The following is a 132,182-nucleotide window of genomic DNA, read 5'->3' as shown; positions in this document are numbered from 1 at the left end:
AAACAGTTTTGACTGGGCTGAGCGGGAGCTGTACTTCCTCAGTGGTAGGGAGGCGAGCAGGCCAGAGGTGGGATGAACGCAGTGCCCTTGTTTGGGTGTAGGGCCTGATCAGAGCCTGGAGGTACTGAGGTGCCGTTCCCCTCACAGCTCCGTAGGCAAGCACCATGGTCTTGTAGCGGATGCGAGCTTCAACTGGAAGCCAGTGGAGAGAACGGAGGAGCGGGGTGACGTGAGAGAACTTGGGAAGGTTGAACACCAGACGGGCTGCGGCGTTCTGGATGAGTTGAAGGGGTTTAATGGCACAGGCAGGGAGCCCAGCCAACAGCGAGTTGCAGTAATCCAGACGGGAGATGACAAGTGCCTGGATTAGGACCTGCGCCGCTTCCTGTGTGAGGCAGGGTCGTACTCTGCGGATGTTGTAGAGCATGAACCTACAGGAACGGGCCACCGCCTTGATGTTAGTTGAGAACGACAGGGTGTTGTCCAGGATCACGCCAAGGGGCATCAATCCCGCTACCTCTCACATGCTAAACAAGCGCTCTACCATTTGAGCTAATCCCCCTGCGCCTCCAACAAGAAGTATGAAATCTCAATGACCGCACTGCCAAATCCCTCGTCCATAAGAAAGGATACTTTTTTAAAAAGTATGCTTGCTTCATCTGTCTAAAAGTATTTTTCATGGTAGTTCAGTAAAGGTTGAAGTAGTGACTGCAGTAAGCCCAGTGGTGGAAATAGTTGTATTGTTGGGTTAGTATCCAGAGCTACAACAACAATGTGTGCTGATTGAACCAAACTAAATAGTTGGAGGATGCGGGCATCGATCCCGCTACCTCTCGCATGCTAAGCGAGCGCTCTACCATTTGAGCTAATCCCCCTGCAGCTCCAATCAGAAGTATGAAATCTCAATGACCGCACTGCCAAATCCCTCGTCCATAAGAAAGGATAATTTTTAAAAAGTATGCTTGCTTCAGCTGTCTAAAAGTATTTTTCATGGTAGTTCAGTAAAGGTTGAAGTAGTGACTGCAGTATGCCCAGTGGTGGAAATAGTTGTATTGTTGGGTTAGTATCCAGAGCTACAACAACAATGTGTGCTGATTGAACTAAACTAAATAGTTGGAGGATGCGGGCATCGATCCCGCTACTTCTCACATGCTAAGCGAGCGCTCTACCATTTGAGCTAATCCCCCTGCAGCTCCAAAAGAAGTATGAAATCTCAATGACCGCACTGCCGAATCCCTCGTCCATAAGAAAGGATAATTTTTTTAAAGTATGCTTGCTTCAGCTGTCTAAAAGTTTTTTCATGGTAGTTCAGTAAAGGTTGAAGTAGTGACTGCAGTAAGCCCAGTGGTGGAAATAGTTGTATTGTTGGGTTAGTATCCAGAGCTACAACAACAATGTGTGCTGATTGAACCAAACTAAATAGTTGGAGGATGCAGGCATCGATCCCGCTACCTATCACATGCTAAGCGAGCGCTCTACCATTAGAGCTAATCCCCTGCGCATCAACAAGAAGTATGAAATCTCAATGACCGCACAGCCTCCCCATAGTTATGCAGGCATCGAATCTACTCTCACATGCTAAGCAAGTGCTCTGCCATTTGAGCTAATCCCCAGTCTCCAAAATGAAGTATGAAATCTCAATGACCGCACTGCCAAATCCCTCGTCCATAAGAAAGGATAATTTTTAAAAAGTATGCTTGCTTCAGCTGTCTAAAAGTATTTTTCATGGTAGTTCAGTAAAGGTTGAAGTAGTGACTGCAGTAAGCCCAGTGGTGGAAATAGTTGTATTGTTGGGTTAGTATCCAGAGCTACAACAACAATGTGTGCTGATTGAACCAAACTAAATAGTTGGAGGATGCAGGCATCGATCCCGCTACCTCTCACATGCTAAGCAAGCGCTCTACCATTTGAGCTAATCCCCTGCGCCTCCAACAAGAAGTATGAAATCTCAATGACCGCACTGCCAAATCCCTCGTCCATAAGAAAGGATATCTTTTAAAAAGTATGCTTGCTTCAGCTGTCTAAAAGTATTTTTCATGGTAGTTCAGTAAAGGTTGAAGTAGTGACTGCAGTAAGCCCAGTGGTGGAAATAGTTGTATTGTTGGGTTAGTATCCAGAGCTACAACAACAATGTGTGCTGATTGAACCAAACTAAATAGTTGGAGAATGCAGGCATCGATCCCGCCACATCTCACATGCTAAGCGAGCGCTCTACCATTTGAGCTAATCCCCTGTGCCTCCAACTAGAAGTATGAAATCTCAATGTCCTCACTGCCAAATCCCTCGTCCATAAGAAAGGATACTTTTTTAAAAAGTATGCTTGCTTCAGCTGTCTAAAAGTATTTTTCATGGTAGTTCAGTAAAGGTTGAAGTAGTGACTGCAGTAAGCCCAGTGGTGGAAATAGTTGTATTGTTGGGTTAGTATCCAGAGCTACAACAACAATGTGTGCTGATTGAACCAAACTAAATAGTTGGAGGATGCGGGCATCGATCCCGCTACTTCTCACATGCTAAGCGAGCGCTCTACCATTTGAGCTAATCCCCTGCAGCTCCAACAAGAAGTATGAAATCTCAATGACCGCACTGCCAAATCCCTCGTCCATAAGAAAGGATAATTTTTTAAAAGTATGCTTGCTTCAGCTGTCTAAAAGTTTTTTCATGGTAGTTCAGTAAAGGTTGAAGTAGTGACTGCAGTAAGCCCAGTGGTGGAAATAGTTGTATTGTTGGGTTAGTATCCAGAGCTACAACAACAATGTGTGCTGATTGAACCAAACTAAATAGTTGGAGGATGCAGGCATAAATCCCGCTACCTCTCACATGCTAAGCGAGCGCTCTACCATTTGAGCTAATCCCCCTGCGCCTTCAACAGAAGTATGCAATCTCAATGACTGCACTGCCAAATCCCTCGTCCATAAGAAAGGATACTTTTTTAAAAAGTATGCTTGCTTCAGCTGTCTAAAAGTATTTTTCATGGTAGTTCAGTAAAGGTTGAAGTAGTGACTGCAGTAAGCACAGTGGTGGAAATAGTTGTATTGTTGGGTTAGTATCCAGAGCTACAACAACAATGTGTGCTGATTGAACCAAAAGTTGGATGATGCGGGCATTGATCCCGCTTTTGAGCTAATCCCCCGCATAAGAAAGCTCTAAGTATGCTTGCTTCAGCTGTCTAAAAGTATTTTTCATGGTAGTTCAGTAAAGGTTGAAGTAGTGACTGCAGTAAGCCCAGTGGTGGAAATAGTTGTATTGTTGGGTTAGTATCCAGAGCTACAACAACAATGTGAGCTGATTGAACCAAACTAAATAGTTGGAGAATGCAGGCATCAATCCCGCCACATCTCACATGCTAAGCGAGCTCTACCATTTGAGCTAAACCCCTGTGCCTCCAACTAGAAGTATGAAATCTCAATGTCCTCACTGCCAAATCCCTCGTCCATAAGAAAGGATACTTTTTTTTTTTTTAAAAGTATGCTTGCTTCATCTGTCTAAAAGTATTTTTCATGGTAGTTCAGTAAAGGTTGAAGAAGGGACTGCAGTAAGCCCAGTGGTAGAAATAGTTGTTTTGTTGGGTTAGTATCCAGAGCTACAACAACAATGTGTGCTGATTGAACCAAACTAAATATTTTGAGGATGCAGGCATCGATCCCGCTACCTCTCACATGCTAAGTGAGCGCTCTACCATTTGAGCTACTCCCCTGTGCCTCCAATAAGAAGTATGAAATCTCAATTACCGCACTGCCAAATCCCTCGTCCCTAAGAAAGGATACTTGCTTCAGCTGTCTAAAAGTATTTTTCATGGTAGTTCAGTAAAGGTTGAAGTAGTGACTGCAGTAAGCCCAGTGGTGGAAATAGTTGTATTGTTGGGTTAGTATCCAGAGCTACAACAACAATGTATGCTGATTGAACCAAACTAAATAGTTGGAGGATGCAGGCATCAATCCCACTACCTCTCACATGCTAAGCGAGCGCTCTACCATTTGAGCTAATCCCCTGCAGCTCCAATCAGAAGTATGAAATCTCAATGACCGCACTGCCAAATCCCTCGTCCATAAGAAAGGATAATTTTTAAAAAGTATGCTTGCTTCAGCTGTCTAAAAGTATTTTTCATGGTAGTTCAGTAAAGGTTGAAGTAGTGACTGCAGTAAGCCCAGTGGTGGAAATAGTTGTATTGTTGGGTTAGTATCCAGAGCTACAACAACAATGTGTGCTGATTGAACCAAACTAAATAGTTGGAGGATGCAGGCATCAATCCCGCTACCTCTCACATGCTAAGTGAGCGCTCTACCATTTGAGCTAATCCCCTGTTCCTTCAACAAGAAGTATGAAATCTCAATGACCGCACTGCCAAATCCCTCGTCCATTAGAAAGGATACTTTTTAAAATGTATGCTTGCTTCAGCTGTCTAAAAGTTTTTTCATGGTAGTTCAGTAAAGGTTGAAGTAGTGACTGCAGTAAGCCCAGTGGTGGAAATAGTTGTATTGTTGGGTTAGTATCCAGAGCTACAACAACAATGTGTGCTGATTGAACCAAACTAAATAGTTGGAGGATGCAGGCATCGATCACGCTCCCTCTCACATGCTAAGCGAGCGCTCTACCATTTGAGCTAATCCCCTGCGCCTCCAACAGAAGTATGAAATCTCAATGACCGCACTGCCAAATCCCTCGCCCATTAGAAAGGATACTTTTTAAAAAGTATGCTTGCTTCAGCTGTCTAAAAGTATTTTTCATGGTAGTTCAGTAAAGGTTGAAGTAGTGACTGCAGTAAGCCCAGTGGTGGAAATAGTTGTATTGTTGGGTTAGTATCCAGAGCTACAACAACAATGTGTGCTGATTGAACCAAACTAAATAGTTGGAGGATGCAGGCATCAATCCCGGTACCTCTCACATGCTAAGCGAGCGCTCTACCATTTGAGCTAATCCCCTGCGCCTCCAACAAGAAGTATGAAATCTCAATGACTGCACTGCCAAATCCCTCGTCCATAAGAAAGGATCATTTTTAAAAGTATGCTTGCTTCAGCTGTCTAAAAGTTTTTTCATGGTAGTTCAGTAAAGGTTGAAGTAGTGACTGCAGTAAGCCCAGTGGTGGAAATAGTTGTATTGTTGGGTTAGTATCCAGAGCTACAACAACAATGTGTGCTGATTGAACCAAACTAAATAGTTGGAGGATGCAGGCATCAATCCCGCTACCTCTCACATGCTAAGCGAGCGCTCTACCATTTGAGCTAATCCCCCTGCGCCTCCAACAAGAAGTATGAAATCTCAATGAAGCCAAATCCCTCTAAATAGTTGGAGGAAATCTCTAAGTGAGTGCTCTGCCATTTGAGCTAATCCCCCTGTTCCTTCAACAAGAAGTATGAAATCTCAATGACTGCACTGCCAAATCCCTCGTCCATAAGAAAGGATAATTTTTAAAAAGTATGCTTGCTTCAGCTGTCTAAAAGTTTTTTTCATGGTAGTTCAGTAAAGGTTGAAGTAGTGACTGCAGTAAGTCCAGTGGTGGAAATAGTTGTATTGTTGGGTTAGTATCCAGAGCTACAACAACAATGTGTGCTGATTGAACCAAACTAAATAGTTGGAGGATGCAGGCATCGATCACGCTCCCTCTCACATGCTAAGCGAGCGCTCTACCATTTGAGCTAATCCCCTGCGCCTCCAACAAGAAGTATGAAATCTCAATGACCGCACTGCCAAATCCCTCGTCCATTAGAAAGGATACTTTTTAAAAAGTATGCTTGCTTCAGCTGTCTAAAATTATTTTTCATGGTAGTTCAGTAAAGGTTGAAGTAGTGATTGCAGTAAGCCCAGTGGTGGAAATAGTTGTATTGTTGGGTTAGTATCCAGAGCTACAACAACAATGTGTGCTGATTGAACCAAACTAAATAGTTGGAGGATGCAGGCATCAATCCCGGTCCCTCTCACATGCTAAGCGAGCGCTCTACCATTTGAGCTAATCACCCTGCGCCTCCAACAAGAAGTATGAAATCTCAATGACTGCACTGCCAAATCCCTCGTCCATAAGAAAGGATCATTTTTTAAAAGTATGCTTGCTTCATCTGTCTAAAAGTTTTTTTCATGGTGGTTCAGCAAAGGTTGAAGTAGTGACTGCAGTAAGCCCAGTGGTGGAAATAGTTGTATTGTTGGGTTAGTATCCAGAGCTACAACAACAATGTGTGCTGATTGAACCAAACTAAATAGTTGGAGGATGCAGGCATCAATCCCGCTACCTCTCACATGCTAAGCGTGCACTCTACCATTTGAGCTAATCCTCTGCGCCTCCAACAAGAAGTATGAAATCTCAATGACCGCACTCAAATCCCTCTAAATAGTTGGAGGATGCAGGCATCGATCCCCTAAGTGAGTGCTCTGCCATTTGAGCTAATCCCCCTGTTCCTTCAACAAGAAGTATGAAATCTCAATGACTGCACTGCCAAATCCCTCGTCCATAAGAAAGGATAATTTTTAAAAAGTATGCTTGCTTCAGCTGTCTAAAAGTTTTTCATGGTAGTTCAGTAAAGGTTGAAGTAGTGACTGCAGTAAGCCCAGTGGTGGAAATAGTTGTATTGTTGGGTTAGTATCCAGAGCTACAACAACAATGTGTGCTGATTGAACCAAACTAAATAGTTGGAGGATGCAGGCATCGATCCCGCTCCCTCTCACATGCTAAGCGAGCGCTCTACCATTTGAGCTAATCCCCTGCGCTCCAACATGAAGTATGAAATCTCAATGACCGCACTGCCAAATCCCTCGTCCATTAGAAAGGATACTTTTTAAAAAGTATGCTTGCTTCAGCTGTCTAAAATTATTTTTCATGGTAGTTCAGTAAAGGTTGAAGTAGTGACTGCAGTAAGCCCAGTGGTGGAAATAGTTGTATTGTTGGGTTAGTATCCAGAGCTACAACAACAATGTGTGCTGATTGAACCAAACTAAATAGTTGGAGGATGCAGGCATCAATCCCGGTCCCTCTCACATGCTAAGCGAGCGCTCTACCATTTGAGCTAATCACCCTGCGCCTCCAACAAGAAGTATGAAATCTCAATGACTGCACTGCCAAATCCCTCGTCCATAAGAAAGGATCATTTTTTAAAAGTATGCTTGCTTCATCTGTCTAAAAGTATTTTTCATGGTAGTTCAGTAAAGGTTGAAGTAGTGACTGCAGTAAGCCCAGTGGTGGAAATAGTTGTATTGTTGGGTTAGTATCCAGAGCTACAACAACAATGTGTGCTGATTGAACCAAACTAAATAGTTGGAGGATGCAGGCATCAATCCCGCTACCTCTCACATGCTAAGCGAGCGCTCTACAATTTGAGCTAATCCCCCTGCAGCTCCAATAAGAAGTATGAAATCTCAATGACCGCACTGCCGAATCCCTCGTCCATAAGAAAGGATAATTTTTTAAAAGTATGCTTGCTTCAGCTGTCTAAAAGTTTTTTTCATGGTAGTTCAGTAAAGGTTGAAGTAGTGACTGCAGTAAGCCCAGTGGTGGAAATAGTTGTATTGTTGGATTAGTATCCAGAGCTACAACAACAATGTGTGCTGATTGAACCAAACTAAATAGTTGGAGGATGCAGGCATAAATCCCACTACCTCTCACATGCTAAACGAGCGCTCTACCATTTGAGCTAATCCCCCTGCGCCTTCAACATGAAGTATGCAATCTCAATGACTGCACTGCCAAATCCCTCGTCCATAAGAAAGGATACTTTTTTAAAAGTATGCTTGCTTCAGCTGTCTAAAAGTATTTTTCATGGTAGTTCAGTAAAGGTTGAAGTAGTGACTGCAGTAAGCACAGTGGTGGAAATAGTTGTATTGTTGGGTTAGTATCCAGAGCTACAACAACAATGTGTGCTGATTGAACCAAACTAAATAGTTGGATGATGCGGGCATTGATCCCGCTACCTCTCGCATGCTAAGCTACCATTTGAGCTAATCCCCGGTCTACCATTTGAGCTAATGACCCCTGCCAGCTCCTAATCTGCTTGCTTCAGCTGTCTAAAAGTATTTTTCATGGTAGTTCAGTAAAGGTTGAAGTAGTGACTGCAGTAAGCCCAGTGGTGGAAATAGTTGTATTGTTGGGTTAGTATCCAGAGCTACAACAACAATGTGAGCTGATTGAACCAAACTAAATAGTTGGAGAATGCAGGCATCAATCCCGCCACATCTCACATGCTAAGCGAGCGCTCTACCATTTGAGCTAAACCCCCTGTGCCTCCAACTAGAAGTATGAAATCTCAATGTCCTCACTGCCAAATCCCTCGTCCATAAGAAAGGATACTTTTTTTAAAAGTATGCTTGCTTCATCTGTCTAAAAGTATTTTTCATGGTAGTTCAGTAAAGGTTGAAGTAGGGACTGCAGTAAGCCCAGTGGTAGAAATAGTTGTTTTCTTGGGTTAGTATCTAGAGCTACAACAACAATGTGTGCTGATTGAACCAAACTAAATATTTTGAGGATGCAGGCATCGATCCCGCTACCTCTCACATGCTAAGTGAGCGCTCTACCATTTGAGCTACTCCCCCTGTGCCTCCAATAAGAAGTATGAAATCTCAATGACCGCACTGCCAAATCCCTCGTCCCTAAGAAAGGATACTTGCTTCAGCTGTCTAAAAGTATTTTTCATGGTAGTTCAGTAAAGGTTGAAGTAGTGACTGCAGTAAGCCCAGTGGTGGAAATAGTTGTATTGTTGGGTTAGTATCCAGAGCTACAACAACAATGTGTGCTGATTGAACCAAACTAAATAGTTGGAGGATGCAGGCATCAATCCCGCTACCTCTCACATGCTAAGCGAGCGCTCTACCATTTGAGCTAATCCCCTGCAGCTCCAATCAGAAGTATGAAATCTCAATGACCGCACTGCCAAATCCCTCGTCCATAAGAAAGGATAATTTTTAAAAAGTATGCTTGCTTCAGCTGTCTAAAAGTATTTTTCATGGTAGTTCAGTAAAGGTTGAAGTAGTGACTGCAGTAAGCCCAGTGGTGGAAATAGTTGTATTGTTGGGTTAGTATCCAGAGCTACAACAACAATGTGTGCTGATTGAACCAAACTAAATAGTTGGAGGATGCAGGCATCAATCCGCTACCTCTCACATGCTAAGCGAGCGCTCTACCATTTGAGCTAATCCCCTGTTCCTTCAACAAGAAGTATGAAATCTCAATGACCGCACTGCCAAATCCCTCGTCCATTAGAAAGGATACTTTTTAAAAGTATGCTTGCTTCAGCTGTCTAAAAGTTTTTTCATGGTAGTTCAGTAAAGGTTGAAGTAGTGACTGCAGTAAGCCCAGTGGTGGAAATAGTTGTATTGTTGGGTTAGTATCCAGAGCTACAACAACAATGTGTGCTGATTGAACCAAACTAAATAGTTGGAGGATGCAGGCATCGATCCCGCTACCTCTCACATGCTAAGCGAGCGCTCTACCATTTGAGCTAATCCCCCTGCGCCTCCAACAAGAAGTATGAAATCTCAATGACCGCACTGCCAAATCCCTCGTCCATAAGAAAGGATACTTTTTAAAAAGTATGCTTGCTTCAGCTGTCTAAAAGTATTTTTCATGGTAGTTCAGTAAAGGTTGAAGTAGTGACTGCAGTAAGCCCAGTGGTGGAAATAGTTGTATTGTTGGGTTAGTATCCAGAGCTACAACAACAATGTGTGCTGATTGAACCAAACTAAATAGTTGGAGGATGCAGGCATCAATCCCGCTACCTCTCACATGCTAAGCAAGCGCTCTACCATTTGAGCTAATCCCCCTGCGCCTCCAACAAGAAGTATGAAATCTCAATGACTGCACTGCCAAATCCCTCGTCCATAAGAAAGGATCATTTTTAAAAAGTATGCTTGCTTCAGCTGTCTAAAAGTATTTTTCATGGTAGTTCAGTAAAGGTTGAAGTAGTGACTGCAGTAAGCCCAGTGGTGGAAATAGTTGTATTGTTGGGTTAGTATCCAGAGCTACAACAACAATGTGTGCTGATTGAACCAAACTAAATAGTTGGAGGATGCAGGCATCAATCCCGCTACCTCTCACATGCTAAGCGAGCGCTCTACCATTTGAGCTAATCCCCTGCGCCTCCAACAAGAAGTATGAAATCTCAATGACCGCACTGCCAAATCCCTCTAAATAGTTGGAGGATGCAGGCATCGATCCCACTAAGTGAAGTGCTCTGCCAGGATCCCCTGTTCCTTCAACAAGAAGTATGAAATCTCAATGACTGCACTGCCAAATCCCTGTCCATAAGAAAGGATAATTTTTAAAAAGTATGCTTGCTTCAGCTGTCTAAAAGTTTTTTTCATGGTAGTTCAGTAAAGGTTGAAGTAGTGACTGCAGTAAGCCCAGTGGTGGAAATAGTTGTATTGTTGGGTTAGTATCCAGAGCTACAACAACAATGTGTGCTGATTGAACCAAACTAAATAGTTGGAGGATGCAGGCATCGATCCCGCTACCTCTCACATGCTAAGCGAGCGCTCTACCATTTGAGCTAATCCCCCTGCGCCTCCAACAAGAAGTATGAAATCTCAATGACCGACTGCCAAATCCCTCGTCCATAAGAAAGGATACTTTTTAAAAAGTATGCTTGCTTCAGCTGTCTAAAAGTATTTTTCATGGTAGTTCAGTAAAGGTTGAAGTAGTGACTGCAGTAAGCCCAGTGGTGGAAATAGTTGTATTGTTGGGTTAGTATCCAGAGCTACAACAACAATGTGTGCTGATTGAACCAAACTAAATAGTTGGAGGATGCAGGCATCAATCCCGGTACCTCTCACATGCTAAGCGAGCGCTCTACCATTTGAGCTAATCACCCTGCGCCTCCAACAAGAAGTATGAAATCTCAATGACGCACTGCCAAATCCCTCGTCCATAAGAAAGGATCATTTTTTAAAAGTATGCTTGCTTCATCTGTCTAAAAGTTTTTTTCATGGTGGTTCAGCAAAGGTTGAAGTAGTGACTGCAGTAAGCCCAGTGGTGGAAATAGTTGTATTGTTGGGTTAGTATCCAGAGCTACAACAACAATGTGTGCTGATTGAACCAAACTAAATAGTTGGAGGATGCAGGCATCAATCCCGCTACCTCTCACATGCTAAGCGAGCACTCTACCATTTGAGCTAATCCCCCTGCGCCTCCAACAAGAAGTATGAAATCTCAATGACCGCACTGCCAAATCCCTCTAAATAGTTGGAGGATGCAGGCATCGATCCTGCTAAAAGTGAGTGCTCTGCCATTTGAGCTAATCCCCTGCACCTCCAAAAGAAGTATGAGATCTCAATGACCGCACATCCAAATCCCTCTAAATAGTTGGAGGATGCAGGCATCGATCCAGCTACCTCTCACATGCTAAGCAAGTGCTCTGCCATTTGAGCTAATCCCCCAGTGTCTCCAAAATGAAGTATGAAATCTCAATGACCGCACTGCCAAATCCCTCGTCCATAAGAAAGGATAATTTTTAAAAAGTATGCTTGCTTCAGCTGTCTAAAAGTATTTTTCATGGTAGTTCAGTAAAGGTTGAAGTAGTGACTGCAGTAAGCCCAGTGGTTGAAATAGTTGTATTGTTGGGTTAGTATCCAGAGCTACAACAACAATGTGTGCTGATTGAACCAAACTAAATAGTTGGAGGATGCAGGTATCGATCCCGCTACCTCTCACATGCTAAGCAAGCGCTCTACCATTTGAGCTAATCCCCTGCGCCTCTAAAAAGAAGTATGAAATCTCAATGACCGCACTGCCAAATCCCTCGTCCATAAGAAAGGATATCTTTTAAAAAGTATGCTTGCTTCAGCTGTCTAAAAGTATTTTTCATGGTAGTTCAGTAAAGGTTGAAGTAGTGACTGCAGTAAGCCCAGTGGTGGAAATAGTTTTATTGTTGGGTTAGTATCCAGAGCTACAACAACAATGTGTGCTGATTGAACCAAACTAAATAGTTGGAGGATGCAGGCATCGATCCCGCTACCTCTCACATGCTAAGCAAGCGCTCTACCATTTGAGCTAATCCCCCTGCACCTCCAAAAAGAAGTATGAGATCTCAATGACCGCACTGCCAAATCCCTCTAAATAGTTGGAGGATGCAGGCATCGATCCCGCTACCTCTCACATGCTAAGCAAGTGCTCTGCCATTTGAGCTAATCCCCCAGTGCCTCCAACATGAAGTATGAAATCTCAATGACCGCACTGCCAAATCCCTCGTCCATAAGAAAGGATAATTTTTAAAAAGTATGCTTGCTTCAGCTGTCTAAAAGTATTTTTCATGGTGGTTCAGTAAAGGTTGAAGTAGTGACTGCAGTAAGTCCAGTTGTGGAAATAGTTGTATTGTTGGGTTAGTATCCAGAGCTACAACAACATGTACTGATTGAACCAAACTAAATAGTTGGAGGATGCAGGCATCGATCCCACTACCTCTCACATGCTAAGCGAGCACTGTACCATTTGAGCTAATCCCACTCTTCCTTCAACAAGAAGTATGAAATCTCAATGACCGCACTGCCAAATCCCTCGTCCATTAGAAAGGATAATTTTTAAAAAGTATGCTTGCTTCAGCTGTCTAAAAGTTTTTTTCATGGTAGTTCAGTAAAGGTTGAAGTAGTGACTGCAGTAAGCCCAGTGGTGGAAATAGTTGTATTGTTGGGTTCGTATCCAGAGCTACAACAACAATGTGTGCTGATCGAACCAAACTAAATAGTTGGAGGATGCAGGCATCGATCCCGCTACCTCTCACATGCTAAGCGAGCGCTCTACCATTTGAGCTAATCCCCCTGCGCCTTTAACAAAAAGTATGAAATCTCAATGACTGCACTGCCAAATCCCTCATCCATAAGAAAGGATAATGTTTTAAAAGTATGCTTGCTTCAGCTGTCTAAAAGTATTTTTCATGGTAGTTCAGTAAAGGTTGAAGTAGTGACTGGAGTAAGTCCAGTGGTGGAAATAGTTGTATTGTTGGGTTAGTATCCAGAGCTACAACAACATGTACTGATTGAACCAAACTAAATATTTGGAGGATGCAGGCATCGATCCCACTACCTCTCAAATGCTAAGCGAGCACTCTATCATTTTAGCTAATCCCCCTGTGCCTCCAACAAGAAGTATGAAATCTCAATGACCGCACTGCCAAATCCCTCGCCCATTAGAAAGGATACTTTTTAAAAAGTATGCTTACTTCAGCTGTCTAAAAGTATTTTTCATGGTAGTTCAGTAAAGGTTGAAGTAGTGACTGCAGTAAGCCCAGTGGTGGAAATAGTTGTATTGTTGGGTTAGTATCCAGAGCTACAACAACAATGTGTGCTGATTGAACCAAACTAAATAGTTGGAGGATGCAGGCATCGATCCCGCTACCTCTCACATGCTAAGCAAGCGCTCTACCATTTGACCTAATCCCCCTGCACCTCCAAAAAGAAGTATGAGATCTCAATGACCGCACTGCCAAATCCCTCTAAATAGTTGGAGGATGCAGGCATCGATCCAGCTCCCTCTCACATGCTAAGCAAGTGCTCTGCCATTTGAGCTAATCCCCCAGTGCCTCCAACATGAAGTATGAAATCTCAATGACCGCACTGCCAAATCCCTCGTCCATAAGAAAGGATAATTTTTTAAAAGTATGCTTGCTTCAGCTGTCTAAAAGTATTTTTCATGGTAGTTCAGTAAAGGTTGAAGTAGTGACTGCAGTAAGCCCAGTGGTGGAAATAGTTGTATTGTTGGGTTAGTATCCAGAGCTACAACAACAATGTGTGCTGATTGAACCAAACTAAATAGTTGGAGGATGCAGGCATCGATCCCGCTACCTCTCACATGCTAAGCGAGCGCTCTACCATTTGAGCTAATCCCCCTGCGCCTCCAACATGAAGTATGAAATCTCAATGACCGCACTGCCAAATCCCTCGTCCATTAGAAAGGATACTTTTTTAAAAGTATGCTTGCTTCAGCTGTCTAAAAGTATTTTTCATGGTAGTTCAGTAAAGGTTGAAGTAGTGACTGCAGTAAGCCCAGTGGTGGAAATAGTTGTATTGTTGGGTTAGTATCCAGAGCTACAACAACAATGTGTGCTGATTGAACCAAACTAAATAGTTGGAGGATGCAGGCATCAATCCCGGTCCTTCTCACATGCTAAGTGAGCGCTCTACCATTTGAGCTAATCACCCTGCGCCTCCAACAAGAAGTATGAAATCTCAATGACCGCACTGCCAAATCCCTCGTCCATAAGAAAGGATATCTTTTAAAAATTATGCTTGCTTCAGCTGTCTAAAAGTATTTTTCATGGTAGTTCAGTAAAGGTTGAAGTAGTGACTGCAGTAAGCCCAGTGGTGGAAATAGTTGTATTGTTGGGTTAGTATCCAGAGCTACAACAACAATGTGTGCTGATTGAACCAAACTAAATAGTTGGAGGATGCAGGCATCGATCCCACTACCTCTCACATGCTAAGCGAGCACTCTACCATTTGAGCTAATCCCCCTGTGCCTCCAACAAGAAGTATGAAATCTCAATGACCGCACTGCCAAATCCCTCGTCCATTAGAAAGGATACTTTTTAAAAAGTATGCTTGCTTCAGCTGTCTAAAAGTATTTTTCATGGTAGTTCAGTAAAGGTTGAAGTAGTGACTGCAGTAAGCCCAGTGGTTGAAATAGTTGTATTGTTTGGTTAGTATCCAGAGCTACAACAACAATGTGTGCTGATTGAACCAAACTAAATAGTTGGAGGATGCAGGTATCGATCCCGCTACCTCTCACATGCTAAGCAAGCGCTCTACCATTTGAGCTAATCCCCCTGCGCCTCCAACAAGAAGTATGAAATCTCAATGACCGCACTGCCAAATCCCTCGTCCATAAGAAAGGATATCTTTTTAAAAAGTATGCTTGCTTCAGCTGTCTAAAAGTATTTTTCATGGTAGTTCAGTAAAGGTTGAAGTAGTGACTGCAGTAAGCCCAGTGGTGGAAATAGTTGTATTGTTGGGTTAGTATCCAGAGCTACAACAACAATGTGTGCTGATTGAACCAAACTAAATAGTTGGAGGATGCAGGCATCGATCCCACTACCTCTCACATGCTAAGCAAGCACTCTACCATTTGAGCTAATCCCCCTGCACCTCCAAAAAGAAGTATGAGATCTCAATGACCGCACTGCCAAATCCCTCTAAATAGTTGGAGGATGCAGGCATCGATCCCGCTCCCTCTCACATGCTAAGCAAGTGCTCTGCCATTTGAGCTAATCCCCCAGTGCCTCCAACATGAAGTATGAAATCTCAATGACCGCACTGCCAAATCCCTCGTCCATAAGAAAGGATAATTTTTAAAAAGTATGCTTGCTTCAGCTGTCTAAAAGTTTTTTTCATGGTAGTTCAGTAAAGGTTTAAGTAGTGACTGCAGTAAGCCCAGTGGTGGAAATAGTTGTATTGTTGGGTTAGTATCCAGAGCTACAACAACATGTACTGATTGAACCAAACTAAATAGTTGGAGGATGCAGGCATCGATCCCACTACCTCTCACATGCTAAGCGAGCACTCTACCATTTGAGCTAATCCCCTGTGCCTCCAACAAGAAGTATGAAATCTCAATGACCGCACTGCCAAATCCCTCGTCCATTAGAAAGGATACTTTTTAAAAAGTATGCTTGCTTCAGCTGTCTAAAAGTATTTTTCATGGTAGTTCAGTAAAGGTTGAAGTAGTGACTGCAGTAAGCCCAGTGGTGGAAATAGTTGTATTGTTGGGTTAGTATCCAGAGCTACAACAACAATGTGTGCTGATTGAACCAAACTAAATAGTTGGAGGATGCAGGCATCGATCCCGCTACCTCTCACATGCTAAGCAAGCGCTCTACCATTTGAGCTAATCCCCCTGCGCCTCCAACAAGAAGTATGAAATCTCAATGACCGCACTGCCAAATCCCTCGTCCATAAGAAAGGATATTTTTTAAAAAGTATGCTTGCTTCAGCTGTCTAAAAGTATTTTTCATGGTAGTTCAGTAAAGGTTGAAGTAGTGACTGCAGTAAGCCCAGTGGTGGAAATAGTTGTATTGTTGGGTTAGTATCCAGAGCTACAACAACAATGTGTGCTGATTGAACCAAACTAAATAGTTGGAGGATGCAGGCATCGATCCCGCTACCTCTCACATGCTAAGCAAGCGCTCTACCATTTGAGCTAATCCCCTGCAACTCCAAAAAGAAGTATGAGATCTCAATGACCGCACTGCCAAATCCCTCTAAATAGTTGGAGGATGCAGGCATAATCCCGCTCCCTCTCACATGCTAAGGAAGTGCTCTGCCATTTGAGCTAATCCCCAGTGCCTCCAACATGAAGTATGAAATCTCAATGACCGCACTGCCAAATCCCTCGTCCATAAGAAAGGATAATTTTTTAAAAGTATGCTTGCTTCAGCTGTCTAAAAGTATTTTTCATGGTGGTTCAGTAAAGGTTGAAGTAGTGACTGCAGTAAGCCCAGTGGTGGAAATAGTTGTATTGTTGGGTTAGTATCCAGAGCTACAACAACAATGTGTGCTGATTGAACCAAACTAAATAGTTGGAGGATGCAGGCATCAATCCCGCTCCCTCTCACATGCTAAGCGAGCGCTCTACCATTTGAGCTAATCCCCCTGCGCCTCCAATATGAAGTATGAAATCTCAATGACCGCACTGCCAAATCCCTCGCCCATTAGAAAGGATACTTTTTTAAAAGTATGCTTGCTTCATCTGTCTAAAAGTATTTTTCATGGTAGTTCAGTAAAGGTTGAAGTAGTGACTGCAGTAAGCCCAGTGGTGGAAATAGTTGTATTGTTGGGTTAGTATCCAGAGCTACAACAACAATGTGTGCTGATTGAACCAAACTAAATAGTTGGAGGATGCAGGCATCAATCCCGGTCCCTCTCACATGCTAAGCAAGCGCTCTACCATTTGAGCTAATCACCCTGCGCCTCCAACAAGAAGTATGAAATCTCAATGACCGCACTGCCAAATCCCTCGTCCATAAGAAAGGATATCTTTTAAAAAGTATGCTTGCTTCAGCTGTCTAAAAGTATTTTTCATGGTAGTTCAGTAAAGGTTGAAGTAGTGACTGCAGTAAGCCCAGTGGTGGAAATAGTTGTATTGTTGGGTTATTATCCAGAGCTACAACAACAATGTATGCTGATTGAACCAGACTAAATAATTGGATGATGCGGGTATCGATCCCTCTACCTCGCGCATGCTAAGCGATCGCTCTACCATTTGAGCTAATCCCCCTGCAGCTCCAATCAGAAGTATGAAATCTCAATGACCGCACTGCCAAATCCCTCGTCCATCAGAAAGGATTATTTTTAAAAAGTATGCTTGCTTAAGCTGTCTAAAAGTATTTTTCATGGTACTTCAGTAAAGGTTGAAGTAGTGACTGCAGTAAGCCCAGTGGTGGAAATAGTTGTATTGTTGGGTTAGTATCCAGAGCTACAACAACAATGTGTGCTGATTGAACCAAACTAAATAGTTGGAGGATGCAGGCATCGATCCCGCTACCTCTCACATGCTAAGCAAGCGCTCTACCATTTGAGCTAATCCCCGTGCACCTCCAAAAAGAAGTATGAAATCTCAATGACCGCACTGCCAAATCCCTCTAAATAGTTGGAGGATGCAGGGATCGATCCCGCTACCTCTCACATGCTAAGCAAGTGCTCTGCCATTTGAGCTAATCCCCCAGTGCCTACAACATGAAGTATGAAATCTCAATGACCGCACTGCCAAATCCCTCGTCCATAAGAAAGGTTAATTTAAAAAAGTATGCTTGCTTCAGCTGTCTAAAAGTATTTTTCATGGTAGTTCAGTAAAGGTTGAAGTAGTGACTGCAGTAAGCCCAGTGGTGGAAATAGTTGTATTGTTGGGTTAGTATCCAGAGCTACAACAACAATGTGTGCTGATTGAACCAAACTAAATAGTTGGAGGATGCAGGCATCGATCCCGCTACCTCTCACATGCTAAGCAAGCGCTCTACCATTTGAGCTAATCCCCCTGCACCTCCAACAAGAAGTATGAAATCTCAATGACCGCACTGCCAAATCCCTCTAAATAGTTGGAGGATGCATTTGAGCTAATCCCCTGCACCTCCAAAAAGAAGTATGAGATCTCAATGACCGCACTGCCAAATCCCTCTAAATCATCGATCCCGCTCCCTCTCACATGCTAAGCAAGTGCTCTGCCATTTGAGCTAATCCCCCAGTGCCTCCAACATGAAGTATGAAATCTCAATGACCGCACTGCCAAATCCCTCGTCCATAAGAAAGGATAATTTTTAAAAAGTATGCTTGCTTCAGCTGTCTAAAAGTATTTTTCATGGTGGTTCAGTAAAGGTTGAAGTAGTGACTGCAGTAAGCCCAGTGGTGGAAATAGTTGTATTGTTGGGTTAGTATCCAGAGCTACAACAACAATGTGTGCTGATTGAACCAAACTAAATAGTTGGAGGATGCAGGCATCGATCCCGCTCCCTCTCACATGCTAAGCGAGCGCTCTGCCATTTGAGCTAATCCCCCTGCGCGTCCAACAAGAAGTATGAAATCTCAATGACCGCACTGCCAAATCCCTCGCCCATTAGAAAGAATACTTTTTTAAAATTATGCTTGCTTCAGCTGTCTAAAAGTATTTTTCATGGTAGTTCAGTAAAGGTTGAAGTAGTGACTGCAGTAAGCCCAGTGGTGGAAATAGTTGTATTGTTGGGTTAGTATCCAGAGCTACAACAACAATGTGTGCTGATTGAACCAAACTAAATAGTTGGAGGATGCAGGCATCAATCCCGCTACCTCTCACATGCTAAGCAAGCGCTCTACCATTTGAGCTAATCCCCCTGCACCTCCAAAAAGAAGTATGAAATCTCAATGACCGCACTGCCAAATCCCTCTAAATAGTTGGAGGATGCAGGCATCGAGCTACCTCTCACAAAGGAGTGGTCTACCATTTGAGCTAATCACCCTGCGCCTCCAACAAGAAGTATGAAATCTCAATGACCGCACTGCCAAATCCCTCGTCCATAAGAAAGGATATCTTTTAAAAAGTATGCTTGAATCAGCTGTCTAAAAGTCTTTTTCATAGTAGTTCAGTAAAGGTTGAAGTAGTGACTGCAGTAAGCCCAGTGGTGGAAATAGTTGTATTGTTGGGTTAGTATCCAGAGCTACAACAACAATGTGTGCTGATTGAACCAAACTAAATAGTTGGAGGATGCAGGCATCGATCCCGCTACCTCTCACATGCTAATAGAGCGCTCTACCATTTGAGCTAATCCCCTGCGCCTCCAACAAGAAGTATGAAATCTCAATGACCGCACTGCAAAATCCCTCGTCCATAAGAAAGGATACTTTTAAAAAGTATGCTTGCTTCAGCTGTCTAAAAGTATTTTTTATGGTAGTTCAGTAAAGGTTGAAGTAGTGACTGCAGTAAGCCCAGTGGTGGAAATAGTTGTATTGTTGGGTTAGTATCCAGAGCTACAACAACAATGTGTGCTGATTGAACCAAACTAAATAGTTGGAGGATGCAGGTATCAATCCCACTACCTCTCACATGCTAAGCGAGCACTCTACCATTTGAGCTAATCCCCCTGCACCTCCAACAAGAAGTATGAAATCTCAATGACCGCACTGCCAAATCCCTCGTCCATAAGAAAGGATACTTTTTAAAAAGTATGCTTGCTTCAGCTGTCTAAAAGTATTTTTCATGGTAGTTCAGTAAAGGTTGAAGTAGTGACTGCAGTAAGCCCAGTGGTGGAAATAGTTGTATTGTTGGGTTAGTATCCAGAGCTACAACAACAATGTGTGCTGATTGAACCAAACTAAATAGTTGGAGGATGCAGGCATCGATCCCGCTACCTCTCACATGCTAACCAAGCGCTCTACCATTTGAGCTAATCCCCCTGCACCTCCAAAAGAAGTATGAGATCTCAATGACCGCACTGCCAAATCCCTCTAAATAGTTGGAGGATGCAGGCATCGATCCCGCTCCCTCTCACATGCTAAGCAAGTGCTCTGCCATTTGAGCTAATCCCCCTACGTCTCCAACAAGAAGTATGAAATCTCAATGACCGCACTGCCAAATCCCTCGTCCATAAGAAAGGATATCTTTTAAAAAGTATGCTTGCTTCAGCTGTCTAAAAGTATTTTTCATGGTAGTTCAGTAAAGGTTGAAGTAGTGACTGCAGTAAGCCCAGTGGTGGAAATAGTTGTATTGTTGGGTTAGTATCCAGAGCTACAACAACAATGTGTGCTGATTGAACCAAACTAAATAGTTGGAGGATGCAGGCATCGATCCCGCTACCTCTCACATGCTAAGCAAGCACTCTACCATTTGAGCTAATCCCCCTGCACCTCCAAAAAGAAGTATGAGATCTCAATGACCGCACTGCCAAATCCCTCTAAATAGTTGGAGGATGCAGGCATCGATCCCGCTCCCTCTCACATGCTAAGCAAGTGCTCTGCCATTTGAGCTAATCCCCCAGTGCCTCCAACATGAAGTATGAAATCTCAATGACCGCACTGCCAAATCCCTCGTCCATAAGAAAGGATAATTTTTAAAAAGTATGCTTGCTTCAGCTGTCTAAAAGTATTTTTCATGGTGGTTCAGTAAAGGTTGAAGTAGTGACTGCAGTAAGCCCAGTGGTGGAAATAGTTGTATTGTTGGGTTAGTATCCAGAGCTACAACAACAATGTGTGCTGATTGAACCAAACTAAATAGTTGGAGGATGCAGGCATCGATCCCGCTACCTCTCACATGCTAAGCGAGCGCTCTACCATTTGAGCTAATCCCCCTGCGCCTCCAACAAGAAGTATGAAATCTCAATGACCGCACTGCCAAATCCCTCGTCCATTAGAAAGGATACTTTTTTAAAAGTATGCTTGCTTCAGCTGTCTAAAAGTATTTTTCATGGTAGTTCAGTAAAGGTTGAAGTAGTGACTGCAGTAAGCCCAGTGGTGGAAATAGTTGTATTGTTGGGTTAGTATCCAGAGCTACAACAACAATGTGTGCTGATTGAACCAAACTAAATAGTTGGAGGATGCAGGCATCAATCCCGCTACCTCTCACATGCTAAGCAAGCGCTCTACCATTTGAGCTAATCCCCTGCGCCTCCAACAAGAAGTATGAAATCTCAATGACCGCACTGCCAAATCCCTCGTCCATAAGAAAGGATATTTTTAAAAAGTATGCTTGCTTCAGCTGTCTAAAAGTATTTTTCATGGTAGTTCAGTAAAGGTTGAAGTAGTGACTGCAGTAAGCCCAGTGGTGGAAATAGTTGTATTGTTGGGTTAGTATCCAGAGCTACAACAACAATGTGTGCTGATTGAACCAAACTAAATAGTTGGAGGATGCAGGCATCGATCCCGCTACCTCTCACATGCTAACCAAGCGCTCTACCATTTGAGCTAATCCCCTGCACCTCCAAAAGAAGTATGAAATCTCAATGACCGCACTGCCAAATCCCTCTAAATAGTTGGAGGATGCAGGCATCGATCCCGCTCCCTCTGACATGCTAAGCAAGTGCTCTGCCATTTGAGCTAATCCCCCTACGTCTCCAACAAGAAGTATGAAATCTCAATGACCGCACTGCCAAATCCCTCGTCCATAAGAAAGGATATCTTTTTAAAAGTATGCTTGCTTCAGCTGTCTAAAAGTATTTTTCATGTAGTTCAGTAAAGGTTGAAGTAGTGACTGCAGTAAGCCCAGTGGTGGAAATAGTTGTATTGTTGGGTTAGTATCCAGAGCTACAACAACAATGTGTGCTGATTGAACCAAACTAAATAGTTGGAGGATGCAGGGCTACCTCTCACATGCTCCCGCTCTACCATTTGAGCTAATCCCCCTGCACCTCCAAAAGAAGTATGAGATCTCAATGACCGCACTGCCAAATCCCTCTAAATAGTTGGAGGATGCAGGCCATTTCACATGCTAAGTGCTCTGCCATTTGAGCTAATCCCCAGTGCCTCCAACATGAAGTATGAAATCTCAATGACCGCACTGCCAAATCCCTCGTCCATAAGAAAGGATAATTTTTAAAAAGTATGCTTGCTTCAGCTGTCTAAAAGTATTTTTCATGGTAGTTCAGTAAAGGTTGAAGTAGTGACTGCAGTAAGCCCAGTGGTGGAAATAGTTGTATTGTTGGGTTAGTATCCAGAGCTACAACAACAATGTGTGCTGATTGAACCAAACTAAATAGTTGGAGGATGCAGGCATCGATACCTCTCACATGCTAACCAAGCGCTCTACCATTTGAGCTAATCCCCTGCACCTCCAAAAGAAGTATGAGATCTCAATGACCGCACTGCCAAATCCCTCTAAATAGTTGGAGGATGCAGGCCGATTTCACAGCTAAGCAAGTGCTCTGCCATTTGAGCTAATCCCCCTAAACGCCTCCAACAAGAAGTATGAAATCTCAATGACCGCACTGCCAAATCCCTCGTCCATAAGAAAGGATATCTTTTAAAAAGTATGCTTGCTTCAGCTGTCTAAAAGTATTTTTCATGGTAGTTCAGTAAAGGTTGAAGTAGTGACTGCAGTAAGCCCAGTGGTGGAAATAGTTGTATTGTTGGGTTAGTATCCAGAGCTACAACAACAATGTGTGCTGATTGAACCAAACTAAATAGTTGGAGGATGCAGGCATCGATCCCGCTACCTCTCACATGCTAAGCAAGCGCTCTACCATTTGAGCTAATCCCCCTGCACCTCCAAAAAGAAGTATGAGATCTCAATGACCGCACTGCCAAATCCCTCTAAATAGTTGGAGGATGCAGGCATCGATCCCGCTCCCTCTCACATGCTAAGCAAGTGCTCTGCCATTTGAGCTAATCCCCCTACGTCTCCAACAAGAAGTATGAAATCTCAATGACCGCACTGCCAAATCCCTCGTCCATAAGAAAGGATAATTTTTAAAAAGTATGCTTGCTTCAGCTGTCTAAAAGTATTTTTCATGGTAGTTCAGTAAAGGTTGAAGTAGTGACTGCAGTAAGCCCAGTGGTGGAAATAGTTGTATTGTTGGGTTAGTATCCAGAGCTACAACAACAATGTGTGCTGATTGAACCAAACTAAATAGTTGGAGGATGCAGGCATCGATCCCGCTACCTCTCACATGCTAACCAAGCGCTCTACCATTTGAGCTAATCCCCTGCACCTCCAAAAAGAAGTATGAGATCTCAATGACCGCACTGCCAAATCCCTCTAAATAGTTGGAGGATGAAATCTCACATGACAAGTGCTCTGCCATTTGAGCTAATCCCCTCGTCTCAACAAGAAGTATGAAATCTCAATGACCGCACTGCCAAATCCCTCGTCCATAAGAAAGGATATTTTTAAAAAGTATGCTTGCTTCAGCTGTCTAAAAGTATTTTTCATGGTAGTTCAGTAAAGGTTGAAGTAGTGACTGCAGTAAGCCCAGTGGTGGAAATAGTTGTATTGTTGGGTTAGTATCCAGAGCTACAACAACAATGTGTGCTGATTGAACCAAACTAAATAGTTGGAGGATGCAGGCATCGATCCCGCTACCTCTCACATGCTAAGCAAGCACTCTACCATTTGAGCTAATTTCAATGACCGCACTGCCAAATCCCTCTAAATAGTTGGAGGATGCAGGCATCGATCCCGCTCCCTCTCACATGCTAAGCAAGTGCTCTGCCATTTGAGCTAATCCCCCAGTGCCTCCAACAAGAAGTATGAAATCTCAATGACCGCACTGCCAAATCCCTCGTCCATAAGAAAGGATACTTTTTTTAAAAAGTATGCTTGCTTCAGCTGTCTAAAAGTATTTTTCATGGTAGTTCAGTAAAGGTTGAAGTAGTGACTGCAGTAAGCCCAGTGGTGGAAATAGTTGTATTGTTGGGTTAGTATCCAGAGCTACAACAACAATGTGTGCTGATTGAACCAAACTAAATAGTTGGAGGATGCAGGCATCGATCCCGCTACCTCTCACATGCTAAGCGAGAGCTCTACCATTTGAGATAATCCCCCTGCGCCTCCAACAAGAAGTATGAAATCTCAATGACCGCAATGCCAAATCCCTCGTCCATTAGAAAGGATACTTTTTTAAAGTATGCTTGCTTCAGCTGTCTAAAAGTATTTTTCATGGTAGTTCAGTAAAGGTTGAAGTAGTGACTGCAGAAAGCCCAGTGGTGGAAATAGTTGTATTGTTGGGTTAGTATCCAGAGCTACAACAACAATGTGTGCTGATTGAACCAAACTAAATAGTTGGAGGATGCAGGCATCAATCCCGCTACCTCTCACATGCTAAGCAAGCGCTCTACCATTTGAGCTAATCCCCCTGAAATCTCGCCTCCAACAAGAAGTATGAAATCTCAATGACCGCACTGCCAAATCCCTCGTCCATAAGAAAGGATATCTTTTAAAAAGTATGCTTGCTTCAGCTGTCTAAAAGTATTTTTCATGGTAGTTCAGTAAAGGTTGAAGTAGTGACTGCAGTAAGCCCAGTGGTGGAAATAGTTGTATTGTTGGGTTAGTATCCAGAGCTACAACAACAATGTGTGCTGATTGAACCAAACTAAATAGTTGGAGGATGCAGGCATCGATCCCGCTACCTCTCACATACATGCTAACCAAGCGCTCTACCATTTGAGCTAATCCCCCTGCACCTCCAAAAAGAAGTATGAATCTCAATGACTGCCAAATCCCTCTAAATAGTTGGAGGATGCAGGCATCGATCCCGCTCCCTCTGACATGCTAAGCAAGTGCTCTGCCATTTGAGCTAATCCCCCTACGTCTCCAACAAGAAGTATGAAATCTCAATGACCGCACTGCCAAATCCCTCGTCCATAAGAAAGGATATCTTTTAAAAAGTATGCTTGCTTCAGCTGTCTAAAAGTATTTTTCATGGTAGTTCAGTAAAGGTTGAAGTAGTGACTGCAGTAAGCCCAGTGGTGGAAATAGTTGTATTGTTGGGTTAGTATCCAGAGCTACAACAACAATGTGTGCTGATTGAACCAAACTAAATAGTTGGAGGATGCAGGCATCGATCCCGCTACCTCTCACATGCTAAGCAAGCGCTCTACCATTTGAGCTAATCCCCCTGCACCTCCAAAAGAAGGTATGAGATCTCAATGACCGCACTGCCAAATCCCTCTAAATAGTTGGAGGATGCAGGCATCGATCCCGCTCCCTCTCACATGCTAAGCAAGTGCTCTGCCATTTGAGCTAATCCCCCAGTGCCTCCAACATGAAGTATGAAATCTCAATGACCGCACTGCCAAATCCCTCGTCCATAAGAAAGGATAATTTTTAAAAAGTATGCTTGCTTCAGCTGTCTAAAAGTATTTTTCATGGTAGTTCAGTAAAGGTTGAAGTAGTGACTGCAGTAAGCCCAGTGGTGGAAATAGTTGTATTGTTGGGTTAGTATCCAGAGCTACAACAACAATGTGTGCTGATTGAACCAAACTAAATAGTTGGAGGATGCAGGCATCGATCCCGCTACCTCTCACATGCTAATAGAGCGCTCTACCATTTGAGCTAATCCCCCTGCGCCTCCAACAAGAAGTATGAAATCTCAATGACCGCACTGCCAAATCCCTCGTCCATAAGAAAGGATACTTTTAAAAAGTATGCTTGCTTCAGCTGTCTAAAAGTATTTTTCATGGTAGTTCAGTAAAGGTTGAAGTAGTGACTGCAGTAAGCCCAGTGGTGGAAATAGTTGTATTGTTGGGTTAGTATCCAGAGCTACAACAACAATGTGTGCTGATTGAACCAAACTAAATAGTTGGAGGATGCAGGCATCGATCCCACTACCTCTCACATGCAAAGCAAGCACTCTACCATTTGAGCTAATCCCCCTGTGCCTCCAACAAGAAGTATGAAATCTCAATGACCGCACTGCCAAATCCCTCGTCCATTAGAAAGGATACTTTTTAAAAAGTATGCTTGCTTCAGCTGTCTAAAAGTATTTTTCATGGTAGTTCAGTAAAGGTTGAAGTAGTGACTGCAGTAAGCCCAGTGGTGGAAATAGTTGTATTGTTGGGTTAGTATCCAGAGCTACAACAACAATGTGTGCTGATTGAACCAAACTAAATAGTTGGAGGATGCAGGCATCGATTACACTACCTCTCACATGCTAAGCGAGCGCTCTACCATTTGAGCTAATCCCCCTGCACCTCCAACAAGAAGTATGAAATCTCAATGACCGCACTGCCAAATCCCTCGTCCATAAGAAAGGATACTTTTTAAAAAGTATGCTTGCTTCAGCTGTCTAAAAGTATTTTTCATGGTAGTTCAGTAAAGGTTGAAGTAGTGACTGCAGTAAGCCCAGTGGTGGAAATAGTTGTATTGTTGGGTTAGTATCCAGAGCTACAACAACAATGTGTGCTGATTGAACCAAACTAAATAGTTGGAGGATGCAGGCATCGATCCCGCTACCTCTCACATGCTAAGCGAGCGCTCTACCATTTGAGCTAATCCCTGCTGTGCCTCCAACAAGAAGTATGAAATCTCAATGACCGCACTGCCAAATCCCTCGTCCATAAGAAAGGATACTTTTTTAAAAAGTATGCTTGCTTCAGCTGTCTAAAAGTATTTTTCATGGTAGTTCAGTAAAGGTTGAAGTAGTGACTGCAGTAAGCCCAGTGGTGGAAATAGTTGTATTGTTGGGTTAGTATCCAGAGCTACAACAAGAATGTGTGCTGATTGAACCAAACTAAATATTTGGAGGATGCAGGAATCGATCCCGCTACCTATCACATGCTAAGCTAGCACTCTACCATTTGAGCTAATCCCCCTGTGCCTCCAACAAGAAGTATGAAATCTCAATGACCGCACTGCCAAATCCCTCATCCATAAGAAAGGATAATTTTTAAAAAGTATGCTTGCTTCAGCTGTCTAAAAGTATTTTTCATGGTAGTTCAGTAAAGGTTGAAGTAGTGACTGCAGTAAGCCCAGTGGTGGAAATAGTTGTATTGTTGGGTTAGTATCCAGAGCTACAACAACAATGTGTGCTGATTAAACCAAACTAAAAACTTGGAGGATGCAGGTATCGATTCCGCTACCTCTCACATGCTAAGCAAGCAATCTACCATTTGAGCTAATCCCCCTGTGCTTCCAACAAGAAGTATGAAATCTCAATGACCGCACTGCCAAATCCCTCATCCATAAGAAAGGATACTTTTTTAAAAAGTATGCTTGCTTCAGCTGTCTAAAAGTATTTTTCATGGTAGTTCAGTAAAGGTTGAAGTAGTGACTGCAGTAAGCCCAGTGGTGGAAATAGTTGTATTGTTGGGTTAGTATCCAGAGCTACAACAACAATGTGTGCTGATTGAACCAAACTAAATAGTTGGAGGATGCAGGCATCGATCCCGCTACCTCTCACATGCTAAGCAAGCACTCTACCATTTGAGCTAATCCCCCTGTGCCTCCAACAAGAAGTATGAAATCTCAATGACCGCACTGCCAAATCCCTCGTCCATAAGAAAGGATACTTTTCAAAAAAGTATGCTTGCTTCAGCTGTCTAAAAGTATTTTTCATGGTAGTTCAGTAAAGGTTGAAGTAGTGACTGCAGTAAGCCCAGTGGTGGAAATAGTTGTATTGTTGGGTTAGTATCCAGAGCTACAACAACAATGTGTGCTGATTGAACCAAACTAAATAGTTGGAGGATGCGGGCATCGATTCTGCTACCTCTCACATGCTAAGTGAGCGCTCTACCATTTGAGCTAATCCCCCTGTGCCTCCAACAAGAAGTATGAAATCTCAATGACCGCACTGCCAAATCCCTCGTCCATAAGAAAGGATACTTTTTAAAAAGTATGCTTGCTTCAGCTGTCTAAAAGTATTTTTCATGGTAGTTCAGTAAAGGTTGAAGTAGTGACTGCAGTAAGCCCAGTGGTGGAAATAGTTGTATTGTTGGGTTAGTATCCAGAGCTACAACAACAATGTGTGCTGATTGAACCAAACTAAATAGTTGGAGGATGCAGGCATCGATCCCGCTACCTCTCACATGCTAAGCCAGCACTCTACCATTTGAGCTAATCCCCCTGTGCCTTCCAACAAGAAGTATGAAATCTCAATGACCGCACTGCCAAATCCCTCGTCCATAAGAAAGGATACTTTTTTAAAAGTATGCTTGCTTCAGCTGTCTAAAAGTATTTTTCATGGTAGTTCAGTAAAGGTTGAAGTAGTGACTGCAGTAAGCCCAGTGGTGGAAATAGTTGTATTGTTGGGTTAGTATCCAGAGCTACAACAACAATGTGTGCTGATTGAACCAAACTAAATAGTTGGAGGATGCAGGCATCGATCCCGCTACCTCTCACATGCTAAGCGAGCGCTCTACCATTTGAGCTAATCCCCCTGTGCCTCCAACAAGAAGTATGAAATCTCAATGACCGCACTGCCAAATCCCTCGTCCATAAGAAAGGATACTTTTTAAAAAGTATGCTTGCTTCAGCTGTCTAAAAGTATTTTTCATGGTAGTTCAGTAAAGGTTGAAGTAGTGACTGCAGTAAGCCCAGTGGTGGAAATAGTTGTATTGTTGGGTTAGTATCCAGAGCTACAACAACAATGTGTGCTGATTGAACCAAACTAAATATTTGGAGAATGCAGGTATCGATCCTGCTACCTCTCACATGCTAAGCGAGCACTCTACCATTTGAGCTAATCCCCCTGTGCCTCCAACAAGAAGTATGAAATCTCAATGTCCTCACTGCCAAATCCCTCGTCCATAAGAAAGGATACTTTTTTAAAAGTATGCTTGCTTCAGCTGTCTAAATTTTTTTTTTATGATAGTTCAGTAAAGGTTGAAGTAGGGAATAAAGTAAGCCCAGTGGTGGAAATAGTTGTATTGTTGGGTTAGTATCCAGAGCTACAACAACAATATGTGCTGATTGAACCAAACTAAATAGTTGGAGGACGTATTTTTGATGGTACATTTACATTTACATTTAAGTCATTAGTTCAGTAAATGTTGAAGTAGTGACTGCAGTAAGCCCAGTGGTGGAAATAGTTGTATTGTTGGGTTAGTATCCAGAGCTACAAAAACAATGTGTGCTGATTGAACCAAACTAAATAGTTGGAGGATGCGGGCATCAATCCCGCTACCTCTCGCATGCTAAGCGAGCGCTCTACCATTTGAGCTAATCCCCCTGGAGCTCCAATCAAAAGTATGAAATCTCAATGACCGCACTGCCAAATCCCTCGTCCATAAGAAAGGATAATTTTAAAAAAGTATGCTTGCTTCAGCTGTCTAAATGTTTTTTTATGGTAGTTCAGTAAAGGTTGAAGTAGTGACTGCAGTAAGCCCAGTGGTGGAAATAGTTGTATTGTTGGGTTAGTATCCAGAGCTACAACAACAATGTGTGCTGATTGAACCAAACTAAATAGTTGGAGGATGCAGGCATCAATCCCACTACCTCTCACATGCTAAGCGAGCGCTCTACCATTTGAGCTAATCCCCCTGTGCCTCCAATAAGAAGTATGAAATCTCAATTACCGCACTGCCAAATCCCTCGTCCCTAAGAAAGGATACTTGCTTCAGCTGTCTAAAAGTATTTTTCATGGTAGTTCAGTAAAGGTTGAAGTAGTGACTGCAGTAAGCCCAGTGGTGGAAATAGTTGTATTGTTGGGTTAGTATCCAGAGCTACAACAACAATGTGTGCTGATTGAACCAAACTAAATAGTTGGAGGATGCGGGCATCAATCCCGCTACCTCTCACATGCTAAGCAAACACTCTACCATTTGAGCTAATACCCCTGCGCCTCCAACAAGAAGTATGAAATCTCAATGACTGCACTGCCAAATCCCTCGTCCATAAGAAAGGATACTTTTTTAAAAGTATGCTTGCTTCATCTGTCTAAAAGTATTTTTCATGGTAGTTCAGTAAAGGATGAAGTAGGGACTGCAGTAAGCCCAGTGGTGGAAATAGTTGTTTTGTTGGGTTAGTATCCAGAGCTAAAACAACAACGTGTGCTGATTGAACCAAACAAAATAGTTTGAGGATGCAGGCATCGATCCCGCTACCTCTCTCACATGCTAAGCAAGCACTCTACCATTTGAGCTACTCCCCCTGTGCCTCCAATAAGAAGTATGAAATCTCAATTACCGCACTGCCAAATCCCTCGTCCCTAAGAAAGGATACTTGCTTCAGCTGTCTAAAAGTATTTTTCATGGTAGTTCAGTAAATGTTGAAGTAGTGACTGCAGTAAGCCCAGTGGTGGAAATAGTTGTATTGTTGGGTTAGTATCCAGAGCTACAAAAACAATGTGTGCTGATTGAACCAAACTAAATAGTTGGAGGATGCGGGCATCGATCCCGCTACCTCTCGCATGCTAAGCGAGCGCTCTACCATTTGAGCTAATCCCCCTGGAGCTCCAATCAAAAGTATGAAATCTCAATGACCGCACTGCCAAATCCCTCGTCCATAAGAAAGGATAATTTTTAAAAAGTATGCTTGCTTCAGCTGTCTAAAATTTTTTTTTATGGTAGTTCAGTAAAGGTTGAAGTAGGGAATGCAGTAAGCCCAGTGGTGGAAATAGTTGTATTGTTGGGTTAGTATCCAGAGCTACAACAACAATGTGTGCTGATTGAACCAAACTAAATAGTTGGAGGATGCGGGGATCGATCCCGCTACCTCTCACATGCTAAGCGAGCGCTCTACCATTTGAGCTACTCCCCCTGTGCCTCCAATAAGAAGTATGACATCTCAATTACCGCACTGCCAAATCCCTCGTCCCTAAGAAAGGATACTTGCTTCAGCTGTCTAAAAGTATTTTTCATGGTAGTTCAGTAAAGGTTGAAGTAGTGACTGCAGTAAGCCCAGTGGTGGAAATAGTTGTATTGTTGGGTTAGTATCCAGAGCTACAACAACAATGTGTGCTGATTGAACCAAACTAAATAGTTGGAGGATGCGGGGATCAATCCCGCTACCTCTCACATGCTAAGCAAACACTCTACCATTTGAGCTAATACCCCTGCGCCTCCAACAAGAAGTATGAAATCTCAATGACTGCACTGCCAAATCCCTCGTCCATAAGAAAGGATACTTTTTTTAAAAGTATGCTTGCTTCATCTGTCTAAAAGTATTTTTCATGGTAGTTCAGTAAAGGATGAAGTAGGGACTGCAGTAAGCCCAGTGGTGGAAATAGTTGTTTTGTTGGGTTAGTATCCAGAGCTAAAACAACAACGTGTGCTGATTGAACCAAACAAAATAGTTTGAGGATGCAGGCATCGATCCCGCTACCTCTCTCACATGCTAAGCAAGCGCTCTACCATTTGAGCTACTCCCCCTGTGCCTCCAATAAGAAGTATGAAATCTCAATTACCGCACTGCCAAATCCCTCGTCCCTAAGAAAGGATACTTGCTTCAGCTGTTTAAAAGTATTTTTCATGGTAGTTCAGTAAATGTTGAAGTAGTGACTGCAGTAAGCCCAGTGGTGGAAATAGTTGTATTGTTGGGTTAGTATCCAGAGCTACAAAAACAATGTGTGCTGATTGAACCAAACTAAATAGTTGGAGGATGCGGGCATCGATCCCGCTACCTCTCGCATGCTAAGCGAGCGCTCTACCATTTGAGCTAATCCCCCTGGAGCTCCAATCAAAAGTATGAAATCTCAATGACCGCACTGCCAAATCCCTCGTCCATAAGAAAGGATAATTAAAAAAAAGTATGCTTGCTTCAGCTGTCTAAAAGTATTTTTCATGGTAGTTCAGTAAATGTTGAAGTAGTGACTGCAGTAAGCCCAGTGGTGGAAATAGTTGTATTGTTGGGTTAGTATCCAGAGCTACAAAAACAATGTGTGCTGATTGAACCAAACTAAATAGTTGGAGGATGCGGGCATCGATCCCGCTACCTCTCACATGCTAAGCGAGCGCTCTACCATTTGAGCTACTCCCCCTGTGACTCCAATAAGAAGTATGAATCTCAATTGACCGCACTGCCAAATCCCTCGTCCCTAAGAAAGGATACTTTTTAAAAAGTATGCTTGCTTCAGCTGTCTAAAAGTATTTTTCATGGTAGTTCCGTAAAGGTTGAAGTAGTGACTGCAGTAAGCCCAGTGGTGGAAATAGTTGTATTGTTGGGTTAGTATCCAGAGCTACAACAACAGTGTGTGCTGATTGAACCAAACTAAATAGTTGGAGGACGCGGGCATCGATCCCGCTACCTCTCACATGCTAAGCAAACACTCTACCATTTGAGCTAATACCCCTGCGCCTCCAACAAGAAGTATGAAATCTCAATGACTGCACTGCCAAATCCCTCGTCCATAAGAAAGGATACTTTTTTAAAAGTATGCTTGCTTCAGCTGTCTAAAAGTATTGTTCATGGTAGTTCAGTAAAGGTTAAAGTAGTGACTGCAGTAAGCCCAGTGGTGGAAATAGTTGTATTGTTGGGTTAGTATCCAGAGCTACAACAACAATGTGTGCTGATTGAACCAAACTAAATAGTTGGAGGAAGCGGGCATCGATCCCGCAACCTCTCGCAAGCTAAGTGAGCGCTCTACCATTTGAGCTAATCCCCCTGCATCTCCAACCAGAAGTATGAAATCTCAATGACCGCACTGCCAAATCCCTCGTCCATAAGAAAGGATAATTTTTAAAAAGTATGATTGCTTCAGCTGTCTAAAAGTATTTTTCATGGTAGTTCAGTAAAGGTTGAAGTAGTGACTGCAGTGAGCCCAGTGGTGGAAATAGTTGTATTGTTGGGTTAGTATCCAGAGCTACAACAACAATGTGTGCTGATTGAACCAAACTAAATAGTTGGAGGATGCAGGCATCGATCCCGCTACCTCTCACATGCTAAGCGAGCACTCTACCATTTGAGCTAATCCCCCTGCACCTCCAACATGGAGTATGAAATCTCAGTGACAGCACTGCCAAATCCCTCGTCCATAAGAAAGGATACTTTTTAAAAAGTATGCTTGCTTCATCTGTCTAAAAGTATTTTTCATGGTAGTTCAGTAAAGGTTGAAGTAGGGAATGCAGTAAGCCCAGTGGTGGAAATAGTTGTTTTGTTGGGTTAGTATCCAGAGCTACAACAACAATGTGTGCTGATTGAACCAAACTAAATAGTTTGAGGATGCAGGTATCGATCCCGCTACCTCTGACATGCTAAGCGAGCGCTCTACCATTTGAGCTAATCCCCCTTTGCCTCCAACAAGAAGTATGAAATCTCAATGTCCTCACTGCCAAATCCCTCGTCCATAAGAAAGGATACTTTTTAAAAAAGTATGCTTGCTTCATCTGTCTAAAAGTATTTTTCATAGTAGTTCAGTAAAGGTTGAAGTAGTGACTGCAGTAAGTCCAGTGGTGGAAATAGTTGTATTGTTGGGTTCATATCCAGAGCTACAACAACAATGATTGAACCAAACTTAATAGTTGGAGGATGCAGGCATCGATCCCGCTACCTCTCACATGCTAAGCGAGCGCTCTACCATTTGAGCTACTCCCACTGTGACTCCAATAAGAAGTATGACATCTCAATTACCGCACTGCCAAATCCCTCGTCCCTAAGAAAGGATACTTGCTTCAGCTGTCTAAAAGTATTTTTCATGGTAGTTCAGTAAATGTTGAAGTAGTGACTGCAGTAAGCCCAGTGGTGGAAATAGTTGTATTGTTGGGTTAGTATCCAGAGCTACAACAACAATGTGTGCTGATTGAACCAAACTAAATAGTTGGAGGATGCGGGCATCGATCCCGCTACCTCTCGCATGCTAAGCGAGCACTCTACCATTTGAGCTAATCCCCTGGAGCTCCAATCAAAAAGTATGAAATCTCAATGACCGCACTGCCAAATCCCTCGTCCATAAGAAAGGATACTTTAAAAAAAAGTATGCTTGCTTCAGCTGTCTAAAAGTATTTTTCATGGTAGTTCAGTAAAGGTTGAAGTAGTGACTGCAGTAAGCCCAGTGGTGGAAATAGTTGTATTGTTGGGTTAGTATCCAGAGCTACAACAACAATGTGTGCTGATTGAACCAAACTAAATAGTTGGAGGATGCGGGCATCGATCCCGCTACCTCTCACATGCTAAGCGAGCGCTCTACCATTTGAGCTAATCCCCCTGTGCCTCCAACAAGAAGTATGAAATCTCAATTACCGCACTGCCAAATCCCTCGTCCCTAAGAAAGGATACTTGCTTCAGCTGTCTAAAAGTATTTTTCATGGTAGTTCAGTAAAGGTTGAAGTAGTGACTGCAGTAAGCCCAGTGGTGGAAATAGTTGTATTGTTGGGTTAGTATCCAGAGCTACAACAACAATGTGTGCTGATTGAACCAAACTAAATAGTTGGAGGATGCGGGCATCGATCCCGCTACCTCTCACATGCTAAGCAAACACTCTACCATTTGAGCTAATCCCCTGCTGCCTCCAACAAGAAGTATGAAATCTCAATGACTGCACTGCCAAATCCCTCGTCCATAAGAAAGGATACTTTTTTAAAAGTATGCTTGCTTCAGCTGTCTAAAAGTATTTTTCATGGTAGTTCAGTAAAGGTTGAAGTAGTGACTGCAGTAAGCCCAGTGGTGGAAATAGTTGTATTGTTGGGTTAGTATCCAGAGCTACAACAACAATGTGTGCTGATTGAACCAAACTAAATAGTTGGAGGATGCGGGCATCGATCCCGCTACCCTCTCGCATGCTAAGTGAGCGCTCTACCATTTGAGCTAATCCCCCTGCATCTCCAACAAGAAGTATGAAATCTTAATGACCGCACTGCCAAATCCCTCGTCCATAAGAAAGGATAATTTTTAAAAAGTATGCTTGCTTCAGCTGTCTAAAAGTATTTTTCATGGTAGTTCAGTAAAGGTTGAAGTAGTGACTGCAGTGAGCCCAGTGGTGGAAATAGTTGTATTGTTGGATTAGTATCCAGAGCTTCAACAACAATGTGTGCTGATTGAACCAAACTAAATAGTTGGAGGATGCAGGCATCGATCCCGCTACCTCTCACATGCTAAGCGAGCACTCTACCATTTGAGCTAATCCCCCTGCACCTCCAACACGGAGTATGAAATCTCAGTGACAGCACTGCCAAATCCCTCGTCCATAAGAAAGGATACTTTTTTTAAAAAGTATGCTTGCTTCATCTGTCTAAAAGTATTTTTCATGGTAGTTCAGTAAAGGTTGAAGTAGTGACTGCAGTAAGCCCAGTGGTGGAAATAGTTGTATTGTTGGGTTAGTATCCAGAGCTACAACAACAATGTGTGCTGATTGAACCAAACTAAATAGTTTGAGGATGCAGGCATCGATCCCGCTACCTCTCACATGCTAAGCGAGCGCTCTACCATTTGAGCTAATCCCCCTGTGCCTCCAACAAGAAGTATGAAATCTCAATGACCGCACTGCCAAATCCCTCGTCCATAAGAAAGGATACTTTTTAAAAAAGTATGCTTGCTTCATCTGTCTAAAAGTATTTTTCATGGTAGTTCAGTAAAGGTTGAAGTAGTGACTGCAGTAAGCCCAGTGGTGGAAATAGTTGTATTGTTGGGTTAGTATCCAGAGCTACAACAACAATGTGTGCTGATTGAACCAAACTAAATAGTTGGAGGATGCAGGCATCGATCCCGCTACCTCTCACATGCTAAGCGAGCGCTCTACCATTTGAGCTCCCCCTGTGACTCCAACAAGAAGTATGAAATCTCAATGACCGCACTGCCAAATCCCTCGTCCCTAAGAAAGGATACTTTTTAAAAAGTATGCTTGCTTCAGCTGTCTAAAAGTATTTTTCATGGTAGTTCAGTAAAGGTTGAAGTAGTGACTGCAGTAAGCCCAGTGGTGGAAATAGTTGTATTGTTGGGTTAGTATCCAGAGCTACAACAACAGTGTGTGCTGATTGAACCAAACTAAATAGTTGGAGGACGCGGGCATCGATCCCGCTACCTCTCTCACATGCTAAGCAAGCACCCTACCATTTGAGCTACTCCCCCTGTGCCTCCAATAAGAAGTATGAAATCTCAATGACCGCACTGCCAAATCCCTCGTCCCTAAGAAAGGATACTTGCTTCAGCTGTCTAAAAGTATTTTTCATGGTAGTTCAGTAAATGTTGAAGTAGTGACTGCAGTAAGCCCAGTGGTGGAAATAGTTGTATTGTTGGGTTAGTATCCAGAGCTACAACAACAATGTGTGCTGATTGAACCAATCTAAATAGTTGGAGGATGGAGGCATCGATCCCGCTACCTCTCACATGCTAAGCGAGCGCTCTACCATTTGAGCTAATCCCCCTGTGCTTCCAACAAGAAGTATGAAATCTCAATGACCGCACTGCCAAATCCCTCGTCCATAAGAAAGGATAATTTTAAAAAAGTATGCTTGCTTCAGCTGTCTAAAAGTTTTTTTCATGGTAGTTCAGTAAAGGTTGAAGTAGTGACTGCAGTAAGCCCAGTGGTGGAAATAGTTGTATTGTTGGGTTAGTATCCAGAGCTACAACAACAATGTGTGCTGATTGAACCAAACTAAATAGTTGGAGGATGCGGGTATCGATTCTGCTACCTCTCACATGCTAAGCGAGCGCTCAACCATTTGAGCTAATCCCCCTGTGCCTCCAACAAGAAGTATGAAATCTCAATGACCGCACTGCCAAATCCCTCGTCCATAAGAAAGGATACTTTTTTAAAAGTATGCTTGCTTCAGCTGTCTAAAAGTATTTTTCATGGTAGTTCAGTAAAGGTTGAAGTAGTGACTGCAGTAAGCCCAGTGGTGGAAATAGTTGTATTGTTGGGTTAGTATCCAGAGCTACAACAACAATGTGTGCTGATTGAACCAAACTAAATAGTTGGAGGATGCAGGCATCGATCCCGCTACCTCTCACATGCTAAGCGAGCGCTCTACCATTTGAGCTAATCCCCTGTGCCTCCAACAAGAAGTATGAAATCTCAATGTCCTCACTGCCAAATCCCTCGTCCATAAGAAAGGATACTTTTTTTAAAGTATGCTTGCTTCATCTGTCTAAAAGTATTTTTCATGGTAGTTCAGTAAAGGTTGAAGTAGGGACTGCAGTAAGCCCAGTGGTGGAAATAGTTGTTTTGTTGGGTTAGTATCCAGAGCTACAACAACAATGTGTGCTGATTGAACCAAACTAAATAGTTTGAGGATCCAGGCATCGATCCCGCTACCTCTCACATGCTAAGCAAGCGCTCTACCATTTGAGCTAATCCCCCTGTGCCTCCAATAAGAAGTATGAAATCTCAATGACCGCACTGCCAAATCCCTCGTCCCTAAGAAAGGATACTTGCTTCAGCTGTCTAAAAGTATTTTTCATGGTAGTTCAGTAAAGGTTGAAGTAGTGACTGCAGTAAGCCCAGTGGTGGAAATAGTTGTATTGTTGGGTTAGTATCCAGAGCTACAACAACAATGTGTGCTGATTGAACCAAACTAAATAGTTGGAGGATGAGGGCATCGATCCCGCTACCTCTCACATGCTAAGCGATCACTCTACCATTTGAGCTAATCCCCCTGGAGCTCCAATCAAAAGTAAGAAATCTCAATGACCGCACTGCCAAATCCCTCGTCCATAAGAAAGGATAATTTTAAAAAAGTATGCTTGCTTCAGCTGTCTAAAAATTTTTTTTATGGTAGTTCAGTAAAGGTTGAAGTAGGGAATGCAGTAAGCCCAGTGGTGGAAATAGTTGTATTGTTGGGTTAGTATCCAGAGCTACAACAACAATGTGTGCTGATTGAACCAAACTAAATAGTTGGAGGATGCGGGCATCGATCCCGCTACCTCTCACATGCTAAGCGAGCGCTCTACCATTTGAGCTACTCCCCCTGTGCCTCCAATAAGAAGTATGAAATCTCAATGACCGCACTGCCAAATCCCTCGTCCATAAGAAAGGATACTTTTTTAAAAAGTATGCTTGCTTCAGCTGTCTAAAAGTATTTTTCATGGTAGTTCAGTAAAGGTTGAAGTAGTGACTGCAGTAAGCCCAGTGGTGGAAATAGTTGTATTGTTGGGTTAGTATCCAGAGCTACAACAACAATGTGTGCTGATTGAACCAAACTAAATAGTTGGAGGATGCGGGCATCGATCCCGCTACCTCTCACATGCTAAGCAACCACTCTACCATTTGAGCTAATCCCCCTGTGCCTCCAACAAGAAGTATGAAATCTCAATGACTGCACTGCCAAATCCCTCGTCCATAAGAAAGGATACTTTTTTAAAAGTATGCTTGCTTCAGCTGTCTAAAAGTATTTTTCATGGTAGTTCAGTAAAGGTTGAAGTAGTGACTGCAGTAAGCCCAGTGGTGGAAATAGTTGTATTGTTGGGTTAGTATCCAGAGCTACAACAACAATGTGTGCTGATTGAACCAAACTAAATAGTTGGAGGATGCGGGCATCGATCCCGCTACCTCTCGCATGCTAAGCGAGCGCTCTACCATTTGAGCTAATCCCCCTGCAGCTCCAAGAAGAAGTATGAAATCTCAATGACCGCACTGCCAAATCCCTCGTCCATAAGAAAGGATAATTTAAAAAAGTATGCTTGCTTCAGCTGTCTAAAAGTATTTTTCATGGTAGTTCAGTAAAGGTTGAAGTAGTGACTGCAGTAAGCCCAGTGGTGGAAATAGTTGTATTGTTGGGTTAGTATCCAGAGCTACAACAACAATGTGTGCTGATTGAACCAAACTAAATAGTTGGAGGATGCAGGCATCAATCCCGCTACCTCTCACATGCTAAGCGAGCGCTCTACCATTTGAGCTAATCCCCCTGCACCTCCAACAAGAAGAAATCTCAAGTATGAAATCTCAATGACAGCACTGCCAAATCCCTCGTCCATAAGAAAGGATACTTTTTAAAAAGTATGCTTGCTTCAGCTGTCTAAAAGTATTTTTCATGGTAGTTCAGTAAAGGTTGAAGTAGTGACTGCAGTAAGCCCAGTGGTGGAAATAGTTGTATTGTTGGGTTAGTATCCAGAGCTACAACAACAATGTGTGCTGATTGAACCAAACTAAATAGTTGGAGGATGCAGGCATCAATCCCGCTACCTCTCACATGCTAAGCGAGCGCTCTACCATTTGAGCTAATCCCCCTGTGCCTCCAACAAGAAGTATGAAATCTCAATGACCGCACTGCCAAATCCCTCGTCCATAAGAAAGGATACTTTTTTAAAAGTATGCTTGCTTCAGCTGTCTAAAAGTATTTTTCATGGTAGTTCAGTAAAGGTTGAAGTAGTGACTGCAGTAAGCCCAGTGGTGGAAATAGTTGTATTGTTGGGTTAGTATCCAGAGCTACAACACAACAATGTGTGCTGATTGAACCAAACTAAATAGTTGGAGGATGCAGGCATCGATCCCGCTACCTCTCACATGCTAAGCGAGCGCTCTACCATTTGAGCTAATCCCCCTGTGCTTCCAACAAGAAGTATGAAATCTCAATGACCGCACTGCCAAATCCCTCGTCCATAAGAAAGGATAATTTTTAAAAAGTATGCTTGCTTCAGCTGTCTAAAAGTATTTTTCATGGTAGTTCAGTAAAGGTTGAAGTAGTGACTGCAGTAAGCCCAGTGGTGGAAATAGTTGTATTGTTGGGTTAGTATCCAGAGCTACAACAACAATGTGTGCTGATTGAACCAAACTAAATAGTTGGAGGATGCAGGCATCGATCCCGCTACCTCTCACATGCTAAGCGAGCGCTCTACCATTTGAGCTAATCCCCCTGCAGCTCCAACAAGAAGTATGAAATCTCAATGACCGCACTGCCAAATCCCTCGTCCATAAGAAAGGATATTTTTAAAAAGTATGCTTGCTTCAGCTGTCTAAAAGTATTTTTCATGGTAGTTCAGTAAAGGTTGAAGTAGTGACTGCAGTAAGCCCAGTGGTGGAAATAGTTGTATTGTTGGGTTAGTATCCAGAGCTACAACAACAATGTGTGCTGATTGAACCAAACTAAATAGTTGGAGGATGCAGGCATCGATCCCGCTACCTCTCACATGCTAAGCGAGCACTCTACCATTTGAGCTAATCCCCCTGCACCTCCAACAAGAAGTATGAAATCTCAATGACCGCACTGCCAAATCCCTCGTCCATAAGAAAGGATACTTTTTAAAAAGTATGCTTGCTTCAGCTGTCTAAAAGTATTTTTCATGGTAGTTCAGTAAAGGTTGAAGTAGTGACTGCAGTAAGCCCAGTGGTGGAAATAGTTGTATTGTTGGGTTAGTATCCAGAGCTACAACAACAATGTGTGCTGATTGAACCAAACTAAATAGTTGGAGGATGCAGGCATCGATCCCGCTACCTCTCACATGCTAAGCGAGCGCTCTACCATTTGAGCTAATCCCCCTGTGCCTCCAACAAGAAGTATGAAATCTCAATGACCGCACTGCCAAATCCCTCGTCCATAAGAAAGGATACTTTTTAAAAAGTATGCTTGCTTCAGCTGTCTAAAAGTATTTTTCATGGTAGTTCAGTAAAGGTTGAAGTAGTGACTGCAGTAAGCCCAGTGGTGGAAATAGTTGTATTGTTGGGTTAGTATCCAGAGCTACAACAACAATGTGTGCTGATTGAACCAAACTAAATAGTTGGAGGATGCAGGCATCGATCCCGCTACCTCTCACATGCTAAGCGAGCGCTCTACCATTTGAGCTAATCCCCCTGTGCCTCCAACAAGAAGTATGAAATCTCAATGACCGCACTGCCAAATCCCTCGTCCATAAGAAAGGATACTTTTTTTAAAAAGTATGCTTGCTTCAGCTGTCTAAAAGTATTTTTCATGGTAGTTCAGTAAAGGTTGAAGTAGTGACTGCAGTAAGCCCAGTGGTGGAAATAGTTGTATTGTTGGGTTAGTATCCAGAGCTACAACAACAATGTGTGCTGATTGAACCAAACTAAATAGTTGGAGGATGCAGGCATCGATCCCGCTACCTCTCACATGCTAAGCGAGCGCTCTACCATTTGAGCTAATCCCCCTGTGCCTCCAACAAGAAGTATGAAATCTCAATGACCGCACTGCCAAATCCCTCGTCCATAAGAAAGGATACTTTTTAAAAAGTATGCTTGCTTCAGCTGTCTAAAAGTATTTTTCATGGTAGTTCAGTAAAGGTTGAAGTAGTGACTGCAGTAAGCCCAGTGGTGGAAATAGTTGTATTGTTGGGTTAGTATCCAGAGCTACAACAACAATGTGTGCTGATTGAACCAAACTAAATAGTTGGAGGATGCAGGCATCGATCCCGCTACCTCTCACATGCTAAGCGAGCGCTCTACCATTTGAGCTAATCCCCCTGTTCCTCCAACAAGAAGTATGAAATCTCAATGACCGCACTGCCAAATCCCTCGTCCATAAGAAAGGATACTTTTTAAAAAGTATGCTTGCTTCAGCTGTCTAAAAGTATTTTTCATGGTAGTTCAGTAAAGGTTGAAGTAGTGACTGCAGTAAGCCCAGTGGTGGAAATAGTTGTATTGTTGGGTTAGTATCCAGAGCTACAACAACAATGTGTGCTGATTGAACCAAACTAAATAGTTGGAGGATGCAGGCATCGATCCCGCTACCTCTCACATGCTAAGCGAGCGCTCTACCATTTGAGCTAATCCCCCTGCGCCTCCAACAAGAAGTATGAAATCTCAATGACCGCACTGCCAAATCCCTCGTCCATAAGAAAGGATACTTTTAAAAAAGTATGCTTGCTTCAGCTGTCTAAAAGTATTTTTCATGGTAGTTCAGTAAAGGTTGAAGTAGTGACTGCAGTAAGCCCAGTGGTGGAAATAGTTGTATTGTTGGGTTAGTATCCAGAGCTACAACAACAATGTGTGTGCTGATTGAACCAAACTAAATAGTTGGAGGATGCAGGCATCGATCCCGCTACCTCTCACATGCTAAGCAAGCGCTCTACCATTTGAGCTAATCCCCCTGTGCCTCCAACAAGAAGTATGAAATCTCAATGACCGCACTGCCAAATCCCTCGTCCATAAGAAAGGATACTTTTTAAAAAGTATGCTTGCTTCAGCTGTCTAAAAGTATTTTTTCATGGTAGTTCAGTAAAGGTTGAAGTAGTGACTGCAGTAAGCCCAGTGGTGGAAATAGTTGTATTGTTGGGTTAGTATCCAGAGCTACAACAACAATGTGTGCTGATTGAACCAAACTAAATAGTTGGAGGATGCAGGCATCGATCCCGCTACCTCTCACATGCTAAGCGAGCGCTCTACCATTTGAGCTAATCCCCCTGTGCCTCCAACAAGAAGTATGAAATCTCAATGACCGCACTGCCAAATCCCTCGTCCATAAGAAAGGATACTTTTTTTAAAAAGTATGCTTGCTTCAGCTGTCTAAAAGTATTTTTCATGGTAGTTCAGTAAAGGTTGAAGTAGTGACTGCAGTAAGCCCAGTGGTGGAAATAGTTGTATTGTTGGGTTAGTATCCAGAGCTACAACAACAATGTGTGCTGATTGAACCAAACTAAATAGTTGGAGGATGCAGGCATCGATCCCGCTACCTCTCACATGCTAAGCAAGCGCTCTACCATTTGAGCTAATCCCCCTGCGCCTCCAACAAGAAGTATGAAATCTCAATGACCGCACTGCCAAATCCCTCGTCCATAAGAAAGGATACTTTTTTAAAAAGTATGCTTGCTTCAGCTGTCTAAAAGTATTTTTCATGGTAGTTCAGTAAAGGTTGAAGTAGTGACTGCAGTAAGCCCAGTGGTGGAAATAGTTGTATTGTTGGGTTAGTATCCAGAGCTACAACAACAATGTGTGCTGATTGAACCAAACTAAATAGTTGGAGGATGCAGGCATCGATCCCGCTACCTCTCACATCTAAGCGAGCGCTCTACCATTTGAGCTAATCCCCTGTGCCTCCAACAAGAAGTATGAAATCTCAATGACCGCACTGCCAAATCCCTCGTCCATAAGAAAGGATACTTTTTAAAAAGTATGCTTGCTTCAGCTGTCTAAAAGTATTTTTCATGGTAGTTCAGTAAAGGTTGAAGTAGTGACTGCAGTAAGCCCAGTGGTGGAAATAGTTGTATTGTTGGGTTAGTATCCAGAGCTACAACAACAATGTGTGCTGATTGAACCAAACTAAATAGTTGGAGGATGCAGGCATCGATCCCGCTACCTCTCACATGCTAAGCGAGCGCTCTACCATTTGAGCTAATCCCCCTGCGCCTCCAACAAGAAGTATGAAATCTCAATGACCGCACTGCAACATCCCTCGTCCATAAGAAAGGATTCTTTCTAAAAAGTATGCTTGCTTCAGCTGTCTAAAAGTATTTTTCATGGTAGTTCAGTAAAGGTTGAAGTAGTGACTGCAGTAAGCCCAGTGGTGGAAATAGTTGTATTGTTGGGTTAGTATCCAGAGCTACAACAACAATGTGTGCTGATTGAACCAAACTAAATAGTTGGAGGATGCAGGCATCGATCCCGCTACCTCTCACATGCTAAGCGAGCACTCTACCATTTGAGCTAATCCCCCGTGCCTCCAACAAGAAGTATGAAATCTCAATGACCGCACTGCCAAATCCCTCGTCCATAAGAATGGATACTTTTTAAAAAGTATGCTTGCTTCAGCTGTCTAAAAGTATTTTTCATGGTAGTTCAGTAAAGGTTGAAGTAGTGACTGCAGTAAGCCCAGTGGTGGAAATAGTTGTATTGTTGGGTTAGTATCCAGAGCTACAACAACAATGTGTGCTGATTGAACCAAACTAAATAGTTGGAGGATGCAGGCATCGATCCCGCTACCTCTCACATGCTAAGCGAGCGCTCTACCATTTGAGCTAATCCCCCTGCGCCTCCAACAAGAAGTATGAAATCTCAATGACCGCACTGCCAAATCCCTCGTCCATAAGAAAGGATACTTTTTTTAAAAAGTATGCTTGCTTCAGCTGTCTAAAAGTATTTTTCATGGTAGTTCAGTAAAGGTTGAAGTAGTGACTGCAGTAAGCCCAGTGGTGGAAATAGTTGTATTGTTGGGTTAGTATCCAGAGCTACAACAACAATGTGTGCTGATTGAACCAAACTAAATAGTTGGAGGATGCAGGCATCGATCCCGCTACCTCTCACATGCTAAGCGAGCGCTCTACCATTTGAGCTAATCCCCCTGCGCCTTCAACAAGAAGTATGAAATCTCAATGACCGCACTGCCAAATCCCTCGTCCATAAGAAAGGATACTTTTTAAAAAGTATGCTTGCTTCAGCTGTCTAAAAGTATTTTTCATGGTAGTTCAGTAAAGGTTGAAGTAGTGACTGCAGTAAGCCCAGTGGTGGAAATAGTTGTATTGTTGGTTTAGTATCCAGAGCTACAACAACAATGTGTGCTGATTGAACCAAACTAAATAGTTGGAGGATGCAGGTATCGATCCCGCTACCTCTCACATGCTAAGCAAGCGCTCTACCATTTGAGCTAATCCCCCTGTGCCTCCAACAAGAAGTATGAAATCTCAATGACCGCACTGCCAAATCCCTCGTCCATAAGAAAGGATACTTTTTTAAAAGTATGCTTGCTTCAGCTGTCTAAAAGTATTTTTCATGGTAGTTCAGTAAAGGTTGAAGTAGTGACTGCAGTAAGCCCAGTGGTGGAAATAGTTGTATTGTTGGGTTAGTATCCAGAGCTACAACAACAATGTGTGCTGATTGAACCAAACTAAATAGTTGGAGGATGCAGGCATCGATCCCGCTACCTCTCACATGCTAAGCGAGCACTCTACCATTTGAGCTAATCCCCCTGCGCCTCCAACAAGAAGTATGAAATCTCAATGACCGCACTGCCAAATCCCTCGTCCATAAGAAAGGATACTTTTTTAAAAGTATGCTTGCTTCAGCTGTCTAAAAGTATTTTTCATGGTAGTTCAGTAAAGGTTGAAGTAGTGACTGCAGTAAGCCCAGTGGTGGAAATAGTTGTATTGTTGGGTTAGTATCCAGAGCTACAACAACAATGTGTGCTGATTGAACCAAACTAAATAGTTGGAGGATGCAGGCATCGATCCCGCTACCTCTCACATGCTAAGCGAGCGCTCTACCATTTGAGCTAATCCCCCCTGTGCCTCCAACAAGAAGTATGAAATCTCAATGACCGCACTGCCAAATCCCTCGTCCATAAGAAAGGATACTTTTTTTTAAAAAGTATGCTTGCTTCAGCTGTCTAAAAGTATTTTTCATGGTAGTTCAGTAAAGGTTGAAGTAGTGACTGCAGTAAGCCCAGTGGTGGAAATAGTTGTATTGTTGGGTTAGTATCCAGAGCTACAACAACAATGTGTGCTGATTGAACCAAACTAAATAGTTGGAGGATGCAGGCATCGATCCCGCTACCTCTCACATGCTAAGCAAGCGCTCTACCATTTGAGCTAATCCCCCTGCGCCTCCAACAAGAAGTATGAAATCTCAATGACCGCACTGCCAAATCCCTCGTCCATAAGAAAGGATACTTTTTTAAAAAGTATGCTTGCTTCAGCTGTCTAAAAGTATTTTTCATGGTAGTTCAGTAAAGGTTGAAGTAGTGACTGCAGTAAGCCCAGTGGTGGAAATAGTTGTATTGTTGGGTTAGTATCCAGAGCTACAACAACAATGTGTGCTGATTGAACCAAACTAAATAGTTGGAGGATGCAGGCATCGATCCCGCTACCTCTCACATGCTAAGCAAGCGCTCTACCATTTGAGCTAATCCCCCTGCGCCTCCAACAAGAAGTATGAAATCTCAATGACCGCACTGCCAAATCCCTCGTCCATAAGAAAGGATACTTTTTAAAAAGTATGCTTGCTTCAGCTGTCTAAAAGTATTTTTCATGGTAGTTCAGTAAAGGTTGAAGTAGTGACTGCAGTAAGCCCAGTGGTGGAAATAGTTGTATTGTTGGGTTAGTATCCAGAGCTACAACAACAATGTGTGCTGATTGAACCAAACTAAATAGTTGGAGGATGCAGGCATCGATCCCGCTACCTCTCACATGCTAAGCAAGCGCTCTACCATTTGAGCTAATCCCCCTGTGCCTCCAACAAGAAGTATGAAATCTCAATGACCGCACTGCCAAATCCCTCGTCCATAAGAAAGGATATCTTTTTTTAAAAAGTATGCTTGCTTCAGCTGTCTAAAAGTATTTTTCATGGTAGTTCAGTAAAGGTTGAAGTAGTGACTGCAGTAAGCCCAGTGGTGGAAATAGTTGTATTGTTGGGTTAGTATCCAGAGCTACAACAACAATGTGTGCTGATTGAACCAAACTAAATAGTTGGAGGATGCAGGCATCGATCCCGCTACCTCTCACATGCTAAGCAAGCGCTCTACCATTTGAGCTAATCCCCCTGTGCCTCCAACAAGAAGTATGAAATCTCAATGACCGCACTGCCAAATCCCTCGTCCATAAGAAAGGATACTTTTTAAAAGTATGCTTGCTTCAGCTGTCTAAAAGTATTTTTCATGGTAGTTCAGTAAAGGTTGAAGTAGTGACTGCAGTAAGCCCAGTGGTGGAAATAGTTGTATTGTTGGGTTAGTATCCAGAGCTACAACAACAATGTGTGCTGATTGAACCAAACTAAATAGTTGGAGGATGCAGGCATCGATCCCGCTACCTCTCACATGCTAAGCAAGCACTCTACCATTTGAGCTAATCCCCCTGCGCCTCCAACAAGAAGTATGAAATCTCAATGACCGCACTGCCAAATCCCTCGTCCATAAGAAAGGATCATTTTTTAAAAGTATGCTTGCTTCAGCTGTCTAAAAGTATTTTTCATGGTAGTTCAGTAAAGGTTGAAGTAGTGACTGCAGTAAGCCCAGTGGTGGAAATAGTTGTATTGTTGGGTTAGTATCCAGAGCTACAACAACAATGTGTGCTGATTGAACCAAACTAAATAGTTGGAGGATGCAGGCATCGATCCCGCTACCTCTCACATGCTAAGCAAGCGCTCTACCATTTGAGCTAATCCCCCTGTGCCTCCAACAAGAAGTATGAAATCTCAATGACCGCACTGCCAAATCCCTCGTCCATAAGAAAGGATACTTTTTAAAAAGTATGCTTGCTTCAGCTGTCTAAAAGTATTTTTCATGGTAGTTCAGTAAAGGTTGAAGTAGTGACTGCAGTAAGCCCAGTGGTGGAAATAGTTGTATTGTTGGGTTAGTATCCAGAGCTACAACAACAATGTGTGCTGATTGAACCAAACTAAATAGTTGGAGGATGCAGGCATCGATCCCGCTACCTCTCACATGCTAAGCAAGCGCTCTACCATTTGAGCTAATCCCCCTGCGCCTCCAACAAGAAGTATGAAATCTCAATGACCGCACTGCCAAATCCCTCGTCCATAAGAAAGGATACTTTTTTTAAAAAGTATGCTTGCTTCAGCTGTCTAAAAGTATTTTTCATGGTAGTTCAGTAAAGGTTGAAGTAGTGACTGCAGTAAGCCCAGTGGTGGAAATAGTTGTATTGTTGGGTTAGTATCCAGAGCTACAACAACAATGTGTGCTGATTGAACCAAACTAAATAGTTGGAGGATGCAGGCATCGATCCCGCTACCTCTCACATGCTAAGCGAGCGCTCTACCATTTGAGCTAATCCCCCTGCGCCTTCCAACAAGAAGTATGAAATCTCAATGACCGCACTGCCAAATCCCTCGTCCATAAGAAAGGATACTTTTTTTAAAAAGTATGCTTGCTTCAGCTGTCTAAAAGTATTTTTCATGGTAGTTCAGTAAAGGTTGAAGTAGTGACTGCAGTAAGCCCAGTGGTGGAAATAGTTGTATTGTTGGGTTAGTATCCAGAGCTACAACAACAATGTGTGCTGATTGAACCAAACTAAATAGTTGGAGGATGCAGGCATCGATCCCACTACCTCTCACATGCTAAGCAAGCGCTCTACCATTTGAGCTAATCCCCCTGCGCCTCCAACAAGAAGTATGAAATCTCAATGACCGCACTGCCAAATCCCTCGTCCATAAGAAAGGATACTTTTTAAAAAGTATGCTTGCTTCAGCTGTCTAAAAGTATTTTTCATGGTAGTTCAGTAAAGGTTGAAGTAGTGACTGCAGTAAGCCCAGTGGTGGAAATAGTTGTATTGTTGGGTTAGTATCCAGAGCTACAACAACAATGTGTGCTGATTGAACCAAACTAAATAGTTGGAGGATGCAGGCATCGATCCCGCTACCTCTCACATGCTAAGCGAGCGCTCTACCATTTGAGCTAATCCCCCTGCGCCTCCAACAAGAAGTATGAAATCTCAATGACCGCACTGCCAAATCCCTCGTCCATAAGAAAGGATACTTTTTAAAAAGTATGCTTGCTTCAGCTGTCTAAAAGTATTTTTCATGGTAGTTCAGTAAAGGTTGAAGTAGTGACTGCAGTAAGCCCAGTGGTGGAAATAGTTGTATTGTTGGGTTAGTATCCAGAGCTACAACAACAATGTGTGCTGATTGAACCAAACTAAATAGTTGGAGGATGCAGGCATCGATCCCGCTACCTCTCACATGCTAAGCGAGCGCTCTACCATTTGAGCTAATCCCCCTGTGCCTCCAACAAGAAGTATGAAATCTCAATGACCGCACTGCCAAATCCCTCGTCCATAAGAAAGGATACTTTTTTAAAAGTATGCTTGCTTCAGCTGTCTAAAAGTATTTTTCATGGTAGTTCAGTAAAGGTTGAAGTAGTGACTGCAGTAAGCCCAGTGGTGGAAATAGTTGTATTGTTGGGTTAGTATCCAGAGCTACAACAACAATGTGTGCTGATTGAACCAAACTAAATAGTTGGAGGATGCAGGCATCGATCCCGCTACCTCTCACATGCTAAGCAAGCACTCTACCATTTGAGCTAATCCCCCTGTTCCTCCAACAAGAAGTATGAAATCTCAATGACCGCACTGCCAAATCCCTCGTCCATAAGAAAGGATACTTTTTTTAAAAGTATGCTTGCTTCAGCTGTCTAAAAGTATTTTTCATGGTAGTTCAGTAAAGGTTGAAGTAGTGACTGCAGTAAGCCCAGTGGTGGAAATAGTTGTATTGTTGGGTTAGTATCCAGAGCTACAACAACAATGTGTGCTGATTGAACCAAACTAAATAGTTGGAGGATGCAGGCATCGATCCCGCTACCTCTCACATGCTAAGCAAGCGCTCTACCATTTGAGCTAATCCCCCTGTGCCTCCAACAAGAAGTATGAAATCTCAATGACCGCACTGCCAAATCCCTCGTCCATAAGAAAGGATACTTTTAAAAAGTATGCTTGCTTCAGCTGTCTAAAAGTATTTTTCATGGTAGTTCAGTAAAGGTTGAAGTAGTGACTGCAGTAAGCCCAGTGGTGGAAATAGTTGTATTGTTGGGTTAGTATCCAGAGCTACAACAACAATGTGTGCTGATTGAACCAAACTAAATAGTTGGAGGATGCAGGTATCGATCCCGCTACCTCTCACAAGCTAAGCAAGCGCTCTACCATTTGAGCTAATCCCCCTGCGCCTCCAACAAGAAGTATGAAATCTCAATGACCGCACTGCCAAATCCCTCGTCCATAAGAAAGGATACTTTTTTTAAAAAGTATGCTTGCTTCAGCTGTCTAAAAGTATTTTTCATGGTAGTTCAGTAAAGGTTGAAGTAGTGACTGCAGTAAGCCCAGTGGTGGAAATAGTTGTATTGTTGGGTTAGTATCCAGAGCTACAACAACAATGTGTGCTGATTGAACCAAACTAAATAGTTGGAGGATGCAGGCATCGATCCCGCTACCTCTCACATGCTAAGCGAGCGCTCTACCATTTGAGCTAATCCCCCTGCGCCTCCAACAAGAAGTATGAAATCTCAATGACCGCACTGCCAAATCCCTCGTCCATAAGAAAGGATACTTTTTAAAAAGTATGCTTGCTTCAGCTGTCTAAAAGTATTTTTCATGGTAGTTCAGTAAAGGTTGAAGTAGTGACTGCAGTAAGCCCAGTGGTGGAAATAGTTGTATTGTTGGGTTAGTATCCAGAGCTACAACAACAATGTGTGCTGATTGAACCAAACTAAATAGTTGGAGGATGCAGGCATCGATCCCGCTACCTCTCACATGCTAAGCGAGCGCTCTACCATTTGAGCTAATCCCCCTGTGCCTCCAACAAGAAGTATGAAATCTCAATGACCGCACTGCCAAATCCCTCGTCCATAAGAAAGGATACTTTTTAAAAAGTATGCTTGCTTCAGCTGTCTAAAAGTATTTTTCATGGTAGTTCAGTAAAGGTTGAAGTAGTGACTGCAGTAAGCCCAGTGGTGGAAATAGTTGTATTGTTGGGTTAGTATCCAGAGCTACAACAACAATGTGTGCTGATTGAACCAAACTAAATAGTTGGAGGATGCAGGCATCGATCCCGCTACCTCTCACATGCTAAGCGAGCGCTCTACCATTTGAGCTAATCCCCCTGCGCCTCCAACAAGAAGTATGAAATCTCAATGACCGCACTGCCAAATCCCTCGTCCATAAGAAAGGATACTTTTTTAAAAAGTATGCTTGCTTCAGCTGTCTAAAAGTATTTTTCATGGTAGTTCAGTAAAGGTTGAAGTAGTGACTGCAGTAAGCCCAGTGGTGGAAATAGTTGTATTGTTGGGTTAGTATCCAGAGCTACAACAACAATGTGTGCTGATTGAACCAAACTAAATAGTTGGAGGATGCAGGCATCGATCCCGCTACCTCTCACATGCTAAGCGAGCGCTCTACCATTTGAGCTAATCCCCCTGCGCCTCCAACAAGAAGTATGAAATCTCAATGACCGCACTGCCAAATCCCTCGTCCATAAGAAAGGATACTTTTTAAAAAGTATGCTTGCTTCAGCTGTCTAAAAGTATTTTTCATGGTAGTTCAGTAAAGGTTGAAGTAGTGACTGCAGTAAGCCCAGTGGTGGAAATAGTTGTATTGTTGGGTTAGTATCCAGAGCTACAACAACAATGTGTGCTGATTGAACCAAACTAAATAGTTGGAGGATGCAGGCATCGATCCCACTACCTCTCACATGCTAAGCAAGCGCTCTACCATTTGAGCTAATCCCCCTGTGCCTCCAACAAGAAGTATGAAATCTCAATGACCGCACTGCCAAATCCCTCGTCCATAAGAAAGGATACTTTTTTTTAAAAAGTATGCTTGCTTCAGCTGTCTAAAAGTATTTTTCATGGTAGTTCAGTAAAGGTTGAAGTAGTGACTGCAGTAAGCCCAGTGGTGGAAATAGTTGTATTGTTGGGTTAGTATCCAGAGCTACAACAACAATGTGTGCTGATTGAACCAAACTAAATAGTTGGAGGATGCAGGCATCGATCCCGCTACCTCTCACATGCTAAGCGAGCGCTCTACCATTTGAGCTAATCCCCCTGCGCCTCCAACAAGAAGTATGAAATCTCAATGACCGCACTGCCAAATCCCTCGTCCATAAGAAAGGATACTTTTTAAAAAGTATGCTTGCTTCAGCTGTCTAAAAGTATTTTTCATGGTAGTTCAGTAAAGGTTGAAGTAGTGACTGCAGTAAGCCCAGTGGTGGAAATAGTTGTATTGTTGGGTTAGTATCCAGAGCTACAACAACAATGTGTGCTGATTGAACCAAACTAAATAGTTGGAGGATGCAGGCATCGATCCCGCTACCTCTCACATGCTAAGCAAGCGCTCTACCATTTGAGCTAATCCCCCTGCGCCTCCAACAAGAAGTATGAAATCTCAATGACCGCACTGCCAAATCCCTCGTCCATAAGAAAGGATACTTTTTTAAAAAGTATGCTTGCTTCAGCTGTCTAAAAGTATTTTTCATGGTAGTTCAGTAAAGGTTGAAGTAGTGACTGCAGTAAGCCCAGTGGTGGAAATAGTTGTATTGTTGGGTTAGTATCCAGAGCTACAACAACAATGTGTGCTGATTGAACCAAACTAAATAGTTGGAGGATGCAGGCATCGATCCCGCTACCTCTCACATGCTAAGCGAGCACTCTACCATTTGAGCTAATCCCCCTGTTGCCTCCAACAAGAAGTATGAAATCTCAATGACCGCACTGCCAAATCCCTCGTCCATAAGAAAGGATACTTTTTTAAAAGTATGCTTGCTTCAGCTGTCTAAAAGTATTTTTCATGGTAGTTCAGTAAAGGTTGAAGTAGTGACTGCAGTAAGCCCAGTGGTGGAAATAGTTGTATTGTTGGGTTAGTATCCAGAGCTACAACAACATGTGCTGATTGAACCAAACTAAATACTTGGAGGATGCAGGCATCGATACCGCTACCTCTCACATGCTAAGCAAGCGCTCTACCATTTGAGCTAATCCCCCTGTGCCTCCAACAAGAAGTATGAAATCTCAATGACCGCACTGCCAAATCCCTCGTCCATAAGAAAGGATACTTTTTTAAAAAGTATGCTTGCTTCAGCTGTCTAAAAGTATTTTTCATGGTAGTTCAGTAAAGGTTGAAGTAGTGACTGCAGTAAGCCCAGTGGTGGAAATAGTTGTATTGTTGGGTTAGTATCCAGAGCTACAACAACAATGTGTGCTGATTGAACCAAACTAAATAGTTGGAGGATGCAGGCATCGATCCCGCTACCTCTCACATGCTAAGCGAGCACTCTACCATTTGAGCTAATCCCCCTGCGCCTCCAACAAGAAGTATGAAATCTCAATGACCGCACTGCCAAATCCCTCGTCCATAAGAAAGGATAATTTTTAAAAAGTATGCTTGCTTCAGCTGTCTAAAAGTATTTTTCATGGTAGTTCAGTAAAGGTTGAAGTAGTGACTGCAGTAAGCCCAGTGGTGGAAATAGTTGTATTGTTGGGTTAGTATCCAGAGCTACAACAACAATGTGTGCTGATTGAACCAAACTAAATAGTTGGAGGATGCAGGCATCGATCCCGCTACCTCTCACATGCTAAGCGAGCGCTCTACCATTTGAGCTAATCCCCCTGCCTCCAACAAGAAGTATGAAATCTCAATGACCGCACTGCCAAATCCCTCGTCCATAAGAAAGGATACTTTTTTTAAAAAGTATGCTTGCTTCAGCTGTCTAAAAGTATTTTTCATGGTAGTTCAGTAAAGGTTGAAGTAGTGACTGCAGTAAGCCCAGTGGTGGAAATAGTTGTATTGTTGGGTTAGTATCCAGAGCTACAACAACAATGTGTGCTGATTGAACCAAACTAAATAGTTGGAGGATGCAGGCATCGATCCCACTACCTCTCACATGCTAAGCAAGCACTCTACCATTTGAGCTAATCCCCCTGCGCCTCCAACAAGAAGTATGAAATCTCAATGACCGCACTGCCAAATCCCTCGTCCATAAGAAAGGATACTTTTTAAAAAGTATGCTTGCTTCAGCTGTCTAAAAGTATTTTTCATGGTAGTTCAGTAAAGGTTGAAGTAGTGACTGCAGTAAACCCAGTGGTGGAAATAGTTGTATTGTTGGTTTAGTATCCAGAGCTACAACAACAATGTGTGCTGATTGAACCAAACTAAATAGTTGGAGGATGCAGGTATCGATCCCGCTACCTCTCACATGCTAAGCAAGCGCTCTACCATTTGAGCTAATCCCCTGCGCCTCCAACAAGAAGTATGAAATCTCAATGACCGCACTGCCAAATCCCTCGTCCATAAGAAAGGATATTTTTAAAAAGTATGCTTGCTTCAGCTGTCTAAAAGTATTTTTCATGGTAGTTCAGTAAAGGTTGAAGTAGTGACTGCAGTAAGCCCAGTGGTGGAAATAGTTGTATTGTTGGGTTAGTATCCAGAGCTACAACAACAATGTGTGCTGATTGAACCAAACTAAATAGTTGGAGGATGCAGGCATCGATCCCGCTACCTCTCACATGCTAAGCGAGCGCTCTACCATTTGAGCTAATCCCCCTGCGCCTCCAACAAGAAGTATGAAATCTCAATGACCGCACTGCCAAATCCCTCGTCCATAAGAAAGGATACTTTTTTAAAAGTATGCTTGCTTCAGCTGTCTAAAAGTATTTTTCATGGTAGTTCAGTAAAGGTTGAAGTAGTGACTGCAGTAAGCCCAGTGGTGGAAATAGTTGTATTGTTGGGTTAGTATCCAGAGCTACAACAACAATGTGTGCTGATTGAACCAAACTAAATAGTTGGAGGATGCAGGCATCGATCCCACTACCTCTCACATGCTAAGCAAGCGCTCTACCATTTGAGCTAATCCCCCTGCGCCTCCAACAAGAAGTATGAAATCTCAATGACCGCACTGCCAAATCCCTCGTCCATAAGAAAGGATACTTTTTTAAAAAGTATGCTTGCTTCAGCTGTCTAAAAGTATTTTTCATGGTAGTTCAGTAAAGGTTGAAGTAGTGACTGCAGTAAGCCCAGTGGTGGAAATAGTTGTATTGTTGGGTTAGTATCCAGAGCTACAACAACAATGTGTGCTGATTGAACCAAACTAAATATTTGGAGGATGCAGGCATCGATCCCGCTACCTCTCACATGCTAAGCAAGCACTCTACCATTTGAGCTAATCCCCCTGCGCCTCCAACAAGAAGTATGAAATCTCAATGACCGCACTGCCAAATCCCTCTAAATAGTTGGAGGATGCAGGCATCGATCCCGCTACCTCTCACATGCTAAGCGAGCGCTCTACCATTTGAGCTAATCCCCCTGCGCCTCCAACAAGAAGTATGAAATCTCAATGACCGCACTGCCAAATCCCTCGTCCATAAGAAAGGATATTTTTTAAAAGTATGCTTGCTTCAGCTGTCTAAAAGTATTTTTCATGGTAGTTCAGTAAAGGTTGAAGTAGTGACTGCAGTAAGCCCAGTGGTGGAAATAGTTGTATTGTTGGGTTAGTATCCAGAGCTACAACAACAATGTGTGCTGATTGAACCAAACTAAATAGTTGGAGGATGCAGGCATCGATCCCGCTACCTCTCACATGCTAAGCGAGCACTCTACCATTTGAGCTAATCCCCCTGTGCCTCCAACAAGAAGTATGAAATCTCAATGACCGCACTGCCAAATCCCTCGTCCATAAGAAAGGATATTTTTAAAAAGTATGCTTGCTTCAGCTGTCTAAAAGTATTTTTCATGGTAGTTCAGTAAAGGTTGAAGTAGTGACTGCAGTAAGCCCAGTGGTGGAAATAGTTGTATTGTTGGGTTAGTATCCAGAGCTACAACAACAATGTGTGCTGATTGAACCAAACTAAATAGTTGGAGGATGCAGGCATCGATCCCGCTACCTCTCACATGCTAAGCAAGCGCTCTACCATTTGAGCTAATCCCCCTGTTCCTTCAACAAGAAGTATGAAATCTCAATGACCGCACTGCCAAATCCCTCGTCCATAAGAAAGGATACTTTTTAAAAAGTATGCTTGCTTCAGCTGTCTAAAAGTATTTTTCATGGTAGTTCAGTAAAGGTTGAAGTAGTGACTGCAGTAAGCCCAGTGGTGGAAATAGTTGTATTGTTGGGTTAGTATCCAGAGCTACAACAACAATGTGTGCTGATTGAACCAAACTAAATAGTTGGAGGATGCAGGCATCGATCCCGCTACCTCTCACATGCTAAGCGAGCACTCTACCATTTGAGCTAATCCCCCTGCGCCTCCAACAAGAAGTATGAAATCTCAATGACCGCACTGCCAAATCCCTCGTCCATAAGAAAGGATACTTTTTTAAAAAGTATGCTTGCTTCAGCTGTCTAAAAGTATTTTTCATGGTAGTTCAGTAAAGGTTGAAGTAGTGACTGCAGTAAGCCCAGTGGTGGAAATAGTTGTATTGTTGGGTTAGTATCCAGAGCTACAACAACAATGTGTGCTGATTGAACCAAACTAAATAGTTGGAGGATGCAGGTATCAATCCCGCTACCTCTCACATGCTAAGCAAGCGCTCTACCATTTGAGCTAATCCACCTGTTCCTTCAACAAGAAGTATGAAATCTCAATGACCGCACTGACAAATCCCTCGTCCATAAGAAAGGATACTTTTTAAAAAGTATGCTTGCTTCAGCTGTCTAAAAGTATTTTTCATGGTAGTTCAGTAAAGGTTGAAGTAGTGACTGCAGTAAGCCCAGTGGTGGAAATAGTTGTATTGTTGGGTTAGTATCCAGAGCTACAACAACAATGTGTGCTGATTGAACCAAACTAAATAGTTGGAGGATGCAGGCATCGATCCCGCTACCTCTCACATGCTAAGCGAGCGCTCTACCATTTGAGCTAATCCCCCTGTGCCTCCAACAAGAAGTATGAAATCTCAATGACCGCACTGCCAAATCCCTCGTCCATAAGAAAGGATACTTTTTAAAAGTATGCTTGCTTCAGCTGTCTAAAAGTATTTTTCATGGTAGTTCAGTAAAGGTTGAAGTAGTGACTGCAGTAAGCCCAGTGGTGGAAATAGTTGTATTGTTGGGTTAGTATCCAGAGCTACAACAACAATGTGTGCTGATTGAACCAAACTAAATAGTTGGAGGATGCAGGCATCGATCCCGCTACCTCTCGCATGCTAAGCGAGCGCTCTACCATTTGAGCTAATCCCCTGCAGCTCCAACAAGAAGTATGAAATCTCAATGACCGCACTGCCAAATCCCTCGTCCATAAGAAAGGATACTTTTTTTAAAAGTATGCTTGCTTCAGCTGTCTAAAAGTATTTTTCATGGTAGTTCAGTAAAGGTTGAAGTAGTGACTGCAGTAAGCCCAGTGGTGGAAATAGTTGTATTGTTGGGTTAGTATCCAGAGCTACAACAACAATGTGTGCTGATTGAACCAAACTAAATAGTTGGAGGATGCAGGCATCGATCCCGCTACCTCTCACATGCTAAGCGAGCGCTCTACCATTTGAGCTAATCCCCCTGTTCCTCCAACAAGAAGTATGAAATCTCAATGACCGCACTGCCAAATCCCTCGTCCATAAGAAAGGATACTTTTTTTAAAAAGTATGCTTGCTTCAGCTGTCTAAAAGTATTTTTCATGGTAGTTCAGTAAAGGTTGAAGTAGTGACTGCAGTAAGCCCAGTGGTGGAAATAGTTGTATTGTTGGGTTAGTATCCAGAGCTACAACAACAATGTGTGCTGATTGAACCAAACTAAATAGTTTGAGGATGCAGGCATCGATCCCGCTACCTCTCACATGCTAAGCAAGCGCTCTACCATTTGAGCTAATCCCCCTGTGCCTCCAACAAGAAGTATGAAATCTCAATGACCGCACTGCCAAATCCCTCGTCCATAAGAAAGGATACTTTTTTAAAAGTATGCTTGCTTCAGCTGTCTAAAAGTATTTTTCATGGTAGTTCAGTAAAGGTTGAAGTAGTGACTGCAGTAAGCCCAGTGGTGGAAATAGTTGTATTGTTGGGTTAGTATCCAGAGCTACAACAACAATGTGTGCTGATTGAACCAAACTAAATAGTTGGAGGATGCAGGCATCGATCCCACTACCTCTCACATGCTAAGCAAGCACTCTACCATTTGAGCTAATCCCCCTGCGCCTCCAACAAGAAGTATGAAATCTCAATGACCGCACTGCCAAATCCCTCGTCCATAAGAAAGGATAATTTTTAAAAAGTATGCTTGCTTCAGCTGTCTAAAAGTATTTTTCATGGTAGTTCAGTAAAGGTTGAAGTAGTGACTGCAGTAAGCCCAGTGGTGGAAATAGTTGTATTGTTGGGTTAGTATCCAGAGCTACAACAACAATGTGTGCTGATTGAACCAAACTAAATAGTTGGAGGATGCAGGCATCGATCCCGCTACCTCTCACATGCTAAGCGAGCGCTCTACCATTTGAGCTAATCCCCTGTTCCTTCAACAAGAAGTATGAAATCTCAATGACCGCACTGCCAAATCCCTCGTCCATAAGAAAGGATACTTTTTAAAAAGTATGCTTGCTTCAGCTGTCTAAAAGTATTTTTCATGGTAGTTCAGTAAAGGTTGAAGTAGTGACTGCAGTAAGCCCAGTGGTGGAAATAGTTGTATTGTTGGGTTAGTATCCAGAGCTACAACAACAATGTGTGCTGATTGAACCAAACTAAATAGTTGGAGGATGCAGGCATCGATCCCACTACCTCTCACATGCTAAGCAAGCACTCTACCATTTGAGCTAATCCCCCTGCACCTCCAACAAGAAGTATGAAATCTCAATGACCGCACTGCCAAATCCCTCGTCCATAAGAAAGGATACTTTTTAAAAAGTATGCTTGCTTCAGCTGTCTAAAAGTATTTTTCATGGTAGTTCAGTAAAGGTTGAAGTAGTGACTGCAGTAAGCCCAGTGGTGGAAATAGTTGTATTGTTGGGTTAGTATCCAGAGCTACAACAACAATGTGTGCTGATTGAACCAAACTAAATAGTTGGAGGATGCAGGCATCGATCCCGCTACCTCTCACATGCTAAGTGAGCACTCTACCATTTGAGCTAATCCCCCTGTGCCTCCAACAAGAAGTATGAAATCTCAATGACCGCACTGCCAAATCCCTCGTCCATAAGAAAGGATAATTTTTAAAAAGTATGCTTGCTTCAGCTGTCTAAAAGTATTTTTCATGGTAGTTCAGTAAAGGTTGAAGTAGTGACTGCAGTAAGCCCAGTGGTGGAAATAGTTGTATTGTTGGGTTAGTATCCAGAGCTACAACAACAATGTGTGCTGATTGAACCAAACTAAATAGTTGGAGGATGCAGGCATCGATCCCGCTACCTCTCACATGCTAAGCGAGCACTCTACCATTTGAGCTAATCCCCCTGTTCCTCCAACAAGAAGTATGAAATCTCAATGACTGCACTGCCAAATCCCTCGTCCATAAGAAAGGATACTTTTTTAAAAGTATGCTTGCTTCAGCTGTCTAAAAGTATTTTTCATGGTAGTTCAGTAAAGGTTGAAGTAGTGACTGCAGTAAGCCCAGTGGTGGAAATAGTTGTATTGTTGGGTTAGTATCCAGAGCTACAACAACAATGTGTGCTGATTGAACCAAACTAAATAGTTGGAGGATGCAGGCATCGATCCCACTACCTCTCACATGCTAAGCAAGCGCTCTACCATTTGAGCTAATCCCCTGCGCCTCCAACAAGAAGTATGAAATCTCAATGACCGCACTGCCAAATCCCTCGTCCATAAGAAAGGATACTTTTTTTAAAGTATGCTTGCTTCAGCTGTCTAAAAGTATTTTTCATGGTAGTTCAGTAAAGGTTGAAGTAGTGACTGCAGTAAGCCCAGTGGTGGAAATAGTTGTATTGTTGGGTTAGTATCCAGAGCTACAACAACAATGTGTGCTGATTGAACCAAACTAAATATTTGGAGGACGCAGTCATAGATCCCCTAGCATGCTAAACAAGCACTCTACCATTTGAGCTAATCCCCCTGCACCTCCAACAAGAAGTATGAAATCTCAATGACCGCACTGCCAAATCCCTCTAAATAGTTGGAGGATGCAGGCATCGATCCCGCTACCTCTCACATGCTAAGCGAGTGCTCTGACATTTGAGCTAATCCCCCTGCGCCTCCAACAAGAAGTATGAAATCTCAATGACCGCACTGCCAAATCGCTCGTCCATAAGAAAGGATATCTTTTTAAAAGTATGCTTGCTTCAGCTGTCTAAAAGTATTTTTCATGGTAGTTCAGTAAAGGTTGAAGTAGTGACTGCAGAAAGCCCAGTGGTGGAAATAGTTGTATTGTTGGGTTAGTATCCAGAGCTACAACAACGTGTGCTGATTGAACCAAACTAAATAGTTGGAGGATGCAGGCATCAATCCCACTACCTCTCACATGCTAAGTGAGCACTCTACCATTTGAGCTAATCCCCCTGTGCCTCCAACAAGAAGTATGAAATCTCAATGACCGCACTGCCAAATCCCTCGTCCATAAGAAAGGATAATTTTTAAAAGTATGCTTGCTTCAGCTGTCTAAAAGTATTTTTCATGGTACTTCAGTAAAGGTTGAAGTAGTGACTGAAGTAAGCCCAGTGGTGGAAATAGTTGTACTGTTGGGTTAGTATCCAGAGCTACAACAACAATGTGTGCTGATTGAACCAAACTAAACAGTTGGAGGATGTAGGCATCAATCCCGCTCCCGCTCACATGCTAAGCGAGCGCTCTACCTTTTGAGCTAATCCCCCTGTTCCTTCAACAAGAAGTATGAAATCTCAATGACCGCACTGCCAAATCCCTCGTCCATAAGAAAGGATACTTTTTAAAAAAAGTATGCTTGCTTCAGCTGTCTAAAAGTTTTTTCATGGTAGTTCAGTAAAGGTTGAAGTAGTGACTGCAGTAAGCCCAGTGGTGGAAATAGTTGTATTGTTGGGTTAGTATCCAGAGCTACAACAACAATGTGTGCTGATTGAACCAAACTAAATAGTTGGAGGATGCAGGCATCAATCCCGCTACCTCTCACATGCTAAGCGAGCGCTCTACCATTTGAGCTAATCCCCCTGCGCCTCCAACAAGAAGTATGAAATCTCAATGACCGCACTGCCAAATCCCTCGTCCATAAGAAAGGATACTTTTTAAAAAGTATGCTTGCTTCAGCTGTCTAAAAATATTTTTCATGGTAGTTCAGTAAAGGTTGAAGTAGTGACTGCAGTAAGCCCAGTGGTGGAAATAGTTGTATTGTTGGGTTAGTATCCAGAGCTACAACAACAATGTGTGCTGATTGAACCAAACTAAATAGTTGGAGGATGCAGGCATCGATACCGCTACCTCTCGCATGCTAAACGAGCGCTCTACCATTTGAGCTAACCCCCCTGTTACTTCAACAAGAAGTATGAAATCTCAATGACCGCACTGCCAAATCCCTCGTCCCATAAGAAAGGATACTTTTTAAAAATATGCTTGCTTCAGCTGTCTAAAAGTATTTTTCATGGTAGTTCAGTAAAGGTTGAAGTAGTGACTGCAGTAAGCCCAGTGGTGGAAATAGTTGTATTGTTGGGTTAGTATCCAGAGCTACAACAACAATGATTGAACCAAACTAAATAGTTGGAGGATGCAGGCATCGATTCTGCTACCTCTGTCATGCTAAGCGAGTGCTCTACCATTTGAGCTAATCCCCCTGTGCCTCCAACAAGAAGTATGAAATCTCAATGACCGCACTGCCAAATCCCTCGTCCATAAGAAAGGATACTTTTTTAAAAGTATGCTTGCTTCAGCTGTCTAAAAGTATTTTTCATGGTAGTTCAGTAAAGGTTGAAGTAGTGACTGCAGTAAGCCCAGTGGTGGAAATAGTTGTATTGTTGGGTTAGTATCCAGAGCTACAACAACAATGTGTGCTGATTGAACCAAACTAAATATTTGGAGGATGCGGGCATCGATCCCGCTACCTCTCGCATGCTAAGCGAGCGCTCTACCATTTGAGCTAATCCCCCTGCAGCTCCAATCAGAAGTATGAAATCTCAATGACCGCACTGCCAAATCCCTCGTCCATAAGAAAGGATACTTTTTTAAAAGTATGCTTGCTTCAGCTGTCTAAAAGTATTTTTCATGGTAGTTCAGTAAAGGTTGAAGTAGTGACTGCAGTAAGCCCAGTGGTGGAAATAGTTGTATTGTTGGGTTAGTATCCAGAGCTACAACAACAATGTGTGCTGATTGAACCAAACTAAATAGTTGGAGGATGCAGGCATCGATCCCACTACCTCTCACATGCTAAGCGAGCACTCTACCATTTGAGCTAATCCCCCTGCGCCTCCAACAAGAAGTATGAAATCTCAATGACCGCACTGCCAAATCCCTCGTCCATAAGAAAGGATAATTTTTAAAAAGTATGCTTGCTTCAGCTGTCTAAAAGTATTTTTCATGGTAGTTCAGTAAAGGTTGAAGTAGTGACTGCAGTAAGCCCAGTGGTGGAAATAGTTGTATTGTTGGGTTAGTATCCAGAGCTACAACAACAATGTGTGCTGATTGAACCAAACTAAATAGTTGGAGGATGCAGGCATCGATCCCGCTACCTCTCGCATGCTAAGCGAGCGCTCTACCATTTGAGCTAATCCCCCTGTTCCTTCAACAAGAAGTATGAAATCTCAATGACCTCACTGCCAAATCCCTCGTCCATAAGAAAGGATACTTTTTTAAAAGTATGCTTGCTTCATCTGTCTAAAAGTATTTTTCATGGTAGTTCAGTAAAGGTTGAAGTAGGGACTGCAGTAAGCCCAGTGGTGGAAATAGTTGTATTGTTGGGTTAGTATCCAGAGCTACAACAACAATGTGTGCTGATTGAACCAAACTAAATAGTTGGAGGATGCAGGCATCGATCCCACTACCTCTCACATGCTAAGCGAGCACTCTACCATTTGAGCTAATCCCCCTGTGCCTCCAACAAGAAGTATGAAATCTCAATGACCGCACTGCCAAATCCCTCGTCCATAAGAAAGGATACTTTTTAAAAAGTATGCTTGCTTCATCTGTCTAAAAGTATTTTTCATGGTAGTTCAGTAAAGGTTGAAGTAGTGACTGCAGTAAGCCCAGTGGTGGAAATAGTTGTTTTGTTGGGTTAGTATCCAGAGCTACAACAACAATGTGTGCTGATTGAACCAAACTAAATAGTTTGAGGATGCAGGCATCGATCCCGTTACCTCTCACATGCTAAGTGAGCACTCTACCATTTGAGCTAATCCCCCTGTGCCTCCAACAAGAAGTATGAAATCTCAATGACCGCACTGCCAAATCCCTCGTCCATAAGAAAGGATACTTTTTAAAAGTATGCTTGCTTCAGCTGTCTAAAAGTATTTTTCATGGTAGTTCAGTAAAGGTTGAAGTAGTGACTGCAGTAAGCCCAGTGGTGGAAATAGTTGTATTGTTGGGTTAGTATCCAGAGCTACAACAACAATGTGTGCTGATTGAACCAAACTAAATAGTTTGAGGATGCAGGAATCGATCCCGTTACCTCTCACATGCTAAGTGAGCACTCTACCATTTGAGCTAATCCCCCTGCGCCTCAAACAAGAAGTATGAAATCTCAATGACTGCACTGCCAAATCCCTCGTCCATAAGAAAGGATACTTTTTTTAAAGTATGCTTGCTTCAGCTGTCTAAAAGTATTTTTCATGGTAGTTCAGTAAAGGTTGAAGTAGTGACTGCAGTAAGCCCAGTGGTGGAAATAGTTGTATTGTTGGGTTAGTATCCAGAGCTACAACAACAATGTGTGCTGATTGAACCAAACTAAATAGTTGGAGGATGCAGGCATCGATCCCACTACCTCTCACATGCTAAGCAAGCGCTCTACCATTTGAGCTAATCCCCTGCGCCTCCAACAAGAAGTATGAAATCTCAATGACCGCACTGCCAAATCCCTCATCCATAAGAAAGGATACTTTTTTAAAGTATGCTTGCTTCAGCTGTCTAAAAGTATTTTTCATGGTAGTTCAGTAAAGGTTGAAGTAGTGACTGCAGTAAGCCCAGTGGTGGAAATAGTTGTATTGTTGGGTTAGTATCCAGAGCTACAACAACAATGTGTGCTGATTGAACCAAACTAAATATTTGGAGGACGCAGTCATAGATCCCGCTATCTCTCGCATGCTAAACAAGCACTCTACCATTTGAGCTAATCCCCCGGCACCTCCAGCAAGAAGTATGAAATCTCAATGACCGCACTGCCAAATCCCTCTAAATAGTTGGAGGATGCAGGCATCGATCCCGCTACCTCTCACATGCTAAGCGAGTGCTCTGACATTTGAGCTAATCCCCCTGCGCCTCCAACAAGAAGTATGAAATCTCAATGACCGCACTGCCAAATCGCTCGTCCATAAGAAAGGATATCTTTTTAAAAGTATGCTTGCTTCAGCTGTCTAAAAGTATTTTTCATGGTAGTTCAGTAAAGGTTGAAGTAGTGACTGCAGAAAGCCCGGTGGTGGAAATAGTTGTATTGTTGGGTGAGAATCCAGAGCTACAATAACAATGATTGAACCAAACTAAATAGTTGGAGGATGCGGGTATCAATCCCACTACCTCTCACATGCTAAGCGAGCACTCTACCATTTGAGCTAATCCCCCTGTGACTCCAATAAGAAGTATGAAATCTCAATGACCGCACTGCCAAATCCATCGTCGATTAAGATAGGATAATTTTTAAAAAGTATGCTTGCTTCAGCTGTCTAAAAGTATTTTTCATGGTAGTTCAGTAAAGGTTGAAGTAGTGACTGCAGTAAGCCCAGTGGTGGAAATAGTTGTATTGTTGGGTTAGTATCCAGAGCTACAACAACAATGTGTGCTGATTGAACCAAACTAAATAGTTGGAGGATGCAGGCATCAATCCCGCTCCCTCTCACATGCTAAGCGAGCGCTCTACCATTTGAGCTAATCCCCCTGTTCCTTCAACAAGAAGTATGAAATCTCAATGACCGCACTGCCAAATCCCTCGTCCATTAGAAAGGATACTTTTTAAAAAGTATGCTTGCTTCAGCTGTCTAAAAGTATTTTTCATGGTAGTTCAGTAAAGGTTGAAGTAGTGACTGCAGTAAGCCCAGTGGTGGAAATAGTTGTATTGTTGGGTTAGTATCCAGAGCTACAACAACAATGTGTGCTGATTGAACCAAACTAAATAGTTGGAGGATGCAGGCATCAATCCCGCTACCTCTCACATGCTAAGCGAGCACTCTACCATTTGAGCTAATCCCCCTGCGCCTCCAACAAGAAGTATGAAATCTCAATGACCGCACTGCCAAATCCCTCGTCCATAAGAAAGGATACTTTTTTTAAAGTATGCTTGCTTCAGCTGTCTAAAAATATTTTTCATGGTAGTTCAGTAAAGGTTGAAGTAGTGACTGCAGTAAGCCCAGTGGTGGAAATAGTTGTATTGTTGGGTTAGTATCCAGAGCTACAACAACAATGTGTGCTGATTGAACCAAACTAAATAGTTGGAGGATGCAGGCATCAATCCCGCTCCCTCTCACATGCTAAGTGAGCGCTCTACCATTTGAGCTAATCCCCCTGTTCCTTCAACAAGAAGTATGAAATCTCAATGACCGCACTGCCAAATCCCTCGTCCCTAAGAAAGGATACTTGCTTCAGCTGTCTAAAAGTATTTTTCATGGTAGTTCAGTAAAGGTTGAAGTAGTGACTGCAGTAAGCCCAGTGGTGGAAATAGTTGTATTGTTGGGTTAGTATCCAGAGCTACAACAACAATGATTGAACCAAACGAAATAGTTGGAGGATGCGGGCATCGATTCTGCTACCTCTCTCATGCTAAGCGAGCGCTCTAACATTTGAGCTAATCGCCCTGTGCCTCCAACAAGAAGTATGAAATCTCAATGACCGCACTGCCAAATCCCTCGTCCATAAGAAAGGATACTTTTAAAAAGTATACTTGCTTCAGCTGTCTAAAAGTATTTTTCATGGTAGTTCAGTAAAGGTTGAAGTAGTGCCTGCAGTAAGCCCAGTGGTGGAAATAGTTGTATTGTTGGGTTAGTATCCAGAGCTACAACAACAATGTGTGCTGATTGAACCAAACTAAATATTTGGAGGATGTGGGCATCGATCCCACTACCTCTCGCATGCTAAGCGAGCGCTCTACCATTTGAGCTAATCCCCCTGTTCCTCAATCAGAAGTATGAAATCTCAATGACCGCACTGCCAAATCCCTCGTCCATAAGAAAGGATACTTTTTTAAAGTATGCTTGCTTCAGCTGTCTAAAAGTATTTTTCATGGTAGTTCAGTAAAGGTTGAAGTAGTGACTGCAGTAAGCCCAGTGGTGGAAATAGTTGTATTGTTGGGTTAGTATCCAGAGCTACAACAACAATGTGTGCTGATTGAACCAAACTAAATATTTGGAGGATGCAGGCATCAATCCCACTACCTCTCACATGCTAAGCAAGCACTCTACCATTTGAGCTAATCCCCCTGTGCCTCCAACAAGAAGTATGAAATCTCAATGACCGCACTGCCAAATCCCTCGTCCATAAGAAAGGATACTTTTTAAAAAGTATGCTTGCTTCAGCTGTCTAAAAGTATTTTTCATGGTAGTTCAGTAAAGGTTGAAGTAGTGACTGCAGTAAGCCCAGTGGTGGAAATAGTTGTATTGTTGGGTTAGTATCCAGAGCTACAACAACAATGTGTGCTGATTGAACCAAACTAAATAGTTGGAGGATGCAGGCATCAATCCCGCTCCCTCTCACATGCTAAGCGAGCGCTCTACCATTTGAGCTAATCCCCCTGTTCCTTCAACAAGAAGTATGAAATCTCAATGACCGCACTGCCAAATCCCTCATCCATAAGAAAGGATACTTTTTAAAAAGTATGCTTTTCAGCTGTCTAAAAGTATTTTTCATGGTAGTTCAGTAAAGGTTGAAGTAGTGACTGCAGTAAGCCCAGTGGTGGAAATAGTTGTATTGTTGGGTTAGTATCCAGAGCTACAACAACAATGTGTGCTGATTGAACCAAACTAAATAGTTGGAGGATGCAGGCATCAATCCCGCTCCCTCTCACATGCTAAGTGAGCGCTCTACCATTTGAGCTAATCCCCTGTTCCTTCAACAAGAAGTATGAAATCTCAATGACCGCACTGCCAAATCCCTCGTCCATAAGAAAGGATACTTTTTAAAAAGTATGCTTGCTTCAGCTGTCTAAAAGTATTTTTCATGGTAGTTCAGTAAAGGTTGAAGTAGTGACTGCAGTAAGCCCAGTGGTGGAAATAGTTGTATTGTTGGGTTCGTATCCAGAGCTACAACAACAATGATTGAACCAAACGAAATAGTTGGAGGATGCGGGCATCGATTCTGCTACCTCTCTCATGCTAAGCGAGCGCTCTAACATTTGAGCTAATCCCCCTGTGCCTCCAACAAGAAGTATGAAATCTCAATGACCGCACTGCCAAATCCCTCGTCCATAAGAAAGGATACTTTTTAAAAAGTATGCTTGCTTCAGCTGTCTAAAAGTATTTTTCATGGTAGTTCAGTAAAGGTTGAAGTAGTGACTGCAGTAAGCCCAGTGGTGGAAATAGTTGTATTGTTGGGTTAGTATCCAGAGCTACAACAACAATGTGTGCTGATTGAACCAAACTAAATAGTTGGAGGATGCAGGCATCAATCCCACTACCTCTCACATGCTAAGCGAGCGCTCTACCATTTGAGCTAATCCCCCTGTTCCTTCAACAAGAAGTATGAAATCTCAATGACCGCACTGCCAAATCCCTCGTCCATAAGAAAGGATACTTTTTAAAAGTATGCTTGCTTCAGCTGTCTAAAAGTATTTTTCATGGTAGTTCAGTAAAGGTTGAAGTAGTGACTGCAGTAAGCCCAGTGGTGGAAATAGTTGTATTGTTGGGTTAGTATCCAGAGCTACAACAACAATGTGTGCTGATTGAACCAAACTAAATAGTTGGAGGATGCAGGCATCAATCCCACTACCTCTCACATGCTAAGCAAGCACTCTACCATTTGAGCTAATCCCCCTGTGCCTCCAATAAGAAGTATGAAATCTCAATGACCGCACTGCCAAATCCCTCGTCCATAAGAAAGGATACTTTTTAAAAGTATGCTTGCTTCAGCTCTCTAAAAATATTTTTCATGGTAGTTCAGTAAAGGTTGAAGTAGTGACTGCAGTAAGCCCAGTGGTGGAAATAGTTGTATTGTTGGGTTAGTATCCAGAGCTACAACAACAATGTGTGCTGATTGAACCAAACTAAATAGTTGGAGGATGCAGGCATCAATCCCGCTCCCTCTCACATGCTAAGTAAGCGCTCTACCATTTGAGCTAATCCCTCTGTTCCTTCAACAAGAAGTATGAAATCTCAATGACCGCACTGCCAAATCCCTCGTCCATAAGAAAGAAAGGATACTTGCTTCAGCTGTCTAAAAGTATTTTTCATGGTAGTTCAGTAAAAGTTGAAGTAGTGACTGCAGTAAGCCCAGTGGTGGAAATAGTTGTATTGTTGGGTTCGTTTCCAGAGCTACAACAACAATGATTGAACCAAACGAAATAGTTGGAGGATGCGGGCATCGATTCTGCTACCTCTCTCATGCTAAGCGAGCGCTCTAACATTTGAGCTAATCCCCCTGTGCCTCCAACAAGAAGTATGAAATCTCAATGACCGCACTGCCAAATCCCTCGTCCATAAGAAAGGATACTTTTTAAAAGTATGCTTGCTTCAGCTGTCTAAAAGTATTTTTCATGGTAGTTCAGTAAAGGTTGAAGTAGTGCCTGCAGTAAGCCCAGTGGTGGAAATAGTTGTATTGTTGGGTTAGTATCCAGAGCTACAACAACAATGTGTGCTAATTGAACCAAACTAAATATTTGGAGGATGTGGGCATCAATCCCACTACCTCTCGCATGCTAAGCGAGCGCTCTACCATTTGAGCTAATCCCCTGCAGCTCCAATCAGAATTATGAAACCTCAATGACCGCACTGCCAAATCCCTCGTCCATAAGAAAGGATACTTTTTTAAAAGTATGCTTGCTTCAGCTGTCTAAAAGTATTTTTCATGGTAGTTCAGTAAAGGTTGAAGTAGTGACTGCAGTAAGCCCAGTGGTGGAAATAGTTGTATTGTTGGGTTAGTATCCAGAGCTACAACAACAATGTGTGCTGATTGAACTAAACTAAATATTTGGAGGATGCAGGAAACAATCCCACTACCTCTCACATGCTAAGCGAGTACTCTACCATTTGAGCTAATCCCCCTGTGACTCCAATAAGAAGTATGAAATCTCAATGACCGCACTGCCAAATCCCTCGTCCATAAGAAAGGATACTTTTTAAAAAGTATGCTTGCTTCAGCTCTCTAAAAATATTTTTCATGGTAGTTCAGTAAAGGTTGAAGTAGTGACTGCAGTAAGCCCAGTGGTGGAAATAGTTGTATTGTTGGGTTAGTATCCAGAGCTACAACAACAATGTGTGCTGATTGAACCAAACTAAATAGTTGGAGGATGCAGGCATCAATCCCGCTCCCTCTCACATGCTAAGCGAGCGCTCTACCATTTGAGCTAATCCCCCTGTTCCTTCAACAAGAAGTATGAAATCTCAATGACCGCACTGCCAAATCCCTCGTCCCTAAGAAAGGATACTTGCTTCAGCTGTCTAAAAGTATTTTTCATGGTAGTTCAGTAAAGGTTGAAGTAGTGACTGCAGTAAGCACAGTGGTGGAAATAGTTGTATTGTTGGGTTCGTATCCAGAGCTACAACAACAATGATTGAACCAAACGAAATAGTTGGAGGATGCGGGCATCGATTCTGCTACCTCTCTCATGCTAAGCGAGCGCTCTAACATTTGAGCTAATCGCCCTGTGCCTCCAACAAGAAGTATGAAATCTCAATGACCGCACTGCCAAATCCCTCGTCCATAAGAAAGGATACTTTTTTTAAAGTATGCTTGCTTCAGCTGTCTAAAAGTATTTTTCATGGTAGTTCAGTAAAGGTTGAAGTAGTGACTGCAGTAAGCCCAGTGGTGGAAATAGTTGTATTGTTGGGTTAGTATCCAGAGCTACAACAACAATGTGTGCTGATTGAACCAAACTAAATATTTGGAGGATGCAGGTATCGATCCCGCTACCTCTCGCATGCTAAGCGAGCGCTCTACCACTTGAGCTAATCCCCCTGCAGCTCCAATCAGAAGTATGAAATCTCAATGACCGCACTGCCAAATCCCTCGTCCATAAGAAAGGATACTTTTTTAAAAGTATGCTTGCTTCAGCTGTCTAAAAGTATTTTTCATGGTAATTCAGTAAAGGTTGAAGTAGTGACTGCAGTAAGCCCAGTGGTGGAAATAGTTGTATTGTTGGGTTAGTATCCAGAGCTACAACAACAATGTGTGCTGATTGAACTAAACTAAATATTTGGAGGATGCAGGAAACAATCCCACTACCTCTCACATGCTAAGCGAGTACTCTACCATTTGAGCTAATCCCCCTGTGACTCCAATAATAAGTATGAAATCTCAATGACCGCACTGCCAAATCCCTCGTCCATAAGAAAGGATACTTTTTTTAAAGTATGCTTGCTTCAGCTCTCTAAAAATATTTTTCATGGTAGTTCAGTAAAGGTTGAAGTAGTGACTGCAGTAAGCCCAGTGGTGGAAATAGTTGTATTGTTGGGTTAGTATCCAGAGCTACAACAACAATGTGTGCTGATTGAACCAAACTAAATAGTTGGAGGATGCAGGCATCAATCCCGCTCCCTCTCACATGCTAAGTGAGCGCTCTACCATTTGAGCTAATCCCTCTGTTCCTTCAACAAGAAGTATGAAATCTCAATGACCGCACTGCCAAATCCCTCGTCCCTAAGAAAGGATACTTGCTTCAGCTGTCTAAAAGTATTTTTCATGGTAGTTCAGTAAAAGTTGAAGTAGTGACTGCAGTAAGTGTCATGTTTTGTCATTTATTATCTTGTCTTGTCCCTGTGCTTCCCATTCTATTCGTTTCCCTCTGCTGGTCTTATTAGGTTCTTTCCCTCTTTCTATCCCTCTCTCTCCCCCTCCCTCTCTCACTCTCTCGCTCTCTCTTCTCTCTATCGTTCCGTTCCTGCTCCCAGCTGTTCCTATTCCCCTAATCAATCATTTAGTCTTCCCACACCTGTTCCCGATCCTTTCCCCTGATTAGAGTCCCTATTTCTTCCTTTGTGTTCCGTTCCTGTCCTGTCGGTTCCTTGTCTAGAATTCACCGTGCTGTGTTTGTGTATCGCCCTGTCGTGTCGTGTTTTCCTCAGATGCTGCGTGGTGAGCAGGTGTCTGAGTCTGTCTGGTTCAAGTGCCTTCCCGAGGCAACCTGCTGTTCACCTGCTGTTCAAGATCGAGTCTCCAGTTTGTCCTCGTCATTTCGAGTGAAAGTTGTGTTTTTTGTTTGTATTTACTTTACTGGATTAAAGACTCTGTTTTCGCCAAGTCGCTTTTGGGTCCTCTTTCACCTGCATGACAGAAGGAACCGACCAAGGAATGGACCCAGCGACTTCAGACGCTCGTTACACTGCCGTCGAGATCCAAGGAGCCATGCTCGGCAGACACGAGCAGGAATTGTCTGCTGCTCGCCATGCCGTGGAGAACCTGGCCGCTCAGGTTTCCGACCTCTCTGGACAGTTCCAGAGTCTACGTCTCGTGCCACCTGTTACTTCCTGGCCTGCCGAGCCTCCAGAACCTAGGGTTAATAACCCACCTTGCTACTCCGGGCAGCCCACTGAGTGCCGCTCCTTTCTCACGCAGTGTGAGATTGTGTTCTCTCTCCAACCCAACACATACTCTAGAGAGAGAGCTCGGGTTGCTTACGTCATTTCACTCCTTACTGGCCGGGCTCGAGAATGGGGCACAGCTATCTGGGAGGCAAGGGCTGATTGCTCTAACAAGTTCCAGAACTTTAAAGAGGAGATGATTCGGGTTTTTGACCGTTCAGTTTTTGGTGGGGAGGCTTCTAGGGCCCTGGCTTCCTTATGCCAAGGTGAACGGTCCATAACGGATTATTCTATTGAGTTTCGCACTCTTGCTGCCTCTAGTGAGTGGAACGAGCCGGCGCTGCTCGCTCGTTTTCTGGAGGGACTCCACGCAGTGGTTAAGGATGAGATTCTCTCCAGGGAGGTTCCTTCAGATGTGGACTCTTTGATTGCTCTCGCCATCCGCATAGAACGACGGGTAGATCTTCGTCACCGGGCTCGTGGAAGAGAGCTCGCATCAACGGTGTTTCCCTGCTCCGCATCGCAACCATCTCCTCCTCTGGCTCAGAGTCTGAGCCCATGCAGCTGGGAGGGATTCGCATCTCGACTAAGGAGAGGGAACGGAGGATCACCAACCGCCTGTGCCTCTATTGCGGAGTTGCTGGACATTTTGTTAATTCATGTCCAGTAAAGCCAGAGCTCATCTGTAAGCGGAGGGCTACAGGTGAGCGCAACTACTCAAGTCTCTCCATCAAGATCCTGTACTACTTTGTCGGTCCATCTACGCTGGACCGGTTCGGGTGCTACATGTAGTGCCTTGATAGACTCTGGGGCTGAGGGTTGTTTCATGGACGAAGCATGGGTTCGGAAACATGACATTCCTTTCAGAGAGTTAGAGAAGCCTACGCCCATGTTCGCCTTAGATGGTAGTCATCTTCCCAGTATCAGATTTGAGACACTACCTTTAACCCTCACAGTATCTGGTAACCACAGTGAGACTATTTCTTTTTTGATTTTTCGTTCACCGTTTACACCTGTTGTTTTGGGTCATCCCTGGCTAGTATGTCATAATCCTTCTATTAATTGGTCTAGTAATTCTATCCTATCCTGGAACGTTTCTTGTCATGTGAAGTGTTTAATGTCTGCCATCCCTCCCGTTTCTTCTGTCCCTACTTCTCAGGAGGAACCTGGCGATTTGACAGGAGTGCCGGAGGAATATCATGATCTGCGCACGGTCTTCAGTCGGTCCCGAGCCAACTCCCTTCCTCCTCACCGGTCGTATGATTGTAGTATTGATCTCCTTCCGGGGACCACTCCTCCTCGGGGTAGACTATACTCTCTGTCGGCTCCCGAACGTAAGGCTCTCGAGGATTATTTGTCTGTGTCTCTTGACGCCGGTACCATAGTGCCTTCTTCCTCTCCGGCCGGGGCGGGGTTCTTTTGTTAAGAAGAAGGACGGTACTCTGCGCCCTGCGTGGATTATCGAGGGCTGAATGACATAACGGTTAAGAATCGTTATCCGCTTCCCCTTATGTCATCAGCCTTCGAGATTCTGCAGGAGCCAGGTGCTTTACTAAGTTGGACCTTCGTAACGCTTACCATCTCGTGCGCATCAGAGAGGGGGACGAGTGGAAAACGGCGTTTAACACTCCGTTAGGGCATTTTGAGTACCGGGTTCTGCCGTTTGGTCTCGCCAATGCGCCAGCTGTTTTTCAGGCATTAGTTAATGATGTTCTGAGAGACATGCTGAACATCTTTGTTTTTGTCTATCTTGACGATATCCTGATTTTTTCTCCGTCACTCGAGATTCATGTTCAGCACGTTCGACGTGTTCTACAGCGCCTTTAGAGAATTGTCTCTACGTAAAGTCTGAGAAGTGCTCTTTTCATGTCTCCTCCGTTACTTTTCTCGGTTCCGTTATTTCCGCTGAAGGCATTCAGATGGATTCCGCTAAGGTCCAAGCTGTCAGTGATTGGCCCGTTCCAAGGTCACGTGTCGAGTTGCAGCGCTTTTAGGTTTCGCTAATTTCTATCGGCGTTTCATTCGTAATTTCGGTCAAGTTGCTGCCCCTCTCACAGCTCTTACTTCTGTCAAGACGTGTTTTAAGTGGTCCGGTTCCGCCCAGGGAGCTTTTGATCTTCTAAAAGAACGTTTTACGTCCGCTCCTATCCTCGTTACTCCTGACGTCACTAGACAATTCATTGTCGAGGTTGACGCTTCAGAGGTAGGCGTGGGAGCCATTCTATCCCAGCGCTTCCAGTCTGACGATAAGGTTCATCCTTGCGCTTATTTTTCTCATCGCCTGTCGCCATCTGAGCGCAACTATGATGTGGGTAACCGTGAACTGCTCGCCATCCGCTTAGCCCTAGGCGAATGGCGACAGTGGTTGAGGGGGCGACCGTTCCTTTTGTCGTTTGGACAGACCATAAGAACCTTGAGTACATCCGTTCTGCCAAACGACTTAATGCCCGTCAAGCTCGTTGGGCGTTGTTTTTCGCTCGTTTCGAGTTTGTGATTTCTTACCGTCCGGGTAGCAAGAACACCAAGCCTGATGCCTTATCCCGTCTGTTTAGTTCTTCTGTGGCTTCTACTGATCCCGAGGGGATTCTTCCTTATGGGCGTGTTGTCGGGTTAACAGTCTGGGGAATTGAAAGACAGGTTAAGCAAGCACTCACGCACACTGCGTCGCCGCGCGCTTGTCCTAGTAACCTCCTTTTCGTTCCTGTTTCCACTCGTCTGGCTGTTCTTCAGTGGGCTCACTCTGCCAAGTTAGCTGGTCATCCCGGTGTTCGAGGCACTCTTGCGTCTATTCGCCAGCGCTTTTGGTGGCCGACTCAGGAGCGTGACACGCGCCGTTTCGTGGCTGCTTGTTCGGACTGCGCGCAGACTAAGTCGGGTAACTCTCCTCCTGCCGGTCGTCTCAGACCGCTCCCCATTCCTTCTCGACCATGGTCTCACATCGCCCTAGACTTCATTACCGGTCTGCCTTTGTCTGCGGGGAAGACTGTGATTCTTACGGTTGTCGATAGGTTCTCTAAGGCGGCACATTTCATTCCCCTCGCTAAACTTCCTTCCGCTAAGGAGACGGCACAAATCATTATCGAGAATGTATTCAGAATTCATGGCCTCCCGTTAGACGCCGTTTCAGACAGAGGCCCGCAATTCACGTCACAGTTTTGGAGGGAGTTCTGTCGTTTGATTGGTGCGTCCGTCAGTCTCTCTTCCGGGTTTCATCCCCAGTCTAACGGTCAAGCAGAGAGGGCCAATCAGACGATTGGTCGCATACTACGCAGTCTTTCTTTCAGAAACCCTGCGTCTTGGGCAGAACAGCTCCCCTGGGCAGAATACGCTCACAATTCGCTTCCTTCGTCTGCTACCGGGTTATCTCCGTTTCAGAGTAGTCTGGGTTACCAGCCTCCTCTGTTCTCATCCCAGCTTGCCGAGTCCAGCGTTCCCTCCGCTCAAGCGTTTGTCCAACGTTGTGAGCGCACCTGGAGGAGGGTGAGGTCTGCACTTTGCCGTTACAGGGCACAGACTGTGAGAGCCGCCAATAAACGCAGGATTAAGAGTCCAAGGTATTGTTGCGGCCAGAGAGTGTGGCTTTCCACTCGCAACCTTCCTCTTACGACAGCTTCTCGTAAGTTGACTCCGCGGTTCATTGGTCCGTTCCGTGTCTCCCAGGTCGTCAATCCTGTCGCTGTGCGACTGCTTCTTCCGCGACATCTTCGTCGCGTCCATCCTGTCTTCCATGTCTCCTGTGTTAAGCCCTTTCTTCGCACCCCCGTTCGTCTTCCCTCCCCCTCCCGTCCTTGTCGAGCGCACCTATTTACAAGGTACATAAGATCATGGACATGCGTTCTCGGGGACGGGGTCACCAATACTTAGTGGATTGGGAGGGTTACGGTCCTGAGGAGAGGAGTTGGGTTCCGTCTCGGGACGTGCTGGACCGTTCACTCATTGATGATTTCCTCCGTTGCCGCCAGGATTCCTCCTCGAGTGCGCCAGGAGGCGCTCGGTGAGTGGGGGTACTGTCATGTTTTGTCATTTATTATCTTGTCTTATCCCTGTGCTTCCCATTCTATTCGTTTCCCTCTGCTGGTCTTATTAGGTTCTTTCCCTCTTTCTATCCCTCTCTCTCCCCTCCCTCTCTCACTCTCTCGCTCTCTCTTCTCTCTATCGTTCCGTTCCTGCTCCCAGCTGTTCCTATTCCCCTAATCAATCATTTAGTCTTCCCACACCTGTTCCCGATCCTTTCCCCTGATTAGAGTCCCTATTTCTTCCTTTGTGTTCCGTTCCTGTCCTGTCGGTTCCTTGTCTAGAATTCACCGTGCTGTGTTTGTGTATCGCCCTGTCGTGTCGTGTTTTCCTCAGATGCTGCGTGGTGAGCAGGTGTCTGAGTCTGTCTGGTTCAAGTGCCTTCCCGAGGCAACCTGCTGTTCACCTGCTGTTCAAGATCGAGTCTCCAGTTTGTCCTCGTCATTTCGAGTGAAAGTTGTGTTTTTTGTTTGTATTTACTTTACTGGATTAAAGACTCTGTTTTCGCCAAGTCGCTTTTGGGTCCTCTTTCACCTGCATGACAGTAAGCCCAGTGGTGGAAATAGTTGTATTGTTGGGTTCGTTTCCAGAGCTACAACAACAATGATTGAACCAAACGAAATAGTTGGAGGATGCGGGCATCGATTCTGCTACCTCTCTCATGCTAAGCGAGCGCTCTAACATTTGAGCTAATCCCCCTGTGCCTCCAACAAGAAGTATGAAATCTCAATGACCGCACTGCCAAATCCCTCGTTCATAAGAAAGGATACTTTTTTTAAAGTATACTTGCTTCAGCTGTCTAAAAGTATTTTTCATGGTAGTTCAGTAAAGGTTGAAGTATTGCCTGCAGTAAGCCCAGTGGTGGAAATAGTTGTATTGTTGGGTTAGTATCCAGAGCTACAACAACAATGTGTGCTAATTGAACCAAACTAAATATTTGGAGGATGTGGGCATCGATCCCACTACCTCTCGCATGCTAAGCGAGCGCTCTACCATTTGAGCTAATCCCCCTGCAGCTCCAATCAGAATTATGAAACCTCAATGACCGCACTGCCAAATCCCTCGTCCATAAGAAAGGATACTTTTTTAAAAGTATGCTTGCTTCAGCTGTCTAAAAGTATTTTTCATGGTACTTCAGTAAAGGTTGAAGTAGTGACTGCAGTAAGCCCAGTGGTGGAAATAGTTGTATTGTTGGGTTAGTATCCAGAGCTACAACAACAATGTGTGCTGATTGAACTAAACTAAATATTTGGAGGATGCAGGAAACAATCCCACTACCTCTCACATGCTAAGCGAGTACTCTACCATTTGAGCTAATCCCCCTGTGACTCCAATAAGAAGTATGAAATCTCAATGACCGCACTGCCAAATCCATCGTCGATTAAGATAGGATAATTTTTAAAAAGTATGCTTGCTTCAGCTGTCTAAAAGTTTTTTTCATGGTAGTTCAGTAAAGGTTGAAGTAGTGACTGCAGTAAGCCCAGTGGTGGAAATAGTTGTATTGTTGGGTTAGTATCCAGAGCTACAACAACAATGTGTGCTGATTGAACCAAACTAAATAGTTGGAGGATGCAGGCATCAATCCCGCTCCCTCTCACATGCTAAGTGAGCGCTCTACCATTTGAACTAATCCCTCTGTTCCTTCAACAAGAAGTATGAAATCTCAATGACCGCACTGCCAAATCCCTCGTCCCTAAGAAAGGATACTTGCTTCAGCTGTCTAAAAGTATTTTTCATGGTAGTTCAGTAAAAGTTGAAGTAGTGACTGCAGTAAGCCCAGTGGTGGAAATAGTTGTATTGTTGGGTTCGTTTCCAGAGCTACAACAACAATGATTGAACCAAACGAAATAGTTGGAGGATGCAGGCATCGATTCTGCTACCTCTCTCATGCTAAGCGAGCGCTCTAACATTTGAGCTAATCCCCCTGTGCCTCCAACAAGAAGTATGAAATCTCAATGACCGCACTGCCAAATCCCTCGTTCATAAGAAAGGATACTTTTTTAAAAGTATACTTGCTTCAGCTGTCTAAAAGTATTTTTCATGGTAGTTCAGTAAAGGTTGAAGTATTGCCTGCAGTAAGCCCAGTGGTGGAAATAGTTGTATTGTTGGGTTAGTATCCAGAGCTACAACAACAATGTGTGCTAATTGAACCAAACTAAATATTTGGAGGATGTGGGCATCGATCCCACTACCTCTCGCATGCTAAGCGAGCGCTCTACCATTTGAGCTAATCCCCCTGCAGCTCCAATCAGAATTATGAAACCTCAATGACCGCACTGCCAAATCCCTCGTCCATAAGAAAGGATACTTTTTTTAAAGTATGCTTGCTTCAGCTGTCTAAAAGTATTTTTCATGGTACTTCAGTAAAGGTTGAAGTAGTGACTGCAGTAAGCCCAGTGGTGGAAATAGTTGTATTGTTGGGTTAGTATCCAGAGCTACAACAACAATGTGTGCTGATTGAACTAAACTAAATATTTGGAGGATGCAGGAAACAATCCCACTACCTCTCACATGCTAAGCGAGTACTCTACCATTTGAGCTAATCCCCTGTGACTCCAATAAGAAGTATGAAATCTCAATGACCGCACTGCCAAATCCATCGTCGATTAAGATAGGATAATTTTTAAAAAGTATGCTTGCTTCAGCTGTCTAAAAGTATTTTTCATGGTAGTTCAGTAAAGGTTGAAGTAGTGACTGCAGTAAGCCCAGTGGTGGAAATAGTTGTATTGTTGGGTTAGTATCCAGAGCTACAACAACAATGTGTGCTGATTGAACCAAACTAAATAGTTGGAGGATGAAGGCATCGATCCCGCTCCCTCTCAAATGCTAAGCGAGCGCTCTACCATTTGAGCTAATCCCCCTGTTCCTTCAACAAGAAGTATGAAATCGCAATGACCGCACTGCCAAATCCCTCATCCATTAGAAAGGATACTTTTTAAAAAGTATGCTTGTTTCAGCTGTCTAAAAGTTTTTTCATGGTAGTTCAGTAAAGGTTGAAGTAGTGACTGCAGTAAGCCCAGTGGTGGAAATAGTTGTATTGTTGGGTTAGTATCCAGAGCTACAACAACAATGTGTGCTGATTGAACCAAACTGAATAGTTGGAGGATGCAGGCATCAATCCCGCTACCTCTCACATGCTAAGCGAGCGCTCTACCATTTGAGCTAATCCCCCTGCGCCTCCAACAAGAAGTATGAAATCTCAATGACCGCACTGCCAAATCCCTCGTCCATAAGAAAGGATACTTTTTTAAAAGTATGCTTGCTTCAGCTCTCTAAAAATATTTTTCATGGTAGTTCAGTAAAGGTTGAAGTAGTGACTGCAGTAAGCCCAGTGGTGGAAATAGTTGTATTGTTGGGTTAGTATCCAGAGCTACAACAACAATGTGTGCTGATTGAACCAAACTAAATAGTTGGATGATGCAGGCATCGATCACACTACCTCTCACATGCTAAGCGAGCGCTCTACCATTTGAGCTAATCCCCCTGCAGCTCCAATCAGAATTATGAAACCTCAATGACCGCACTGCCAAATCCCTCGTCCATAAGAAAGGATACTTTTTTAAAAGTATGCTTGCTTCAGCTGTCTAAAAGTATTTTTCATGGTACTTCAGTAAAGGTTGAAGTAGTGACTGCAGTAAGCCCAGTGGTGGAAATAGTTGTATTGTTGGGTTAGTATCCAGAGCTACAACAACAATGTGTGCTGATTGAACTAAACTAAATATTTGGAGGATGCAGGAAACAATCCCACTACCTCTCACATGCTAAGCGAGTACTCTACCATTTGAGCTAATCCCCTGTGACTCCAATAAGAAGTATGAAATCTCAATGACCGCACTGCCAAATCCATCGTCGATTAAGATAGGATAATTTTTAAAAAGTATGCTTGCTTCAGCTGTCTAAAAGTTTTTTTCATGGTAGTTCAGTAAAGGTTGAAGTAGTGACTGCAGTAAGCCCAGTGGTGGAAATAGTTGTATTGTTGGGTTAGTATCCAGAGCTACAACAACAATGTGTGCTGATTGAACCAAACTAAATAGTTGGAGGATGCAGGCATCAATCCCGCTCCCTCTCACATGCTAAGTGAGCGCTCTACCATTTGAACTAATCCCTCTGTTCCTTCAACAAGAAGTATGAAATCTCAATGACCGCACTGCCAAATCCCTCGTCCCTAAGAAAGGATACTTGCTTCAGCTGTCTAAAAGTATTTTTCATGGTAGTTCAGTAAAAGTTGAAGTAGTGACTGCAGTAAGCCCAGTGGTGGAAATAGTTGTATTGTTGGGTTCGTTTCCAGAGCTACAACAACAATGATTGAACCAAACGAAATAGTTGGAGGATGCAGGCATCGATTCTGCTACCTCTCTCATGCTAAGCGAGCGCTCTAACATTTGAGCTAATCCCCTGTGCCTCCAACAAGAAGTATGAAATCTCAATGACCGCACTGCCAAATCCCTCGTTCATAAGAAAGGATACTTTTAAAGTATACTTGCTTCAGCTGTCTAAAAGTATTTTTCATGGTAGTTCAGTAAAGGTTGAAGTATTGCCTGCAGTAAGCCCAGTGGTGGAAATAGTTGTATTGTTGGGTTAGTATCCAGAGCTACAACAACAATGTGTGCTAATTGAACCAAACTAAATATTTGGAGGATGTGGGCATCGATCCCACTACCTCTCGCATGCTAAGCGAGCGCTCTACCATTTGAGCTAATCCCCTGCAGCTCCAATCAGAATTATGAAACCTCAATGACCGCACTGCCAAATCCCTCGTCCATAAGAAAGGATACTTTTTTTAAAGTATGCTTGCTTCAGCTGTCTAAAAGTATTTTTCATGGTACTTCAGTAAAGGTTGAAGTAGTGACTGCAGTAAGCCCAGTGGTGGAAATAGTTGTATTGTTGGGTTAGTATCCAGAGCTACAACAACAATGTGTGCTGATTGAACTAAACTAAATATTTGGAGGATGCAGGAAACAATCCCACTACCTCTCTCACATGCTAAGCGAGTACTCTACCATTTGAGCTAATCCCCTGTGACTCCAATAAGAAGTATGAAATCTCAATGACCGCACTGCCAAATCCATCGTCCATTAAGATAGGATACTTTTTTAAAAAGTATGCTTGCTTCAGCTGTCTAAAAGTATTTTTCATGGTAGTTCAGTAAAGGTTGAAGTAGTGCCTGCAGTAAGCCCAGTGGTGGAAATAGTTGTATTGTTGGGTTAGTATCCAGAGCTACAACAACAATGTGTGCTGATTGAACCAAACTAAATATTTGGAGGATGCAGGTATCAATCCCGCTACCTCTCGCATGCTAAGCGAGCGCTCTACCACTTGAGCTAATCCCCCTGTTCCTTCAACAAGAAGTATGAAATTTCAATGACCGCACTGCCAAATCCATCGTCGATTAAGATAGGATAATTTTTAAAAAGTATGCTTGCTTCAGCTGTCTAAAAGTTTTTTTCATGGTAGTTCAGTAAAGGTTGAAGTAGTGACTGCAGTAAGCCCAGTGGTGGAAATAGTTGTATTGTTGGGTTAGTATCCAGAGCTACAACAACAAAGTGTGCTGATTGAACCAAACTAAATAGTTGGAGGATGCAGGCATCAATCCCGCTCCCTCTCACATGCTAAGTGAGCGCTCTACCATTTGAGCTAATCCCCTGTTCCTTCAACAAGAAGTATGAAATCTCAATGACCGCACTGCCAAATCCCTCGTCCATAAGAAAGGATACTTTTTTTAAAAGTATACTTGCTTCAGCTGTCTAAAAGTATTTTTCATGGTAGTTCAGTAAAGGTTGAAGTAGTGACTGCAGTAAGCCCAGTGGTGGAAATAGTTGTATTGTTGGGTTAGTATCCAGAGCTACAACAACAATGTGTGATTGAACCAAACTAAATAGTTGGAGGATGCAGGCATCGATTCTGCTACCTCTCTCATGCTAAGCGAGCGCTCTACCATTTGAGCTAATCCCCCTGCAGCTCCAATCAGAATTATGAAACCTCAATGACCGCACTGCCAAATCCCTCGTCCATAAGAAAGGATACTTTTTTTAAAGTATGCTTGCTTCAGCTGTCTAAAAGTATTTTTCATGGTACTTCAGTAAAGGTTGAAGTAGTGACTGCAGTAAGCCCAGTGGTGGAAATAGTTGTATTGTTGGGTTAGTATCCAGAGCTACAACAACAATGTGTGCTGATTGAACTAAACTAAATATTTGGAGGATGCAGGAAACAATCCCACTACCTCTCACATGCTAAGCGAGTACTCTACCATTTGAGCTAATCCCCCTGTGACTCCAATAAGAAGTATGAAATCTCAATGACCGCACTGCCAAATCCATCGTCGATTAAGATAGGATAATTTTTTAAAGTATGCTTGCTTCAGCTGTCTAAAAGTATTTTTCATGGTAGTTCAGTAAAGGTTGAAGTAGTGACTGCAGTAAGCCCAGTGGTGGAAATAGTTGTATTGTTGGGTTAGTATCCAGAGCTACAACAACAATGTGTGCTGATTGAACCAAACTAAATAGTTGGAGGATGAAGGCATCAATCCCGATCCCTCTCACATGCTAAGCGAGCGCTCTACCATTTGAGCTAATCCCCCTGTTCCTTCAACAAGAAGTATGAAATCTCAATGACCGCACTGCCAAATCCCTCATCCATTAGAAAGGATACTTTTTAAAAAGTATGCTTGTTTCAGCTGTCTAAAAGTTTTTTCATGGTAGTTCAGTAAAGGTTGAAGTAGTGACTGCAGTAAGCCCAGTGGTGGAAATAGTTGTATTGTTGGGTTAGTATCCAGAGCTACAACAACAATGTGTGCTGATTGAACCAAACTGAATAGTTGGAGGATGCAGGCATCAATCCCGCTACCTCTCACATGCTAAGCGAGCGCTCTACCATTTGAGCTAATCCCCCTGCGCCTCCAACAAGAAGTATGAAATCTCAATGACCGCACTGCCAAATCCCTCGTCCATAAGAAAGGATACTTTTTTAAAAGTATGCTTGCTTCAGCTGTCTAAAAATATTTTTCATGGTAGTTCAGTAAAGGTTGAAGTAGTGACTGCAGTAAGCCCAGTGGTGGAAATAGTTGTATTGTTGGGTTAGTATCCAGAGCTACAACAACAATGTGTGCTGATTGAACCAAACTAAATAGTTGGATGATGCAGGCATCGATCACACTACCTCTCACATGCTAAGCGAGCGCTCTACCATTTGAGCTAATCCCCTGCGCCTCCAACAAGAAGTATGAAATCTCAATGACCGCACTGCCAAATCCCTCATCCATAAGAAAGGATACTTTTTTTAAAGTATGCTTGCTTCAGCTCTCTAAAAATATTTTTCATGGTAGTTCAGTAAAGGTTGAAGTAGTGACTGCAGTAAGCCCAGTGGTGGAAATAGTTGTATTGTTGGGTTAGTATCCAGAGCTACAACAACAATGTGTGCTGATTGAACCAAACTAAATATTTAGAGGACGCAGTCATAGATCCCGCTACCTCTCGCATGCTAAACAAGCACTCTACCATTTGAGCTAATCCCCCGGCACCTCCAACAAGAAGTATGAAATCTCAATGACCGCACTGCCAAATCCCTCTAAATAGTTGGAGGATGCAGGCATCGATCCCGCTACCTCTCACATGCTAAGCGAGTGCTCTGACATTTGAGCTAATCCCCCTGCGTCTCCAACAAGAAGTATGAAATCTCAATGACCGCACTGCCAAATCGCTCGTCCATAAGAAAGGATATCTTTTTAAAAGTATGCTTGCTTCAGCTGTCTAAAAGTATTTTTCATGGTAGTTCAGTAAAGGTTGAAGTAGTGACTGCAGAAAGCCCGGTGGTGGAAATAGTTGTATTGTTGGGTGAGAATCCAGAGCTACAATAACAATGATTGAACCAAACTAAATAGTTGGAGGATGCGGGTATTGATCCCACTACCTCTCACATGCTAAGCGAGCACTCTACCATTTGAGCTAATCCCCCTGTGACTCCAATAAGAAGTATGAAATCTCAATGACCGCACTGCCAAATCCATCGTCGATTAAGATAGGATAATTTTTAAAAAGTATGCTTGCTTCAGCTGTCTAAAAGTATTTTTCATGGTACTTCAGTAAAGGTTGAAGTAGTGACTGCAGTAAGCCCAGTGGTGGAAATAGTTGTATTGTTGGGTTAGTATCCAGAGCTACAACAACAATGTGTGCTGATTGAACCAAACTAAATAGTTGGAGGATGCAGACATCAATCCCGCTCCCTCTCACATGCTAAGCGAGCGCTCTACCATTTGAGCTAATCCCCCTGTTCCTTCAACAAGAAGTATGAAATCGCAATGACCGCACTGCCAAATCCCTCATCCATTAGAAAGGATACTTTTAAAAAAGTATGCTTGTTTCAGCTGTCTAAAAGTTTTTTTCATGGTAGTTCAGTAAAGGTTGAAGTAGTGACTGCAGTAAGCCCAGTGGTGGAAATAGTTTTATTGTTGGGTTAGTATCCAGAGCTACAACAACAATGTGTGCTGATTGAACCAAACTAAATAGTTGGAGGATGCAGGCATCAATCCCGCTACCTCTCACATGCTAAGCGAGCGCTCTACCATTTGAGCTAATCCCCCTGCGCCTCCAACAAGAAGTATGAAATCTCAATGACCGCACTGCCAAATCCCTCGTCCATAAGAAAGGATACTTTTTAAAAAGTATGCTTGCTTCAGCTCTCTAAAAATATTTTTCATGGTAGTTCAGTAAAGGTTGAAGTAGTGACTGCAGTAAGCCCAGTGGTGGAAATAGTTGTATTGTTGGGTTAGTATCCAGAGCTACAACAACAATGTGTGCTGATTGAACCAAACTAAATAGTTGGAGGATGCAGGCATCAATCCCGCTCCCTCTCACATGCTAAGTGAGCGCTCTACCATTTGAGCTAATCCCTCTGTTCCTTCAACAAGAAGTATGAAATCTCAATGACCGCACTGCCAAATCCCTCGTCCCTAAGAAAGGATACTTGCTTCAGCTGTCTAAAAGTATTTTTCATGGTAGTTCAGTAAAAGTTGAAGTAGTGACTGCAGTAAGCCCAGTGGTGGAAATAGTTGTATTGTTGGGTTCGTTTCCAGAGCTACAACAACAATGATTGAACCAAACGAAATAGTTGGAGGATGCGGGCATCCATTCTGCTACCTCTCTCATGCTAAGCGAGCGATCTAACATTTGAGCTAATCCCCCTGTGCCTCCAACAAGAAGTATGAAATCTCAATGACCGCACTGCCAAATCCCTCGTTCATAAGAAAGGATACTTTTTTAAAAGTATACTTGCTTCAGCTGTCTAAAAGTATTTTTCATGGTAGTTCAGTAAAGGTTGAAGTATTGCCTGCAGTAAGCCCAGTGGTGGAAATAGTTGTATTGTTGGGTTAGTATCCAGAGCTACAACAACAATGTGTGCTAATTGAACCAAACTAAATATTTGGAGGATGTGGGCATCGATCCCACTACCTCTCGCATGCTAAGCGAGCGCTCTACCATTTGAGCTAATCCCCTGCAGCTCCAATCAGAATTATGAAACCTCAATGACCGCACTGCCAAATCCCTCGTCCATAAGAAAGGATACTTTTTTAAAAGTATGCTTGCTTCAGCTGTCTAAAAGTATTTTTCATGGTACTTCAGTAAAGGTTGAAGTAGTGACTGCAGTAAGCCCAGTGGTGGAAATAGTTGTATTGTTGGGTTAGTATCCAGAGCTACAACAACAATGTGTGCTGATTGAACTAAACTAAATATTTGGAGGATGCAGGAAACAATCCCACTACCTCTCACATGCTAAGCGAGTACTCTACCATTTGAGCTAATCCCCTGTGACTCCAACAAGAAGTATGAAATCTCAATGACCGCACTGCCAAATCCATCGTCGATTAAGATAGGATAATTTTTAAAAAGTATGCTTGCTTCAGCTGTCTAAAAGTATTTTTCATGGTAGTTCAGTAAAGGTTGAAGTAGTGACTGCAGTAAGCCCAGTGGTGGAAATAGTTGTATTGTTGGGTTAGTATCCAGAGCTACAACAACAATGTGTGCTGATTGAACCAAACTAAATAGTTGGAGGATGAAGGCATCGATCCCGCTCCCTCTCAAATGCTAAGCGAGCGCTCTACCATTTGAGCTAATCCCCTGTTCCTTCAACAAGAAGTATGAAATCTCAATGACCGCACTGCCAAATCCCTCATCCATTAGAAAGGATACTTTTTAAAAAGTATGCTTGCTTCAGCTGTCTAAAAGTTTTTTTCATGGTAGTTCAGTAAAGGTTGAAGTAGTGACTGCAGTAAGCCCAGTGGTGGAAATAGTTGTATTGTTGGGTTAGTATCCAGAGCTACAACAACAATGTGTGCTGATTGAACCAAACTAAATAGTTGGAGGATGCAGGCATCAATCCCGCTACCTCTCACATGCTAAGCGAGCGCTCTACCATTTGAGCTAATCCCCTGCGCCTCCAACAAGAAGTATGAAATCTCAATGACCGCACTGCCAAATCCCTCGTCCATAAGAAAGGATACTTTTTTAAAAGTATGCTTGCTTCAGCTCTCTAAAAATATTTTTCATGGTAGTTCAGTAAAGGTTGAAGTAGTGACTGCAGTAAGCCCAGTGGTGGAAATAGTTGTATTGTTGGGTTAGTATCCAGAGCTACAACAACAATGTGTGCTGATTGAACCAAACTAAATAGTTGGAGGATGCAGGCATCAATCCCGCTCCCTCTCACATGCTAAGTGAGCGCTCTACCATTTGAGCTAATCCCTCTGTTCCTTCAACAAGAAGTATGAAATCTCAATGACCGCACTGCCAAATCCCTCGTCCCTAAGAAAGGATACTTGCTTCAGCTGTCTAAAAGTATTTTTCATGGTAGTTCAGTAAAAGTTGAAGTAGTGACTGCAGTAAGCCCAGTGGTGGAAATAGTTGTATTGTTGGGTTCGTTTCCAGAGCTACAACAACAATGATTGAACCAAACGAAATAGTTGGAGGATGCGGGCATCCATTCTGCTACCTCTCTCATGCTAAGCGAGCGATCTAACATTTGAGCTAATCCCCCTGTGCCTCCAACAAGAAGTATGAAATCTCAATGACCGCACTGCCAAATCCCTCGTTCATAAGAAAGGATACTTTTTTAAAAGTATACTTGCTTCAGCTGTCTAAAAGTATTTTTCATGGTAGTTCAGTAAAGGTTGAAGTATTGCCTGCAGTAAGCCCAGTGGTGGAAATAGTTGTATTGTTGGGTTAGTATCCAGAGCTACAACAACAATGTGTGCTAATTGAACCAAACTAAATATTTGGAGGATGTGGGCATCGATCCCACTACCTCTCGCATGCTAAGCGAGCGCTCTACCATTTGAGCTAATCCCCCTGCAGCTCCAATCAGAATTATGAAACCTCAATGACCGCACTGCCAAATCCCTCGTCCATAAGAAAGGATACTTTTTTAAAAGTATGCTTGCTTCAGCTGTCTAAAAGTATTTTTCATGGTACTTCAGTAAAGGTTGAAGTAGTGACTGCAGTAAGCCCAGTGGTGGAAATAGTTGTATTGTTGGGTTAGTATCCAGAGCTACAACAACAATGTGTGCTGATTGAACTAAACTAAATATTTGGAGGATGCAGGAAACAATCCCACTACCTCTCACATGCTAAGCGAGTACTCTACCATTTGAGCTAATCCCCCTGTGACTCCAATAAGAAGTATGAAATCTCAATGACCGCACTGCCAAATCCATCGTCGATTAAGATAGGATAATTTTTAAAAAGTATGCTTGCTTCAGCTGTCTAAAAGTATTTTTCATGGTAGTTCAGTAAAGGTTGAAGTAGTGACTGCAGTAAGCCCAGTGGTGGAAATAGTTGTATTGTTGGGTTAGTATCCAGAGCTACAACAACAATGTGTGCTGATTGAACCAAACTAAATAGTTGGAGGATGAAGGCATCGATCCCGCTCCCTCTCAAATGCTAAGCGAGCGCTCTACCATTTGAGCTAATCCCCCTGTTCCTTCAACAAGAAGTATGAAATCGCAATGACCGCACTGCCAAATCCCTCATCCATTAGAAAGGATACTTTTTAAAAAGTATGCTTGTTTCAGCTGTCTAAAAGTTTTTTTCATGGTAGTTCAGTAAAGGTTGAAGTAGTGACTGCAGTAAGCCCAGTGGTGGAAATAGTTGTATTGTTGGGTTAGTATCCAGAGCTACAACAACAATGTGTGCTGATTGAACCAAACTAAATAGTTGGAGGATGCAGGCATCAATCCCGCTACCTCTCACATGCTAAGCGAGCGCTCTACCATTTGAGCTAATCCCCCTGCGCCTCCAACAAGAAGTATGAAATCTCAATGACCGCACTGCCAAATCCCTCGTCCATAAGAAAGGATACTTTTTTAAAAGTATGCTTGCTTCAGCTCTCTAAAAATATTTTTCATGGTAGTTCAGTAAAGGTTGAAGTAGTGACTGCAGTAAGCCCAGTGGTGGAAATAGTTGTATTGTTGGGTTAGTATCCAGAGCTACAACAACAATGTGTGCTGATTGAACCAAACTAAATAGTTGGAGGATGCAGGCATCAATCCCGCTCCCTCTCACATGCTAAGTGAGCTCTCTACCATTTGAGCTAATCCCTCTGTTCCTTCAACAAGAAGTATGAAATCTCAATGACCGCACTGCCAAATCCCTCGTCCCTAAGAAAGGATACTTGCTTCAGCTGTCTAAAAGTATTTTTCATGGTAGTTCAGTAAAAGTTGAAGTAGTGACTGCAGTAAGCCCAGTGGTGGAAATAGTTGTATTGTTGGGTTCGTTTCCAGAGCTACAACAACAATGATTGAACCAAACGAAATAGTTGGAGGATGCGGGCATCGATTCTGCTAACTCTCTCATGCTAAGCGAGCGCTCTAACATTTGAGCTAATCCCCCTGTGCCTCCAACAAGAAGTATGAAATCTCAATGACCGCACTGCCAAATCCCTCGTTCATAAGAAAGGATACTTTTTTAAAAGTATGCTTGCTTCAGCTGTCTAAAAGTATTTTTCATGGTACTTCAGTAAAGGTTGAAGTAGTGACTGCAATAAGCCCAGTGGTGGAAATAGTTGTATTGTTGGGTTAGTATCCAGAGCTACAACAACAATGTGTGCTGATTGAACCAAACTAAATAGTTGGAGAATGCAGGCATTGATCCCGCTACCTCTCACATGCTAAGCTAGCGCTCTACCATTTGAGCTAATCCCCCTGTGCCTACAACAAGAAGTATGAACTCTCAATGTCCTCACTGCCAAATCCCTCGTCCATAAGAAAGGATACTTTTTTTAAAAGTATGCTTGCTTCATCTGTCTAAATGTTTTTTTCATGGTAGTTCAGTAAAGGTTGAAGTAGGGAATGCAGTAAGCCCAGTGGTGGAAATAGTTGTTTTGTTGGGTTAATATCCAGAGCTACAACAACAATGTGTGCTGATTGAACCAAACTAAATAGTTGGAGGATGCAGGCATCAATCCCGCTCCCTCTCACATGTTAAGCGAGCGCTCTACCATTTGAGCTAATCCCCCTGTTCCTTCAACAAGAAGTATGAAATCTCAATGACCGCACTGCCAAATCCCTCGTCCATAAGAAAGGATACTTTTTTTAAAGTATGCTTGCTTCAGCTGTCTAAAAATATTTTTCATGGTAGTTCAGTAAAGGTTGAAGTAGTGACTGCAGTAAGCCCAGTGGTGGAAATAGTTGTATTATTGGGTTAGTATCCAGAGCTACAACAACAATGTGTGCTGATTGAACCAAACTAAATAGTTGGAGGATGCAGGCATCAATCCCGCTCCCTCTCACATGCTAAGTGAGCTCTCTACCATTTGAGCTAATCCCTCTGTTCCTTCAACAAGAAGTATGAAATCTCAATGACCGCACTGCCAAATCCCTCGTCCCTAAGAAAGGATACTTGCTTCAGCTGTCTAAAAGTATTTTTCATGGTAGTTCAGTAAAAGTTGAAGTAGTGACTGCAGTAAGCCCAGTGGTGGAAATAGTTGTATTGTTGGGTTCGTTTCCAGAGCTACAACAACAATGATTGAACCAAACGAAATAGTTGGAGGATGCAGGCATCGATCCCGCTACCTCTCACATGCTAAGCGAGCGCTCTACCATTTGAGCTAATCCCCCTGTGCCTCCAACAAGAAGTATGAAATCTCAATGTCCGCACTGCCAAATCCCTCGTCCATAAGAAAGGATACTTTTTTAAAAGTATGCTTGCCTCATCTGTCTAAATGTTTTTTTTCATGGTAGTTCAGTAAAGGTTGAAGTAGAGACTGCAGTAAGCCCAGTGGTGGAAATAGTTGTTTTGTTGGGTTAATATCCAGAGCTACAACAACAATGTGTGCTGATTGAACCAAACTAAATAGTTTGAGGATGCAGGCATCGATCCCGCTACCTCTCACATGCTAAGCGAGCACTCTACCATTTGAGCTACTCCCCCTGTGCCTCCTATAAGAAGTATGAAATCTCAATTACCGCACTGCCAAATCCCTCGTCCCTAAGAAAGGATACTTGCTTCAGCTGTCTAAAAGTATTTTTCATGGTAGTTCAGTAAAGGTTGAAGTATTGCCTGCAGTAAGCCCAGTGGTGGAAATAGTTGTATTGTTGGGTTAGTATCCAGAGCTACAACAACAATGTGTGCTGATTGAACCAAACTAAATATTTGGAGGATGTGGGCATCGATCCCACTACCTCTCGCATGCTAAGCGAGCACTCTACCATTTGAGCTAATCCCCCTGCAGCTCCAATTAGAAGTATGAAACCTCAATGACCGCACTGCCAAATCCCTCGTCCATAAGAAAGGATACTTTTTTTAAAGTATGCTTGCTTCAGCTGTCTAAAAGTATTTTTCATGGTAGTTCAGTAAAGGTTGAAGTAGTGAATGCAGTGAGCCCAGTGGTGGAAATAGTTGTATTGTTGGGTTAGTATCCAGAGCTTCAACAACAATGTGTGCTGATTGAACCAAACTAAATATTTGGAGGATGTGGGCATCGATCCCACTACCTCTCACATGCTAAGCGAGCGCTCTACCATTTGAGCTAATCCCCCTGCAGCTCCAATCAGAATTATGAAACCTCAATGACCGCACTGCCAAATCCCTCGTCCATAAGAAAGGATACTTTTTTTAAAGTATGCTTGCTTCAGCTGTCTAAAAGTATTTTTCATGGTACTTCAGTAAAGGTTGAAGTAGTGACTGCAGTAAGCCCAGTGGTGGAAATAGTTGTATTGTTGGGTTAGTATCCAGAGCTACAACAACAATGTGTGCTGATTGAACTAAACTAAATATTTGGAGGATGCAGGAAACAATCCCACTACCTCTCACATGCTAAGCGAGTACTCTACCATTTGAGCTAATCCCCCTGTGACTCCAATAAGAAGTATGAAATCTCAATGGCCGCACTGCCAAATCCATCGTCGATTAAGATAGGATAATTTTTTAAAAGTATGCTTGCTTCAGCTGTCTAAAAGTATTTTTCATGGTAGTTCAGTAAAGGTTGAAGTAGTGACTGCAGTAAGCCCAGTGGTGGAAATAGTTGTATTGTTGGGTTAGTATCCAGAGCTACAACAACAATGTGTGCTGATTGAACCAAACTAAATAGTTGGAGGATGAAGGCATCGATCCCGCTCCCTCTCAAATGCTAAGCGAACGCTCTACCATTTGAGCTAATCCCCCTGTTCCTTCAACAAGAAGTATGAAATCGCAATGACCGCACTGCCAAATCCCTCATCCATTAGAAAGGATACTTTTTAAAAAGTATGCTTGTTTCAGCTGTCTAAAAGTTTTTTTCATGGTAGTTCAGTAAAGGTTGAAGTAGTGACTGCAGTAAGCCCAGTGGTGGAAATAGTTGTATTGTTGGGTTAGTATCCAGAGCTACAACAACAATGTGTGCTGATTGAACCAAACTAAATAGTTGGAGGATGCAGGCATCAATCCCGCTACCTCTCACATGCTAAGCGAGCGCTCTACCATTTGAGCTAATCCCCCTGCGCCTCCAACAAGAAGTATGAAATCTCAATGACCGCACTGCCAAATCCCTCGTCCATAAGAAAGGATACTTTTTTTAAAGTATGCTTGCTTCAGCTCTCTAAAAATATTTTTCATGGTAGTTCAGTAAAGGTTGAAGTAGTGACTGCAGTAAGCCCAGTGGTGGAAATAGTTGTATTGTTGGGTTAGTATCCAGAGCTACAACAACGTGTGCTGATTGAACCAAACGAAATAGTTGGAGGATGCGGGTATCGAATCCGCTACCTCTCTCATGCTAAGCGAGCGCTCTACCATTTGAGCTAATCCCCCGTGCCTCCAACAAGAAGTATGAAATCTCAATGACCGCACTGTCAAATCCCTCGTCCATAAGAAATGATACTTTAAAAAAGTATGCTTGCTTTAGCTCTCTAAAAGTATTTTTCATGGTAGTTCAGTAAAGGTTGAAGTAGTGACTGCAGTAAGCCAAGTGGTGGAAATAGTTGTATTGTTGGGTTAGTATCCAGAGCTACAACAACAATGTGTGCTGATTGAACCAAACTAAATAGTTGGAGGATACGGGCATCGATCCCGCTACCTCTCGCATGCTAAGCGAGCGCTCTACCATTTGAGCTAATCCCCCTGCGGCTCCAATGAGAAGTATGAAATCTCAATGACCGCACTGCCAAATCCCTCGTCCATAAGAAAGGATACTTTTTTAAAAGTATGCTTGCTTCAGCTGTCTGAAAGTATTTTTCATGCTAGTTCAGTAAAGGTTGAAGTAGTGACTGCAGTGAGCCCAGTGGTGGAAATAGTTGTATTGTTGGGTTAGTATCCAGAGCTTCAACAACAATGTGTGCTGATTGAACCAAACTAAATAGTTGGAGGATGTAGGCATCGATCCAACTACCTATCATATGCTAAGTGAGCACTCTACCATTTGAGCTAATCCCCTGTGCTTCCAACAAGAAGTATGAAATCTCAATGACCGCACTGCCAAATCCCTCGTCCATAAGAAAGGATAATTTTTAAAAAGTATGCTTGCTTCAGCTGTCTAAAAGTTTTTTTCATTGTAGTTCAGTAAAGGTTGCAGTAGTGACTGCAGTAAGCCCAGTGGTGGAAATAGTTGTATTGTTGGGTTAGTATCCAGAGCTACAACAACAATGTGTGCTGATTGAACCAAACTAAATAGTTGGAGGATGCAGGCATCAATCCCACTACCTCTCACATGCTAAGCGAGCACTCTACCATTTGAGCTAATCCCCCTGTTCCTTCAACAAGAAGTATGAAATCTCAATGACCGCACTGCCAAATCCCTCGTCCATAAGAAAGGATACTTTTTTAAAAGTATGCTTGCTTCAGCTGTCTAAAAGTATTTTTCATGGTAGTTCAGTAAAGGTTGAAGTAGTGACTGCAGTAAGCCCAGTGGTGGAAATAGTTGTATTGTTGGGTTAGTATCCAGAGCTACAACAACAATGTGTGCTTATTGAACCAAACTAAATAGTTGGAGGATGCAGGCATCAATCCCGCTCCCTCTCACATGCTAAGCGAGCGCTCTACCATTTGAGCTAATCCCCCTATTCCTTCAACGAGAAGTATGAAATCTCAATGACCGCACTGCCAAATCCCTCGTCCATTAGAAAGGATACTTTTTAAAAAGTATGCTTGCTTCAGCTGTCTAAAAGTATTTTTCATGGTAGTTCAGTAAAGGTTGACGTAGTGACTGCAGTGAGCCCAGTGGTGGAAATAGTTGTATTGTTGGGTTAGTATCCAGAGCTTCAACAACAATGTGTGCTGATTGAACCAAACTAAAAAGTTGGAGGATGCGGGAATCGATCCCGCTACCTCTCGCATGCTAAGCGAGCGCTCTACCATTTGAGCTAGTCCCCCTTTGCTTCCAACAAGAAGTATGAAATCTCAATTACTGCACTGCCAAATCCCTTGACCATTAGAAAGGATACTTGCTTCAGCTGTCTAAAAGTATTTTTCATTGTAGTTCAGTAAAGGTTGAAGTAGTGACTGCAGTAAGCCCAGTGGTGGAAATAGTTGTATTTTTGGGTTAGTATCCAGAGCTACAACAACAATGTGTGCTGATTGAACCAAACTAAAAAGTTGGAGGATGCGGGAATCGATCCCGCTACCTCTCGCATGCTAAGCAAGCGCTCTACCATTTGAGCTAATCCCCCTGCAGCTCCTATCAGAAGTATGAAATCTCAATGACCGCACTGCCAAATCCCTCGTCCATAAGAAAGGATAATTTTTAAAAAGTATGCTTGCTTCAGCTGTCTAAATGTTTTTTTCATGGTAGTTCAGTAAAGGTTGAAGTAGTGACTGCAGTGAGCCCAGTGGTGGAAATAGTTGTATTGTTGGGTTAGTATCCAGAGCTTCAACAACAATGTGTGCTGATTGAACCAAACTAAATAGTTGGAGGATGCAGGCATCGATCCCAGTACCTTTCACATGCTAAGCGAGCGCTCTACCATTTGAGGTAATCCCCCTGTGCTTCCAACAAGAAGTATGACATCTCAATGACCGCACTGCCAAATCCCTCGTCCATAAGAAAGGATAATTTTTAAAAAGTATGCTTGCTTCAGCTGTCTAAAAGTATTTTTCATGGTAGTTCAGTAAAGGTTGAAGTAGTGACTGCAGTAAGCCCAGTGGTGGAAATAGTTGTATTGTTGGGTTAGTATCCATAGCTACAACAACAATGTGTGCTGATTGAACCAAACTAAATAGTTTGAGGATGCAGGCATCAATCCCACTACCTCTCACATGCTAAGCGAGCGCTCTACCATTTGAGCTAATCCCCCTGTTCCTTCAACGAGAAGTATGAAATCTCAATGACCGCACTGCCAAATCCCTCGTCCCTAAGAAAGGATACTTGCTTCAGCTGTCTAAAAGTATTTTTCATGGTAGTTCAGTAAAGGTTGAAGTAGTGACTGTAGTAAGCTCAGTGGTGGAAATAGTTGTATTGTTGGGTTAGTATCCAGAGCTACAACAACAATGATTGAACCAAACTAAATAGTTGGAGGATGCGGGTATCGAATCCGCTACCTCTCTCATGCTAAGCGAGCGCTCTACCATTTGAGCTAATCCCCCTGTGCCTCCTACAAGAAGTATGAAATCTCAATGACCGCACTGTCAAATCCCTCGTCCATAAGAAATGATACTTAAAAAAAGTATGCTTGCTTTAGCTCTCTAAAAGTATTTTTCATGGTAGTTCAGTAAAGGTTGAAGTAGTGACTGCAGTAAGCCAAGTGGTGGAAATAGTTGTATTGTTGGGTTAGTATCCAGAGCTAGAACAACAATGTGTGCTGATTGAACCAAACTAAATAGTTGGAGGATACGGGCATCAATCCCACTACCTCTCACATGCTAAGCGAGCGCTCTACCATTTGAGCTAATCCCCCTGCGGCTCCAATGAGAAGTATGAAATCTCAATGACCGCACTGCCAAATCCCTCGTCCATAAGAAAGGATACTTTTTTAAAAGTATGCTTGCTTCAGCTGTCTGAAAGTATTTTTCATGCTAGTTCAGTAAAGGTTGAAGTAGTGACTGCAGTGAGCCCAGTGGTGGAAATAGTTGTATTGTTGGGTTAGTATCCAGAGCTTCAACAACAATGTGTGCTGATTGAACCAAACTAAATAGTTGGAGGATGTAGGCATCAATCCAACTACCTATCATATGCTAAGTGAGCACTCTACCATTTGAGCTAATCCCCCTGTGCTTCCAACAAGAAGTATGAAATCTCAATGACCGCACTGCCAAATCCCTCGTCCATAAGAAAGGATAATTTTTAAAAAGTATGCTTGCTTCAGCTGTCTAAAAGTTTTTTTCATTGTAGTTCAGTAAAGGTTGAAGTAGTGACTGCAGTAAGCCCAGTGGTGGAAATAGTTGTATTGTTGGGTTAGTATCCAGAGCTACAACAACAATGTGTGCTGATTGAACCAAACTAAATAGTTGGAGGATGCAGGCATCAATCCCACTACCTCTCACATGCTAAGCGAGCACTCTACCATTTGAGCTAATCCCCCTGTGCTTCCAATAAGAAGTATGAAATCTCAATGACCGCACTGCCAAATCCCTCGTCCATAAGAAAGGATAATTTTTTAAAAGTATGCTTGCTTCAGCTGTCTAAAAGTATTTTTCATGGTAGTTCAGTAAAGGTTGAAGTAGTGACTGCAGTGAGCCCAGTGGTGGAAATAGTTGTATTGTTGGGTTAGTATCCAGAGCATCAACAACAATGTGTGCTGATTGAACCAAACTAAATAGTTGGAGAATGCAGGCATCGATCCCGCTACCTCTCACATGCTAAGCGAGCGCTATACTATTTGAGCTAATCCCCCTGTGCCTCCAACAAGAAGTATGAAATCTCAATGACCGCACTGCCAAATCCCACGTCCATAAGACAGGATAATTTTGAAAAAGTATGCTTGCTTCAGCTGTCTAAAAGTTATTTTCACGGTAGTTCAGTAAAGGTTGAAGTAGTGACTGCAGTAAGCCCAGTGGTGGAAATAGTTGTATTGTTGGGTTAGTATCCAGAGCTACAAAAACAATGTGTGCTGATTGAACCAAACTAAATAGTTGGAGAATGCAGGCATCGATCCCGCTACCTCTCACATGCTAAGCGAGCGCTCTACCATTTGAGCTAATCCCCCTGTGCCTCCAACAAGAAGTATGAAATCTCAATGTCCTCACTGCCAAATCCCTCGTCCATAAGAAAGGATACTTTTTTAAAAGTATGCTTGCTTCATCTGTCTAAAAGTATTTTTCATGGTAGTTCAGTAAAGGTTGAAGTAGTGACTGCAGTAAGCCCAGTGGTGGAAATAGTTGTATTGTTGGGTTAGTATCCAGAGCTACAAAAACAATGTGTGCTGATTGAACCAAACTAAATAGTTGGAGGATGCAGGCATCAATCCCACTCCCTCTCACATGCTAAGCGAGCGCTCTACCATTTGAGCTAATCCCCCTGCTCCTTCAACAAGAAGTATGAAATCTCAATTACCGCACTGCCAAATCCCTCGTCCATTAGAAAGGATACTTTTAAAAAAGTATGCTTGCTTCAGCTGTCTAAAAGTTTTTTTCATGGTAGTTCAGTAAAGGTTGAAGTAGTGACTGCAGTAAGCCCAGTGGTGGAAATAGTTGTATTGTTGGGTTCGTATCCAGAGCTACAACAACAATGATTGAACCAAACGAAATAGTTGGAGGATGCGGGCATCCATTCTGCTACCTCTCACATGCTAAGCGAGCGCTATACCATTTGAGCTAATCCCCCTGTGCCTCCAACAAGAAGTATGAAATCTCAATGTCCTCACTGCCAAATCCCTCGTCCATAAGAAAGGATACTTTTTTTAAAAGTATGCTTGCTTCATCTGTCTAAAAGTATTTTTCATGGTAGTTCAGTAAAGGTTGAAGTAGGGACTGCAGTAAGCCCAGTGGTGGAAATAGTTGTTTTGTTGGGTTAGTATCCAGAGCTACAACAACAATGTGTGCTGATTGAACCAAACTAAATAGTTGGAGGATGCAGGCATCGATCCCGCTACCTCTCACATGCTAAGCGTGCACTCTACCACTTGAGCTACTCCCCCTAGGCCTCCAATAAGAAGTATGAAATCTCAATTACCGCACTGCCAAATCCCTCGTCCCTAAGAAAGGATACTTGCTTCAGCTGTCTAAAAGTATTTTTCATGGTAGTTCAGTAAAGGTTGAAGTAGTGACTGCAGTAAGCCCAGTGGTGGAAATAGTTGTATTGTTGGGTTAGTATCCAGAGCTACAAAAACAATGTGTGCTGATTGAACCAAACTAAATAGTTGGAGGAAGCGGGCATCGATCACGCTACCTCTCGCAAGCTAAGCGAGCGCTCTACCATTTGAGCTAATCCCCCTGCAGCTCCAACCAGAAGTATGAAATCTCAATGACCGCACTGCCAAATCCCTCGTCCATAAGACAGGATAATTTTAAAAAAGTATGCTTGCTTCAGTTGTCTAAAAGTATTTTTCATGGTAGTTCAGTAAAGGTTGAAGTAGTGACTGCAGTAAGCCCAGTGATGGAAATAGTTGTATTGTTGGGTTAGTATCCAGAGCTACAACAACGTGTGCTGATTGAACCAAACTAAATAGTTGGAGGATGCGGGCATCGATCCAGCTACCTCTCGCATGCTACGCGAGCGCTCTACCATTTGAGCTAATCCCCCTGCAGCTCCAATTAAAAGTATGAAATCTCAATGACCGCACTGCCAAATCCCTCGTCCATAAGAAAGGATAATTTTTAAAAAGTATGCTTGCTTCAGCTGTCTAAAAGTATTTTTCATGGTAGTTCAGTAAAGGTTGAAGTAGTGACTGCAGTAAGCCCAGTGGTGGAAATAGTTGTATTGTTGGGTTAGTATCCAGAGCTACAACAACAATGTGTGCTGATTGAACCAAACTAAATAGTTTGAGGATGCAGGCATCGATCCTGCTACCTCTCACATGCTAAGCGAGCGCTCTACCATTTGAGCTAAACCCCCTGCGCCTCCAACACAAAGTATGAAATCTCAATGACCGCACTGCCAAATCCCTCGTCCATAAGAAAGGATACTTTTTTAAAAGTATGCTTGCTTCAGCTGTCTAAAAGTATTTTTCATGGTAGTTCAGTAAAGGTTGAAGTAGTGACTGCAGTAAGCCCAGTGGTGGAAATAGTTGTATTGTTGGGTTAGTATCCAGAGCTACAACAACAATGTGTGCTGATTGAACCAAACTAAATAGTTGGAGGATGCGGGCATCGATCCCGCTACCTCTCGCATGCTAAGCGAGCGCTCTACCATTTGAGCTAATCCCCCTGCAGCTCAAATCAGAAGTATGAAATCTCAATGACCGCACTGCCAAATCCCTCATCCATAAGAAAGGATCATTTTTAAAAAGTATGCTTGCTTCAGCTGTCTAAAAGTATTTTTCATGGTAGTTCAGTAAAGGTTGAAGTAGTGACTGCAGTAAGCCCAGTGGTGGAAATAGTTGTATTGTTGGGTTAGTATCCAGAGCTACAACAACAATGTGTGCTGATTGAACCAAACTAAATAGTTTGAGGATGCAGGCATCGATCCCGCTACCTCCATGCTAAGCGAGCGCTCTACCATTTGAGCTAATCCCCTGCGCCTCCAACACAAAGTATGAAATCTCAATGACCGCACTGCCAAATCCCTCGTCCATAAGAAAGGATACTTTTTAAAAGTATGCTTGCTTCAGCTGTCTAAAAATATTTTTCATGGTAGTTCAGTAAAGGTTGAAGTAGTGACTGCAGTAAGCCCAGTGGTGGAAATAGTTGTATTGTTGGGTTAGTATCCAGAGCTACAAAAACAATGTGTGCTGATTGAACCAAACTAAATAGTTGGAGGATGCAGGCATCGATCCCACTACCTCTCGCATGCTAAGCAAGCGCTCTACCATTTGAACTAATCCCCCTGCAGCTCCAATCAGAAGTATGAAATCTCAATGACCGCACTGGCAAATCCCTCATCCATAAGAAAGGATAATTTTTAAAAAGTATGCTTGCTTCAGCTGTCTAAAAGTGTTTTTCATGGTACTTCAGTAAAGGTTGAAGTAGTGACTGCAGTAAGCCCAGTGGTGGAAATAGTTGTATTGTTGGGTTAGTATCCAGAGCTACAAAAACAATGTGTGCTGATTGAACCAAACTAAATAGTTGGAGGATGCAGGCATCAATCCCACTCCCTCTCACATGCTAAGCGAGCGCTCTACCATTTGAGCTAATCCCCTGTTCCTTCAACAAAAAGTATGAAATCTCAATGACCGCACTGCCAAATCCCTGCCAAATCCATAAGAAAGGATAATTTTTAAAAAGTATGCTTGCTTCAGCTGTCTAAAAGTATTTTTCATGGTAGTTCAGTAAAGGTTTAAGTAGTGACTGCAGTAAGCCCAGTGGTGGAAATAGTTGTATTGTTGGGTTAGTATCCAGAGCTACAACAACAAAGTGTGCTGATTGAACCAAACTAAATAGTTGGAGGATGCAGGCATCGATGCCGCTACCTCTCACATGCTAAGCGAGCGCTCTACCATTTGAGCTAATCCCCCTGTGCCTCCAACAAGAAGTATGAAATCTCAATGTCCTCACTGCCAAATCCCTCGTCCATAAGAAAGGATACTTTTTTAAAAGTATGCTTGCTTCATCTGTCTAAAAGTATTTTTCATGGTAGTTCAGTAAAGGTTGAAGTAAGGACTGCAGTAAGCCCAGTGGTGGAAATAGTTGTTTTGTTGGGTTAGTATCCAGAGCTACAACAACAATGTGTGCTGATTGAACCAAACTAAATAGTTTGAGGATGCAGGCATCGATCCCGCTACCTCTCACATGCTAAGCGAGCGCTCTACCATTTGAGCTACTCCCCCTGTGCCTCCAATAAGAAGTATGAAATCTCAATTACGGCACTGCCAAATCCCTCGTCCCTAAGAAAGGATACTTGCTTCAGCTGTCTAAAAGTTTTTTTCATGGTAGTTCAGTAAAGGTTGAAGTAGTGACTGCAGTGAGCCCAGTGGTGGAAATAGTTGTATTGTTGGGTTAGTATCCAGAGCTTCAACAACAATGTGTGCTGATTGAACCAAACTAAATAGTTGGAGGATGCAGGCATCGATCCCGCTACCTATCACATGCTAAGCGAGCGCTCTACCATTTGAGCTAATCCCCCTGCAGCTCCAATTAGAAGTATGAAATCTCAATGACCGCACTGCCAAATCCCTCGTCCATAAGAAAGGATCATTTTTAAAAAGTATGCTTGCTTCAGCTGTCTAAAAGTATTTTTCATGGTACTTCAGTAAAGGTTGAAGTAGTGACTGCAGTAAGCCCAGTGGTGGAAATAGTTGTATTGTTGGGTTAGTATCCAGAGCTACAAAAACAATGTGTGCTGATTGAACCAAACTAAATAGTTGGAGGATGCAGGCATCGATCCCACTACCTCTCGCATGCTAAGCAAGCGCTCTACCATTTGAGCTAATCCCCTGCAGCTCCAATCAGAAGTATGAAATCTCAATGACCGCACTGCCAAATCCCTCATCCATAAGAAAGGATAATTTTTTAAAAAGTATGCTTGCTTCAGCTGTCTAAAAGTATTTTTCATGGTAGTTCAGTAAAGGTTGAAGTAGTGACTGCAGTAAGCCCAGTGGTGGAAATAGTTGTATTGTTGGGTTAGTATCCAGAGCTACAACAACAAAGTGTGCTGATTGAACCAAACTAAATAGTTGGAGGATGCAGGCATCGATCCCGCTACCTCTCACATGCTAAGCGAGCGCTCTACCATTTGAGCTAATCCCCCTGTGCCTCCAACTAGAAGTATGAAATCTCAATGTCCTCACTGCCAAATCCCTCGTCCATAAGAAAGGATACTTTTTTAAAAGTATGCTTGCTTCATCTGTCTAAAAGTATTTTTCATGGTAGTTCAGTAAAGGTTGAAGTAGGACTGCAGTAAGCCCAGTGGTGGAAATAGTTGTTTTGTTGGGTTAGTATCCAGAGCTACAACAACAATGTGTGCTGATTGAACCAAACTAAATAGTTTGAGGATGCAGGCATCGATCCCACTACCTCTCACATGCTAAGCGATCGCTCTACCATTTGAGCTACTCCCCCTGTGCCTCCAATAAGAAGTATGAAATCTCAATGACGCACTGCCAAATCCCTCGTCCTAAGAAAGGATACTTGCTTCAGCTGTCTAAAAGTTTTTTCATGGTAGTTCAGTAAAGGTTGAAGTAGTGACTGCAGTGAGCCCAGTGGTGGAAATAGTTGTATTGTTGGGTTAGTATCCAGAGCTTCAACAACAAAGTGTGCTGATTGAACCAAACTAAATAGTTGGAGGATGCAGGCATCGATCCCGCTACCTATCACATGCTAAGCGAGCGCACTACCATTTGAGCTAATCCCCCTGCAGCTCCAATCAGAAGTATGAAATCTCAATGACCGCACTGCCAAATCCCTCGTCCATAAGAAAGGATCATTTTTAAAAAGTATGCTTGCTTCAGCTGTCTAAAAGTGTTTTTCATGGTACTTCAGTAAAGGTTGAAGTAGTGACTGCAGTAAGCCCAGTGGTGGAAATAGTTGTATTGTTGGGTTAGTATCCAGAGCTACAAAAACAATGTGTGCTGATTGAACCAAACTAAATAGTTGGAGGATGCAGGCATCAATCCCACTCCCTCTCACATGCTAAGCGAGCGCTCTACCATTTGAGCTAATCCCCCTGTTCCTTCAACAAAAAGTATGAAATCTCAATTACCGCACTGCCAAATCCCTCATCCATAAGAAAGGATAATTTTTAAAAAGTATGCTTGCTTCAGCTGTCTAAAAGTATTTTTCATGGTAGTTCAGTAAAGGTTTAAGTAGTGACTGCAGTAAGCCCAGTGGTGGAAATAGTTGTATTGTTGGGTTAGTATCCAGAGCTACAACAACAATGTGTGCTGATTGAACCAAACTAAATAGTTGGAGGATGCAGGCATCGATCCCGCTACCTCTCACATGCTAAGCGAGCGCTCTACCATTTGAGCTAATCCCCCTGTGCCTCCAACAAGAAGTATGAAATCTCAATGTCCTCACTGCCAAATCCCTCGTCCATAAGAAAGGATACTTTTTTAAAAGTATGCTTGCTTCATCTGTCTAAAAGTATTTTTCATGGTAGTTCAGTAAAGGTTGAAGTAGTGACTGCAGTAAGCCCAGTGGTGGAAATAGTTGTTTTGTTGGGTTAGTATCCAGAGCTACAACAACAATGTGTGCTGATTGAACCAAACTAAATAGTTTGAGGATGCAGGCATCGATCCCGCTACCTCTCACATGCTAAGCGAGCGCTCTACCATTTGAGCTACTCCCCCTGTGCCTCCAATAAGAAGTATGAAATCTCAATGACCGCACTGCCAAATCCCTCGTCCCTAAGAAAGGATACTTGCTTCAGCTGTCTAAAAGTTTTTTTCATGGTAGTTCAGTAAAGGTTGAAGTAGTGACTGCAGTGAGCCCAGTGGTGGAAATAGTTGTATTGTTGGGTTAGTATCCAGAGCTTCAACAACAATGTGTGCTGATTGAACCAAACTAAATAGTTGGAGGATGCAGGCATCGATCCCGCTACCTATCACATGCTAAGCGAGCGCTCTACCATTTGAGCTAATCCCCCTGCAGCTCCAATTAGAAGTATGAAATCTCAATGACCGCACTGCCAAATCCCTCGTCCATAAGAAAGGATCATTTTTAAAAAGTATGCTTGCTTCAGCTGTCTAAAAGTGTTTTTCATGGTACTTCAGTAAAGGTTGAAGTAGTGACTGCAGTAAGCCCAGTGGTGGAAATAGTTGTATTGTTGGGTTAGTATCCAGAGCTACAAAAACAATGTGTGCTGATTGAACCAAACTAAATAGTTGGAGGATGCAGGCATCAATCCCACTCCCTCTCACATGCTAAGCGAGCGCTCTACCATTTGAGCTAATCCCCCTGTTCCTTCAACAAGAAGTATGAAATCTCAATTACCGCACTGCCAAATCCCTCGTCCATTAGAAAGGATACTTTTAAAAAAGTATGCTTGCTTCAGCTGTCTAAAAGTTTTTTTCATGGTAGTTCAGTAAAGGTTGAAGTAGTGACTGCAGTAAGCCCAGTGGTGGAAATAGTTGTATTGTTGGGTTAGTATCCAGAGCTACAACAACAATGTGTGCTGATTGAACCAAACTAAATAGTTGGAGGATGCGGGCATCGATTCTGCTACCTCTCACATGCTAAGGGAGCGCTCTAACATTTGAGCTAATCCCCCTGTGCCTCCAATAAGAAGTATGAAATCTCAATTACCGCACTGCCAAATCCCTCGTCCCTAAGAAAGGATACTTGCTTCAGCTGTCTAAAAGTATTTTTCATGGTAGTTCAGTAAAGGTTGAAGTAGTGACTGCAGTAAGCCCAGTGGTGGAAATAGTTGTATTGTTGGGTTAGTATCCAGAGCTACAAAAACAATGTGTGCTGATTGAACCAAACTAAATAGTTGGAGGAAGCGGGCATCGATCACGCTACCTCTCGCAAGCTAAGCGAGCGCTCTACCATTTGAGCTAATCCCCCTGCAGCTCCAACCAGAAGTATGAAATCTCAATGACCGCACTGCCAAATCCCTCGTCCATAAGAAAGGATAATTTTTAAAAAGTATGCTTGCTTCAGCTGTCTAAAATATTTTTCATGGTAGTTCAGTAAAGGTTGAAGTAGTGACTGCAGTAAGCCCAGTGGTGGAAATAGTTGTATTGTTGGGTTAGTATCCAGAGCTATAACAACAATGTGTGCTGATTGAACCAAACTAAATAGTTGGAGGATGCAGGCATCGATCCGGCTACCTCTCACATGCTAAGCGAGCGCTCTACCATTTGAGCTAATCCCCTATGCCTCCAACAAGAAGTATGAAATCTCAATGTCCGCACTGCCAAATCCCTCGTCCATAAGAAAGGATACTTTTTTTAAAAGTATGCTTGCTTCATCTGTCTAAAAGTATTTTTCATGGTAGTTCAGTAAAGGTTGAAGTAGTGACTGCAGTAAACCCAGTGGTGGAAATAGTTGTTTTGTTGGGTTAGTATATAGAGCTACAACAACAATGTGTGCTGATTGAACCAAACTAAATAGTTTGAGGATGCAGGCATCGATCCCGCTACCTCTCACATGCTAAGCGAGCGCTCTACCATTTGAGCTACTCCCCCTGTGCCTCCAATAAGAAGTATGAAATCTCAATGACCGCACTGCCAAATCCCTCGTCCATTAGAAAGGATACTTTTTAAAAAGTATGCTTGCTTCAGCTGTCTAAAAGTTTTTTTCATGGTAGTTCAGTAAAGGTTGAAGTAGTGACTGCAGTAAGCCCAGTGGTGGAAATAGTTGTATTGTTGGGTTAGTATCCAGAGCTACAACAACAATGTGTGCTGATTGAACCAAACTAAATAGTTGGAGGATGCAGGCATCGATCCCGCTACCTCTCACATGCTAAGCGAGCGCTCTACCATTTGAGCTAATCCCCCTGCAGCTCCAACAAGAAGTATGAAATCTCAATGACCGCACTGCCAAATCCCTCGTCCATAAGAAAGGATCATTTTTAAAAAGTATGCTTGCTTCAGCTGTCTAAAAGTGTTTTTCATGGTAGTTCAGTAAAGGTTGAAGTAGTGACTGCAGTAAGCCCAGTGGTGGAAATAGTTGTATTGTTGGGTTAGTATCCAGAGCTACAACAACAATGTGTGCTGATTGAACCAAACTAAATAGTTGGAGGATGCAGGCATCAATCCCACTACCTCTCACATGCTAAGCGAGCGCTCTACCATTTGAGCTAATCCCCCTGTTCCTTCAACAAGAAGTATGAAATCTCAATGACCGCACTGCCAAATCCCTCGTCCATTAGAAAGGATACTTTTTAAAAAGTATGCTTGCTTCAGCTGTCTAAAAGTTTTTTTCATGGTAGTTCAGTAAAGGTTGAAGTAGTGACTGCAGTAAGCCCAGTGGTGGAAATAGTTGTATTGTTGGGTTAGTATCCAGAGCTACAACAACAATGTGTGCTGATTGAACCAAACTAAATAGTTGGAGGATGCGGGCATCGATCCCTGCTACCTCTCTCATGCTAAGGGAGCGCTCTAACATTTGAGCTAATCCCCCTGTGCTTCCAATAAGAAGTATGAAATCTCAATACCGCACTGCCAAATCCCTCGTCCCTAAGAAAGGATACTTGCTTCAGCTGTCTAAAAGTATTTTTCATGGTAGTTCAGTAAAGGTTGAAGTAGTGACTGCAGTAAGCCCAGTGGTGGAAATAGTTGTATTGTTGGGTTAGTATCCAGAGCTACAAAAACAATGTGTGCTGATTGAACCAAACTAAATAGTTGGAGGATGCGGGCATCGATCACACTACCTCTCACATGCTAAGCGAGCGCTCTACCATTTGAGCTAATCCCCCTGCAGCTCCAACAAGAAGTATGAAATCTCAATGACCGCACTGCCAAATCCCTCGTCCATAAGAAAGGATACTTTTTTAAAAAGTATGCTTGCTTCAGCTGTCTAAAAATATTTTTCATGGTAGTTCAGTAAAGGTTGAAGTAGTGACTGCAGTAAGCCCAGTGGTGGAAATAGTTGTATTGTTGGGTTAGTATCCAGAGCTACAACAACAATGTGTGCTGATTGAACCAAACTAAATAGTTGGAGAATGCAGGCATCGATCCCGCTACCTCTCACATGCTAAGCGAGCGCTCTACCATTTGAGCTAATCCCCTATGCCTCCAACAAGAAGTATGAAATCTCAATGACCTCACTGCCAAATCCCTCGTCCATAAGAAAGGATACTTTTTTAAAAGTATGCTTGCTTCATCTGTCTAAAAGTATTTTTCATGGTAGTTCAGTAAAGGTTGAAGTAGTGACTGCAGTAAGCCCAGTGGTGGAAATAGTTGTTTTGTTGGGTTAGTATCCAGAGCTACAACAACAATGTGTGCTGATTGAACCAAACTAAATAGTTTGAGGATGCAGGCATCGATCCCGCTACCTCTCACATGCTAAGCGAGCGCTCTACCATTTGAGGTAATCCCCCTGTGCTTCCAACAAGAAGTATGACATCTCAATGACCGCACTGCCAAATCCCTCGTCCCTAAGAAAGGATACTTGCTTCAGCTGTCTAAAAGTATTTTTCATGGTAGTTCAGTAAAGGTTGAAGTAGTGACTGCAGTAAGCCCAGTGGTGGAAATAGTTGTATTGTTGGGTTAGTATCCAGAGCTACAACAACAATGTGTGCTGATTGAACCAAACTAAATAGTTGGAGGATGCAGGCATCGATCCCACTACCTCTCGCATGCTAAGCGAGCGCTCTACCATTTGAGCTAATCCCCCTGCAGCTCCAATCAGAAGTATGAAATCTCAATGACCGCACTGCCAAATCCCTCGTCCATAAGAAAGGATAATTTTTTAAAAGTATGCTTGCTTCAGCTGTCTAAAAGTTTTTTTCATGGTAGTTCAGTAAAGGTTGAAGTAGTGACTGCAGTAAGCCCAGTGGTGGAAATAGTTGTATTGTTGGGTTAGTATCCAGAGCTACAACAACAATGTGTGCTGATTGAACCAAACTAAATAGTTGGAGGATGCAGGCATCGATCCCACTACCTCTCACATGCTAAGCGAGCGCTCTACCATTTGAGCTAGCTCCCCCTGTGCCTCCAATAAGAAGAATGAAATCTCAATGACCGCACTGCCAAATCCCTTGTCCCTAAGAAAGGATACTTTTTAAAAAATGCTTGCTTCAGCTGTCTAAAAGTATTTTTCATGGTAGTTCAGTAAAGGTTGAAGTAGTGACTGCAGTAAGCCCAGTGGTGGAAATAGTTGTATTGTTGGGTTAGTATCCAGAGCTACAACAACAATGTGTGCTGATTGAACCAATCTAAATAGTTGGAGGATGCAGGCATCAATCCCACTACCTATCACATGCTAAGCGAGCACTCTACCATTTGAGCTAATCCCCCTGCACTTTCAACAAGAAGTATGAAATCTCAATGACCGCACTGCCAAATCCCTCGTCCATAAGAAAGGATAATTTTTAAAAAGTATGCTTGCTTCAGCTGTCTAAAAGTATTTTTCATGGTAGTTCAGTAAAGGTTGAAGTAGTGACTGCAGTAAGCCCAGTGGTGGAAATAGTTGTATTGTTGGGTTAGTATCCAGAGCTACAACAACAATGTGTGCTGATTGAACCAAACTAAATAGTTGGAGGATGCGGGCATCAATCCCGCTACCTCTCACATGCTAAGCGAGCGCTCTACCATTTGAGCTAATCCCCCTGCAGCTCCAATAAGAAGTATGAAATCTCAATGACCGCACTGCCAAATCCCTCGTCCATAAGAAAGGATAATTTTTAAAAAGTATGCTTGCTTCAGCTGTCTAAAAGTTTTTTCATGGTAGTTCAGTAAAGGTTGAAGTAGTGACTGCAGTAAGCCCAGTGGTGGAAATAGTTGTATTGTTGGGTTAGTATCCAGAGCTACAACAACAATGTGTGCTGATTGAACCAAACTAAATAGTTGGAGGATGCAGGCATCGATCCCGCTACCTCTCACATGCTAAGCGAGCGCTCTACCATTTGAGCTAATCCCCCTGCGCCTCCAACACAAAGTATGAAATCTCAATGACCGCACTGCCAAATCCCTCGTCCATAAGAAAGGATAATTTTTAAAAAGTATGCTTGCTTCAGCTGTCTAAAAGTATTTTTCATGGTAGTTCAGTAAAGGTTGAAGTAGTGACTGCAGTAAGCCCAGTGGTGGAAATAGTTGTATTGTTGGGTTAGTATCCAGAGCTACAACAACAATGTGTGCTGATTGAACCAAACTAAATAGTTGGAGGATGCAGGCATCGATCCCGCTACCTCTCACATGCTAAGCGAGCGCTCTACCATTTGGGCTAATCCCCCTGCGCCTCCAACATAAAGTAAGAAATCTCAATGACCGCACTGCCAAATCCCTCGTCCATAAGAAAGGATACTTTTTAAAAAGTATGCTTGCTTCAGCTCTCTAAAAATATTTTTCATGGTAGTTCAGTAAAGGTTGAAGTAAGGACTGCAGTAAGCCCAGTGGTGGAAATAGTTGTTTTGTTGGGTTAGTATCCAGAGCTACAACAACAATGTGTGCTGATTGAACCAAACTAAATAGTTTGAGGATGCAGGCATCGATCACGCTACCTCTCACATGCTAAGCGAGCGCTCTACCATTTGAGCTAATCCCCCTGCAGCTCCAATAAGAAGTATGAAATCTCAATGACCGCACTGCCGAATCCCTCGTCCATAAGAAAGGATAATTTTTTTAAAGTATGCTTGCTTCAGCTGTCTAAAAGTTTTTTTCATGGTAGTTCAGTAAAGCTTGAAGTGGTGACTGCAGTAAGCCCAGTGGTGGAAATAGTTGTATTGTTGGATTAGTATCCAGAGCTACAACAACAATGTGTGCTGATTGAACCAAACTAAATAGTTGGAGGATGCGGGCATCAATCCCGCTACCTCTCACATGCTAAACAAGCGCTCTACCATTTGAGCTAATCCCCCTGCGCCTTCAACAAGAAGTATGAAATCTCAATGACAGCACTGCCAAATCCCTCGTCCATAAGAAAGGATAATTTTTAAAAAGTATGCTTGCTTCAGCTGTCTAAAAGTATTTTTCATGGTAGTTCAGTAAAGGTTGAAGTAGTGACTGCAGTATGCCCAGTGGTGGAAATAGTTGTATTGTTGGGTTAGTATCCAGAGCTACAACAACAATGTGTGCTGATTGAACCAAACTAAATAGTTGGAGGATGCGGGCATCGATCCCGCTACCTCTCACATGCTAAGCGAGCGCTCTACCATTTGAGCTAATCCCCCTGCAGCTCCAATAAGAAGTATGAAATCTCAATGACCGCACTGCCAAATCCCTCGTCCATAAGAAAGGATACTTTTTAAAAAGTATGCTTGCTTCAGCTGTCTAAAAATATTTTTCATGGTAGTTCAGTAAAGGTTGAAGTAGTGACTGCAGTAAGCCCAGTGGTGGAAATAGTTGTATTGTTGGGTTAGTATCCAGAGCTACAACAACAATGTGTGCTGATTGAACCAAACTAAATAGTTGGAGGATGCAGGCATCGATCCCGCTACCTCTCACATGCTAAGTGAGCGCTCTACCATTTGAGCTAATCCCCCTGCGCCTCCAACAAGAAGTATGAAATCTCAATGACTGCACTGCCAAATCCCTCGTCCATAAGAAAGGATACTTTTTTAAAGTATGCTTGCTTCAGCTGTCTAAAAGTATTTTTCATGGTAGTTCAGTAAAGGTTGAAGTAGTGACTGCAGTAAGCCCAGTGGTGGAAATAGTTGTATTGTTGGGTTAGTATCCAGAGCTACAACAACAATGTGTGCTGATTGAACCAAACTAAATAGTTGGAGGATGCAGGCATCGATCCCGCTACCTCTCACATGCTAAGCGAGCGCTCTACCATTTGAGCTAATCCCCCTGCAGCTCCAATCAGAAGTATGAAATCTCAATGACCGCACTGCCAAATCCCTCGTCCATAAGAAAGGATAATTTTTAAAAAGTATGCTTGCTTCAGCTGTCTAAAAGTATTTTTCATGGTAGTTCAGTAAAGGTTGAAGTAGTGACTGCAGTAAGCCCAGTGGTGGAAATAGTTGTATTGTTGGGTTAGTATCCAGAGCTACAACAACAATGTGTGCTGATTGAACCAAACTAAATAGTTGGAGGATGCAGGCATCGATCCCGCTACCTCTCACATGCTAAGCAAGCGCTCTACCATTTGAGCTAATCCCCCTGCATCTCCAACAAGAAGTATGAAATCTCAATGACCGCACTGCCAAATCCCTCGTCCATAAGAAAGGATAATTTTTTAAAAGTATGCTTGCTTCAGCTGTCTAAAAGTTTTTTCATGGTAGTTCAGTAAAGGTTGAAGTAGTGACTGCAGTAAGCCCAGTGGTGGAAATAGTTGTATTGTTGGGTTAGTATCCAGAGCTACAACAACAATGTGTGCTGATTGAACCAAACTAAATAGTTGGAGGATGCAGGCATCGATCCCGCTACCTCTCACATGCTAAACGAGCGCTCTACCATTTGAGCTAATCCCCCTGCGCCTCAACAAGAAGTATGAAATCTCAATGACTGCACTGCCAAATCCCTCGTCCATAAGAAAGGATACTTTTTTTAAAGTATGCTTGCTTCAGCTGTCTAAAAGTATTTTTCATGGTAGTTCAGTAAAGGTTGAAGTAGTGACTGCAGTAAGCCCAGTGGTGGAAATAGTTGTATTGTTGGGTTAGTATCCAGAGCTACAACAACAATGTGTGCTGATTGAACCAAACTAAATAGTTGGAGGATGCAGGCATCGATCCCGCTACCTCTCACATGCTAAGCGAGCGCTCTACCATTTGAGCTAATCCCCCTGCGCCTCCAACAAGAAGTATGAAATCTCAATGACCGCACTGCCAAATCCCTCGTCCATAAGAAAGGATACTTTTTTAAAAAGTATGCTTGCTTCATCTGTCTAAAAGTATTTTTCATGGTAGTTCAGTAAAGGTTGAAGTAGTGACTGCAGTAAGCCCAGTGGTGGAAATAGTTGTATTGTTGGGTTAGTATCCAGAGCTACAACAACAATGTGTGCTGATTGAACCAAACTAAATAGTTGGAGGATGCGGGCATCGATCCCGCTACCTCTCACATGCTAAGCGAGCGCTCTACCATTTGAGCTAATCCCCTGCAACTCCAATCAAGAAGTATGAAATCTCAATGACCGCACTGCCAAATCCCTCGTCCATAAGAAAGGATACTTTTTTAAAGTATGCTTGCTTCAGCTGTCTAAAAGTATTTTTCATGGTAGTTCAGTAAAGGTTGAAGTAGTGACTGCAGTAAGCCCAGTGGTGGAAATAGTTGTATTGTTGGGTTAGTATCCAGAGCTACAACAACAATGTGTGCTGATTGAACCAAACTAAATAGTTGGAGGATGCGGGCATTGATCCCGCTACCTCTCGCATGCTAAGCAAGCGCTCTACCATTTGAGCTAATCCCCTGCAGCTCTAATCTGCTTGCTTCAGCTGTCTAAAAGTATTTTTCATGGTAGTTCAGTAAAGGTTGAAGTAGTGACTGCAGTAAGCCCAGTGGTGGAAATAGTTGTATTGTTGGGTTAGTATCCAGAGCTACAACAACAATGTGTGCTGATTGAACCAAACTAAATAGTTGGAGGATGCAGGCATCGATCCCGCTCCCTCTCACATGCTAAGCGAGCGCTCTACCATTTGAGCTAATCCCCCTGCGCCTCCAACATGAAGTATGAAATCTCAATGACCGCACTGCCGAATCCCTCGTCCATAAGAAAGGATAATTTTTTTAAAGTATGCTTGCTTCAGCTGTCTAAAAGTTTTTTTCATGGTAGTTCAGTAAAGCTTGAAGTGGTGACTGCAGTAAGCTCAGTGGTGGAAATAGTTGTATTGTTGGATTAGTATCCAGAGCTACAACAACAATGTGTGCTGATTGAACCAAACTAAATAGTTGGAGGATGCAGGCATCAATCCCGCTACCTCTCACATGCTAAACAAGCGCTCTACCATTTGAGCTAATCCCCCTGCGCCTTCAACAAGAAGTATGAAATCTCAATGACCGCACTGCCAAATCCCTCGTCCATAAGAAAGGATACTTTTTTTAAAAGTATGCTTGCTTCATCTGTCTAAAAGTATTTTTCATGGTAGTTCAGTAAAGGTTGAAGTAGTGACTGCAGTAAGCCCAGTGGTGGAAATAGTTGTATTGTTGGGTTAGTATCCAGAGCTACAACAACAATGTGTGCTGATTGAACCAAACTAAATAGTTGGAGGATGCGGGCATCGATCCCGCTACCTCTCACATGCTAAGCGAGCGCTCTACCATTTGAGCTAATCCCCCTGCAGCTCCAATCAGAAGTATGAAATCTCAATGACCGCACTGCCAAATCCCTCGTCCATAAGAAAGGATAATTTTTAAAAAGTATGCTTGCTTCAGCTGTCTAAAAGTATTTTTCATGGTAGTTCAGTAAAGGTTGAAGTAGTGACTGCAGTAAGCCCAGTGGTGGAAATAGTTGTATTGTTGGGTTAGTATCCAGAGCTACAACAACAATGTGTGCTGATTGAACCAAACTAAATAGTTGGAGGATGCAGGCATCGATCCCGCTACCTCTCACATGCTAAGCGAGCGCTCTACCATTTGAGCTAATCCCCCTGCAGCTCCAACAAGAAGTATGAAATCTCAATGACCGCACTGCCAAATCCCTCGTCCATAAGAAAGGATAATTTTTTTAAAGTATGCTTGCTTCAGCTGTCTAAAAGTATTTTTCATGGTAGTTCAGTAAAGGTTGAAGTAGTGACTGCAGTAAGCCCAGTGGTGGAAATAGTTGTATTGTTGGGTTAGTATCCAGAGCTACAACAACAATGTGTGCTGATTGAACCAAACTAAATAGTTGGAGGATGCAGGCATCGATCCCGCTACCTCTCACATGCTAAACGAGCGCTCTACCATTTGAGCTAATCCCCCTGCGCCTTCAACAAGAAGTATGAAATCTCAATGACTGCACTGCCAAATCCCTCGTCCATAAGAAAGGATACTTTTTAAAAGTATGCTTGCTTCAGCTGTCTAAAAGTATTTTTCATGGTAGTTCAGTAAAGGTTGAAGTAGTGACTGCAGTAAGCCCAGTGGTGGAAATAGTTGTATTGTTGGGTTAGTATCCAGAGCTACAACAACAATGTGTGCTGATTGAACCAAACTAAATAGTTGGAGGATGCAGGCATTGATCCCGCTACCTCTCGCATGCTAAGCAAGCGCTCTACCATTTGAGCTAATCCCCTGCATGAAATCTCAATGACCGCACTGCCAAAATCTGCTTGCTTTCAGCTGTCTAAAAGTATTTTTCATGGTAGTTCAGTAAAGGTTGAAGTAGTGACTGCAGTAAGCCCAGTGGTGGAAATATTTGTATTGTTGGGTTAGTATCCAGAGCTACAACAACAATGTGTTCTGATTGAACCAAACTAAATAGTTGGAGGATGTAGGCATCGATCCCGCTACCTCTCACATGCTAAGCGAGCGCTCTACCATTTGAGCTAATCCCCCTGCGCCTCCAACAAGAAGTATGAAATCTCAATGACCGCACTGCCAAATCCCTCGTCCATAAGAAAGGATACTTTTTTTAAAAGTATGCTTGCTTCATCTGTCTAAAAGTATTTTTCATGGTAGTTCAGTAAAGGTTGAAGTAGTGACTGCAGTAAGCCCAGTGGTGGAAATAGTTGTATTGTTGGGTTAGTATCCAGAGCTACAACAACAATGTGTGCTGATTGAACCAAACTAAATAGTTGGAGGATGCGGGCATCGATCCCGCTACCTCTCTCATGCTAAGCGAGCGCTCTACTATTTGAGCTAATCCCCCTGCAACTCCAATCAGAAGTATGAAATCTCAATGACCGCACTGCCAAATCCCTCGTCCATAAGAAAGGATACTTTTTTTAAAAGTATGCTTGCTTCAGCTGCCTAAAAGTATTTTTCATGGTAGTTCAGTAAAGGTTGAAGTAGTGACTGCAGTAAGCCCAGTGGTGGAAATAGTTGTATTGTTGGGTTAGTATCCAGAGCTACAACAACAATGTGTGCTGATTGAACCAAACTAAATAGTTGGATGATGCGGGCATTGATCCCGCTACCTCTCGCATGCTAAGCAAGCGCTCTACCATTTGAGCTAATCCCCCTGCAGCTCTAATCTGCTTGCTTCAGCTGTCTAAAAGTATTTTTCATGGTAGTTCAGTAAAGGTTGAAGTAGTGACTGCAGTAAGCCCAGTGGTGGAAATAGTTGTATTGTTGGGTTAGTATCCAGAGCTACAACAACAATGTGTGCTGATTGAACCAAACTAAATAGTTGGAGGATGCAGGCATCGATCCCGCTCCCTCTCACATGCTAAGCGAGCGCTCTACCATTTGAGCTAATCCCCCTGCGCCTCCAACATGAAGTATGAAATCTCAATGACCGCACTGCCGAATCCCTCGTCCATAAGAAAGGATAATTTTTTAAAAGTATGCTTGCTTCAGCTGTCTAAAAGTTTTTTTCATGGTAGTTCAGTAAAGCTTGAAGTGGTGACTGCAGTAAGCTCAGTGGTGGAAATAGTTGTATTGTTGGGTTAGTATCCAGAGCTACAACAACAATGTGTGCTGATTGAACCAAACTAAATAGTTGGAGGATGCAGGCATCAATCCCGCTACCTCTCACATGCTAAACAAGCGCTCTACCATTTGAGCTAATCCCCCTGCGCCTTCAACAAGAAGTATGAAATCTCAATGACCGCACTGCCAAATCCCTCGTCCATAAGAAAGGATAATTTTTTTTAAAAAGTATGCTTGCTTCAGCTGTCTAAAAGTATTTTTCATGGTAGTTCAGTAAAGGTTGAAGTAGTGACTGCAGTGAGCCCAGTGGTGGAAATAGTTGTATTGTTGGGTTAGTATCCAGAGCTTCAACAACAATGTGTGCTGATTGAACCAAACTAAATAGTTGGAGGATGCAGGCATCGATCCCGCTACCTCTCACATGCTAAACAAGCGCTCTACCATTTGAGCTAATCCCCCTGCGCCTTCAACATGAAGTATGCAATCTCAATGACTGCACTGCCAAATCCCTCGTCCATAAGAAAGGATACTTTTTTTAAAGTATGCTTGCTTCAGCTGCCTAAAAGTATTTTTCATGGTAGTTCAGTAAAGGTTGAAGTAGTGACTGCAGTAAGCCCAGTGGTGGAAATAGTTGTATTGTTGGGTTAGTATCCAGAGCTACAACAACAATGTGTGCTGATTGAACCAAACTAAATAGTTGGATGATGCGGGCATTGATCCCGCTACCTCTCACATCTCGCATTTGAGCTAATCCCAAGCGCTCTACCATTTGAGCTAATCCCCCTGCAGCTCTAATCTGCTTGCTTCAGCTGTCTAAAAGTATTTTTCATGGTAGTTCAGTAAAGGTTGAAGTAGTGACTGCAGTAAGCCCAGTGGTGGAAATAGTTGTATTGTTGGGTTAGTATCCAGAGCTACAACAACAATGTGTGCTGATTGAACCAAACTAAATAGTTGGAGGATGCAGGCATCGATCCCGCTACCTCTCACATGCTAAGCGAGCGCTCTACCATTTGAGCTAATCCCCTGCGCTCCAACATGAAGTATGAAATCTCAATGACCGCACTGCCGAATCCCTCGTCCATAAGAAAGGATAATTTTTTAAAAGTATGCTTGCTTCAGCTGTCTAAAAGTTTTTTTCATGGTAGTTCAGTAAAGGTTGAAGTAGTGACTGCAGTAAGCCCAGTGGTGGAAATAGTTGTATTGTTGGGTTAGTATCCAGAGCTACAACAACAATGTGTGCTGATTGAACCAAACTAAATAGTTGGAGGATGCAGGCATCAATCCCGCTACCTCTCACATGCTAAACAAGCGCTCTACCATTTGAGCTAATCCCCCTGCGCCTTCAACAAGAAGTATGAAATCTCAATGACCGCACTGCCAAATCCCTCGTCCATAAGAAAGGATACTTTTTTAAAAGTATGCTTGCTTCATCTGTCTAAAAGTATTTTTCATGGTAGTTCAGTAAAGGTTGAAGTAGTGACTGCAGTAAGCCCAGTGGTGGAAATAGTTGTATTGTTGGGTTAGTATCCAGAGCTACAACAACAATGTGTGCTGATTGAACCAAACTAAATAGTTGGAGGATGCGGGCATCGATCCCGCTACCTCTCGCATGCTAAGCGAGCGCTCTACCATTTGAGCTAATCCCCCTGCAGCTCCAATCAGAAGTATGAAATCTCAATGACCGCACTGCCAAATCCCTCGTCCATAAGAAAGGATAATTTTTAAAAAGTATGCTTGCTTCAGCTGTCTAAAAGTATTTTTCATGGTAGTTCAGTAAAGGTTGAAGTAGTGACTGCAGTAAGCCCAGTGGTGGAAATAGTTGTATTGTTGGGTTAGTATCCAGAGCTACAACAACAATGTGTGCTGATTGAACCAAACTAAATAGTTGGAGGATGCGGGCATCGATCCCGCTACCTCTCACATGCTAAGCGAGCGCTCTACCATTTGAGCTAATCCCCCTGCAGCTCCAATAAGAAGTATGAAATCTCAATGACCGCACTGCCAAATCCCTCGTCCATAAGAAAGGATAATTTTTTAAAAGTATGCTTGCTTCAGCTGTCTAAAAGTATTTTTCATGGTAGTTCAGTAAAGGTTGAAGTAGTGACTGCAGTGAGCCCAGTGGTGGAAATAGTTGTATTGTTGGGTTAGTATCCAGAGCTTCAACAACAATGTGTGCTGATTGAACCAAACTAAATAGTTGGAGGATGCAGGCATCGATCCCGCTACCTATCACATGCTAAGCGAGCGCTCTACCATTTGAGCTAATCCCCCTGCGCATCCAACAAGAAGTATGAAATCTCAATGACCGCACTGCCAAATCCCTCGTCCATAAGAAAGGATACTTTTTAAAAAGTATGCTTGCTTCAGCTCTCTAAAAATATTTTTCATGGTAGTTCAGTAAAGGTTGAAGTAGTGACTGCAGTAAGCCCAGTGGTGGAAATAGTTGTATTGTTGGGTTAGTATCCAGAGCTACAACAACAATGTGTTCTGATTGAACCAAACTAAATAGTTGGAGGATGCAGGCATCGATCCCGCTACCTCTCACATGCTAAGCGAGCGCTCTACCATTTGAGCTAATCCCCCTGCGCCTCCAACAAGAAGTATGAAATCTCAATGACCGCACTGCCAAATCCCTCGTCCATAAGAAAGGATACTTTTTTTAAAAGTATGCTTGCTTCATCTGTCTAAAAGTATTTTTCATGGTAGTTCAGTAAAGGTTGAAGTAGTGACTGCAGTAAGCCCAGTGGTGGAAATAGTTGTATTGTTGGGTTAGTATCCAGAGCTACAACAACAATGTGTGCTGATTGAACCAAACTAAATAGTTGGAGGATGCAGGCATCGATCCCGCTACCTCTCACATGCTAAGCGAGCGCTCTACCATTTGAGCTAATCCCCTGCAGCTCCAATCAGAAGTATGAAATCTCAATGACCGCACTGCCAAATCCCTCGTCCATAAGAAAGGATAATTTTTAAAAAGTATGCTTGCTTCAGCTGTCTAAAAGTATTTTTCATGGTAGTTCAGTAAAGGTTGAAGTAGTGACTGCAGTAAGCCCAGTGGTGGAAATAGTTGTATTGTTGGGTTAGTATCCAGAGCTACAACAACAATGTGTGCTGATTGAACCAAACTAAATAGTTGGAGGATGCAGGCATCGATCCCGCTACCTCTCACATGCTAAGCGAGCGCTCTACCATTTGAGCTAATCCCCCTGCGCCTCCAACAAGAAGTATGAAATCTCAATGACCGCACTGCCAAATCCCTCGTCCATAAGAAAGGATACTTTTTTAAAAGTATGCTTGCTTCATCTGTCTAAAAGTATTTTTCATGGTAGTTCAGTAAAGGTTGAAGTAGTGACTGCAGTAAGCCCAGTGGTGGAAATAGTTGTATTGTTGGGTTAGTATCCAGAGCTACAACAACAATGTGTGCTGATTGAACCAAACTAAATAGTTGGAGGATGCAGGCATCGATCCCGCTACCTCTCACATGCTAAGCGAGCGCTCTACCATTTGAGCTAATCCCCTGCAGCTCCAATCAGAAGTATGAAATCTCAATGACCGCACTGCCAAATCCCTCGTCCATAAGAAAGGATACTTTTTTTAAAAGTATGCTTGCTTCAGCTGTCTAAAAGTATTTTTCATGGTAGTTCAGTAAAGGTTGAAGTAGTGACTGCAGTAAGCCCAGTGGTGGAAATAGTTGTATTGTTGGGTTAGTATCCAGAGCTACAACAACAATGTGTGCTGATTGAACCAAACTAAATAGTTGGAGGATGCGGGCATCGATCCCGCTACCTCTCACATGCTAAGCGAGCGCTCTACCATTTGAGCTAATCCCCCTGCAGCTCCAAAGAAGTATGAAATCTCAATGACCGCACTGCCAAATCCCTCGTCCATAAGAAAGGATAATTTTTTAAAAGTATGCTTGCTTCAGCTGTCTAAAAGTATTTTTCATGGTAGTTCAGTAAAGGTTGAAGTAGTGACTGCAGTAAGCCCAGTGGTGGAAATAGTTGTATTGTTGGGTTAGTATCCAGAGCTACAACAACAATGTGTGCTGATTGAACCAAACTAAATAGTTGGAGGATGCAGGCATCGATCCCGCTACCTCTCACATGCTAAGCGAGCGCTCTACCATTTGAGCTAATCCCCCTGCAGCTCCAACAAGAAGTATGAAATCTCAATGACCGCACTGCCAAATCCCTCGTCCATAAGAAAGGATAATTTTTAAAAAGTATGCTTGCTTCAGCTGTCTAAAAGTATTTTTCATGGTAGTTCAGTAAAGGTTGAAGTAGTGACTGCAGTAAGCCCAGTGGTGGAAATAGTTGTATTGTTGGGTTAGTATCCAGAGCTACAACAACAATGTGTGCTGATTGAACCAAACTAAATAGTTGGAGGATGCGGGCATCGATCCCGCTACCTCTCACATGCTAAGCGAGCGCTCTACCATTTGAGCTAATCCCCCTGCAGCTCCAATCAAGAAGTATGAAATCTCAATGACCGCACTGCCAAATCCCTCGTCCATAAGAAAGGATAATTTTTAAAAAGTATGCTTGCTTCAGCTGTCTAAAAGTATTTTTCATGGTAGTTCAGTAAAGGTTGAAGTAGTGACTGCAGTAAGCCCAGTGGTGGAAATAGTTGTATTGTTGGGTTAGTATCCAGAGCTACAACAACAATGTGTGCTGATTGAACCAAACTAAATAGTTGGAGGATGCGGGCATCGATCCCGCTACCTCTCACATGCTAAGCGAGCGCTCTACCATTTGAGCTAATCCCCTGCAGCTCCAAAAGAAGTATGAAATCTCAATGACCGCACTGCCAAATCCCTCGTCCATAAGAAAGGATAATTTTTTAAAAGTATGCTTGCTTCAGCTGTCTAAAAGTATTTTTCATGGTAGTTCAGTAAAGGTTGAAGTAGTGACTGCAGTAAGCCCAGTGGTGGAAATAGTTGTATTGTTGGGTTAGTATCCAGAGCTACAACAACAATGTGTGCTGATTGAACCAAACTAAATAGTTGGAGGATGCAGGCATCGATCCCGCTACCTCTCACATGCTAAGCGAGCGCTCTACCATTTGAGCTAATCCCCCTGCAGCTCCAAAAAGAAGTATGAAATCTCAATGACCGCACTGCCAAATCCCTCGTCCATAAGAAAGGATAATTTTTAAAAAGTATGCTTGCTTCAGCTGTCTAAAAGTATTTTTCATGGTAGTTCAGTAAAGGTTGAAGTAGTGACTGCAGTATGCCCAGTGGTGGAAATAGTTGTATTGTTGGGTTAGTATCCAGAGCTACAACAACAATGTGTGCTGATTGAACTAAACTAAATAGTTGGAGGATGCGGGCATCGATCCCGCTACCTCTCGCATGCTAAGCGAGCGCTCTACCATTTGAGCTAATCCCCCTGCAGCTCCAATAAGAAGTATGAAATCTCAATGACCGCACTGCCGAATCCCTCGTCCATAAGAAAGGATAATTTTTTAAAAGTATGCTTGCTTCAGCTGTCTAAAAGTATTTTTCATGGTAGTTCAGTAAAGGTTGAAGTAGTGACTGCAGTAAGCCCAGTGGTGGAAATAGTTGTATTGTTGGGTTAGTATCCAGAGCTACAACAACAATGTGTGCTGATTGAACCAAACTAAATAGTTGGAGGATGCAGGCATCGATCCCGCTACCTCTCACATGCTAAGCGAGCGCTCTACCATTTGAGCTAATCCCCCTGCGCATCCAACAAGAAGTATGAAATCTCAATGACCGCACTGCCAAATCCCTCGTCCATAAGAAAGGATAATTTTTAAAAAGTATGCTTGCTTCAGCTGTCTAAAAGTATTTTTCATGGTAGTTCAGTAAAGGTTGAAGTAGTGACTGCAGTAAGCCCAGTGGTGGAAATAGTTGTATTGTTGGGTTAGTATCCAGAGCTACAACAACAATGTGTGCTGATTGAACCAAACTAAATAGTTGGAGGATGCAGGCATCGATCCCGCTACCTCTCACATGCTAAGCGAGCGCTCTACCATTTGAGCTAATCCCCCTGCGCCTCCAACAAGAAGTATGAAATCTCAATGACCGCACTGCCAAATCCCTCGTCCATAAGAAAGGATACTTTTTTAAAAGTATGCTTGCTTCATCTGTCTAAAAGTATTTTTCATGGTAGTTCAGTAAAGGTTGAAGTAGTGACTGCAGTAAGCCCAGTGGTGGAAATAGTTGTATTGTTGGGTTAGTATCCAGAGCTACAACAACAATGTGTGCTGATTGAACCAAACTAAATAGTTGGAGGATGCGGGCATCGATCCCGCTACCTCTCGCATGCTAAGCGAGCGCTCTACCATTTGAGCTAATCCCCCTGCAGCTCCAATCAGAAGTATGAAATCTCAATGACCGCACTGCCAAATCCCTCGTCCATAAGAAAGGATAATTTTTAAAAAGTATGCTTGCTTCAGCTGTCTAAAAGTATTTTTCATGGTAGTTCAGTAAAGGTTGAAGTAGTGACTGCAGTAAGCCCAGTGGTGGAAATAGTTGTATTGTTGGGTTAGTATCCAGAGCTACAACAACAATGTGTGCTGATTGAACTAAACTAAATAGTTGGAGGATGCGGGCATCGATCCCGCTACTTCTCACATGCTAAGCGAGCGCTCTACCATTTGAGCTAATCCCCCTGCAGCTCCAAAAAGAAGTATGAAATCTCAATGACCGCACTGCCGAATCCCTCGTCCATAAGAAAGGATAATTTTTTAAAAGTATGCTTGCTTCAGCTGTCTAAAAGTTTTTTTCATGGTAGTTCAGTAAAGGTTGAAGTAGTGACTGCAGTAAGCCCAGTGGTTGAAATAGTTGTATTGTTGGGTTAGTATCCAGAGCTACAACAACAATGTGTGCTGATTGAACTAAACTAAATAGTTGGAGGATGCGGGCATCGATCCCGCTACTTCTCACATGCTAAGCGAGCGCTCTACCATTTGAGCTAATCCCCCTGCAGCTCCAAAAAGAAGTATGAAATCTCAATGACCGCACTGCCGAATCCCTCGTCCATAAGAAAGGATAATGTTTTAAAAGTATGCTTGCTTCAGCTGTCTAAAAGTATTTTTCATGGTAGTTCAGTAAAGGTTGAAGTAGTGACTGCAGTAAGCCCAGTGGTGGAAATAGTTGTATTGTTGGGTTAGTATCCAGAGCTACAACAACAATGTGTGCTGATTGAACCAAACTAAATAGTTGGAGAATGCAGGCATCGATCCCGCCACATCTCACATGCTAAGCGAGCGCTCTACGATTTGAGCTAATCCCCCTGTAGCTCCAATCAGAAGTATGAAATCTCAATGACCGCACTGCCAAATCCCTCGTCCATAAGAAAGGATAATTTTTAAAAAGTATGCTTGCTTCAGCTGTCTAAAAGTATTTTTCATGGTAGTTCAGTAAAGGTTGAAGTAGTGACTGCAGTAAGCCCAGTGGTGGAAATAGTTGTATTGTTGGGTTAGTATCCAGAGCTACAACAACAATGTGTGCTGATTGAACTAAACTAAATAGTTGGAGGATGCGGGCATCGATCCCGCTACCTCTCGCATGCTAAGCGAGCGCTCTACCATTTGAGCTAATCCCCCTGCAGCTCCAAGAAGAAGTATGAAATCTCAATGACCGCACAGCCAAATCCCTCGTCCATAAGAAAGGATAATTTTTTAAAAGTATGCTTGCTTCAGCTGTCTAAAAGTTTTTTTCATGGTAGTTCAGTAAAGGTTGAAGTAGTGACTGCAGTAAGCCCAGTGGTGGAAATAGTTGTATTGTTGGATTAGTATCCAGAGCTACAACAACAATGTGTGCTGATTGAACCAAACTAAATAGTTGGAGGATGCAGGCATAAATCCCGCTACCTCTCACATGCTAAACGAGCGCTCTACCATTTGAGCTAATCCCCCTGCGCCTTCAACATGAAGTATGCAATCTCAATGACTGCACTGCCAAATCCCTCGTCCATAAGAAAGGATACTTTTTTTAAAGTATGCTTGCTTCAGCTGTCTAAAAGTATTTTTCATGGTAGTTCAGTAAAGGTTGAAGTAGTGACTGCAGTAAGCCCAGTGGTGGAAATAGTTGTATTGTTGGATTAGTATCCAGAGCTACAACAACAATGTGTGCTGATTGAACCAAACTAAATAGTTGGAGGATGCAGGCATCGATCCCGCTCCCTCTCACATGCTAAGCGAGCGCTCTACCATTTGAGCTAATCCCCCTGCGCCTCCAAAATGAAGTATGAAATCTCAATGACCGCACTGCCGAATCCCTCGTCCATAAGAAAGGATAATTTTTTTAAAGTATGCTTGCTTCAGCTGTCTAAAAGTTTTTTCATGGTAGTTCAGTAAAGGTTGAAGTAGTGACTGCAGTAAGCCCAGTGGTGGAAATAGTTGTATTGTTGGATTAGTATCCAGAGCTACAACAACAATGTGTGCTGATTGAACCAAACTAAATAGTTGGAGGATGCAGGCATAAATCCCGCTACCTCTCACATGCTAAACGAGCGCTCTACCATTTGAGCTAATCCCCCTGCGCCTTCAACATGAAGTATGCAATCTCAATGACTGCACTGCCAAATCCCTCGTCCATAAGAAAGGATACTTTTTAAAAGTATGCTTGCTTCAGCTGTCTAAAAGTATTTTTCATGGTAGTTCAGTAAAGGTTGAAGTAGTGACTGCAGTAAGCCCAGTGGTGGAAATAGTTGTATTGTTGGGTTAGTATCCAGAGCTACAACAACAATGTGTGCTGATTGAACCAAACTAAATAGTTGGAGGATGCAGGCATCGATCCCGCTCCCTCTCACATGCTAAGCGAGCGCTCTACCATTTGAGCTAATCACCCTGCGCCTCCAAAATGAAGTATGAAATCTCAATGACCGCACTGCCGAATCCCTCGTCCATAAGAAAGGATAATTTTTAAAAGTATGCTTGCTTCAGCTGTCTAAAAGTTTTTTCATGGTAGTTCAGTAAAGGTTGAAGTAGTGACTGCAGTAAGCCCAGTGGTGGAAATAGTTGTATTGTTGGGTTAGTATCCAGAGCTACAACAACAATGTGTGCTGATTGAACCAAACTAAATAGTTGGAGGATGCGGGCATCAATCCCGCTACCTCTCACATGCTAAACAAGCGCTCTACCATTTGAGCTAATCCCCCTGCGCCTTCAACAAGAAGTATGAAATCTCAATGACCGCACTGCCAAATCCCTCGTCCATAAGAAAGGATACTTTTTTAAAAAGTATGCTTGCTTCATCTGTCTAAAAGTATTTTTCATGGTAGTTCAGTAAAGGTTGAAGTAGTGACTGCAGTAAGCCCAGTGGTGGAAATAGTTGTATTGTTGGGTTAGTATCCAGAGCTACAACAACAATGTGTGCTGATTGAACCAAACTAAATAGTTGGAGGATGCGGGCATCGATCCCGCTACCTCTCGCATGCTAAGCGAGCGCTCTACCATTTGAGCTAATCCCCCTGCAGCTCCAATCAGAAGTATGAAATCTCAATGACCGCACTGCCAAATCCCTCGTCCATAAGAAAGGATAATTTTTAAAAAGTATGCTTGCTTCAGCTGTCTAAAAGTATTTTTCATGGTAGTTCAGTAAAGGTTGAAGTAGTGACTGCAGTAAGCCCAGTGGTGGAAATAGTTGTATTGTTGGGTTAGTATCCAGAGCTACAACAACAATGTGTGCTGATTGAACCAAACTAAATAGTTGGAGGATGCGGGCATCGATCCCGCTACCTCTCGCATGCTAAGCGAGCGCTCTACCATTTGAGCTAATCCCCTGCAGCTCCAATAAGAAGTATGAAATCTCAATGACCGCACTGCCGAATCCCTCGTCCATAAGAAAGGATAATTTTTTAAAAGTATGCTTGCTTCAGCTGTCTAAAAGTATTTTTCATGGTAGTTCAGTAAAGGTTGAAGTAGTGACTGCAGTAAGCCCAGTGGTGGAAATAGTTGTATTGTTGGGTTAGTATCCAGAGCTACAACAACAATGTGTGCTGATTGAACCAAACTAAATAGTTGGAGGATGCAGGCATCGATCCCGCTACCTATCACATGCTAAGCGAGCGCTCTACCATTTGAGCTAATCCCCCTGCGCATCCAACAAGAAGTATGAAATCTCAATGACCGCACTGCCAAATCCCTCGTCCATAAGAAAGGATACTTTTTAAATTTTAAAAGTATGCTTGCTTCAGCTGTCTAAAAATATTTTTCATGGTAGTTCAGTAAAGGTTGAAGTAGTGACTGCAGTAAGCCCAGTGGTGGAAATAGTTGTATTGTTGGGTTAGTATCCAGAGCTACAACAACAATGTGTGCTGATTGAACCAAACTAAATAGTTGGAGGATGCAGGCATCGATCCCGCTACCTCTCACATGCTAAGCGAGCGCTCTACCATTTGAGCTAATCCCCTGCGCCTCCAACAAGAAGTATGAAATCTCAATGACCGCACTGCCAAATCCCTCGTCCATAAGAAAGGATACTTTTTTTAAAAGTATGCTTGCTTCATCTGTCTAAAAGTATTTTTCATGGTAGTTCAGTAAAGGTTGAAGTAGTGACTGCAGTAAGCCCAGTGGTGGAAATAGTTGTATTGTTGGGTTAGTATCCAGAGCTACAACAACAATGTGTGCTGATTGAACCAAACTAAATAGTTGGAGGATGCGGGCATCGATCCCGCTACCTCTCACATGCTAAGCGAGCGCTCTACCATTTGAGCTAATCCCCTGCAGCTCCAAAAAGAAGTATGAAATCTCAATGACCGCACTGCCAAATCCCTCGTCCATAAGAAAGGATAATTTTTTAAAAAGTATGCTTGCTTCAGCTGTCTAAAAGTTTTTTTCATGGTAGTTCAGTAAAGGTTGAAGTAGTGACTGCAGTAAGCCCAGTGGTGGAAATAGTTGTATTGTTGGATTAGTATCCAGAGCTACAACAACAATGTGTGCTGATTGAACCAAACTAAATAGTTGGAGGATGCAGGCATCGATCACGCTACCTCTCACATGCTAAACGAGCGCTCTACCATTTGAGCTAATCCCCTGCGCCTTCAACAAGAAGTATGAAATCTCAATGACTGCACTGCCAAATCCCTCGTCCATAAGAAAGGATAATGTTTTGAACCAAAAAAAGTATGCTTGCTTCAGCTGTCTAAAAGTATTTTTCATGGTAGTTCAGTAAAGGTTGAAGTAGTGACTGCAGTAAGCCCAGTGGTGGAAATAGTTGTATTGTTGGGTTAGTATCCAGAGCTACAACAACAATGTGTGCTGATTGAACCAAACTAAATAGTTGGAGAATGCAGGCATCGATCCCGCCACATCTCACATGCTAAGCGAGCGCTCTACCATTTGAGCTAATCCCCCTGTGCCTCCAACTAGAAGTATGAAATCTCAATGACTCACTGCCAAATCCCTCGTCCATAAGAAAGGATACTTTTTTAAAAAGTATGCTTGCTTCAGCTGTCTAAAAGTATTTTTCATGGTAGTTCAGTAAAGGTTGAAGTAGTGACTGCAGTAAGCCCAGTGGTGGAAATAGTTGTATTGTTGGGTTAGTATCCAGAGCTACAACAACAATGTGTTCTGATTGAACCAAACTAAATAGTTGGAGGATGCAGGCATCGATCCCGCTACCTCTCACATGCTAAGCGAGCGCTCTACCATTTGAGCTAATCCCCCTGTGCTCAACAAGAAGTATGAAATCTCAATGACCGCACTGCCAAATCCCTCGTCCATAAGAAAGGATACTTTTTAAAAAGTATGCTTGCTTCAGCTGTCTAAAAGTATTTTTCATGGTAGTTCAGTAAAGGTTGAAGTAGTGACTGCAGTAAGCCCAGTGGTGGAAATAGTTGTATTGTTGGGTTAGTATCCAGAGCTACAACAACAATGTGTGCTGATTGAACCAAACTAAATAGTTGGAGGATGCGGGCATCGATCCCGCAACCTCTCGCATGCTAAGCGAGCTCTCTACCATTTGAGCTAATCCCCCTGCATGCTCCAATCAAGAAGTATGAAATCTCAATGACCGCACTGCCAAATCCCTCGTCCATAAGAAAGGATAATTTTTAAAAAGTATGCTTGCTTCAGCTGTCTAAAAGTATTTTTCATGGTAGTTCAGTAAAGGTTGAAGTAGTGACTGCAGTATGCCCAGTGGTGGAAATAGTTGTATTGTTGGGTTAGTATCCAGAGCTACAACAACAATGTGTGCTGATTGAACCAAACTAAATAGTTGGAGGATGCAGGCATAAATCCCGCTACCTCTCACATGCTAAACGAGCGCTCTACCATTTGAGCTAATCCCCTGCGCCTTCAACAAGAAGTATGAAATCTCAATGACCTGCACTGCCAAATCCCTCGTCCATAAGAAAGGATACTTTTTTAAAAGTATGCTTGCTTCAGCTGTCTAAAAGTATTTTTCATGGTAGTTCAGTAAAGGTTGAAGTAGTGACTGCAGTAAGCCCAGTGGTGGAAATAGTTGTATTGTTGGGTTAGTATCCAGAGCTACAACAACAATGTGTGCTGATTGAACCAAACTAAATAGTTGGAGGATGCGGGCATTGATCCCGCTACCTCTCGCATGCTAAGCGAGCGGTCTACCATTTGAGCTAATCCCCCGCCTCCAACAGCTCTAATCTGCTTGCTTCAGCTGTCTAAAAGCTGTATTTTTCATGGTAGTTCAGTAAAGGTTGAAGTAGTGACTGCAGTAAGCCCAGTGGTGGAAATAGTTGTATTGTTGGGTTAGTATCCAGAGCTACAACAACAATGTGAGCTGATTGAACCAAACTAAATAGTTGGAGAATGCAGGCATCAATCCCGCTACATCTCACATGCTAAGCGAGCGCTCACCATTTGAGCTAAACCCCTGCGCCTCCAACAAGAAGTATATGAAATCTTCAATGACTGATTGAACCAAACGCACTGCCAAATCCCTCGTCCATAAGAAAGGATACTTTTTTAAAAGTATGCTTGCTTCAGCTGTCTAAAAGTATTTTTCATGGTAGTTCAGTAAAGGTTGAAGTAGTGACTGCAGTAAGCCCAGTGGTGGAAATAGTTGTATTGTTGGGTTAGTATCCAGAGCTACAACAACAATGTGTGCTGATTGAACCAAACTAAATAGTTGGAGGATGCAGGCATCAATCCCACTACCTCTCACATGCTAAGCGAGCGCTCTACCATTTGAGCTAATCCCCCTGCAGCTCCAATCAGAAGTATGAAATCTCAATGACCGCACTGCCAAATCCCTCGTCCATAAGAAAGGATAATTTTTAAAAAGTATGCTTGCTTAAGCTGTCTAAAAGTATTTTTCATGGTACTTCAGTAAAGGTTGAAGTAGTGACTGTAGTAAGCCCAGTGGTGGAAATAGTTGTATTGTTGGGTTAGTATCCAGAGCTACAACAACAATGTGTGCTGATTGAACCAAACTAAATAGTTGGAGGATGCAGGCATCAATCTCGTTCCCTCTCACATGCTAAGTGAGCGCTCTACCATTTGAGCTAATCCCCCTGTTCCTTCAACAAGAAGTATGAAATCTCAATGACCGCACTGCCAAATCCCTCGTCCATTAGAAAGGATACTTTTTAAAATGTATGCTTGCTTCAGCTGTCTAAAAGTTTTTTTCATGGTAGTTCAGTAAAGGTTGAAGTAGTGACTGCAGTAAGTCCAGTGGTGGAAATAGTTGTATTGTTGGGTTAGTATCCAGAGCTACAACAACAATGTGTGCTGATTGAACCAAACTAAATAGTTGGAGGATGCAGGCATCGATCACGCTCCCTCTCACATGCTAAGCGAGCGCTCTACCATTTGAGCTAATCCCCCTGCGCCTCCAACATGAAGTATGAAATCTCAATGACCGCACTGCCAAATCCCTCGCCCATTAGAAAGGATACTTTTTAAAAAGTATGCTTGCTTCAGCTGTCTAAAATTATTTTTCATGGTAGTTCAGTAAAGGTTGAAGTAGTGATTGCAGTAAGCCCAGTGGTGGAAATAGTTGTATTGTTGGGTTAGTATCCAGAGCTACAACAACAATGTGTGCTGATTGAACCAAACTAAATAGTTGGAGGATGCAGGCATCAATCCCGGTCCCTCTCACATGCTAAGCGAGCGCTCTACCATTTGAGCTAATCACCCTGCGCCTCCAACAAGAAGTATGAAATCTCAATGACTGCACTGCCAAATCCCTCGTCCATAAGAAAGGATCATTTTTTAAAAGTATGCTTGCTTCATCTGTCTAAAAGTTTTTTCATGGTGGTTCAGCAAAGGTTGAAGTAGTGACTGCAGTAAGCCCAGTGGTGGAAATAGTTGTATTGTTGGGTTAGTATCCAGAGCTACAACAACAATGTGTGCTGATTGAACCAAACTAAATAGTTGGAGGATGCAGGCATCAATCCCGCTACCTCTCACATGCTAAGCGTGCACTCTACCATTTGAGCTAATCCCCCTGCGCCTCCAACAAGAAGTATGAAATCTCAATGACCGCACTGCCAAATCCCTCTAAATAGTTGGAGGATGCAGGCATCGATCCCACTAAGTGAGTGCTCTGCCATTTGAGCTAATCCCCTGTTCCTTCAACAAGAAGTATGAAATCTCAATGACTGCACTGCCAAATCCCTCGTCCATAAGAAAGGATAATTTTTTAAAAGTATGCTTGCTTCAGCTGTCTAAAAGTTTTTTTCATGGTAGTTCAGTAAAGGTTGAAGTAGTGACTGCAGTAAGCCCAGTGGTGGAAATAGTTGTATTGTTGGGTTAGTATCCAGAGCTACAACAACAATGTGTGCTGATTGAACCAAACTAAATAGTTGGAGGATGCAGGCATCGATCACGCTCCCTCTCACATGCTAAGCGAGCGCTCTACCATTTGAGCTAATCCCCTGTGCCTCCAACTAGAAGTATGAAATCTCAATGTCCTCACTGCCAAATCCCTCGTCCATAAGAAAGGATACTTTTTTTAAAAGTATGCTTGCTTCATCTGTCTAAAAGTATTTTTCATGGTAGTTCAGTAAAGGTTGAAGTAGGGACTGCAGTAAGCCCAGTGGTAGAAATAGTTGTTTTCTTGGGTTAGTATCTAGAGCTACAACAACAATGTGTGCTGATTGAACCAAACTAAATATTTTGAGGATGCAGGCATCGATCCCGCTACCTCTCACATGCTAAGTGAGCGCTCTACCATTTGAGCTACTCCCCCTGTGCCTCCAATAAGAAGTATGAAATCTCAATTACCGCACTGCCAAATCCCTCGTCCCTAAGAAAGGATACTTGCTTCAGCTGTCTAAAAGTATTTTTCATGGTAGTTCAGTAAAGGTTGAAGTAGTGACTGCAGTAAGCCCAGTGGTGGAAATAGTTGTATTGTTGGGTTAGTATCCAGAGCTACAACAACAATGTATGCTGATTGAACCAAACTAAATAATTGGATGATGCAGGCATCAATCCCACTACCTCTCACATGCTAAGCGAGCGCTCTACCATTTGAGCTAATCCCCCTGCAGCTCCAATCAGAAGTATGAAATCTCAATGACCGCACTGCCAAATCCCTCGTCCATAAGAAAGGATAATTTTTAAAAAGTATGCTTGCTTAAGCTGTCTAAAAGTATTTTTCATGGTACTTCAGTAAAGGTTGAAGTAGTGACTGTAGTAAGCCCAGTGGTGGAAATAGTTGTATTGTTGGGTTAGTATCCAGAGCTACAACAACAATGTATGCTGATTGAACCAAACTAAATAGTTGGAGGATGCAGGCATCAATCTCGTTCCCTCTCACATGCTAAGTGAGCGCTCTACCATTTGAGCTAATCCCCCTGTTCCTTCAACAAGAAGTATGAAATCTCAATGACCGCACTGCCAAATCCCTCGTCCATTAGAAAGGATACTTTTTAAAATGTATGCTTGCTTCAGCTGTCTAAAAGTTTTTTCATGGTAGTTCAGTAAAGGTTGAAGTAGTGACTGCAGTAAGTCCAGTGGTGGAAATAGTTGTATTGTTGGGTTAGTATCCAGAGCTACAACAACAATGTGTGCTGATTGAACCAAACTAAATAGTTGGAGGATGCAGGCATCGATCACGCTCCCTCTCACATGCTAAGCGAGCGCTCTACCATTTGAGCTAATCCCCCTGCGCCTCCAACATGAAGTATGAAATCTCAATGACCGCACTGCCAAATCCCTCGCCCATTAGAAAGGATACTTTTTAAAAAGTATGCTTGCTTCAGCTGTCTAAAATTATTTTTCATGGTAGTTCAGTAAAGGTTGAAGTAGTGATTGCAGTAAGCCCAGTGGTGGAAATAGTTGTATTGTTGGGTTAGTATCCAGAGCTACAACAACAATGTGTGCTGATTGAACCAAACTAAATAGTTGGAGGATGCAGGCATCAATCCCGGTCCCTCTCACATGCTAAGCGAGCGCTCTACCATTTGAGCTAATCACCCTGCGCCTCCAACAAGAAGTATGAAATCTCAATGACTGCACTGCCAAATCCCTCGTCCATAAGAAAGGATCATTTTTTAAAAGTATGCTTGCTTCATCTGTCTAAAAGTTTTTTCATGGTGGTTCAGCAAAGGTTGAAGTAGTGACTGCAGTAAGCCCAGTGGTGGAAATAGTTGTATTGTTGGGTTAGTATCCAGAGCTACAACAACAATGTGTGCTGATTGAACCAAACTAAATAGTTGGAGGATGCAGGCATCAATCCCGCTACCTCTCACATGCTAAGCGTGCACTCTACCATTTGAGCTAATCCCCTGCGCCTCCAACAAGAAGTATGAAATCTCAATGACCGCACTGCCAAATCCTCTAAATAGTTGGAGGATGCAGGCATCGATCCCACTAAGTGAGTGCTCTGCCATTTGAGCTAATCCCCCTGTTCCTTCAACAAGAAGTATGAAATCTCAATGACTGCACTGCCAAATCCCTCGTCCATAAGAAAGGATAATTTTTAAAAAGTATGCTTGCTTCAGCTGTCTAAAAGTTTTTTTCATGGTAGTTCAGTAAAGGTTGAAGTAGTGACTGCAGTAAGTCCAGTGGTGGAAATAGTTGTATTGTTGGGTTAGTATCCAGAGCTACAACAACAATGTGTGCTGATTGAACCAAACTAAATAGTTGGAGGATGCAGGCATCGATCACGCTCCCTCTCACATGCTAAGCGAGCGCTCTACCATTTGAGCTAATCCCCCTGCGCCTCCAACATGAAGTATGAAATCTCAATGACCGCACTGCCAAATCCCTCGCCCATTAGAAAGGATACTTTTTAAAAAGTATGCTTGCTTCAGCTGTCTAAAATTATTTTTCATGGTAGTTCAGTAAAGGTTGAAGTAGTGATTGCAGTAAGCCCAGTGGTGGAAATAGTTGTATTGTTGGGTTAGTATCCAGAGCTACAACAACAATGTGTGCTGATTGAACCAAACTAAATAGTTGGAGGATGCAGGCATCAATCCCGGTCCCTCTCACATGCTAAGCGAGCGCTCTACCATTTGAGCTAATCACCCTGCGCCTCCAACAAGAAGTATGAAATCTCAATGACTGCACTGCCAAATCCCTCGTCCATAAGAAAGGATCATTTTTTAAAAGTATGCTTGCTTCATCTGTCTAAAAGTTTTTTTCATGGTGGTTCAGCAAAGGTTGAAGTAGTGACTGCAGTAAGCCCAGTGGTGGAAATAGTTGTATTGTTGGGTTAGTATCCAGAGCTACAACAACAATGTGTGCTGATTGAACCAAACTAAATAGTTGGAGGATGCAGGCATCAATCCCGCTACCTCTCACATGCTAAGCGAGCACTCTACCATTTGAGCTAATCCCCCTGCGCCTCCAACAAGAAGTATGAAATCTCAATGACCGCACTGCCAAATCCCTCTAAATAGTTGGAGGATGCAGGCATCGATCCCGCTAAGTGAGTGCTCTGCCATTTGAGCTAATCCCCCTGCACCTCCAAAAAGAAGTATGAGATCTCAATGACCGCACATCCAAATCCCTCTAAATAGTTGGAGGATGCAGGCATCGATCCAGCTACCTCTCACATGCTAAGCAAGTGCTCTGCCATTTGAGCTAATCCCCCAGTGTCTCCAAAATGAAGTATGAAATCTCAATGACCGCACTGCCAAATCCCTCGTCCATAAGAAAGGATAATTTTTAAAAAGTATGCTTGCTTCAGCTGTCTAAAAGTATTTTTCATGGTAGTTCAGTAAAGGTTGAAGTAGTGACTGCAGTAAGCCCAGTGGTTGAAATAGTTGTATTGTTGGGTTAGTATCCAGAGCTACAACAACAATGTGTGCTGATTGAACCAAACTAAATAGTTGGAGGATGCAGGTATCGATCCCGCTACCTCTCACATGCTAAGCAAGCGCTCTACCATTTGAGCTAATCCCCCTACGTCTCCAACAAGAAGTATGAAATCTCAATGACCGCACTGCCAAATCCCTCGTCCATAAGAAAGGATATCTTTTAAAAAGTATGCTTGCTTCAGCTGTCTAAAAGTATTTTTCATGGTAGTTCAGTAAAGGTTGAAGTAGTGACTGCAGTAAGCCCAGTGGTGGAAATAGTTTTATTGTTGGGTTAGTATCCAGAGCTACAACAACAATGTGTGCTGATTGAACCAAACTAAATAGTTGGAGGATGCAGGCATCGATCCCGCTACCTCTCACATGCTAAGCAAGCGCTCTACCATTTGAGCTAATCCCCCTGCACCTCCAAAAAGAAGTATGAGATCTCAATGACCGCACTGCCAAATCCCTCTAAATAGTTGGAGGATGCAGGCATCGATCCCGCTACCTCTCACATGCTAAGCAAGTGCTCTGCCATTTGAGCTAATCCCCCAGTGCCTCCAACATGAAGTATGAAATCTCAATGACCGCACTGCCAAATCCCTCGTCCATAAGAAAGGATAATTTTTAAAAAGTATGCTTGCTTCAGCTGTCTAAAAGTATTTTCATGGTGGTTCAGTAAAGGTTGAAGTAGTGACTGCAGTAAGTCCAGTTGTGGAAATAGT

General features: G+C 42.9%; 27 non-coding genes across 27 annotated transcripts; all 27 read right to left on the bottom strand.

Moving 5' to 3' along the window:
* Window positions 1–802: 802 nt before the first annotated feature.
* Window positions 803–875, bottom strand: trnaa-agc. The gene has a single exon. It is a non-coding gene; the product is annotated as a tRNA-Ala (tRNA).
* A 29,290-nt stretch (window positions 876–30,165) lies between these two features.
* Window positions 30,166–30,238, bottom strand: trnaa-agc. Its single transcript has one exon. It is a non-coding gene; the product is annotated as a tRNA-Ala (tRNA).
* Window positions 30,239–30,477: 239 nt separating this feature from the next.
* Window positions 30,478–30,550, bottom strand: trnaa-agc. Its single transcript has one exon. It is a non-coding gene; the product is annotated as a tRNA-Ala (tRNA).
* An 834-nt stretch (window positions 30,551–31,384) lies between these two features.
* Window positions 31,385–31,457, bottom strand: trnaa-agc. Its single transcript has one exon. It is a non-coding gene; the product is annotated as a tRNA-Ala (tRNA).
* A 2,402-nt stretch (window positions 31,458–33,859) lies between these two features.
* trnaa-agc lies at window positions 33,860–33,932 on the bottom strand. Its single transcript has one exon. It is a non-coding gene; the product is annotated as a tRNA-Ala (tRNA).
* A 4,250-nt stretch (window positions 33,933–38,182) lies between these two features.
* On the bottom strand, window positions 38,183–38,255 carry trnaa-agc. The gene has a single exon. It is a non-coding gene; the product is annotated as a tRNA-Ala (tRNA).
* Window positions 38,256–60,929: 22,674 nt separating this feature from the next.
* trnaa-agc lies at window positions 60,930–61,002 on the bottom strand. Its single transcript has one exon. It is a non-coding gene; the product is annotated as a tRNA-Ala (tRNA).
* Window positions 61,003–65,086: 4,084 nt separating this feature from the next.
* trnaa-agc lies at window positions 65,087–65,159 on the bottom strand. Its single transcript has one exon. It is a non-coding gene; the product is annotated as a tRNA-Ala (tRNA).
* A 3,925-nt stretch (window positions 65,160–69,084) lies between these two features.
* trnaa-agc lies at window positions 69,085–69,157 on the bottom strand. Its single transcript has one exon. It is a non-coding gene; the product is annotated as a tRNA-Ala (tRNA).
* Window positions 69,158–75,671: 6,514 nt separating this feature from the next.
* On the bottom strand, window positions 75,672–75,744 carry trnaa-agc. The gene has a single exon. It is a non-coding gene; the product is annotated as a tRNA-Ala (tRNA).
* Window positions 75,745–76,897: 1,153 nt separating this feature from the next.
* On the bottom strand, window positions 76,898–76,970 carry trnaa-agc. The gene has a single exon. It is a non-coding gene; the product is annotated as a tRNA-Ala (tRNA).
* Window positions 76,971–85,994: 9,024 nt separating this feature from the next.
* Window positions 85,995–86,067, bottom strand: trnaa-agc. The gene has a single exon. It is a non-coding gene; the product is annotated as a tRNA-Ala (tRNA).
* Window positions 86,068–89,367: 3,300 nt separating this feature from the next.
* trnaa-agc lies at window positions 89,368–89,440 on the bottom strand. Its single transcript has one exon. It is a non-coding gene; the product is annotated as a tRNA-Ala (tRNA).
* A 1,795-nt stretch (window positions 89,441–91,235) lies between these two features.
* Window positions 91,236–91,308, bottom strand: trnaa-agc. The gene has a single exon. It is a non-coding gene; the product is annotated as a tRNA-Ala (tRNA).
* A 1,174-nt stretch (window positions 91,309–92,482) lies between these two features.
* trnaa-agc lies at window positions 92,483–92,555 on the bottom strand. Its single transcript has one exon. It is a non-coding gene; the product is annotated as a tRNA-Ala (tRNA).
* A 223-nt stretch (window positions 92,556–92,778) lies between these two features.
* trnaa-agc lies at window positions 92,779–92,851 on the bottom strand. Its single transcript has one exon. It is a non-coding gene; the product is annotated as a tRNA-Ala (tRNA).
* Window positions 92,852–97,409: 4,558 nt separating this feature from the next.
* trnaa-agc lies at window positions 97,410–97,482 on the bottom strand. Its single transcript has one exon. It is a non-coding gene; the product is annotated as a tRNA-Ala (tRNA).
* A 10,430-nt stretch (window positions 97,483–107,912) lies between these two features.
* On the bottom strand, window positions 107,913–107,985 carry trnaa-agc. Its single transcript has one exon. It is a non-coding gene; the product is annotated as a tRNA-Ala (tRNA).
* A 2,973-nt stretch (window positions 107,986–110,958) lies between these two features.
* trnaa-agc lies at window positions 110,959–111,031 on the bottom strand. Its single transcript has one exon. It is a non-coding gene; the product is annotated as a tRNA-Ala (tRNA).
* A 3,806-nt stretch (window positions 111,032–114,837) lies between these two features.
* On the bottom strand, window positions 114,838–114,910 carry trnaa-agc. The gene has a single exon. It is a non-coding gene; the product is annotated as a tRNA-Ala (tRNA).
* A 239-nt stretch (window positions 114,911–115,149) lies between these two features.
* On the bottom strand, window positions 115,150–115,222 carry trnaa-agc. Its single transcript has one exon. It is a non-coding gene; the product is annotated as a tRNA-Ala (tRNA).
* A 1,799-nt stretch (window positions 115,223–117,021) lies between these two features.
* Window positions 117,022–117,094, bottom strand: trnaa-agc. Its single transcript has one exon. It is a non-coding gene; the product is annotated as a tRNA-Ala (tRNA).
* A 549-nt stretch (window positions 117,095–117,643) lies between these two features.
* On the bottom strand, window positions 117,644–117,716 carry trnaa-agc. Its single transcript has one exon. It is a non-coding gene; the product is annotated as a tRNA-Ala (tRNA).
* An 862-nt stretch (window positions 117,717–118,578) lies between these two features.
* On the bottom strand, window positions 118,579–118,651 carry trnaa-agc. The gene has a single exon. It is a non-coding gene; the product is annotated as a tRNA-Ala (tRNA).
* An 863-nt stretch (window positions 118,652–119,514) lies between these two features.
* Window positions 119,515–119,587, bottom strand: trnaa-agc. The gene has a single exon. It is a non-coding gene; the product is annotated as a tRNA-Ala (tRNA).
* A 1,175-nt stretch (window positions 119,588–120,762) lies between these two features.
* On the bottom strand, window positions 120,763–120,835 carry trnaa-agc. The gene has a single exon. It is a non-coding gene; the product is annotated as a tRNA-Ala (tRNA).
* Window positions 120,836–122,631: 1,796 nt separating this feature from the next.
* trnaa-agc lies at window positions 122,632–122,704 on the bottom strand. Its single transcript has one exon. It is a non-coding gene; the product is annotated as a tRNA-Ala (tRNA).
* Between the last annotated feature and the right edge of the window lie 9,478 nt (window positions 122,705–132,182).

The sequence above is a fragment of the Oncorhynchus gorbuscha genome, unplaced genomic scaffold, assembly GCF_021184085.1.
Source record: "Oncorhynchus gorbuscha isolate QuinsamMale2020 ecotype Even-year unplaced genomic scaffold, OgorEven_v1.0 Un_scaffold_1568, whole genome shotgun sequence".
NCBI lineage: Eukaryota > Metazoa > Chordata > Actinopteri > Salmoniformes > Salmonidae > Oncorhynchus > Oncorhynchus gorbuscha.
Note: the sequence above shows the minus strand (reverse complement) of the source record. Positions and strands in the feature narration are given on the sequence as shown.